The sequence below is a fragment of the Coturnix japonica genome, chromosome 10 (genome assembly GCF_054131305.1).
Source record: "Coturnix japonica strain WE chromosome 10, WE-NBRP24, whole genome shotgun sequence".
NCBI classification, from domain to species: Eukaryota; Metazoa; Chordata; class Aves; order Galliformes; family Phasianidae; genus Coturnix; species Coturnix japonica.
The window spans coordinates 3,282,115-3,426,293 of NC_140672.1; the positions used below are offsets into that span (position 1 = coordinate 3,282,115).

Genomic DNA, 144,179 nt, shown 5'->3' on the forward strand with positions numbered 1-144,179 from the left:
AGAATAGGATTTATAAACCCCTGTTTTTCCTTCTTTCCTTTCTGCTTTCTTTTAAGCCCCATCCATTGATATCCACCACTGGAAACCTCTTTGTCTAACGCTACCTGGTCACAATTCCATCTGAGCTCAAGTTGCTGTGAAATACTGGAGTGTGTGGTTGCTATTTCCGTAGCCTATATCTGATGGTATGTCTGGAGAGGGAGACTGCTGGAGATGATTCCTATAGGGCACTACTGTTAGAAAATTGAATGATAAAGGAGCTCCAGTGTGGATATACTCAAACAGTCTGAGGTCACTATCATGAGTCAGCCTGAACATTGGTTTAAAACAAAATCTAAGTCATCTGAATACCATAACCATAGAAAGACACTTAATGCATCACTGTGGCAGCAACAGATTCCACAGTTTTTAGGTCATAGAAAGAATGAGCTTTTTCCTTGTCTCTTCCAAGCAAAGGTACACTCAAGCTTCTGACTCTTTTGTGACCTCAAAGTCCTGTTTAATGCATTCCACATGATAACTAAAACATAAGTACATAATATCTTATTAGGATTCAAATCCAACTTTTACAAAAGATGACCTAAAATCCACAGTGATCCTTGAAAGACATTGGTTTTTCACCCCACACTTATGCTGTTTCTTACACTAGAGCTCTGTATGCTGCTGAATGGTTTTATTTAGCAGATGTTTTTCTAGCTAGTGCTCTTCAAGTGCATCATGAAACCTTCATCCATCTTTCCTAAGATTCATTCAGCAGTCTTACAAGCTCATCAACTGAAGTATTAATATCATTACAACTTCTTTTCTTCAGCTCATCTTTCCTCTGAGAAGCCCTTGTGGAAAAAACCTAATCACATTCCCCAGAAGAAGATAGCAGCTTGGCTGTTGCTGCTCTTCTGTGTTTATATCAGAGGTGTGAAATTGAATGCCTGTGAGTTCTGCTCCGTGAGGATCAAAGTCCTTTTATCCAGATGAGTGCACAAGGTTATATGACAAACCTTAGAGCTGAGGACCAGCCAGATTGTAACTAAAGTGTGGCAGGGGCTGGTATATCTCAACTCCAGCTAACTCCAGTATAAAAATAGATTTAAGACAAGAGCAATCTAGAAAATGGACAGCAGTGTGAATGCCATTGTAAAATAGAGTGGATACGGTGAGCACTACACTATATAGGGGTTCTGCATCTCTCTGTTAATGTAGATAGGACTCAAAGCTGACAGACACCAGCAGCACATTATGGTGTGAAGATCAAGTAAATGCATAAGAGATAGTGTTGAGACATCTTCGTCAGCTTGTCATCAACATTAAGCACAGACCAAAGCAAACAGTATTTTTCAATCTAATTGGCTGGATATCGCGTTAATTGCTCTATTTAGTGAGCTATTATCAATGAGCACTGGGAGTAATGCTAATATATTTATTTGAGGCATCTACCACAGGAAACAAATCTTCTATTTAATACACAAATAGGTTGCACCTTATCTCTTCTTTCACAAGGGATTTGTTTAACCAAGACTCTGGCTGATATTAGCAGTCTCTTAAATTGAAAAATTGCAATTCATTCCCCCACAACTTTGATACAAGTCTTATCAGCACGAGGAAGTGACAAAAACATCTCTCTTCTCCAAGACATAGTAAGGATTAGCCAAACAGCAAAAGAGACTTCATTTTGTAGCTCAGAAATGAAAATAATGGGTGAAAAGCTTTGTCCTTTATTGAAAGCATGGTTTTAGACTCAGGTTTGCCCCTACTTATCAGCTTGACTACATCATCTTTTCATTGCTGCTCTGACTTGAACTACTGCAGTGGTTCTTGGAGTATGAAAGATGTGGGGAAAAAAATAAAGGGAATGTAGAATAGCTAATTAGATGATTAAAATCATTGTGCTGAGCCATGCCACTGGGTGTTATTAATAATGAATTGCATTGGCTTCTGTAACACTGCCTGCTCTGTCTTATAAAAGATTCTCATAGGCCTGTGTCTTGTGTATGGGATGGGCTCTGACTGTGTTGAGGGAAATACATGTAAGGTCTCTTTCTCACAGTTTCTCAGCTGCACATAGATGTGAGTGGAGAATGGAATCACTTCAGTTCCTCCAAACTAGGATTGCTTTTCCACTCCTTAGAGAGAAAAGATAATGCAATTGAAGTGACATTGTACTAATGGTGGATCATGTCAGCTAATAATTAGTCAGTGCGTTACATTGCCACATTTAGGTTTTCTTTTCCTATTTAAATAGCAGCACAGTTCAATTCTTGTGTGTGTTAAATCTTTTCTGGTAGACGCTGTGAGCAATGAATTAAGTGTGAACATCAGAACAGCATTCTGGAATGGAAAGGAAGTTGTCAAACTAATTTCTGACAAGTGCCAGGATGCGAATCATGGCAGTTTGCATGTAAAAGCTGTGCTGGATGGCAAACTTCATGGGCCATCAAATTTAAGGACCAAAATGGAAATGAACTTGTACTTTTTTCAGTATAATGAGTAGTATTTTTACCTTACTTTCTACTACCTTTGTTATTTAATAACCTATTTGAAGAAGAACATTTCCCTGTACTTTTATTACTTCAGAAGGTATTTAGTTTTCCATTCTATCATACCAAATTCAGGTTTTAGAACTCTAAAATTCCAAAATGTTTTACAAGTGGCCCTGATCCTACGAAGACCTACCCATCTGTTTAGCTGAATAATAATAATCATTTATATTCCAATAGTGCCCTTTATCTTGCTTGGTCTGTACACAGAACCATCTGCTTTAAATTGACTGCCTTTCAGGCTCAGCTCTCCAAGAGCCCTGACCTTGTAATCTCATCTATGCCTTTGACCTTGCAGAGCTCCTCTGAATGAAGGATTAGGGTCTGCCACACACGAGGCAGCTTGTGAAAGCAGGGTCTAACATTACAGATTTGTAATTGAAGTCAATGAACTTTTTTCCTCAATACGACTTGAATTTCTGATTTGTTTTTCAATAAGACAAAGCAAGAAATGGAATGTAGGCTCATTTGCTCCACGTGTCTTCTCATCTGAAAGTCTCTTCTTGGCCTGCTAAAGCAGTAAAGTAAATGTACCTCTGGCTGTTAGACTGGGCTGTCTATTCCACCCACTGATTTTTCTCTTTTTTCCAAAGAGTAAATGTATTTTATTTTTCATTACATAAGGCTTAGAGAAACAAGTAAAGCTATCAGTAGAGAAGGGAGTACTTCCAGCAAGCAAGCAAGCAAGCAAGATTGCCTGCTGAGGCATGTGTTTGATGGTAAATGAATTGTATTTGTGAATTGCCTCCTATTTACTGTAAGGCTTTCAATAGTAATCTTTCTTGAGCTAAATTACATTATCACAATAAAGTTAAAAGGAACATGATTTCTTCAGCCAAACCTTCTTAGTCATCAAGAGCCCCAGCTGCTTTGAAGTGCTCCTGCAGCCCTAATAGTAGAGACTTGCCAACGTGTGGCCTTGCCTTTCATAGAAACATTATTGGTGAGGTGTGGAGCACACATATGGAATATCAGTGCAATATGTCTGCATGGTATTTCCAATTTCACAATGGCTCTCCTGTGTCTTCATGTCCCTTCACTCTAACATTGTGAAGCTTTGGAGGTTCCAAAATTACTTCCTTACGCTCTGTATACCTGTCTTACATCCCTTTTCTTAGCCTTAAATTCTTGTCAATTTGTTTGTTTCATACATTCAGTGACTGCAGTTCTCAGAGGAGCCACTTAAGCCTTTTAACAATGGACCCTGATTTCTTTGATATTAGAGTCTACAAGAAAAAGAAACATAAAAGTCTTCCAAACTGTCATATTTTGAGTGCAAATTATGCTATCATCTAGAATTTTGAATGATCATCCTGTGGGCTTCACATTTTGGTCCTGCTTTGAGCAGGGGGTAACATAGGGTGACCTCCAGTGTTCTTCCCAAAGCAGAGTATTGGAAGATAGAGACTATGATTTTCATCTATCAGGTGATGTTTTTGAACTCTTTGACTCTTCTTTTTTGAACCCTTTGACTCTGCAGCTCTGAGATGCAAGAACTTAGGGATGAATATTTAACAGCAGGGTTTCTTTGTGCTGTCCTGGTTGCAGCCATGCTTTAAATTAACAAGTTATCTTAATTGTGGTTTTGGCATATTTTCTGTAATAAATTATTTGCTTGTAATTTATAGCTCATTTAATGTTTTTCTGTAGCACTTTTTGCAAACTAATAGGATCTGTTGTCTGAAAAGTTAGACAATGTAAGAGATATTATACACTGTAATTGTATGTAATTGCTGCTTTGTAAGCATTCGTGGGGGAAAGAAAAGACTTCCTTATTCTTTCAAATTCGAGTTTCTCTGTACAAATGTTAGTAAATGTGGCTTTTTCTTTTCTAATTATGTTGGCTACATCCTAAAACAATCAGAATACTAAGTGCTGCCTCTTTGGGGCAGTAACAATTATTTTACAGTGGTGCAGAAGGTGAGGAATGGAAAATACACTCTCATATTTCAAGCTGCTCTTTCAAATGGTCCTCAGTGGCAGAGGACTGCCTTGCTATGGTCAAAAATGATGGAAGGTATGGATGGTAAAGAAAAACAGCTGGCAAAGTGTGGCAAATGATCTCCATTCTGATAATTTGAGGTGTTAGAAAGCTTTCTAATGTTTGCCTTCTCATGTGTTTTTAACATGTTTCTCTGTCTTCCTCTGGAATGAGTTGTGCTCCATGTAATTAGTGCCTGTTTTCTGCTAGGAAAACAGAAAGCCAAGGGAGGAGGGGGGGGAGAGCCCCTGAGATGATGTTTAAGCAATAAGTTTCCAATGTTTTATTGAGAATCCAGCATTTCCGTTAAGTAATTTCCCCAAGCAACTGGGATTTAGTCAATGTTCCTAGTTATAATTAAATGATAAATCTTGGCATGGACAGTATCCAATATAGAGTAAGTCAGTTCTGCTGAAGCAGGGTAGCACACAAGATCCATTTCCCTGGTAAAACAATCCGGGCTGAGGATGCTGTGCTCTCCTGTCACAAGCCAGACAGCAGGCAGACATCACTGCTTAGTAACACTGGAGCTGTTTGACAAGGAAAGAGTTGCAGCCATTTTCTGTATATATGCATTTTTCTATGAAATATATTTATATAAGAGCTTAATATTTCATCGTCAACGTGAATTATTCTTACAGAGCTCTTTATTGTTGTTGCTACTTGCAAGGAGAAACCATGCTAAGAGTATGTCAATTACTGAAGACATTACAATGTGATTATTGCATTACAGATTTTCCTGATCCTTCATATCAGTCAGTGAGCCTTCATAGAATATTTTAAGAAATGTGAATTTCTAAGAAGCATTTTGGCCTTTCAGTTGTGTTTTGCACATCTCAAAATCACATTAATAGTCTAAAGAGGGAACATTTTAAAGGAAAGCTCAGAAAACAAGGCAGGATAACAGCCTGTTTAGTGCTCAAAACAAAAGAGAAAAGGAATAGATAAAGAGAAGAACGTATTACTATGGAATACCATCTTGTATTGGTTTATGTAGCGTTTTTTTCTATCATCATGCAGCTTCCAGGGTTGAAAATAGATACCAAGCAGTAACATAGGAACATATGGACCTTATTAACAACGTAATAATATTTACTGATGCTGTTCCATAAACTTACACATAGCACTTGACAATGGAGGTTGGCAGATCTCACGCTGCTTTATGGACTGGGAAGCTGTGGCACGAAGAGACATAGAAGGATTAGTAGCAAAACCTGGACTAGAATCCAGATTTCTTGCATTGGGTCACAATGATGCCGCCCCTCAGTACATAAATGTTTCCCAATGGCAATGACAGCTGCCAAATCCTGTCCAAAGACTGAAGGAAGCCATGACAAGATGTTTGCCATTGGATGGAGTCCCTCTGAATAACAGTACAGAAGAGGACATAAGTTCATTAGAAAGAGAGTGGGTGATACAGACTGTTGTATGGCAAAGGTAATCACTCATTTTGGTATTAAGTGTAAGACTTTGTGGCTTTTATTGCCTTGCACTAACACAGATTTTTGTTGCAGATTGCTTTTCTGGAGGTTGGCCCTTGACATTTGGGCAAAGAAAACTCCAAATGGCTGCAGCCTTCAAGATGCCATTTTTGACCTGGCCAGCATCTATCTGCACCTCTCTGCTTTAGTCAGTAAGTAGCTGTCGTTCCTTTTCTAGCTCTAAATCTAAAAGCCTTTTACAATTGCCAATAGTTTATTGTAAGGTATAGTTAACTCAATGTAAAGAATATAGGACCTTCAACAACACTCAAGCTGAAAATTATACTGAACAGTTATTAACAAAATGCCTTTAACTCAATATAAGAAGGTGATGAAATGACAAATATCATTATATATATCATGTCTTTTGTCTTCATTCATTGTCTTCTCCCTGCAATAAGAGGCTATGTCCTTGATTAGGGCTGACAAATCTGCAGTAATAACATAATTAACATAACCTTAATTTATTTCTCATTAAATTGAGTTTAATCCTGGTTTCCTTAACACAATACAACAAAAACTAAGCTGGTTTTAGTGGATCCAGTATTTAACCTAGACACTACTTCCTTTTTTCACTTTTGTACTTGAGAAACAAAATTTGATACATTGGTTTTGCTACTGGTTGTATTGAATTTATGTGAATTTACAAGTTTGAACAACACTGTCACTGTGAACCTTTAAAGGAGAATGTTTGCTCTCTGAAAATGTTCTATTTGATTCATAATGTTCTTCTGTGACTCTGAAAGCTCCCATTACTTACTGAAAGATAACAGCCCTGTGATTAAGCTTAGGATATTTGGCCCAGGCAGGCTCAGTACCAGGTGTTCTTCTCTGCACACCAATAGGTTCAGCTGAGACCAGAGCTCGCTTAAGCTTTGACTCTACAATAGTCTAAATGAAAGCTGATCTTGAAGAATGATCTCTAACTGACTCTGCAGTACTGACTCTTGACTAGAATGTCCTTATTATGGCCAAAGACTCTTTAATCATTAGTGAAAGTATGCTAGTTCATCAAACATTCAAGGCAATCAGGAGGTTAAATCATACAGAACAAACACCAGTAGCTAATGTGTATGCAATATAATACAGCAGAGGAAGTATCTCTTGTGGGCAGAGAGTGGCAGGACTAGTAATTTTGTGAATTGTATCATTAATAAAATATGTTTTATTCTATTTGATGCTGACTTTGGAAGGCTCCTGTATGATTATTACGTTTTTACGTATGAGAATTTTTTATTTCTAAAGGCTTTACCGGAGGCTAAATTGTGATCTAATACAAAATTCAAAGAGGTTCTGCTGAAATGCCATTAAAATTTTAACTTTATGTTCTTTCAGGGGTTTAAAAGTTATAGAGGCAAAGCTGTACAAGCCAAAAGGAATTTAACTATAAGATTTCTGTGTTCTGTAATAGGTAGAATGTCCAACCTGACACAGATTCTTTGTTGGGTTTTGTATTTGGAATATTTGGGTTTTTTCCTAGTAAGTGGTTTTGTTCACCAGGAGGTTTTCAGTACTTGATCTTTTTGGATGTTTTTCAGTATAAAGTTTCACATCTTTCTGTGCTGTTAAATTGAAATTAGGCAGATATTTCTAGATCAATGCTATGAGATAACTCCTCAGAGCTTGCCTGTGCTCTTACACCTGCGATATGCTCCCAGCTGAAAGAAGCCAGGAAGCTGTTTGGCTTGACTGCTTTTATCCAGGACCCACTGCTGTATTGCTCACAGCTTCCAGTAGTTGAACTTTAATTGCTGGCTGCAGTCCTTGTCTTGGTTGTGTGACTGGGAGTGTGTTGGTCTGACTCTTGCCCAGCTGAGACCCAACTACAGCCCAACTCTGACCTGCTTCTGTGCTTTGATTCAGTGGGAAGTTTGTCTTGTTTGTGGACCTATAACAGAACTGGTGCATCTTCTGACCATATTCCCATCATTGAATAGAGCTAATAAGGAACAAGTGTAACCTTGCTGAACACCTCAGAAGAAACCTGCTTTCTGTGAAGAATTTAGCTTTTGTTTAAGAGAACTGTTGGTTATATATAAGAAACAAACTCTCGGCTCATCACCAGCTCCATATGATATATAAATGTCTTCAATGGCTTATGGCATGTTAACTCCTATCATGGTTGTAATTTATAATCCAAAGTTATAACCCTGGGAAAATGTCTTTTTTTCGGGTTGTTAAGCACTGATGATCATACGGTATTTTTAATATGCTACAGACACTGATGGCAATTAAAATGCCTGCTGATGTCAGAAGCATTTCCAGTGGGATTTTTCCCTTATACTGTCCAGGAAAAAGGTCCCAAGCTATCGTGCCTCTCTGATCTTATTCTACACTGCTTTTAATTCTGATGATAGCTACTGAAAAATTTATGAATGAGATTGTCTGCTATCAAAAGCTGCCTCATAGAACTTTGCTATATTGACACTCCATCACAACAGAGAAATATGCGTCATCTCATTTAGTTTCTGAGCATGTGCCTGCAGGACAGGAACAGCTAATGACCCCAAATAGGCATCTCTCAAAAAAAGCATAGGCTGCATTTCTTTCTGCTGTGGACCCAGAGCAGTGCTGCTTTATTTGAATTGCAGTGGCATGGAACAGAGAGAAAACAAATTATTCTGGGGGAAAGGGAAATAAAAGAAAGGGATTAGGACGTGTGGAGAAAACTGGTTTTGCTCCCTCAGTTTTCTGCTTCTCGTTATCAGTTTGCAGTTTGAATGCAACACGTTTGCATTCAATGGAAAATTAAAATCTTTCTTGCACAAAATGCTCTGGTGCAAAAGGCAATATTAGGTGAGTAAAACATCAAGGTTGAAGATTTTTACCATATATATGTGTTACATCATATATTTCATATCTACGTAGTCACTGAAAACTGAAATTCCTGATAGCTGAATCTTCGTGCTGGTTATTTCCAGTCATACAACTCTTTCACTTTGTCTTATCAGCTCAAGCTAAATTAATTCTTGAATTCTGAAGTTTCAATTAGGAGGGAATTGTGATTTTCGGGCCTTGGCAGTAGTTGGGTTTTGGCAACTTGTCTTTTTCTTGAACATCAAAATATGTGGTTTGATGGTAAGTGAAGAGCTGGCATCCAGTGTTACATGATTAACACCTTATGATTGGGCTTTATTAAAATTGGGTGCTCAGTAACTAAGGGCTCACAGCACTAATGAGTACTTAAAGGGAAACCCCAAGATTCAGTTTGCAGCAGACTTTGATAGTTTTAAAGATTCTCTGTTAAAAATGCCCACCCTCTACTTTCTTTTTTCTTAAGAGGTTCATTAGAAAAGTACAGCTTGTGAGAATATTAATAAAGATAATTTGTTTGCCTTCCACAAGGAACTTGAGTAATAGAAGAACTTCCAGGTACCTCGTACTTTTTGTGCTTCAGTGATCACTGAGCTTTGGACATTTGCATTTGCACCTAAAAAGATAAACAGTCTGTATTGATTCTTACAGTGAGTCCAGGAAAAATATGAATTGAAGTGAACTCCGAATATGATCTGACTTCATCTCAAATTTAATGCTGACATAACTGAGATCCTGCTCAGCCAATGCCCTGAACCTTTGACTGTCAGTTGGAAAGAAAATTGCTATTAATTCTACCTGAAACACAAAGCTTTGGAAGTTGAATTGATGAATGCCGGCAATGTTTGTCCCAACTTGCATTAACCTGATGGCAGCTTTCCATTGTCTGAATTTGTTGGTGTTCTCCTTTCCTCTTTCTGCTCTGCCACGAGCACTGAGTACTTAGTTCCACAGGAATCAGTGGAGCCTCCTCTGATTTGCACTGACATAAGTACCATGCTCACCACATGGCTCTGTTTAACCCCACTTAGTTTTTGTGCCCTCCTAACTTGCAAGAATAACTACATTTTGTGAAGGGCTTACTGTTTCATTTAAGAGTCTTAAATGAAACACATGGTGCTTGCTGGGAGTGTGAATGAGCAGGGCATGCTATCTCCGGTGTTGTGAGAGTGCCAGAACGCCGGGCTATTTTGGGATGAGGTACCAGACAGAATTAATGTGGTCTCTCACAGAAATCAATGCAGGATTTGGGTATTACTTATTCTAGGGACGAGGATAAGGGTTTCTGTTTTGCCTTTAAAGCTGTCACACCCTTTGCAGCTATCCATATCAAGAGCTGCCTTAGCAGCCACAAGATGAGATTTTGTGAGAACTGGATGTCATCTCCTTCACTAAATAACCAACTGGTGTGGAGAGACGGAGTGAGCTGGTGAATTTCCCTCCTGAGAGAGTCACATTCAAATTAGTGAATAAAACTGATACTTTTTCAGAACATCTGTTCCTGCTTTCAGACTCTCAATTGTGGTGGTAATAATATCAAGTGCAACTATCCAGTTTTTTCTCACCCATGTTTTCTAAACCTTGGCTATTGGTACCGTTTAGCAATGTTAATAGGCCACGCTGCTTCTCTTCTCCCCTTGATAAGCTTCCCTCCTTAGACATAATTAGACTTTGTTTACGCAGATATTTCATAAGTGTCTGTGTTGCGTTGAGCTTCTAATATTCATTAAAAGCTTAAATCGTACAGAAAGGAAAAAGACAATTAAAAGACAACCCATATCCATGTCCGAGTAAACAAAACGTCTGATAAGAATTCTGTGACTCCAATGGCTAATATATGGGACATAGTAACGATGGGGACACCCAATGACTGGATCGACTGCAGATATAAACCCACATCCTATGGTCTTGGTTCACAAATACACAATACAATTGTTCCCTGCATTTCATCACTTCTCTTCCTCATCTATTTTCAGTTCTAAATGAAAAGTGCATTTGGTGGCATCTAATTCATACTCGATGGTCATGAGAAAAATTGACCTTTTGTTTTTACTCCTTGTCTTCTGTATTGCAGTCTTTTTAATCGTGATGATGCCATACCTCTCATACAAGAAGTTCTTGTCTTCCCTAATAGCCTCCTCACACACCATTTGATGAAATGTATCTTCCAAAGAATACAAAATTACTATTTAGAAGGTAATTTTTGATGCGTAACAATGACTAATATGAGATAAGCAGATGATGGGCAATAATGAAACATAACAGCACTGCCCATCTTGCTGCATCCTGTATCCATGTGAGCATTGTTTTTCAGCTTGGTATTCTTCTGTAATGAATCTGTAAAGAACAAAAAAGGTGGTGAGAAGATGAAATGTTAAGGAGGTTTCTGAACATACAGCTTTATGGCCTCAAGTTGCTCCAAGGTAAGTTTAGGTTGGACATTAGGAAACACTTCTTTACAGAAAGGGTGGTTAAACACGTGAATAGGCTCCCCAGGGAGGTGGTTGAGTCACCATCCCTAAATGTGTTGAAGAGCCATTTGGATGTGATGCTCAGAGATATGATTTAGCAGGGGGTTGTTAGAGTTGGACTTGATGATCTTTGAGGTCTTTTCCAACCTGGGTAATTCTATGATTCTATGACAACTAACCTCTAAGTGACAGTATTGTAGACAATTTGTTTTTCATCAGGAGGGCACACATAAAAGTGTTCTAAAAATGCCCTGCTGCCATGTCCATAAGCTCAACAACAGCAGCTCTGACAGCCCTGCTGAGGAAAGCCTCCAGCACTTCTAATTCTATTGGTTCATCGCTGACCAAAACTGATGGACTGATAGAGACAGAGAGAAAGGAGTGAGCGGGTTATCTGGGTGAGGGATGTGAGTGCTGGAGCAGACAGGGTCTGTGTTTGTTTTCAACAGAAAACTGAAGGGTGTTTGTAAAGAAGTCTGCTGCAGTGATTGTTGTGCCCAAATGCAGCAGATCCGCTGTTGCCAACACACAGAGTGCCTGGATTCAGCAGCAGAGGGTATTCTTTATTTTTCTTCTCCAAAAACAACACTTGCTGCGATCAGGTAGAAAATAAGCAGCCTTTGATGCAGTGATAGCGGCCATGCGTTCTTGTCCAGAAATGATAGGGCCTCTCTCCCACTCCTTATTTATTATTGACCCTAAAAGGGGATGCCATGAGGCTATGAAGCCTTTTCTAAAAAGAAGATAGCCTCTTCCAAACCCCTTGGCCTGTGGGACATTAGTTTCCCCTTTCTTAGTAGAGTCTAAAAGTTCCAAACAAACCCTTCAATTCTTTGCTTTCTTACACTCCTCTGTTGATCAGAGGGATTTTTACACCCTGTACTGTAGAACCGTGTTCAGATCTGTGCCTTTCTTTTCAATATAACAATGGGTTTTCACATTCCTTGGCATACACAACTCTCAAGGCAATAGCAGGTTTCCCTCAATCTGTAGTTCTTGCAGTACCTCCCCAGTAAGCTTAAAAATACCCAGCATACAAAAGCAAACAGGATGTTGTATCACGAGCCCAGTCCAAAGCAGTTCTTCCTCTCCTCCCATGTGCAGAATGGCTTGCAATCAGGTGTTGCCAAAAAAGTAGCCAAGGCAGTCCTTCTAAATCTGAGGACTGCTCACTGCAATGGGAAGAATTTATTAGCCATTTAACAGCTGTGTGTAGTACACTCAAAGGATGAATAAACAGTAATGAATTGGAGCAGCTTATGCTTTAATTATTTATTTTTGGTAGTGGAATTGGTAAGTAGCTTTGAATTATCTGGGCTGCCTTTAGTCCTCACAGCAGGTAATTGTGTGTTAGGCTGGCTGTGATTTGTACAGTCCTCTGTCTATCTGCATTTCACCTGGGGGAATCCACCATGTGAGCTAAGAGCAGCTTTGATGGTTTTGGTGGAGGGGAAGAGACAAAGTCTTGTTTTTCCCCACACTCAAGCTGGCAGATTGTCATTGTTACCCAGCTTCTTGTTTTACTGCCATCTTGTGCAAGTGACACAATGTTCCACGTTAGGAAATGTCAGCTCTGTGGATGAGCCATCCAATGAGAATATCCACCCTGTTAACAGGATGAGCTGTTGGCTGAAAGGAGCAACTGCCTGCATGCAAATCTCTCTCTTGGAGTTGGTTGGTTAAAGGATTAGAAGGAAAAAAAAAAAAACATCCTGCCTTTTCTTCTCCATTAACTCTTTATTTCCATCTTTTACAAATCCAATTCTCCATAGATCTTATTACTGATATACATGTTAATTTGTATCTTATTTAGCTTTCTAAGCCAGGTGCACACATGCCAACTGCAACAGCAAAAGCAGATGGTCGAAGTTGCTGAGGTCCCTTGGTATTATTTGAAAGAGGGGATATTGTTCTGAACATTCTAGCTAATTATACTGCATGCAGCCTCATTTTCTTCTGTCTGTGTTTTCACCTTCTTTTGTTTGAGTAATTTATACTTCCTTTTTAATTCTACATTGAAGGTTATTCGTTGTGTTTTTAGAGCAGAGTTCAAGCAGAATTCCTTCTGTAGCAGTTGAAGTTTAATATGCAGAAGCGTTTGAAGCTTGGGTAGGCATTAAGATCTCATTGAAGGTCTTTGAAAAGAAGGATGTGACCAAAGCTAATTGAAAGGCAACAGTGAAATACAGTTTCAATAACTCTATGAGGTAGAACTTAACCCAAAACTAAAACTGGAGAAAATACTTTGTGGCCTTTTTAAATGTTTTATCTACTACACAAATTTAGGAGTGAGGACCAAAGAAACACTATAGCTGTAAGAAGTTGCTGGAAGCAAGACTCTGTGTGCTGCCAAAGAACTACTCCATGTACTCCATGTGTTTCTGCCTACATCTGAACTCAGCTGCCTGCTCTTGCAAAGAGTATTTCACATATTTCGGGCTGATTTGGGAAGCCCACAAAATACTGATGTTGCCAGTTAGTCTGAAGACTTTTTCCTGTCTTCTCTCCCTACTCATTAAGAATGAAATGCTTATCTGTTAATGACAGGAGCTAGGATACTCAAATGGGTGAAGTAGAGTTGCATATTTGGAGTTTGAAGCCCAAGGTAGTAGGAAGAATATACATGTAGAAGGGTAGCATCCATTTCTAGAAGACAGATACTAGAAAGCATACACTGTTTAGATCACATAGAAGTAAAGGTTAAAGTGGTCAAATAGCATCATATATCAGTGAATGGAGAGATCCAAGCTAAGAGTCTGTGAACAAAAAAATCTATTTAGATCAAAATCAATTTTAGGAAGGATGGCAAATGATTTAACTAAAATAAATCTGTAAGGCTTCTTCAGCCCCTCAGCAGCAGATTTTTAGTAATTACCACATCCCTGCAACCAGAATCACATCACTCTAATAGCTCTTTGCTTCCCACTTAAAGTATAGAGAACAAATGCTATTAACTACTGTGTACAAATACTCCTGGATGAAATTCAAAAGCCATTTTTCCATTTCATCACTGAACTTTCAGGAGGGAAACAGTGATGTCTGTACATCTAATGCACATTAAAATTCCCTTGGAATATTCATTGCAATCCAAACTATCAGTTCAAAAAAGACTCTTGCTGCCTCAGCTCTAAGGATAGGCAGGGCCAGCTGCAAGACAGCAGCGATGCTTTCACAGTTTGTTAATTCGAAGCTGTTTCTTATTTCCTCAAACATCAAAAAACGTCAGGAGAGCATCGTGCCCTTAGCAGGAAGCCCAGCACAGAGCCATTAAGCAAAGGAGCTAGGAAGCAAAGTTCTTCACTCACACACAGACAATGTCAAAGCCAAGCTCTGGAGTTAGGATGCAACATAGTTAAATGAAGACAGCAGGACTCCTTTCTGTGAGACTTTCTAGATCTTGCTTGCAGGAGGTGCAAAGTGCCTGTGACAGAACGCTTTGCGCGTCCCCCTTCCCTCCAGTGGTAGGTGCAGCTGCTACAGCACAGAGCAGTGGGAAGTCCACTGGGCAGGACTGCAGCATCAGACTTTATTGCAGCACAAAAACACATCAAACAGAACTGGGACCCCTTTTAAATTGTATCTGAATTTGTTATCCTATCATAATGCATATGGATGAAGAAGATAAAACTGCTTTTTTTAAAGACCAGTTCATTAAGTTCTGAGGAATTTACGTAACACACCTGCTACTGTTCTTTAGTGCATTTTGAATATTCATTTTATCAGCTGCCAAATCCTTCTAGTGACTTTTCTTTCATGTTTTTTTTTGGAGATAGAGCAATACATTTTAGAGCTGCCAGTGATGCAGAGTCAAGCACCTGACCAGAAAAATGTATCTCTTATATCTTCAGTTTAAGCCTCATTTGGGGTCTATATGGTTGAAATAATACAAGTATAGCATACAGTTGGAAAAATACAAATATAGCTGGAAATAAATAAGCCAGAGGATATCTAAGGAAAAGGACTCACCAACTCTGAGGCCTCAGTCAAGAAGAGTGCTCACCAATGTCAAGGTTCCAGAAAGAGACACTACATTAGTGGTGGTCAGACCTTAAATGGGATCTAGGAGAGGTAGAGTTGAGCTCCACCCCTTTCTGGGAGCACAGCTGAATTACCTTCACCTGTGCTCCCACATCGCTTGCCTCAGATGGTTAATCAGATGTTCAGGCTGTGATCAGCAGTTTCCCTTACAGGATCTAAAGTTCACCTTACTTCTGGCTCTTTATTGCTAATCAAACTGTTATTACTGCTGTGTCCAATTCCCCAAAATTTAGTAGGAAGGGCTGCATTCCCAGGAAAGGGGAATCCTTTACTATTTTGTTACGATAGGCAAACAGTATTTGCAGCGACTCCACGAGCACAGGGAACTACTGTTTTCCAGCTGAGCTATGCTAAGGGCCCACAGGTGCTTTCTAGTCGTTGCAGTAGTTAAGTAGAGCCAGCTGTCTGCATTAAGCCACCTGGCAGTGTTAAAATAGCACAATCTCATAGCAGGAAAGAGCACGGACATGGGAGTTAATACAGCTCGTCTGATGAACAGTATCTAATGAAGCTTGAGCAGTTTGTGATTATCTGCACAGACCCCCTAAGTAACTCCATTCCCAAAGTAGTTTAAGTTATTTGTTTAGGGTCCCAAGCAGAGGAGGATGGTTAAGTAATAACTGCACTGCATGGTAGGGCTATTCTTGCTTCTTATGTGCTAACAGTAACTAAATATAAGGGGACTGATGCTATCTGTCTTACTCAAAGGAGGGAAAGAATGAAGTCAAAGTAAAGAAACTGCTGTGTGCCAGTTCTCTCTTCTTGCTTTTGTTTCACAAAAGATCATTAAAATTAGAGGTATGTGTAACTCCTTCTTCCTCGTGTCCTAAAAAATATTGGCTGCGTTTAGAAAAGCAAACATAGGCACTTTGCTTTGTAATGAGGTTTTTGGAAAATATATTTAAGAAACTATAATCTCCCAGGAGTTAATTCATATTAAAGTTTGTATTTCTCCTGGTAATAAATTGTAGGAAAGGAAGAAAACTTTCCACAGTCCAACAGGACTGAGCAGCTCCTCTTTTTCTCTGCTCCCACTTTCAGCACAGAGCTGCAACTGCTTGCTGCAGGTGTGACCCCAGTGAGATAAGGGATTTCACTGGAGCAGGATTTTCATTCTATCCTCCCACTGTGATCTAACAGAGTTTGTTTAATAACGTTCCTTTTGTTCTGGCAGATAATCATGGGCTGGCCCAGATAGCATCACAAATTTGCTCCTTTCTGATAATAGGATCTTATCAGGGTTTCAGCAGCATATAGCATTTTACAGGATATGGCTTTAATTAAAATGACAATATGGAACAGCAGAGGTTAGATTTCCTAGTCTGGCATCTCTGTAACATCAGACTGGAAAAGGACAAGGTAATAAATGTCTTTCATCTGGTGCCAGAGAAAAGGTAGAGAACTATTTTGATGACATATTAATCATCTACTGGCTGGAGTAACTGAACTTGGGAGTTCCAAGGTAAGCTGTCTGTTGAAGATGTACAGTACCTATGGACATTGCTGGGAGGTCCTCAAACAGGTTAAAGCTGAAATAGCAGGGGCTGTGTCTTGCTTTTTGGTCATTAGTCTTGGGAATCCCTGAACCTCAGGTTTTGCAGTGTGGGATATAAGATGATCAGGGTTCATTACAACAATACGATGACTTCTGTTTGAGAGAGGATTTGGTTCAGGCCTGGGCACACTATTATAAGAGAACTGAGTGCTGTGAGCAGAAGTCTTCAGATAAAGGGCTGGTATAGAAAATGCAAACATCCCCTTTGCATAGTTCAACAGCTTGGCAATTCAGAGTTCATGAAAGACTGAAGCCTGGCCTCGCCCTGAGAAACAACTTTTACTGTAGGGAAGCATCTCCTCTCCACTATACACTGCATGTTACCCAAGGAAGTTTATAACTTGAAGCTAGTTCTTCAGTATCTTGCACCAGATTAGTGCTGGTGCTGAGTGCTTACGTAGATGAGAAGCTTTTGGCAGCTCTCTGAACACACTCTTCTATACCCCATGTGGAGTCAAAGCTCCAACTTCAAAGTTCACGTATCAGAATTCGCAGATCAATAGTAGCCCCCAGCCAGCCAGGTTCCTTATCTCTGTGCTGCTCCCTGGTAGCGCAATAAGGGAAGGGATAGTGAGTCCTGCCTTATCTGTATTAAAGGCTGGCTATCAAAAAAAATCTGCTGTTTGCAGAGCTTTGCTTTCTCTTCCATCTGCCATCTTAGGAACTCTCTGCAGTCCCTGTTCCTACTCACCAATTCAGTTTCATATTGACAATAACCTGTTCTCCCTCAGCCTCTCCATCAAAGATCACCAGGAGATCACACTGTAGTGGTGGCTGTAGGACATATTCAGGTACTGATAATGGCAATGGATGGTGAAAGGGGAGGATGTTTTCCAGTGAGAATTCCCTATAAGAACAGGTTGAATTATCACAACCCAGCTTTCTAAGGGGCAGCAAAGGAGACCACGTGCTTATGCAGGACTTGAAGTCAAGGCTCATTTTCAAAGTTGCACACCACTAACTTCTACTTCTGGAAGTTCTATCTCTTTGAAGGTACAGCTGTGACACAGCAACACATCAAAGCAGGCATCTACCTTGAAGCAAGTTAACGTACCCAGAGTTTTCAAGTACTAAGCATCTTCTAAATGGGAATTTCATTCACTTAACACCATAACACAATAAAGGAGAGTTACAGGATGGCCTAAATAACAAGGGATGACAATGGATGAAAAGAAAAAAGAGATCAGCTGACTTAAGGGAAAAGAATTACTCTTATTCAGCAAGGCTGTAGTTAGAATTCCTGAATTGTTGAATTCCCCATTAAAAACCTTCTGAAAGAGAGGAAAATTTCTCGTTAATTTCTGTGCTTTTCTTTGTTTTATCCTTTCTTGTATTTTGTAGCTTTTAAAAGCTGAACAGAAGTGTTTTATAACCTGTCACTGCTGGCTTTGATACCAGAGGAAAAGAAAATCATCCATTGTGATTCTTTTCCTGACTTTATGATGGTGCCATGTTCTGAATGCCTGATAGGACGGTTGGCTTTGAGGATATGATGTCATCCACGACGTGCTCTTTTGATCTGTGCGTGTCGTTGTCACTTGCAGCGCACTTTTCCTTTACACTGAAAGAAATGGGTTTATGCTTTACTCTGCAAAATTCCTGGGCTCTCTATGATGTCTGTTTAACTGCTGTGAACTGAAGCACCACAGACTCCCTGTTACAGTGGGAACTTTCTAGGAAGTCACAGCTCGCTTCTAATTCAAGCGGTAATATTAGCCTAGTGTCACACTCCCCATTAGAAAATATAGTACCTGGCTTAAAAGTCTGACATCCTTTTATTGCGGTTCATTACAACTACCCTTTAAATAATTGGTAATTACTATCCTTTAACCTTTAGTTCTTTCTTGAAACAGCAATTAATTTTATTTTATCTTAAGCACTGAGGAAAGACAAAATCTGTATTTCAAAGCCGTGTGGGTTTGTATCGTGTGATGTGTGCTTTTAATAACGCCATAATTATTGTTGTGGGCTCTGTCCTATTCAGCTTCACTTTCTCATAAACTTTCTTTATAGCGTGATCAAGGAATTGTGGACTTCAGCTGTTTGTGTGGCAGAAAGAACTCCAAGAACCTGGAGACTGAAGGAAAAGCTCCATGGTAAGTGCTGCACCAAATAACACCGAACCTGAGTTTTATGCAGTGCCAAACTCCTGTGCTAAGGGAAATCACATCCAGATAGAACACAGGATCTGTGTGAAGTACTTCAGATATATTGTAAGAGAAACATTTCCTCCTATGCTCGACAATTTCCTTGCATTAACACAGTTGCAAGTGAATCCTTAAGACGCCTTGAAGATCAGAGGAAACTGTTTTGAGTAAGATTCCATGTAAAACACCAACATATCAATTGAGGCCTTGATAAATAAAGCCAAACAATCAAACAAAAATGCAACAAACAAACGATAATCCTGAGTTCTACTTCTCCATTTTCAGAGGTTGCTCTTCTCCCTGTAGCCAGAGAAAACTCTCCTTTATCTTGCATGGAAGGGCCACTTCGACTGAGCTACCGACTTCATGGTCTCTTGTGTGATTACTTATGACAGAGTTCATTGTATTTTGTTTGAGAACATAATTAAGTCCTTAGTGCATGACAGCCGGCTGGCTGTCACTGTTACGGTGCTTGCTGCTTCCCTCTACTGCACACAACTGGAACTGCGGGACCCGCTACATAGAGACAGCAGTGACCGGGGATGGAGGTGAGGGTGTACCTGAAGGCAGTGATGGGGTCTAGTGGTTCATTAACCCGTGGGTTAATTGGACTGACCGTGGCTGCTCCCATCAGCCCTGCACTGTATTTGGAACTGCCTTGCCTGTGTCTCAGTGCTTCATTACGGTCATTTGGCATGAATTTGATTCCACTTCAAGACAAAGCCCCCCAGGAGAGGTCCTATTTACACAAGCTGCTCCTGGTGTGGGTAATACAGTGTTCTCATCAGCAGGGTTCTGTTGTAGCTCTCTGAGCAGACCGTTGGATCTGCACACTGCAGGGATGGGCTCAGCTGGGCTGGCTGTCACTTGGGAGCATTTATACCCGTACTGTGTATGAAGACTGCTCTTATCACACCGGGGGTCCCATTTGTGCTTCAATCTGCCAGGTGATGCCGCAGTAATACAAACGTAAGGAACCTTTTGGAGGTGGTGAAAAAGCAGCTGGTGCTTGGTGCTGTTTGCAGGAGAGGTTACTTAATTCCGTGCAGCCAACTCCTTTTATCAATTTTCACTGTAATGTGTGTGTCAAACCTTGGTAAAGCATTTATAGGGCTTGTTCTTGACAGGTGAAATAGGTTAATTCATCTGAGAAAGAAGCTATGTTTTTCTTGATGGTAAAGGGATTATTGAAATGCTGAACAGGCTCTTTTCTCCATTCTTTCCTATGGGCTGTGTTTCTGATGCTGCAGGTTGTAACACTAAACTCTATGCTGGTTATTATCAAATGCAAGTATAGGTTAGTGGTTTCCCCTTGTCCACACCTGCTGAAAATAAAAAGAAAGCGCATTAAGCAGCCTCTAAACACTCCTGGCTGATAGGGGATATACAGTGGGATTCACCTCCGCTTTAAGCTAAATTACCCAAACGTAGTGAAGTGAATCCAAGACGAATTGGGCTGAAACCATGTGACAGGTTTGTTAGCTGGAGCATCAAGGTGCTGTTCTTCCTAACAGTATTGAGAGCATCGTGCATGGGAGGCAGGGAATGTTGGGTTGGGTTGAAAATGCAAACACTGGCAAAACAGACCATTAAATCAATGAGTATCACTTTCGTTTTTTATGAGTATATGAGAACATAAAGCTGATACATGCAGATCAGTGGTTGAGCAGTCTGTGTCTATTAGCAGAGGGCATGCTCTCATTCCAAATGGGTAAAGCTAATGTCTGAACAGTTCGTCTTGCTGGAATCTCCCCACAGTGCAGGAATCGGTTGCAATGTTTTTGTAGCTCTTATCTCTCCCTTCACAATCGCATCCCTTGCTCAGTTCCTTTAAGTCTCTTGTCTTTTGCAACAACTGCCTCATCACTGCCACGGAGCGCTTGTTCATCTCTTGGTGGAGTTATACAGATCCTTTGATGTGCTCTTTATATTACAGTTGTCTGAGATACTTAGTTCTTTTTTTTTTAATCAACGACTCTGAGATTCTTGAGTTTCTCTTCAAAATATTCGAGTGATTGTAGATGTGAGTGGATGGCTGTTATCTGCCATCCTTCCTCCATTGCATCCACACAAGCTGCTCCTCCATCTTTGCGGGTGTAACTGAGTTGGAATAAGGCAAAATCTTCCTGGCAAGCCCTGTGTATCACAGCAAATCCTGGTTAGCACCACAGCAGGACATGTCACAGGGCATCGTTTCTCTGCTACGTTTGACCTCCACCTGGGAATGATTTATTAGAGTTCATGCTTCTCTGCTGCAGTCACCAGAGCAGAGCACAGGAGGCTGCTCTGCCTTTATGCAGCCCAAGAAGCATCACCAGGGGTCACGCACAGAGCTGCAGAAACATGTCCAGCCATCTCCTAATGGTGGGGTTATCAGGGGGTGGCAAGAGGTGAGAAAACTTGTGTCAGGAGAACGGTGGGAGCTGCCAATAACTCAGCTCTTTGCCGCTTAATCACACGAAGTGGGGAGAAGAGTTTATCTGGTTGTTTGGTGTTTGATTGATGAATGTCAACCGGCATTTCTCAGAAAATGATATAACTTGCACCCGAGTGCGTTCCTATTGTTCCTCTGCTTTGTTGCTGAAATGATGCTTTAATGGTTGAGGAACTGCTGTTGTCTTTCATTCACACCTGAGATCATCGAACAGTTGAGTTTCACATTGTGTTGGTAATTATGAGTAATTCAGAGCAGTAGTTACTGGGTGGTCACCCTCTGCTTTTCTGCCGGAGATTAAGATGAAAATAATAATGCAAAGAGTTCTCTTCCTCTTTTCCTCTCGTTACTGAAGAGTTATTATTATCTGACCATTTCAAAGGCATAATTAGGTAACTTAATAACGTGACACCTGCGTATTTCCAGGCCTGTCAAAATTGTACTTAATTAGGGCAAAAATAATCTCTCATGACTCACTGTGAGGCTTTGGTGCATCAGTTAGGAAAATGGAGAGAAGGGAACAGTGTATGATTAGTCCAATGCATTCAGCAAATCAAAGCAGGGTGAAGTGTCCCTAATCAAGGCAAACATGTTTGCAATGCAAATGCCTGGTGCCTGCTTCATCCTTTCCAGAGTGCAGGAAGAATTTGGCAACGTTTGGGCTAAAGCTCAGACCACCTCATCAGAGCAGAGCATCAGCCTCCCATCTTTCTGGTTAGCAGGTGTTGTTTTTGTTTCTCAGGTTTCATATAAAAAGTTTCTGAGTTTTTCTGGTTTTATCTTTTTTTGCCTCTCTCCAGTTATAAAGCTGCTGTATGGGTTTCCATTGTCTTAGGACCTGTGACTGTATCCATCCATATCTCATTACAGAGCTGCTATCATGTACAGTCACTAAGCATCCATCAGCATCTCTGACTAATTGCCCAAGGAAGTAATCTGTGAATTTAACTTTCCAGTGCTGTGTAAGTTTGGATGAAAAAAGTGGCAGTAACTTCCCATTTGATGTGAAGGTTCCAGACTGGCTCGGTAACAGAGTTTTGAGAGCTACAGCATCTCTGACTGAGGCTGAAGTAGCTCACACCATTCACAATCTTTCTTCCTGCAAAGGCAGAGCAGAACCAGGCTCATGGGACGAGTCCCATCCCTTTAACTGTATAACTGTATATCTATATCCCGGCCCTCCGACAGCAGCACCTCCCCCTCCAGCTCTGAGCTGCTCTGTGCTCTGGACAGCAGCATTATGATGTTCTAAAGAAGCTGATATACAAAGTCCCTTGACTTGAATGTACCCTTTTTCCTTTTTGCTTAACCACAAATTACAAATTACTGAGAGACTGAATTGCTTGTCTGCTGCTTTTGAATGCCTTTGTTTGCTCTCCAAGCATGCATTCTAATCCAAGCACGTCTCATCCTTACATCATCTGTTTCTTCTTGTGCCCCTCCCAGCCCAAGTAAAAGTTCAGAGAGGAAGATCTGAGCCAAGATGCTAAATCTGGAATAGATATTTAGTGAGTGACTGTAAGGGATGGGGAGTACAGGTGATGGACACTTTCTATTTGCAGTCTGAGCTCTTCCTACAGAGGTTGGAGCAGGCTGAGGAGCTGTCTGCCTGTAACCCAGCAGCAGTCACAGCAGAAAGGCCTGGATGTGTGACAAGGGAATGTAGGAGGGATTTGATTTATTAATTTTGGTGGAGAAATCTAAAAGGGCACAGAAATAACAGCAATTAATGCTGAAGTAGGAATTCTTTGCCCAGTTGCAGGAAATTCTGCAGGTAACTCTTCAGGTGTAACTAATTTCTCCATATTATGTCTCAAGGAGTGAATTAAGTATTAAGATTATGACATTTTCCAAATGCCTATTTCTTACAATCTTCACATCGATTATTAAAGTTCAGATGTTCATCCCCACCCCTCCAGCACATGAATCCACAGTGTTAATATTCTCATATTCAGATGATGTTCTTCAGTATTTTATTTATTAATTTTTGAATGCATAAGTACAGGAAAATGCAAATAGTTCCATTGTGTCACATCTTAGATTAATTGATTGGTAAATATAGATTTTAACTCATCAGAAATAATGGCTTTTGGCAACTCAAATGGTGACTCCACTGTAAGGAAGTGGGATGGAATCATTTAAAGAAGCATTGTGGGCTTTCCAAGATGTATTTTTTTTCCCCATCAGTGAGAATGCTGATGTTTGTTGTTTGGAATGAAAGGATTTTTATTAATGTGGAAACAAAGTGCCAAAGTGTGAGAGTGGTATCATAGCAGAAATGCTGAGTTATGGCCTGAAGCAGGGATGGAGCACCTGGTGGGAAGGCAGAGCCAACCCAGGGGAGCTCAGCCCCATGCAATGCAATGCACCTGATTGACCTGAAGGGCTGGAGCCAGGATCCACCCCTTCCCAGCCCTCATTTAAGGGTTGGCAGTGGAGGCAAGGGGATCTTGCTGGAGCTCCCTGTGAACCTGAGGCCTTCTGATGGTAAGCAGCTTTTTTCCTTTATTTCTGTGCCTATGGTTGTTGAGCCTGTGCAAATCCTCACATGCTGCTGCTTGGGATTTTGTTGCCCTGCTCTTGCTGCTGTGTTTTCCATTGTGTTACAGCATTACAAGTATTATCATTTAAAGTTAATGGAGGCACAGAATAAGAGAAATAAGTGCACTGTAAAGAGTAAGGCTGCACTATGAAGCAAAGGTAAGCATAATGCTCTGTTATCTTGATGAAAGATGAAGTAGAAATTGATACGTGTGCCTGCCACTTTCTTTATACTTGCACTTGAGAGCTCTCCATTGAGTGATGAGTTGGGGTTGTATCATAGAGCACAATCATACAGCAATCCTGAGATTCTCTTAGAAAGCTTTGGAGAAGTAGATATGGGCTTCCAGACAAGGGATCAGAACAGTGCATTCAGGTATGTGTGTACATACAGTAAATTATTTAGCCACTAGATGTCCTAATGCACAGAGCTGCAAATCCACTATGAGCAGTGGTGTACAGAGATTACAAACCAGGGGCTCAGTGCCATGTATTTGTAGCCCATGGATTTGCAATTCTTGGAATGCTGCTGAAGAGGCTCTAAAGCACAACCACAAATGAGACTATTGACAGCAGGTTTGCATGCAGGCTGTGACTGGCTGATTAATTGCCATCATACTCGTAGGTTATGCTTTTATACCAGTTTAGCAGGTCCTATACCTACTCTGTTAGGGATTGTTTCTTAGTACCATGTGGTCGGATCCAGTTCTGCATCTTACTGCTAGATGTTGTTGCTCTTCCAGTATTAGATCGAGTTAGTTTGTGAGACTTGACAAGCTCATAGAAATATGGGTCTATTGCTAGAGTAAATGCAGCACTGAAGTCCTGACCTTATGCAGAAGAGTGAGAGATGTTACATGAGAGGAAAAGAAAATGATGAAACTTAGCTGACTTGTTAATTCCCTTGTTATGAGCAGTGGAAATGCCATGCCCTTGTCTTGCAGCTACTCTCTCTGCCTGTGATAAACCCCAGCCATTTGCCTGCAAGATGTGTGCAGTGAAATTGCACATTGCAGAGAGGGTGTTAAGTGCTTAGGAAGAGCTTTTTGAGCCAGCTCTTGTTGTAGAGATGGAGAAATGGCCAGGCAGAAGGAGCACCCAGCTGTTGTTTTTATTGCTGGCTTAACTGTGTGCTGATCAAGCAGGGTTGGGTTGTGGGGCTGTGTTCTTTGACTATCACATGGTCCAAAGCTCCTCGCTCATATGAATCCCTGAACTGGGGTGAGAAAGTTCTGTAGAGCTGCTGATAGAGTCAAACATGAACTTGAAGCCAAAGGATCGGGATGGATTTCAGCTGTGTTTCTACATATTGGTGTCTCATGGGATGCTGCACTCAGCTGTTATCTCCTACTGGTTCACCTGCCCTGGAACTGTCTGAGAGAAGCAGTGGGTGCTGAGGCAAAGCATAGCATTCTTTTGGGGCTTTTATCTTCATCAATTTTCAGATCTGATTTTGTTTGGAGGATTGTTGCGTGTGAGAGAAGGGGAAGGATAAGTAACCAAACATACAGAGAGTAAATAGGGCTTTTATTGGCTTCTGTGTGGTTACAGCAGAGCCCATTCAGAGTGCTTACTGTAATTTCATTAGTGATTTGTTGTTACAGTTGGCAGTTCTTGCCTGCTCATGAATTATTTACCTGTTGTACAGGTGTGAATATTTGCATTAGAGCCAACTGGTGCATGTGTAATGTTCTTTGTGAAGTACATCAATGGGTTGGGTGCATTTATTCTCCTTGTATCATTACATCCATTATGCATACAGTTGTATACTTACACCTGAGGTGGCATTTGAATATGGAATGTTTTTTAGTTGCAAGGGCTGCAAAATGAGGCCACTTTCTTTCCACCTATTCCTGAGAGTGTTCCAGCAGTGACCCCCCCACCCCCAGCCTATTGTCTGACCCCAGGTGATGTGAATTCTGATTTAATTCAGATCACCTGTGGGCTCCTCCAGGGCGGTACATCAAATAAACAAAACGTCATCACCTGCTGCAAACTTCTGTGCTGTGCTTGGGGAGAAAGAAAGAGGGATGGGAGCCCCTTTGCAAACTCAGCTGGAACGTTTTGCTGAGCTGCTGCTGTGGAGGAGGAGTTGTTAATTTTTTCCTTCAGGCTGCAGTTGTATGGTTTGTTGGAAATTATTGGGGTATTGACTTATACCAGGGAGGAAACCTTCCTTTGCAGTTGTTTAATAAGTTTGTGTGGTTGAAGGCTAGAAATCCATGGACTCTTCAGCTACCTCCATGGTGTGGAATGAGGTGCAACCTGAGCTGAAGAGATGTGGAAAAACCACTCTGTGTGTGGTGGTAGAACTCATGGCTGTGGATTCTGTCCTTCTGGACAGTGCTTTTGTGCTGTCTGTGTGGCTGGAATCATTCAGAAGGGTTCCTTTGCTTTGTTCCTTTTTGCTTTTTGTTTTTCTTGGTCAGCAGAAGCATCAAAGTTCTTTGAAAGCGTGGGAAGCCAAATGTGAAATATGGACTTTGTTAGAAAACAAATATTACTGCTGAGCTTAAATGCAACGGATGAACAGATTTCTTCCTTCCAGCATTCTCAGCTTCTCCATTAGTGTTTCTCCCGCTTCCCCCAGTAATGCCATTGAATCCCCTCTGGCTGAACTCCAGATGCACCTTTCCTTCTTGTTCACTCCCTGGTATCAAAAGGCAGATCCTCCCTTCCCCTCCGACTTCCCTCTGGTTAAACCTCACTGTGAATTGCAACTGTATTTCTAACAGAGGTGGCTCATTGGGCTGCCAGAGGAGATTTAGAGCTTTGTTTCTGTAAGGTGCTGTACTTCCAGTGTGCATCAGTGCTTAAAGAACGCAAGGTTTCATCTGCAGCTCAGTTTCACCAGATCAGAGGTAGCTGCGTTCTCCACATTGAGGTTTCTTGTATAACACTTTACATCTTTGTATATCAAGTGCTCTGATTGAAGTTACCAGCTGCTGCCCTTCTCTGATTATGGTCTCTTCTTCCCCATCCTAATAGTTCTATAAACTGAGAACTCAATGTTTTAATCCAAAGTGCCAAACCCTGACTCAGTGGCACAAGGGGACAAGCAGTCTATGAGCTGAGCTCAGAGCATGTGGATGTCCTTGGAGGTAGGGTTGTGCTGTCAACATGCAAAGGCTTTAAAGAAGTATAGGAGATGCTGTCATGTACAAAACCATTCCTGTGTGCCTTCCTGGCTGTGTTCCTTTGTGGTGTTGTTTGTTATTGTTTGGAGCCCATTGGCCATGGAGATGACCCTCGGCTGTTGAAGAAAATGTATCTTTCATGCATTCGCTCTCAGCCTTCACCACTCTGCTCTTCATTGTGGTCTGGCAAACACATGACAGAAAAGGAATAAGAGATCTTCTGATGTGACGTTCTCAGATATTGATTTCTTTTTTTTTCCTCTTAAAATTCTGTTTACAAATTCCTTTTGCTTTAATTATTTGTTTCCAGCTGAAAGCAGTACAAAGCTCGCCTGCAGGACCAATTGGCAAGCCTTCATTTTAAGCCCATGTAACTAATCCCTTTGTATTTCTCCAAAACTCACTGGTCAGGGATTTCTGAGCACTTTGACAGGTGCAGCTGAGCACCTTTAGCATGTGATGCAGGTGGAATAGTGTGAGGTTAATAGATGAATTAGAAAATGAAGAAGGGAATACAGTCCCCCTGCTGATTCCTGTGCTCCTGTTGCCTGATGCAAATAGGGCTTATCTCCAAAAGAACGGAAAACGAAGAACAAATACGTTATCTTAGATTTTGTCTTTTGCTCACTGATGCAGCGTTGTGATGCACAGACCTGCTTGGCTTCCTCAAATAGGATTCAGAGTCACGGTGGTATGAATCCAATCCCTTTACCCATACCTCTAGTTGTGTATGAGCCTCGCAGTGTGTTAGCATCGCTGTGCTCTATACATCTCCTTTTGTACCACCGCGGCTGCACCGAGTCCTGAAATGATATCGTGCAGCCGACACGCCGCTTTGCACCTCTTAGTGCTCAAGGAAGGCAGAGCGGCTGTACCTGAGCACACCTGGGTTTGTTGGTCCCTGTCCTCCGTACCTAAATAGGTTGTTTGAGCGAACCGGGGAGGAGGAGGAGGGTGCGTGTAACAGTGCCCCCCGCGGCAAGGAGAAGCTGGCTTGCTCCCCCCAGGGCCGGGCACTGTTACTGAAGATGGAACAAACGCTTTTTGCTTCGGGCTGCTCCCCGAGCACCTGTTAAGGGCGGGTGCTTTGCTAAGGGGAGTGGGGCTGGGGGATGGGGGGGGGATGCAGGATGCGCTCCAGCCCCCTCCTCTCCCCGCTCAGCCCCGAATACCGGAGCGCTGTGGGGGTGCTCAGCGCGTTGCCCAACGCACCTGGCCCCGCCCTACGTGCTGCTAATTAGCGGTGGGGGTGGGGCGGCTCATTAGGGATGCGGGAGTGCGCGGCGCCTCGGCGGCAGTCGGCAGGAGGAGCGGCGGCAGAGCGGGGCTACGGGCACAGCTCCGGCTCAGTGCGTACGAGGGGGGGCGAGGGGAGGGGAGGAAAACAGGAGGAGGAAAAAAAAATATAGCCCGGAAAGCGACTTCTCCCTTCACCTGCGGCTCCGGTGGAGGTTTTCAGCCTCAGCTCCGGTCGGGGAAGGAGCGGAGTTGCGAGGCCAGCATGGGCGGAGGGGCTGAAAGGGGCGGCTGCGCCCCGCGCCTGGAGCTGCTGCTGTTCCTGGGGCTGTGCGGCCGCGCTGCAGCGCTGAGAGGTAAGCGGGACCCCCAGCCCATTCCTCCCCGGCAAGTTTACAGCCGGAGCACCGAGCATCGGTTGCTTCTGTGCATGAACATCCCCCCTTCAGAACCCGACGGGATCGCGGTGGGAGTGGAAGCGGATGTGCCCCGTGTTGGGGTAGGGGGAATTCAGCCCTGCGGGATAGAAACGGGCGCCGGGGGGGTGGGGGGACGCAGCTCGGCACTGCGGGCTTCGGGCTGCGGAACATCCTCGGGAATGCGGCGTGTGCGGAGCTGCGGACAGCATTGGGGTAACCGCTGCGGTCGCGGGGAGTGGTAGAGCTGTCCCGAAATGATGGGGATGCGAGATCGTGGCCTGTTCTGGTAGCGAGAGATTCCAACACCTGGCAGACAATTCGAGTGTCTGCTCTTAGGTTGCGCGTACACGCGGTGTTATTGATGTATGTGTGATATCGGGGTCCGTCCCCACCTCCAGCCTGGCGCTGCGGGCTGCACAGTGTGTGTGTTCCCCCTTCTGTTGTGGTTTTACAGAGCAATCCTGCAGCAGCCTTTGTAGATCCGAGCAGATCCCTCTATCTGACGGCTCTCTCGGTCCCTCCGAGGAGGTTTCTCCCCTCGTGCCCACCGGGGCTGCGCCTCCATCTGCTGCTATGGGTTACAGCCGGTGGGTCCGGCACGGGTCTGGGCCACAGGTGGCTGCTGGGCAAAAGAACCCCTTATAGAACTGTAAACTTAACGATGAGAAGGCTGATATTACTTAGTATTTCTTTCCAAAGGTATTTGTGACCGTAAGGGATGGTATGTGTATTTAAATCTGTGCTGAGGTTGTGCTTTGCTCTATGCATGTGGTAGAACTCTGGGGTGGATCTCGCATTGGGATGTGTGGTTGGGATCGGGCCCTGTGAGCCCCAGAAGCATCACCCCTAACCATGTGGTGTATAGCAGGATTGTTGCTGTTAAGGAGTATTAGTCGTTCAACTAAAATTTCCCATCCAGGACATTACAGGCTGAAATAGGATGGTTTGGTTTGGATGTTGTTATGAGAAAGCACAGGGTATCCTTGGGATCAGTTGGTGGCTATGGGTTCTGAGCCATGATGTGCTGTGTTTGGTTGTGGCTTTGGCTGAAGCAGTGAACCCCAATCACCGACCCGCTGAGCTGGAAGGGTTTGGCAGATGAAGTTGTCTTCAAGCCTCCTCTGAAACAAATGACATTCCAGGATTCAGTCTCGAACTGAGTTTAAAGAAAAATGAAATGATTGTAGATAACCTTCACGCTGCATTTGTCTGTTGGAATGAATGTCTGAGCATAGCTTTGGGCTTTTATGTTATAGCAAACAACACATGGGCACTGTGGGAATAGGAAAATGAGATGGAAGTTGCTAATATTTTTATCTCATTGATATATTGAAACTAATTTTAGGCTGCGTGCTCCAAATAAAGATGCCTCTAAAATGTGAACGCTGGTAGTGCTCTGCAGCTTAATATTAAAGCCTAAAGCTACGTGTTTCATCGTGTTCCTACATCTGTGTTGTAAATAAGCACCATTTAGGGATTTTCCTTCTCCTGTTGTAGCGGTACCCGTGCAGTCACGGCGCTGCTTGGCAGCCGCTGCATCTCACTTCTGGTTTTATTAGGATAAATGCTCCACTAAGCGCAGGGCACGGCTGAGCAGTGAGCCATAGGAGCGGGTGTCTTAGTTTGGAATTTGGGGATTTTTCTTATTTGCCTTTCTTTTTTTCTTCTTTCTTAATATCACCCAAAATACGTGGTCCAGAGAGCTGTGAATTTAAGGCATTGCTCTGATGTGAGAACCCAGCAGGCAAACCAGGTTCTGGGTAACAGAGCTCTTGGAGGAATAATGCTTTAGGAAAATAAAAGCAGCCAATTCTATTGATGCTGAACTGAATCCGATGGCAGAGACAAGACTGATAGGCAAGTTGTGTCCTGGTTGTACCTTTTGTCTGGAATTTAATGCCATCCTTGTGCAAATTAGATGAGCTTATGTTTGCTTCATTACGAATGAGCTTGGAATTTCATTTGTGTATCTAGATTCTCTCCATATTTGCAGTGTACTTCATTGCCACCAGCTTAGAGCAGTGCGAGAGCCACCGCTGATGCTTTATTTGCAGAGCGATGTCGATTTGCTGCGCTGCATTCAGGGAGCCAGGGAGGCTTTTTGTGTCCTGATTTCTGCATGTGAGAGGAGGTGTGTTACGCCTGGTGTTGCATTAGTTTGTCTCCAGTTCTCATTCTCTGCTCCTTGCACCCTGCTGAGTGTAAAGCAGTTTGATTATTTATTACTACGTTCGCCAGTTTACTACCTGGAATATTTCTCACGTGCCAACCTCAATTGAACAGACACTGTCAGCGTGTGGATTTATGTGATCTTAAATACAAATGTCATCAGGATCTCAGCAAAGTGGAGAGGTGAAATATTAACTGATGCGGACTAAACAATTGAGGCTGTACGTCTCCACTGTGACTGTATTGACTGTGTTCAGATCACGTAGTTTTGCTGTGTGAAGAAAAAGCATTCATTCAAACAAGAAATCCCATCTCTGCTCTGAACAGTTCTTCTGCTCACCACACCTTTGTTTCTCTGCCAGTGTTTGCATCTACTTCTCAGCTGCCCAGGGAAGAAACTTCTTTGACTTGGGACTGCGGTTACTGAGTAGTTTGTTGCTTCTCTCTCATCTCCGTGAAGATACAAGCTTGTTTTGCTTGTGCTGAGGTCTTGTATTGTTTGTATAGGAGGAGAGAGGAAGGTTTGAGAGATGGGGAAGCCTGGGGGCTCACAAAGCAGCATTTTAATGCTGCCATCACTATGTAGAAGTTGTTGTACTTTGGGACTGATAGCATCAGTGCATGTATTTTATGTCTCTGTTCAGTGTAGAGTTGGCTTCCAGTCAGTCCTGCTCTTCTCTGCATCTATTGCTGTACTCATCTGTTGTAATGTAGTTCATGAGATAAGGTGGGATAGAGGAAGCATTTCTTCTGAGTGTAAGGTTGACTTCAGACCCACTGTGGATCACTGATCCTTATTAGGATTGTTTTAATTTGTTCTCTGATGGTACTTGGGCATATTACTGCGTTGCTCCGAGTGCGCTGCGTTTCCTGCAACCCTTGGATCAGCACAGCAGCCAATGTAGGTGCCAAATGCTGCTCAGATAGAAAGCTGAGGGGCTGCACATAGGATCCCATGTTGGAATTGTGGTGCACACATCTCCATCATGAGCTTCCCTTCAGATGTGTGCATCTCCGGGTGATATTTCAGTTTTGGGAAGACAGGAGGGCACCCCTTTGCTGCAGAGCAGCGTGTTGCTGTGCTGCTTCTCATCGTACACATGTGCTTCTCCTTATCCACGCTGTAGAGCTGTGCAATTCCTTTCTGTTCTGATGCAGAGGGTGAAGTTCAAGCTCTATGAGGATGAAATGAGCTTTCCAAACTATGAAAGAAAACGTCCATCTTCACAGAGGCAGGGGACCCTGTATCAGGATGAATTGGAAGCAACGAAGAAGAGAAGCTAATCTGATGGTGGTTTCACAGCGAATTACAGAATGCAAACATCAACAGCCTGATACAAGCCTAGATGGAAAATTACTTATGGTGCAAAGGATCCCGCAGGGCCATCTGATGTATGTTCTCTGTATTTTCAGTCCTGCTTTCTGGGGGAAGGTGGAGTCAGAGGGAAGGAGCAGAATGTTAACACCAGAGGCTGCTGTTTCTGTTGTTTTCAGCAGCTGCCGCTGTTGCAGTGAAGCAGATGGTCAGCTTCGTTTCTATGTAATGGTTTAGTTTTTCAGTTTCTACTTTTAAAGATCCTTAATTGCCACACTGTATCACAGCACCTCACCTTATAACGTGAATATTTTTAAGTATGCCATTTCTTATACTTTGTTATATCATACGTGGTCCATAAATCGCACTGGAGAGCATCCAGCCAAGTAGGCGTTGGTAGCTTCTAACTTACGTAGGTGGTTTGATGATGTCGGCCTCAAAATTCTACCTCCATCATTTTGGTTTGTGGTTTTTGTCCATCTCCCCTTTTCCACCTCCTTTATGAGGCCTTTTTTTAAGCACCAGCCAAGAACAGCAGTAATAAAGTGCTCATTGTGGTGCAGTTCCTTCTGTTGGGGTGATGGACAGCTCCCAGAGCCCCCAGTGGGTTCAGGTGTGTGTTTGTAGATGCCTTCAGTACTTTGAAGGTGCTTTTCTACATAAAATGGTGCAATAAAAGAGCATGGCATATCTATAGATGAAACCTATTGAGTATGTCTGCAGATAAGCAGCGTAATCAAAATGTGTGCAGTAGGAAGTAGTGTTGGTGGGTGAGTTTTGTTCTTGTAGTTCCTTATATCAGTGCTTGTTGTAACAACAGGAAAACATGAAAATCAGAAGCTTTTTTATTATTATTCCTGTGCAAAATGTCCAAACTTTGCAGCTGTCAGGAAGCACAGGACACGCAGCACATCTGCTCCTACCTTTATGCTTATGGGCAGTTGCTTCAGGTGGGATGTATATCTATTTTTTCCCAGCAATAAATGCTTCTGTGGATCTCTGTTTCTTCTGATGTTTCTGCACATGGAATTAAATTGCTCGAGTCCTGGCGGACAATGGATATGAAAGGAGCGAATGTGGGGTTGTCTTATAAGTGCTGAATGGTTACTCACAGAATGGCTTCCATGCTTACAGTGCTCCCAATAATAGATTGCATTACAGAAAAACAAATTTGCTCTATTAATTGAATTCATCTGTCATATAAAACTGCATCTGATCTGCAGTTCAACAGATGTGTCTGTGACTTTTATGGTGACAAATGCTTCAGGTTAGCTGTGTTCTGTGCCAGATTTAAAACCACTGAGGGTCCGTGGTAAGCCATTACCCTTTGAAATATTAATTTCGACTTCCAATTCCAAGGTATTTGCTGCCATTGATTTATTGCGAGATATTTGCTGCTGCTGACATAGATAACAGTGGGCTTAAGTTGGAACTTTTTATATTCTAACTTGGCTGTAGAGAACGTGGGCTTTTTGCACAGAGTATAGAAGAGTGATGCTGGGTTGTAGCTTGCAGTGCTTTTCCCTATCACAGCTGTTGTGCAGCTCAATGAGAAGTGGCTGCAGGACGCTGGGTGGTGCATGTTCTTACTGTGTCCCAGTGAAGCTCTGTGTGCTGTGCTCTTGTGATTCTCAGAACTAAGTGATCCTGGAGAAATACCAATACATCAAAGTAGCTTTCTCGTTTTGAAATTTAATTATTTTTCCTTGATGTTTATGTGTTTTTTAAAGACTTTTATGAGCTGCTTGATATGGCTCATAGGCAAATGACTGGTAATTTCCTATTTGTAAGAGGAAAAGTAGCTGAAAAATGTTTAAGGAATAAACAAAAGTGGAAATAAAAACCCACCACCCCTATTTATCATTATATACAATGGAGCCACGTCACGTTTGTAGATCCAACCTCGAGTACCGTGGTTTAACTTGTGCTAAATGAGGCCACTCACATTGGGATGCTGCAGATCTATCTCGTGTTTCTGCCTGCTTTGTCCATCTGTGCTCATTCCTTGAGGCAGAAGCAAGGAGGGGCTGCATGGAGCTGCTCCAGAGATGCACCATCCTGACACGAGGAGGTTGGCTGCATGTGTCACCCTGTTATTTAACCACATATTGTGAGGAAAAGGTACTTACTCCTCCATTCCTTTTGTTGTCAGTTCTTCAGCTTTTCCTGATAGGAGCAACTTCAGTGATAGTTTAGTTTCTAAGAAGCAGCGGTGTTGTGTTAAGAGAAGAAACTAGTCATTTTCCTCTAGCTGTCATTTGGTAACAGCTTATGGCTGTACTGAGTACCTAAAGACTTCTGTTAATACCAAATTTGCCACAGTAACAGCCGAACTCCCTCAGCTCCCACTACATTAAAAACGTAGGACTTATTTTGTGTCAAATGAGCTAACAAAATAAAAGATGAATTTAGAGTATTTAATCTGTCAGCATCAATGAATCTGAGAGGATTATCATTCCATTACTGCTAATAGATTTTTTCCACAGATAACTCTGCCACTTGACTTGCCTATTTCTGTGAAGATTTTTACAAATCTAATTTAGACTATGACTTAAATACTCCTGCTCTATTTTGATTTGAATGTGAGATAGTAATGTGGTACCTGACTTGTCTTGAGCTCAGGAACTTCACCTTAATGAGAGCATCTTTAATTCTCAATCAAGATTGTGGGGTGTTTTCAGATTTGAGTCATGCTAAGTGGGATCTAACAGTTGGAGCTGACTTCTTCCTGAGGAATGGCAAAACAAATAGCATTGCCCTTATGATGGATATCAAAAGGACTGATGCAGACCTGCTGCTTACCCATGTCTAGGTAAAGACCCCAAGAATGGGGATTCTTATTCCTATTCCCAAGGTCTTTTAGTGGTGAGACAAATAACTTTTTGGAGACAAATAAGGGTGACATCATTTGTTACCTTTAAGAATTAGAAAGGGAGCAAATGTGTCTTCCTTCCACCGCCCCCAGCAAGCTGTGGGTAGGAGGAAGAGGAGTATGTGGCAGAGAAACTTCCTGACTCTAGATGGAGCCCAGGCTGTAGGATTTGATTTCATTAACTGCAGTAATGCCCTCACAAAGGTCCTGCAGTCCAATGGTCAGATGTACTGCAGTGAAAGGAGTCCACCTCATGTTTGCCACTTGTTCTGCTTGTCAGAGTGAGACCCCTTCACTGGTCCATCATTGATGGAGTACTGTAGGAGGGGTGAGGGGTAGTAGGGCATTGTGAATTGTACCTGAGAGCCCCTAGTATCATAGATAAAAGCAATAATTAATGTTTCATAGCTGAATTCAGAGTGCTGCAGCTGGTCAGTGCAGTGGTATCTGGCCATCCTGCAGCCCTGTAAATGAGATCGTAGCCACTAACAACTTGGCAGGGCTGTTCTTGAGAGATTTTTGTGCCTTTGGAACGTCATTTATAGTTAAAGTCCCCTTGGTCCTGTAGGGACAAAGGATACACTTCTTGTGATGGAAACAAATAACAAGCTGTGGTCCCCTTGTGTTTGGCTTCACTGTCATGCAGCCTGCAATATTCCATCATCTGAGCCTGTCATGCTTAACCTCTAAAGCAGCTTAACGTGAGAAAGTAGGAGAAGCTGTGAGTGGGGAAATAGAGCTGGGTCTGATGTTGGTTCATAGTTTTAACCTTTACTTTCCTAGAGAGTATACACCATAAAACCCCCCCACAGAATGTTACTAGCTCACACCAAGATGTTTTTAATCGTGTGAAAGTTCTGTATTTAAAATGCTTTATTAAAGGTATAAAGTATTTTCTATGGGGCTGAACCATTTTTCATAGTGGGAAGATAAAAAGAGACTTCAATAACACAGGAGTTTGTTATGAAGGGAAGTAGAAGGAGGGATTTCTTTTCTTCAGTGCATGATTTCTCTCACAGCTGTGAATAAAACAAAACCCCATAGTCCCAGTAACTGCTTTGAGACATTTGGTCCCAGAATAAAGTGTGATGTGTCCAGCCAAGGAGACTGCCTTGTAAATGTAGGACTGCAATTTGCTTCCCACTGGTTTTTGGTTTTATTTTGCCTTATATGTTGCAGAAGAAAACAGAAGGGTAGCGAAGACATCAGACTCAACCTCAAATGAGACCAATAGGAATCAACTTTGATCAAAGCATGAGGCCCCTGGTTCTCTGTGTTGGTTTCTGATGACTTTAGATGGGGCCAAGCTTTGTGTGGGCACTCATCCGAGATGTTCCAGTTGCAAAGACATCTGAAAGTTAGGGAGAGCAAAATGCACCAGTGTTCCTAGAGCAGCTTAGCCATATTCTTCCTAATTTAGACTCCAGTGTCCTGCAAGAAGGCTGGATTTCTTCATGCAGAAAGCTCACAATTAAGATTTAGCTGATGACGATGACGTGTGGTAATGGCTTGTGATGCTTCTCGTGGGTTAGGCTGATGCAGCAAGTAGCTTCAAATTCATGTCTGTCGTCAGCTGTGAAACTTATTTCAAGCCCAAGCTGTTCTTCTTTCACTTCTGTATATTTTAAATCTCCTACCATTGTGGAAAGCAGTAGGAGAAATCCTCTTGATGGCTGCTTAAAATCTCATCTCAATGGTTTTCAGTAAAACAGATCCAGTGTTAATAAAGACCGAGACTGTTCCATGAATAGGTTCCTATTCAGAGCGCTGAGATGATGTGCTGTGTTTATGAAAACAGGTTTTGACCTCTAGGTTGTCATTAAACAATTTCTGCTGGAGATCAGCAAATCTCTGGAGGTTATTACTGTCTTGGTAACCTGTCCCACTAGTCTGACACTACAGATTTTTTGGTAACATCAGAAAGTAAATTGTTTCAATATAGAGAAGCCTATAATGATGTGACTATGCCAATGCCATTTCATCACGTCAGGGGTCCATAAGACTTCACAGGTAGCTGTATTGGCTGTGTGTGTGCATCCTACATTCAGTTTAGCCATCAGAAGAGGATAGAGGGATAGTCCAGGAATTATTCAATTGCTGTACGTTGCTTCTGAGATGCTTCCAAAAGAGGTTTGAGTTTTTAGCACTGACATTTGAGACAATACACGTAGTTGAATTTATAGCATCGTCACATATAGTACAGTTGTATTTCTTCTAATCTTTTTGTTTTTTTCCAAATGATAGACATGATTCTTGGTTGTAATATTTCTCTTTGTAGGCTCCTCATTGTTAAGTTAAATTTGTGTGTCTGCTACAGTGAGCAATCCTGAGTTTACAGTCAGTAGCTGCTATCCCTAATTCAGTGTCTACTTTCCATGCTTGAAGTAGTAACTGAGATGCTGCTGTGAGAATACACAATCTGCTTAGTTGCAAAGAGAAATTAGCATTTACACAGAGAAATCCCATTTAGCCTCTTCTTAGCCAGATTTCTGCCTCATAACCTAAAAATCAGTGCATCTGGATCTGCTCTGATGTGGCTTTTCAGTTTGTTGGGTTCAGCTTACACAGGAGACTTTGGACCACCTTCAGTGGGACACGCAGAGCTCTGTGACAGCCTTTATGGCTGTAAGCCTTTATGGCTTGCCTGAGCTCCAGGAAAGTGCGATGAATTCCCCCATGTCTCAGCTCCTTCCTTGTGCATCTCCCTTATTTGTTAGCAGTGCAGGGGTAAAAAGCAAAACAAAACAGATCTGGTTCCCCAACAGTTTGGCCAAGCTGTATGCTTGTTGGGTCACTTGTTATTCCCAAAGAATAACAACCAACAAATCCTTATGCTGATAAAGAAATGCATTTTGTTGCCCCTCTGAGTGAACTGGGAAGCTGTGGGGCTGATGAAGCATTGAAAGTGTGGGTGGTGTGGCTGCTCTCTGACTTGGCTTCTCCCTTGGACTATTGCTCTAACAGTAGATCACTGTAAGCTACTTGCCTTAGCCTCCATTTCAAGCACAGTGGAAACGGAACAGGGGAGCAAGTTACTTTAACAAGTATTGACTTGTATTCCAGTTCTTTTTTGTTTGTATTTATGTTATGGAAGGAGGCTATTGAAGCATTTGTGACCATGAATCCTACGTGGCATTCATAGGGGAGGCTCAGGAATTGGTTCCATGGGCAGCTGTTGGTGGGAAATTGAAAGCAAGTGTTAAGTAAAAGCAGTAGGCACTTATTTATGGTGTAAGGAAGCACTGCACATTGCTTATCTGTTCTGAAAGAGGGAAGCAGGAAAAACACCACCATGTTCCCATAGACCTGTGCTTGTAATACGAACACAAGAGCATAAAAGTCCTCAGTTTCTGGTAGCCTGGAAATGCTCCTAGCATACATTGCACTTGGCCAAACGCAGAACAGTTGATTTAGCTCTGTCACAGCAATGACTAATGAGCAAAGGTGTGGGGTTTGAATGGTGCCACCTCCTTTCTGTCACTTTATAGCAGTTAATAACCTGGAGCATCTCACTGTGCGGGGGTCCCTCCTCCTTCCCCCCAATTTATTTGCATCTTGTAAGAATGACCTTGTTATATTTCAAAAAGACAAATCCTAGTGAAGGCAGAGTCAGGCTGCCATAGCTGCTGGCTTTCCCATCGGCAGAGTTCTCTAACTCCTAATTAGTTGCAGAAGAAATCCAGCTGACAAAGAAATAAAAGATGGAATTCACATACTCAGCTTTATGTACCAAGACATAAACAACTCCAGAATATGCATCACCAGGGTCAGCAAGAATGGTTGTATTTTATATTTGGTGGACAAGGAGTGCTACTCTATGGAAATGTGGGAGATGTTCACATAGCCCAATTCTATGCATGGACTAGAATATGATTTTGCCCTGTGTTGCTGAGCACCCCCTCTAGAATCCCAGCTGTGTGAGAAGATGAAGTACTCTGAATTATTGCACCTCATTCTGTGTTATTTCATCCTGAGTTTTGACCCTTCCCTCTAGGTTCACTGCATGAGTTTGGCTGTGTTGCATGGACTGAATCCATAACAGGTTCATTTGAGTCTGTCACAATGACCTTACATCTGACTGTTCATGCATGGCATTTCTTTCAGAAACCCTCTTTCTGCTTTTCTCCTTTATCAGAGAACTTGGTGGAAAAGTAATTTCCATTGATATCATAAGGAGGTTATGTGGTAATTTCTTATTCTTTTTAATGCTATATCAGCATCTTGTTCAGCGTTCACTTTTAGCTGTGGTTTGGCTGTATGTGATGAGGTGCAGTGAGGTGCTTCTGGTGTTGAGAGTTGCAGGGCACTGTTCTAGATAGAATTCAGGCTGTGATGAGAAGATAGGTGAGAGTAATTACTGTTTTGTGCTGTATTCTGAAAGGCATTATCTATAAATATCTGCCATGTTACTACATTCTCTTCCTAAAAATAATTATCTGGAGCAAAGACTTTACAGAAACTTAGTGCTGAAATGACCTTCATGCCATGGTCAGGGTGGTTTCTTTACCATCCTTGTGCATTGGTTCCCATAGTGCTGTGCAGGAGGCAGGATGCTGCCCTGTGCTTACTACACCCAGTCTGTTTTGTCCTCTTTTGCCTTAAATCTAGCCCCAAAGACACGATGGTCAGGTTTGATTTACTTTCTGATGTTAGCAAGTGTAATGGCGGGGCCTCCTTGGCACACTGATAAATTACATAGTGTTTTACCAAAAATAATTCAGCTCTTGAAAGCAAGCAGAACAGATGACCTAGATAGGTAGCTACCATTCACCTATGGGTACCCCCATCAGTTCTTTGTATTGGTCTGGCTGGGGAGGACACAAACTGGTGCCAGCTCACATGAGGTTTGGGGAATTCTTAGTAATGCTCTGAGCCGATGAATTATTGCTTATCAGGAATATGAATGTTGTGTCTTAATGCCTGTATCTTTAAAAGAAACTTCAAAAGAATATCTTTATCTCTCAGATTCTCCAGTTTTTTGTAAAAGGCTGAAAAACACTTTTTAGAACCTTAAACTGCCATTTCCTCTCAAATCTGTCCTGACAACTGTTTAATGGTTTTATCATCACAAATGGACTTCACCAGTGTTGGAGTTATCTGAGCAATTCTAAATGGCATTGGAGTTTGTGTAGGCTTGCTGCCTAGAGAAGAGCTAGATTAAAGGCTAAATGTGTCTGGTGTGCTGTGATGTATCTGATACGGTGAGTGGGAGTATTATAGTCCACAAGCTGAAGTGAGTAGACTTAAGATGGATAGCAAACAGTGCTAAAGACTTCCAATCTGTTGGGATGGATGCTTCAAGGCATTAAAAGACGATCCAGAAGCATGAGTTCAATTTCTGATCAGCGATTTCTGACCAGCATGATTCCTGCAAAATGAGCCTCTGGTTGCTTTTACAAGCTCTTAACTTTTCCCACCATAAGCTTTTGGGACAGGATTTGAGTGCCTCAGGGGAGAAAGGATGCGTGTAATTCCCTCAAATCTTATTCTTGAAATCACTCCATCTCTTGGGCGGCTGCTTTAGAGCTGACTTGGAGTGGGCTGTGAGTGATGCAGGTGGTGGTTGCCTGGTGGTTGTGTGGACATGAGTATGATGCTGGCAATGGAGCAGGTTCCTGTATGCTGCCCAGTGCTGTGACTGGCAGTGATTGACTTCTCTCAATAGGTTTTCCTTTGAAATAGGGCCATTTTCATACAACTGCATAAACTTTATGCCTGACGTGATCTAGAAAGGACAGTATGTGAGAAGTTTATTAGCTGTCCTGGTCAGGCTTTGTGTTGCAGCCTTAGATCTCTTAACTCTTATGTGCCTTGCTTCATTTAAACCACAGAAATGACCCACAGAATGTACAGTTTTCCTTAACTGTGTTGTCTTCCAAACCCAAAGAAGGGCTCAGCTCTCTCCTGTGGGCTTTCTCTTGTAACTGATGGTCTGCACTCATTGCTGTGGATCCAAATACATGAACCATTTAACTCTATTCTTTCTGCATTTAATGAACAGACAGGAGACAGTAGCTGTTACAGACCAGGTGCTATGGGCCACCATCCCCTCTGTGGCATTCATAAAGGTGATGTGAGCTCTGGTGATGCTGTGGGGAAGGGCATTACCTGGAGTTCTAGTAGTGACTCATAGGACTCAGAGTACAGGATCCTCTTTCCTGTTTCTGGAAGGTGAGGGTAGCTTAGTGAACACCTCTGCTAATCCTTGATAGTAAGGGTTGGGTGCTGGTAGCAGCCAGTTGCTCTGCACTGATGTTTCTGATGTGAATTCTGCACCTTTATGTGATCTGAGGTCCTGCCTTTTGGTTGCCCTGTTGGCCCTGTAGATAATTTCATACAAGTGAAGCAGGATGTTTCTAATTGCTATAATACAAAAGGAGGACAAATGGTCAGATGAACAACTTTTTAAACAAAAAAATATGCTTTCGTGCTTTGTTAGTATGTGATGTCTATCCTTGTCTTTGCCTTTCTCACATTAAAACAAAGGCTATTAGTTTGCCTTTCTCAAGGGGGGGGGAGTGCTGATCTACTCACGAGGAGGTCTGACTTACAAAGCTTGTGAAATCCAGAGGAAATCCTTTGATTGGCAGCAAAAATTGCCACGGTGTTGACTTAGTGTGCTGCAGCCTCACCAGAGATCTGCTTTGATGCTGCCTTGTTTCCTGCTAACATGAAAACAAAAAGTTGCTGCGCTCCCAGTTCCTGCTTTAGCTGTTGTAAACACGGCCCCTGGGGAAGGTGTTTGCTTGGAAATGATTTGCATGTTTGACAGCACCTTCTTCTCCCTGTGTTAAAAATGTAGGGCATTGTCTGTCAGCAGTAGAAGCCCTCTCTTCGTTTTCCCTTCTTTTCTATGGGAGGATAATTACGTTTGTGGGTCCATAGGAAAAAAATCTGCTGTGATGCAGGCAATTGGCGTTAATTTTGTAATAACTTAATCTGTGCCAAGGAACATAAAATAGATCAAAACCTAAATGTGAATGACTTTAAAAATGATAACAGAATACAGCAAGGCTCCAGTGTGTTATCCTTCAAACTTGGGAAGCTGTTAAAGTTGGAGTGTTGTGGTCCATCTCAAAGGGACTGTTTTAGTTTAATATGTTAAATTGCATTAAAGTATAAAAATAGCCTCTCCTAAATTACATCTGCAGCACTGACTTCTCAGACCTATTTACTTTATTTTAATCCTACTGAAGTTATGACTGAAAAATAAGCTTTTCTATTATATACATGATGAAAACCAATTAGTCTTGCAATGCTGGGCCTGGGATCCTGCTGGGGTAATGCACTCAGTCGTGAACAAAAGAAAGTTATTAGGATCATTTGCAGCAGGATGCTCTGGAAGCCACTGAAATATGTTTGATTCATTAAAGGTGGTTTCTGGGAAGGTCCAGTGCTGTATTTCTTCCCCTTCAGGTCCTCCTTGTGAGAACAGGAAAACTCTGGCCCTGTAAATTGACTGTGTCAGATTGAACAAGGGACCGTTTTGGATAAAAGGGGCTCTTATCAGAAGTGATGGGGAGTCTGTATGCAGTGCAGCCCACACCTTGGTTGACCACAATGTGAGCGTTGGGAGGGCTGACTGGGACTGAGTTCTTGAGGTGTGAGTTTATCAGCTGTGTGTGGCACAGGAAGCAGCGGAACAGCTATTAAATGTTCAGCCCTGCCTTGCTAAGGGGATGTGTGCTTAGGGACGCAGCCAATTGCAGCTCTATATCTGCTGCTTTGACCCTCTTTCAGGACACTATTTTGTTTTCTTTCCCCTCTCCAATGACATCCCCAATCCCTGGGGGTTGGTGCTGATTTTGCATGGTGTAATGGCACAGATTCCGGCCTCATTACTTTTCACCTTAAAGTTCTGAACTTATTCTGAGCAGATGAACGGTTGGAGGTTGTGGCAGCTGCCTTCTCCTTGAAGGAGAGCAGCTCTGCAAGGGAACTTCGGGGTTCTGATAGACCCTGACCGGTACCAGATCCTGCCTCTAGTAAATGACTGAGTCAACCCACTGAGCAACAGGAAAGTGGAAGGATATTTGGTCTCAGCAGTAAATTACAGAAGCATTTGCTGAAAGAGCATAGTTCTGCTGTTTTCCATTTAAATAATGATTTAATTGCATGTGAATTAAGTTGGTTGGTTTTTTTTAGACAAATTACTGCTGTCAATGAATTTTATAAACCATGACCTCTACTCTGCAACCTTCTCTCAAAGGCTTGGAAAAATATTCAGGCTGCTTAACCATGATGCCAACTGTCAAATATGTCACTGTGCTTTGCCTGCCCAAAGCATTTGCTGTCACTTAGGGATGGCAGGAACTTCTCCTGTTGGCTATGCAGGCATTTACTCTCTGTCCACAGGACGTTCTTTGCTTGATCAAACAACTTCAATCTGACGTGTACTGGTGAGTGTTGTCTGATGACAAAGGATCGTATCATTCAGCATCCATATGACCTCTGAATCCCTTTACAGCCCTCTTGAATCATTGTGTGGAATTGGATGTAGGATGCTGTATAAGAATTCAGGATAGGAGCTGTTGTAATATGTAATTAGAAAGGGCTTTTAGCAGATTATCTGAAGTTGGGAATGATTGTTTGCTTATACACCATGATGGCACATCAGAGGGTGTGACTGTCTGGTATCAGGCTGCTCCATCAGTGCATTTAACCTTATGTCCTGATTTGATAGTGAAGTTGCTCTTTTAAGCATAACTGTTAATTAGAAGCAGATTGTTTACTGAGGTCACGTCAGTCACTGCTGTTAAACAATGAGTGCCAAAACCTTTTTTTGGAGACACGTGGGAGATCCCAGCAGTCCCATGCCTGCGTTGTATTTAGCAGCTCGCCCTCCCTGTCTGCTGGCACCCCGAGGTGCTGAGGCACCCATCACAGCTCTGCCTGCGATGCTGTAAGGAGAGGTGTGGATGGCACTTCCATGTCTGTGAAAACACAACTCTGCTGACAGCTGTGCCATTCAGATCTGTCTTTTAAAAATGTATTTTCAGAGCGGTGCTCTTTCTTCCTTGAAAGCAGAAATGCTGATGTGTGACAAAAGACTTCTAAATGGCAGGTTAAGAAATATCTGAGCCCCTGTCTGGGCCCTGATGTTCCTTCCTCCATAATAGTTGAGTGACAAGGAGTGGCTGTATGTGGCAGTGCAGGGCTGTGGGGTTTGCTGCTTAACCCAACCAAGCTACAGTTCTTGATTTAGTCAATGTAAGAGTTTTGCTCTAAGCAGATTTTCCCTACTGTGGTATTTTTATCTGCACTGACTGGGTAGAGACACTCCTGGCTGCTGCTTCTGATGTCTGTAGTAATCATGAGTCACTGAAGGTGGCCAAAGAGCTGCTCCAGCACTGAGACCTCATATTCTGCAGTGCTTCAGGAGCTCTGTGCCCCATCTGCACTGCTGTGTGCTGAGACCGAGGGCTGAAAGCAGCCATCCCTGGTGGGGAGAGAGGGTATGGAATGGTTTAAGAACCATAACATAGAAAGATTAAGTTGAACCCATCAGGATAAAGCGAAGGGGCTGTTCTGTGGGTGTGATCCTTGAAAGCTCTTTCCAAACTGCCTCTTAGCTTTGCCTTTCTGCTGTGGTTTTACCAGTGGTACAGAACCACTTCTATGTTAAGACTTGGAGATGCAAATGTGAAAGCAAGCAGAGCAATGCTTAGTTTTCTGCTCTGCTAAAAGAAGTGTGTTGTTTTTTTTTCTCCTCACACAGCTCCATTTTCTCTCTTTTTAGCGACACACACGTGGTATTTTAGAGAATCCTTAAAAAAGAACTCCTTGCAAGAAGGGCGCTTCGCAGCGTAGCTTTGAAATATAGAGGTAGAAGGAGCCATATGTCACTTGATTAAAACGTTGCGCTGCAATTTGGATCTGCTTCTGTAGATTTGACAAAGACCTCAGGCAGAAGTTTTGCCGTTGTGTGACTCGATTAATCTGAGCGAGGTAAATCTTCCCGGCATGTGCCATCACTCAGCTCAGTGACAAATCTCCCTCCGAGAGCAGCGTGGCGGGGAGTTGGGCTCCAAGAAGCTTTGCTGAAGGGTTTGCTTAAATGCATGTTTTGTTAAAAATGTTTTGGAGGTGTTGGCAGCGACTGTGGTTTTTTTTTTACAGCTTCATATGAGTGTACGTGATATTGGTTTCCACTCTTCTTTATTCAATGTAAAGCTCTTGGAAGCTGTCCCAAAGGATGCACGTGGTCAGACTCTCAGGAGACTGATGAGAGGAAAATGTTTAGGAAGCTGAAAATCTGGCAATTTTTGGCAATCTTTTTAAAGAAGTTCTGTCTGCTTTATTTAGCTTCAGCTACAGAGGGCTGTGTGTGGAGTTACACTCAGAGCCTTCAACAGGAGCTCAAGTTGTTTCCAAATGCACTGTAAAATCTCCATTACTGAGGGCATGCTCCATGTTTAAAGCTCCTGTAAGTGGGGCTTTCCCTGGCCAGTGATATTCAGGTTGTTCCCAGGAGCTTCTGCATGAACAGTTATTTAGAATATACGATAATAATAATCTACACAATTTGAAGCAGCACTATAGGATCAGAAAAACAACCGTACTTTTCCTATGGTGCATTGCTGTGTCTGTTCTGCTTAGCAGGGCATGAAGTTCTGCTTCCGTACCTCCACAAACAGCTTTCAGGAATCCTGTTTTAGGAACATCTGGCCTTCCTGAATAGGAGCATTAGAACTCTGGAGCTGGTTTTGGGTATTAATGCAATAAATGTTAGTTGGAGTCAAAAATACCCAAAGCAAGACATGAATCTGTGCAACAAAATACATGACATCATCACTTATTTTGGAGCTATAAGGAGGAAAGACTGCAATTGCATGGTGATATGCAGTCACTAAAACCATCTAGATGCAGCACAGAGCGCCCTGAGGCCCTTATAGCAGATGGCAGCCCTGGACCTGCACAGCACCACCTGGGAGCAGCCCAGGATTACTGCATTCATTGTTTCAGCAGTAACTAAAGCAGAGTAATTCCATTAAGATCTAATCTGAAATAGTTTTTCAAGCTCGGTGTGTTGTGAAGGAAAAGGTCCGGATGAGTTCTGCGTGACCTGTGTTTTGAAGATGGGAAATACGCCTGGGAGAAGGGATTGTTGGAGTTGTGATTCCCATACAGTGATTGTGCTGCAGGCTCCAGTATAAAAGCCTCTGAAATTGAACTTGATGTGACCCGTGACTCGTTCGATGTGCTGATGCTTCAGCTTTCTCTTTTATTTTCTTTCACTTTATTATACAAAATGGGGATGAAGTGATAAGTGTGCTTAAAAATTATGGCTGAAGTGTGGTGCAGTGTCATCCCATAAAGCTTGTAGCCCGAGGGAGCAGAACATGGGTTGGTATGTGTTATTCCTTCACTTGGAAGCACTGTTTTCTGCAGTTGCTTTTTCCTTGAAGCCATTCTTCCTTTCTTTCTCTAAATCTTGCTGTTCTAAATAGTGGTACGTTGTGAGCTGGTAAGAGGAAGAGAAACAAAACTTTGAATATAAAAATATAAAGACAGGCTGAGTATTTGGGATCTTTCATTTTGTCTGTGGCATGAGCCAATTGCTCAGGTCAAGATCAATGCTGGAGCTGGCTCTCGCAATAGGGAAGACAGCAGCTAGTCTTGAATCTTTGCCTCTGTGTCCACCTTTGTTTTCTTGTCTTTATTCTGAGAAATCAATCAGCATGTATAATTAGACAGGTATGAGTGCTTGTTGATCTCCTAAATTATTATTTACTCAAATTATAACTAGAAAATTGTCTTTAAATTAAATAATCTTCTAGGAGAAGGTGCATGAAACAGTGGCTTCATTGGCAACGTTTCTGAAGTCCAATGTCAGTCCAAGCTTAGATTTTTGAGCTCTGTTAATTGAAAGTGATATTAAAAACAGCAAAAACAGGAAAAAATCAAGCCCCACCACCACACTGTGAAGCATTGACTTCATTCTGGTATGTGATATGCTGTGATATAACGCTCTCTCAGTAAAGGTTTGTTAGAAGCCTAGGAACAAAGCCCTTGACTTAATGTCTTTGAAGCACAAAGCATCTTTAATATTGGAGGATCAAAAAAGGAAAAAAAACGCAGAGTCTGTGCAAAAGAATTTGCTGATGAATATATTAATATAGAGCGTTGCTGGTTTGCATTTGGCTTTTGATGAAGCACCCTCTGAATGTTCTGCTTGAGCTCTGTTTGTATGGCATGGCTGGGGTGGGTCTGTAAGGAGGGGTGGATCAATGAGGAGTGACCAAAATCATACTGTAATCTATTTCTGATGGAAATAATGTCTTTGCAGCGTGGTTGGTTTTGAAGGAAGAGATGCATGGAGAGGGAACTGCTTACGGTCGTTTTTGGCATTTCATTGTGCTTTATTCTTTGGGCTGTGCTTTAGTAGTTCTTGTATTTACCTAAAGGTGAATGATAGCTCCATGTCTACCTATTAAAACATGACCTTCAGAAAGGTGTTCGAGATCAAATAATTGAGTGAGATTCTCAGCATCTGTAACTTCTTTTGCTAAAATTGGTGGGGTTGCATGGGTGCATACTGCCAAAGGTTTTGACCTCTATTGACTAACACAGCAATGATTAAGAAGTAGGATTTAGGATATCCAGGACCTCCTTTGTTTTCTTCTGTATGTCTTTTACTTTGATTAAATCTTCTGATATTTATTCACAAGTAGGATGGTTTTTCCCTATTCCAGCTGGGTTTTGAGCAAGGGAAAGTGAGAGGTGATAGGATCAATGAATACATCACTGTAAGTGATTTTTTTTTTATAAGACAAGTGTTATCAGATGGTTGTTTGCTTTTTTTTTCCCCAAGACCTATTAAGCATCCGGCAGTTCTTGTTAAGAACAAGTGAGAGCACGAGAACACTTGAAGGCTGACCCATGTCATTCGAGACAGCTAATTGGAAGGCAAGGTTTTCTTAGAATCCCTGGGTGTTGATTGCAGCCATGAAAATCTGATGTCTGTATAATGTAAGTTGGAAAGAAGTTTTCACACCTTTCACAGAATATAGAGTATAAGTTTTTCCTTGAACCAAGAAAAAAATCTGTCTGCTGTTGCTATGTCAGTGCTTCGTGCTGATTGATTTCTTTTAAGCCCAGGTTCTGTGAAGCAATACGCAGTAGTGGCCATTGAATTCAAGTCCTACAATTTCTGTCTCATAGACTGCATTGTTGTCGCACACAGATGTATTCAGAGGATGGGAAGATATGTGCTGTGAATGCTTCAAAGTAGAGCACTGTGCTACACGTGAGCAGAGATTGCAGTTTCTATGCTGTTGTTGGGTAAATATAAGAATCTTCATTGATTTCATGAATGCCTTTATAGCACTGGGTTTAAAACAAGCTATTCCTAAGCTGTTGCTATACAGAAAAATAGGAGAAGAATTTCTATGAAGCCCCTTGGGGCAGAGTGTGGTAGGGTGAAAAAAAAACACAGGCAGGTGGGCAGGAACAGGAAGAACTCGCCCTCAAAACAAAGCAACATACAGCAATTTGCATCAGCAATGCAATGAAACTAACTGTTACTATAGAGAGGGGTTTAATTGTAAATTGAAACCGCCTTGGGACATCATCACAATTGAGTTTCTGTTTAGAATCGTAGGTTTTGAATGGCTGCAGCTCTGCCAAATGATAGAAGATGCACATCTTTGCAGAAAGATGTGTTTCTCCCCTCAAACGTATAACGCTGCTGGATTTCTTTTTGATGTCTTCTTCCAAAGAAATAAAATGAGATAAATTTCCTTGTTTTTCTGCAGCTGCTTACTGAGTTGATTTTGCTTCTGGCAAAGTCAAACTGAGTAGAAAGAAATGGAAGGGAAAAAAAGGAGCTGGATGCTGACAGGGTTAGCAGCGTCGCTTGGGAGATGATGGATAAATGTTTCATGGGAAGGCACTGGACAGGCTGCCCAGAGAAGATGGGGATGTCCCATTCCCCACTGGAAGTGCTCAATTCTGGGTTGTTAGGGCTTTGAGCAGCCTCAGTGTGTAAGGCTGGCCCTGTTTGTGGCAAGGGGGGTAGAGCTCAGTGTTCTTTAGGGTTCCTTTCCACCCAAATGTTTATATTGATATCATTACATTTCTCTGCATTCCCTAATCGCTTTACTTTTGGACCTTGCTTCTCCTGTTCTATGCTTTTTCTTTTGGCTTTCCCTTTGTCTCCATGTGAAAGTGAATTATCGGGCTGCCAGCATAACTCATGAAAAAATAGCCTGTAAAATCACCTGGAGAGCCAATAATTTATCCTTATTTGATGCATGTAGATTCTTTAATACATTCTAGAGGAGTTTGTCTTACCTGTGTCAAGATTTTCTTGGCAAAAAGCCATTTCCATAGGAATAAATGTACACTTAAAACACATGTTTTGCAGCTTACAGTGTTCATTTGCCTATATTAAGAAGCTGAGTGTCTGTATGCAGGAGCCTGTCAATTTGTTGGTGTTTTCTGTCCCTGCCATTGCCTTCAATGCCAGTTGTCCATGCTGATATGGGCACTTCCATGCCTTTCTCATCAAGAACTTATCCGTGGTTTAACCTTGGGTACCTGGAAGCTGTTTTCCTGTGTGCTGCATATGAGGTGCTGTAACCTGCTGGTTTTGATCTATGTTATCAATATGTTGATTGAAAACCTGACATTAAGCAGCTGATGGTTCAGATGCCAAAGTGTGGGGAAACACTCTGCATGTGGCCACAACGTGCTGAATTTCATGGAATCATAGAATGGTTTGGGTTGGAAGGGACTTTGAAACTGAAATCAATGATGGAAATGTTAAAGGACAAATGTAGATACACCCAAATCTACGATTCCAGGCTGTGTGCTCATCCAGACAATTGAAGTTGCAATGGTTTGATGCACAGAACCATCTCCTGATACTCAGCTTGATAGCAACCAACGTTCAGTGGTACTACAATTAAGTAGGGGAAATGTTCAGTTTTCCTTCAACAAATGTTGACCAAACCTACCAGAAAGGTAGAAAACACCCATTGCACATCACTGACCGTGCATTGAGGCATATGGAATATTCACATGTACACAACTACAAGTAGGAGACAGCACAGTGACCCAAAGGTTTGAGCATTTCTACACTTTCTGTGCACTGAGAAGTTTGTAATGCTTACAAACACAGAGTGCATTACAAGCCTTAATGCTACCTGAGTTATTAAACCTTTTGAACAGCCGTGGCCTTTTGTTTTCTCATTATTTATGTCAGGTAAGGCTATATCTGTTCAGGTAATCATGCTATGTAACTACAGAGGAATGTAAATGATGCGTCTCGGTACACTGAATAGCAGACGTGGAATATAAATGATATTTATGAGGAAGTTGGGAGTGCTTTAAATATTGTGAAACCACTTAGTTTGACACATTGGGGATAATGATGCTGAAACAGTAGATGCTTTGTAAACTGGTTAATGGCAACAATTTTCTAAATCAAAGCGATCTGCACTTTCCCATTTACAATTTCATTCCTAAGTGCTGAAGTCTCATAAAAGGGTTTACAGCATCGAATCTGCTGTGAACACTTACCTGGCACTGAGGCAGCAGCATTATCTGCAAAGCATTTTAATAATTTATTTTTAACGTTTTCGGGGTGGTTTTTTTCTTGGCTCTCTTTTCATGCAGGAGTAGAATTCTACCATGCAAACATGATGTTCTGTTGCAAAGAAATAACATTATTTGCTCATATCTGCAGCAGTGTGCTGTGCTGCCTGTTGGCACTAAGAATGCAGTGAGCCCAATCTATTCTACTTAGACATTTAGCAGAGCAGCTTGGTGTTTGGTCTGCTGGGGCTTCTCTGTGAGGGTCCATTTCAAGTTCTCCTGAATAGAAACAGGGAATATAAAGCATGCATCGTATTGATCAGTCTAAGACAAATGGGTGTATATGGGTGTCGTGTAAAGGTTTAGAGGTGCAGGGTTATGTCTCTGAGCCCCCTTTGCCCTTACTGCATCTGTTTGTTTCTTCTTAATTTCTGTGTTTAGTGTTTGTGAGGACTTGTGATGAACATAAACATCACCTAACTGAAACCTGTGTGTTTAGTAGCGCCCTCAGTATGACGTGAAGGTATAAATGCAATCCTCCAACCACTCCTGTTCCATGAAGGGGTTCAGGCAGCTGCCATAGGGTGACTTCCATGCAGGCAGGTTTCCATTCAGCTGGCTGTGCAAGAGTGTTTGACTTCCTTCTGCCTCAATAGGTGGTTTTGCTGGCAAGGAGTGTTACACCTTCCATTAGATTTTGGAATAAGAAGCTGTGGCAGTGCAGGTGTGGAACTGCTGTTTTTAAAGTAACAAGAATGGATGGGGATCTCTGTGCAGGTGACCTGGCATTGGTTTCCATTCATACCTGTAAATGAACCCCAGGGTACCCAGCCTTATTGGCTGCATGTCAGCTTGGATATTAGAAAGTTTCCTGGGTCTTGGCAAGGTGAATGAGAAGTAAGAAGTTCTCTGAGGGGTTTTCTTGGGTTGTTCTGTGTTGTGGGAGGTGTAACATGTGGTGTTGTGTTGGCTGGAGTTACTGCCCATTCCTTATGGAATGCTGCCTGCATCTCCAGGGAGCCCCATGCATTGCTGTGCCCACTCCTATCCTGGCACTGTGTGATGCTGTCCCAGCTGGGAGCTTCTTGCAGCCCACGTGTCACACATGTGCTGGTCTGTGCTTCTCCAAGGAGGAGAATCATCATCATTTACATTTCAGTTACTTTGAAAATCAGCGTGTGAGTATGTATGAACTTGATAGCACCATTAAAACAAAGCAAACAGAGCACAGGTGTGTTAAAGGATGTTACAGCAACTTTGGGTGTATTATACATTCTTCTCTGGTGTGTGGCAGACAGGAGCAAATGAACTTTAATCACTTCAGATTAATGGAAATGATTTTCTCAGCTCGTGTCATAACAGAGCACATTAGCAATCATGCATACTTCATCACGTTGCAAGGAGGAGAGCTGTAGGAAAGTAATGGAAGATGTTCAGATTGTCTGCAGTGCCTTTACTTCTACTGTGATGAAATGGAGACTTTTAAAGGGAGACAGTTCTTTCTTTCCTCAGGTTTTTGAAACAGCAGTAAGCACAAATAGCCATGTGGTGTTAGAATAGACATGGTGTATTATACAAACTCATGTTAGAACCTTAACATGGCCTGGGCCTCTTAACAAAGCCAAGATGTGTGTTGTGCTGCACTGAGAGCTCAGTGTTGGTGTCCGATCCTAAACACAGCTTTGAGGGGCTCCTATCCCATGGCATATGGCAACACTGAGATAAAGAAATAAAGGTAATTTATGGTAACAGATGGTTTTGAACTCTTCTTGGGTCTGTTGAGTACTTTTTAATTTTTAATTTACAATGAATCTTTCATACAACATTTAACCAACGCTTCTGCTGTCTCCTTTTAAAGAATATGAAACATTTTTGATGCAATTGTTGGGGAAATTTCATGTGGATGCTGTGTGCTTAAAATTAAACAGTTGTTAGAATATGAAGCAAAGTAATTTCACTGACATCTTGATGCTCGTTTCTTGCTGTTCAGGATGTTGCATTTAAGAACAAGAAATTACAGCATGTTACGTTGTTAACACAATCCATGTCAACAAAACAAACCCCCAAGCTCAAATGACAGCACAAGAAGCAGCTTCCGAGATACTTGTGCTTCTTTGCTCTGAATTGCATTTGTGATTCCATCCGGTGTTCCATGAATTACGGTCCTTTACCTCCAGTTCCAACCTGCAGTGTTTGGCACAGTGGATGGTGCTTCCCAGCTCATGGCATTGTGCATCCCTGATGCTCAGCCCTGCTCTGTGGGTTGTGGCTGTGGAATCCAACTCCACAACAACGTTCTCCTAATGTCCATCTTGGGGAATTTAGTCCAGATTTGTCTGGAATTTTAATGCACAAAATAATGCAGCTATTGCTTTCTCTGGAATTAATTGCTGTGCAGATTGATCACAATAAAATTATCGCTTAAAATCTTAAGTGATGCACAAAAGCCAGTCGCTCAAAGCTGGATTTGAACGATTGTTTTAATCTCCCATCTGTTGGCTGGGGTCCTTATTAGCTCTGGGAATGTCATCCCAGCTGAAGCTGTCTGTGCTCCTTCCGGGAGGTGGACGGTGGCTATTCTGGATAAAGCAAAGTGTCAGACCTACTTAAGTTACATCTACTGCTTTCAGATGTGGCAGGAATGCTCATGTAGGAACACCTATGACATTCCAAGTTATGCTTCTTTTTCCTTTTATGTAAGCTGGCTTACACCATATCATTGGTGTATCATTGTTGGAAGCAACACCTGAATCAAGGGGCCATACTTATTTCTGGGTTAAGAGCTGCATCTCTTTGCAAGACCTGAAAGAAAAAAGATACCGTGTTGATAGCATGAAAAATAATAGAAAGTTTCCAAACTGTTGTTCAATTCATTCTGTGCTAGTTGGGCCCAAGAGAACATCCACTGCCGCCTTCAGTTGATTATGCAAATATGAATAAATATGTGAATACCTATTCCTACTTTTTATCCTCTGTAATCTAATGTGTCCCCTGACAAAATGCTCACAAATTATCTTCAGTGAGTAATGACTTGCATTTAGTATTTTATTCCTAACTGTCATATAGATCATTTTTCTGTAATACTTTACATAAATTAGGAAGCCTCCCCCATGGTATACATAGGGCTGCCAGAGAGTTGTTACCAGATTAAAAGTGCAAACAACACAATTCTTGTGTAATTTGGAAACATGCAAACAGAATGAAATGATAAACTAGGAGGTTATGATGAATTACAGTGCCGTCAGTCGGAACAGCTTTGGGAAGCATTTGGCTTTCCCAAAATACAGTTACTTTCTTTGGTGCTCAGTGGTACCTGACAGCCCTTGCCCTGTCCAAAAACTGTTCAGAAGCTGATGGAGGCCTTGGGCTGGGAGCTGGCAGTCAGATGGCTGCAGCATATCTCATTTGGGGGCACACTCAGTACTTAATGGAATGGGAGGTCTGCAGCCATTGGGTTGTACCGTACTGCTATGGAAGTTCTCTGTAGGCTGCAGTGATGGGAGGATACTGATGGGTATCCGCAAAGAGGAGCATGTGAGGAGGAGACTAGCAAGCCATCCTGCTGTCAGCTCCCCTATTTATCACATTGCTTTTCAGGGCCCCTGTTTAATGCACTTGAAGGCAGCTCTGTAGGATTTGTGTATGTGCAGTTTGTTCCCTGACTGCAGTGTCCTAAGGAGAACAGTTGCTATCACAGCCTGTACCTGCCCCAGGGTGCAATGTCACAAGTGAGTGGTTTATTTCATTCCTGATGACCAGAGGGTGATGGAAGTATTTCTGAAGTTTGAAAAATGCCTTTGCTTGTCTCCATTTTGGACTAATGAATATCAGAGGCAGCAACTCTTACATGCTTTTCGCTCCTGTGCTCCCATCCTTTCTCTCATCCCCACTCAATAGCTCTCAGCTCTTATCCTGGTGCTGGGAGGGCTTTATGACCTGTGTGTCCTCAGCAGGAGGTGATGTTTCACAGTGATAATACAGTTGCCATAAAATATGACTTTTAGAAAACAAATCAGGCCAGGCTTTCTAACTTCTCTTAACAGCAAACGTGGTTAGCTTTTCCTCCTGAAATCACTATAGAGGAAGAGATAATAAAAGAATTATATTGCTTTTTGAAAGGGATAAAAGTACTGTGATTGCTTTCCAGGGGGCAGCAAGGAGGGGGAATAGCACAGTTTTATGGGGTGGAAGGACAAACAGAAGGCAGAGGAAGGCTCTGTGGAGCAGCAGGAGTGGATGTGTGGTGGGAGGGAAGGAACTTTGAGTGCACTTGGGGAGGAAATCTGTCATCCTAACCCTGAGTTGCCAATCAAGGCTATGCATTTTCTCAGGACTGTTTGTGTTGTCTACAAAATAGTGAATGCTGTGTTAAACACAAGAACTATTTGGTAGCTGTATCTGACCCCTGGTGCTTGGGCTGAGCTGCCCAGCACTGATGGCAGCGTCTGGAGGGTTCTGAGATGACACTACAAACGAATGGCAGAGAGAGCCCCATGATGTCAATGCAAGGTGAGGTCAGGCCTTGGGACACTGACCTGCAGTGTTTTGAAGTCAAATCTATTTCCTCTTCTCCTCACCTGGAATACTTTTTTTCCCTCTCATTCAATTCCTATTTCATTGGTTGTATAACATCAAATAGGTTTGATTGGAATAGTCCAACAGAGAGGGAAGCAAAGCCCATTCCTGACCCAGAAATTGCAGCCTCAACAGATCAGTGTTTTCAGAAGTTCCCCCACAAGCACACGTGTATTTCACAGTCACTGTGCTCAGCGTCTGAAGGGGCAGAGGTGCATCTTACATTTTTTGACCTGATCTTTCGGATCAGGTTTTATAGCCTCAGCTGTTCTCCTGACTTCAATATTGAAGACCTTTATAAAGCAGTCTGTGCCTGCTCAGTAGGTTTTGTGAGCGAGGTTATAAAGACACAGCAGCTCGCTCAGCCAGGAGATGGGATGATTCCGTTTTTATTCTTCGTGTCTTCAAAATATGCACCTCTCACTCTATAGAAGATGGAAGTTGTGCTCGAGTGCAAATACCATCCTTGGAGCAGAGGTGTGATGAGGAAGGTTCAATGCTCATTGAATCAGGTGTAACGGTGAATGTGAGTGTGACTGCCTCAGTTCCAAACAAAGTGCTTGAGATTGATTAAAAAACCTGGAGTTCAAATTGAAAAGTAACAAAAATGAAGACAGGATTTGTTAACAAGGTTCTGCTTTCGTATCAGGAACAGCGTGTTGTTGCCTTGAGAAACTGAGTTTTGATCAAGTTTTATATTTGCAGATTTATTTATTCATTTATGATTAATTGGAATCTCGCTGCCTTACTCTTGAAGGCTTTGGCTGCAGACCAGAAGGACCTCATTAAAGACTGCTGAGCAGTTTTTTTCCCTCATTTTGCTACTTCCCTACTGATAGTTTTATTACTTTTCCCTATGGTGCTTGACAATGCATATGCTTTGTGTAGTGCATTACTAAGCATAATAGCAAAGCATGTGGGGAATAAAAAGAAGTTTTTCTTGAAGCATCCATAACATCAGCTAATTTATGTATGAAATCTGCCAGCAGTATAAAGAACTGAAGCAGTTGTGTGTTTTCAAAGACGCTTCTGCATTTTGGGTCTGCAATTCTAGAAAGATATCCTTATCTCGTTGCTTGACAGGGCCAGAAGCAGCTGCAGTGTGATAGTAAGAATGCTTACGCTGTGGTGGGTTATGCTACTCAGCTGTAGCAATGTCTCAGATAAATCCGTGCCTTGATAGCGCTGCTGTTTCCCCATGTGGTCTCTTTGGCGTTGTGTCTGGTGCCCTTTGCTCTATTACAGGAGTGTATGTGCTCTGTTGGGGGGTGTAGTCCTGGTGGCTGATAGCAAACCCCCTCCTGTGACAACAGGGCTATAACTTTGCAAATAAACCATCTCTACCCTAGGAATTAGATTATAGTTATGCTGTTAATACCAGGAGAGATCTGCTTTCATACCCAGCTTTGCAACCAAATCCAAAATTTACTTACTGCTTGTGCAGTGATCACTGTTTAATAAGTGGCAGAGATAACGGGGCTTCCATCACATCTGTGCATTCTGTCCTCTGTACAGATTGCTTGCTGGTCTCCTTGCATTAGGATGAGCCCTTGTGGTCTACAGGGAAACCTGCACTTGTCTTATCCACCCTCCTGAGATGCACTGAGGCATTCTGGCACCCAAAGAGCTTTTGTGAAGAGTCCACGTGCTGTGGTTAATTATTCAGTATTACACCAGACATGAATTGGAGGCAAGAATTAGTAAAAATGGTAAAGGTCATTTAAATGGCAGGGAAGAAGATTCCACGAATAGTGCATGGCTGTCAGCTTTGTTGTGCCTGCCTCTGAATGAGTTGGTGCTAAAAGCTGGCAGGGCGTCCATCTAAATCTATGAATTCAGTACAGAAATCCCTCACTGACTCGTTATGTGCATTCACCGTTGCTGACTTCTTTGCATGATGTCCTCTGTTTCTCCTGAAGTGCAAAATCGCATTTGAAACAATCACATGCATCTATTGGAAGATAAGCTCTCAGCTGTCAGCATCTTCCTTTTATTTGTGCTTGCTGAATTCAAGTTGGAAGAGAAATGCAATCGTTTTCTTTTACCGTTCTTTCTCCCCCATCATTTCTTTATTCAAAGAAATGATTTTATTTGAGAGGCTCTGGCTGCTGTCATGTTTTGGCTGATGGAGGTTAAAGTCAACTTCTTCTGTAACACTTTGCATGTTAATTTCTGGGCTCCTCTGTGTTTTCTTGCTCAGTTCTGATGTTTCGCCACTGTGACTGCAGTGAACAAGTAGACTAAAATCTTCATAGCTTCTATCATCACAGCAACCATGACTTGCTAAGGCTGAATATCTTGAGTTTAGGTTGGTTGTGCCCAGACTCGTGGCTGGTTTGCTCCAAGCAGTGCCTATACCTGACTCTACCCAATGGTAATTCATTGTTTTTAGGGTCGGTTGATTTGGTTTGGTGTAGAAGAGCTCAGTATCACCTACAAAGGCAGCACTGAAGTGCTTCTGGGCATGGGGTCTCTGTGCATCCCTTGTGCTGCTTTCCTTTGTTTTGAGGGTAAACAGTTTCAATATAACAAAAACGGAAGCATTTGCCACATAGAATGTGTTACTTACAAAAGCAATAAAAGGTGACCAGAATGGCACATCCTCACAATGATGTAAGAACTCCTTTACCAGAGCTGCTTTTCTTTTCCTATGCTGCTTATTTTCATACGTGCTGATTTCACGGTGGTGTTTTTTATATTATTCTTAATTAAGCCTCAGAAGAAGAGACAGAACACGTCTTTGGGGGCTAAACTTAATTTAATTAACAATATATTCTATCAGATTTTTTAAAAATATATTATTACACTTTTGCTTCTTGCCTGTAAAACACACATCCCTTGTTTGTATAGCGAAGAGATTAAATAAAACCATAAAAAGAGTTATATTTTCACTCCAGAGTTTCCTTACCCCCACGTGCCCCTCTTAATGTTTGGAATTAAGCAGCAGGGAGATTTAAGGCAGCATTTCAAGGCCGTTACAGTTAGCTATACCTTTGAGATCAATTCAGCAACGCAATGCTCACAGAGCACTTAATCTACGTCACAGCAAAGGCTCCAGGGTGCTGCCCAATGGAAGGCATCTATTTACCAAATTAAAAGCACAGCAAGGAAAGGCCTGGGTGGTATTTAAGCATATTTTATCGACTCCTATTCTGCTTCTGTTTAGAGAAGTTCTTGCTGATGGAAGATGATGGATGAGCTGATTGCTCGGCTTTCCAAAAGAAATAAGTCTTCTCTGATGTATTCCTCTTACGTTGACAGAACAACTGTGGTATAAGTGGAGGCTGGCCAAGTCTGGCTGGATGCACAGCACGGGTGGCTCCTATCGCTGCTGCTGTGCTCTCACCTTTGTGGGTGTCACATAATGGAGGTCCTGTCAGCTTTTGGGTTTAATGTCAAGTCTGGTATTAAAGCCAATTATATTTAAATCTTCAAGTGTGTTTGTGGACAGTAAGATTCAGGTATTCAGTTCTTCACTAAAATGAAACAGTGCAAATTTACACCAAAGAGATCTGATGCATAATTTCTGTGCACATGATATATAGTTATGTACCCAAAGAACAGATATCACCCGAATCTGATCTGTTAAAAGTACTCAATGTGTAACATTCCTTTGGATGCATGCACTGCATTTTGTGTGTTGTGAATCTGTAGTCATTTTTCTTCAGTGGTTGTATTTGCTTTTGATCAGATGCTGATTTAGTTGAGCTGTTCTGGACATGGAGTGGCCCATTGGTTTGATTTTTCAGCATGTTTTACAGTTGTTCTTGATGAAGAAGATCCTTAAACTACAGCACTGTGGCCATGTGCTCCAGTTTATCAGATAGAGAGCTTGTTTGTCTGAACTCATGTGTTTAAGTTCAGCCTTAGGGATAACCACTGAGTTTACTGCACTGCAAGAGCAAAGACTGCTGCTCATCTCTTACATTAGATGTCTGCCTGTTGAGTTTTCAAGCTCTAAAATAAAGGATACGTAGATGGATTTTAGATGTGAGTTTCTGCATGAAGAACATAAAGCCTATGTTAAACATGATTGAGCATTTCATTCTTTCACAGGACTTTATCTTTCTAGTGTGTCCTTTTCTTACATGGAAATAAGGGTTTCTATCCTGGTACCTGGTTTGTCTCCTCCTCAGTTCAAGTATCAGACCTCACCAAGATTCTAGTTGCCTGTTAGGGCTCAGGGCTTCATAAATTCCTCCTCAGACACTGATGTTCACTCCAAGGCTGCACCAGAGCTGTCAGACTTGACAAATACATCTTCCAGGTCCTGGAACAAAAAGCCTTTCAATCACAGAGCTGTGATAAACATACTAGATTAATAATGCTGCTTTTCTTGGGGAGAAGATGATTCAAACAGTGCTGAAGTAACAAGTGGTTTTTATCATCTTGCAGATATGAAAAGAATATTGTTCATAGACATTTGAACACGTTCCTGAATAATCTCCTCACCTTATTGCTTTTCATATAAAGCAGGGGGAAGACATAGTGAATGTGGCTGACTGATCTCTGGGCAGCCCCAAACCACTTCGTGAGCATCTCCTAAACACAAGATACCAGGTTCAGTGTGTGGATATATATCCTTAACTATAGGAAGGTAATTATAGGCTGTCAGCTTCCAGGAGATGCCATTTCTTCCTTCCTGATGTTGAATTTGACTGCAAGCAAGAGCTCAGTTCCTGGGTGCTACATGTTTTTATCTAGTTGGCAAAGCATGTTTAGTAGTACTCTGTTTTCTTTTATTCTTCCTATCACAAAATCCTTAATTTAATGACTTATCTAAAAGGCTGCAGTGCTGCAATCAGGCTCATGTAAAACTCCCTTCCCTTCAGTTCCCCTTTCTGCTCATGCTACCCATGTTGTGCAGAATGAACCACACACAGCTCCTGCCTGGGAGCTCTTATCTAACTGCTTAACCCCACTCCCTGATGGGATATGGGGGAAGAAACAGGAGACAGATGGACAAACATCTGCTGGAGGTCAGCTGTTGTGACATCCTTGGACTTAGCTCAGCGAGTCGTGTACCTGTGCTGTGTTAACAGCCTTTACTCATTACAGCAATAGCAGCCAATGTGAGACTTTAGGGGGTCAGCTGGCACTTGGAAGGAAGAGAACAATCTTTATGCTTTCTTATGGCTTAGGGAAGTAGGAAGGCTAAGGATGCTTTTGTCTTGACAAGCAATCTAGATTTGAGCCAAGGCATTGTACATTATTAATGAAAAGACTGTGATCAATATAATTCTTTCTTTTCCCAGCTCCCCGTGTGAGTACTTGTTGGTTTTGTAGAACCTCTGTTTTTGTGGTTGTGACAAACTTGCAGAGGTTCTTAAGCATCAGAACAAATTTGTCATGCTTTCGTGGTACTTATTTGTCTGTTTGAATGTATTTTATATAGTTGTGAGCTTGGATTTGTGTGTTTATCCCAGCTTGATTCTCATAGCACTGCTCTCTTTAATTTCTACAGTGTCTGTAAATGATCTGACTTGAACCAAGGAGTTTGTTCAAGCCTCCAATGTCCTTAGTTCCTAAAAGCAAAGCAAGAACTTGCTGTTGGTGAGTGATTATTGGGTGTGCGTTAGAGAAGGGTAAAACCATTCTGATGTGCAAGCCTTGTTGCTTCACATTGTTTCCTCTCCTATAGATCAATGGGATCAAGCTGGGCAGCTATAAGAGGTGCCACAGCATGGACAGGTTGCAGGGAGTCTGTTTCATCAGTGCAGTTGTCCATACTATGCACGCTAAGGCAATGAGTTAAGCTTAAGTTGTAAGGCTAGTACATGCTTGTATGTGATCAGCTTCTTAAAAGCAATAGGAGTGCAGTATTGGAAATGCATCTTCACTGTCAACTGTTCAAATTTATTTTTAGCTGTTCACACAGGGTCAGGAAAAGGAGGTTCTAGACAGATTATGGATAGGTAGGGCTCGAATCGGAGCACAGACATCATCTTCGCAGGGAATAAATGATGTGTTATGGCTTTAAATGGTAAAGGAATGTGTCAAGGGCATATTGTTGGATCAGCTTTCTGCTTTGTGTTGTGTCACCCCCAGGTTGTTGCTTTACCTGCCCGTGGAGGGCTCAGCAGGTGAGATATGGCAGCCACAGCTGCACAGGGCTTCAGTGGGAACAGCTGTCAGCTGTATCTTATCCATCACAGTGCTAACCAAATGTGGGCATTTATCACAGCTGCTAAAGCACCACGTCTCCTCACAGAGAGAAATCCAGCTAACATATCATGTTTGTGGAGTTTAAAGGAGATGGATTTTAATATCATACTCCATAGCTTTTGACACGCTGGAAAAAATGGGATCCTGCTGGGTTGTTATTGCAGCTTTTTGCTCTAAGAGTGGCTGCTGAGTTGTGAGTGTGTCAATGCAGCCATTTACCCCTCTTCCCCTCACCAGGTAGAAAATTCCTTGCAGTCTGTTGTCGTGTAAAGTTTCTCTTTATGGATTACATGTGCCTGTTGTGAAAAGACACTGTATTCAGCACAAGTCTGCATTGCAGACTTGTTGATTTAGTCCAGTACTTCTGTTTGCAGACTGTATGACACACAACAGCAGTGCCTCTCACACCATAAGCAGCTGCCATTGCAGACCTGAAATGGTCCAACTCCCATTGGCATGAAAAGTTGCAAAGCTTTACTGAGTAACTTGACTTGTTCAACCTAATACCGAGCAGCCACTTGAGGGTAAGTTAAAAAGTGCCATGTATTGTCGGACAAGAAATAGATATCAGGTGGGGAATGGATCAGTGGCTGAAGCTTAAGGCACTGTTGGCTTCTTGAGCATCTATGAAGAGATGACATTCACTTTTCAGTAAAGAAGCGGAGCAAGTTCTTCGGCTGTAACTGAAAACTGCATATGTCTGGGTATTTAATGATGTTCTCTGGCATTTATCTGGTGGTATATATACAGTAACCTCAGGAGGGGAAAAATATGGTGACTTCTGTAATCTGTGAATAACTTGAAGCCAGAATCCACAGAGAAGATCTATTAAGAGTTGTTTCTGACCTCTTTAGTTTACTTCCCTTCAGGGATGTGGCTGCAGTTTGAAATGTAGGAACGTATTTCTGCTTTTTAAAGTAGTCATACTGTTATTTCAATAATGTTAATTGCAGTACAGCCTTTGTACTGAACTTGTGCTAACTCTGAGATGTACAGCAGGTCCAGCCCTGCTGCTGCCATATTGGTTGGCCTCTGTGTGTGGGACATCTGGTGTTTGGGGTCAGATCTTGAAATCACAAAGCCTTGAATGTCAAATAATGCACTGAAGAAGGAACTGTGAAGGTGATGGAAGCCAACCCCAACTCAACCTCTCACAGTCACCTTTGCATTATTATTATTATTCATCAGAGTACAGAAGATGTCGTTTAATTTAGTGTGCCGGGCATTCTTAATGCTTTATTATCTTAGTGTGGGAATATCCTGTTACAAACATGAACCTTCCTATTGGATTGGAGGGCACTTATTTTGTTATTTGATGCTGTGAGCTTTTGTTATCATCAGTATTGTGATGTGAGTGGGCTCTTGATCTGATTGTCCTGCTCCCTCCTTGGAAATGGGATGTGTGGTATGAGATGATGCCATTATAGAAACTCACATCCTTGTGAATCATTTATTCCACCTGGGCTCCTGAAAATCAAGATTCTTCTGTCAATGCAGAAAAGAGATATTGGTTGTTAATTAAATAGTAACATATAACATTCTAATCTTGTGGAATCTGAAAAATAAAAAGCAAATAAATCCCTCTAAAAAATCAATGAAAAGTCCCATTTGGAAGCTTATTTCCACTGTTGTGTGGAGGATAGGTGAGGGATGCTCTCAGGGCTTACACTTCCTTACCCAAACACAGCAAGGTTTAACATAACGAAGCAGTCTACAGTTCCAGAGCCTGCATTCAAATGCAGTCTGCTTGAAGCTCCTTTGTAAAGCATTCTGTATAATAGAAGATCAGAAAATGCAGTATTTAGTAAAATTGCTTGGAAACCCCCTAGGCAAACAAGGTTAAAATCGATGGAATTCACGCAAGGGTAAACCCTAACACTGGTGAATGCCTTAACTGGTCTGAAGGGTGGAAGAGGAGATGGGTGGATGAGCTTTTATTACTTCAAGGTGTGCTTTGTAGAAAGGTTTCAGGACAAGAGGGTTTAGGCTGATGCACATAATGGGATAAGCTATTCAAATACAGTGAGATTGCCATTCTCACCCGACGTGTGCATTTCTCGCATGAGCAACTGCTGCAGAGCCAACAGCTGTATGTCTTTCCAGGTCTTTAATATGACAAAAGCTTAAAATGCCCTTTCTCCTTGAAAGGCAGCATTCTGGAGAGCGTAGAAAAGATTTTTCATGTGATTCAGATGGAAAAATGTCAGGTTTTGAACATTATTAAATCTTTGTGCTACACAAATTTGTCAGCTGAAGGGGCGTTTGGTGTAGGAGGTTCTTGAGAGACAGTATTTCCAAATTGATCTTTTTTTGTGTGTGTGTTTTTTATTCCCCTTTTGCTTTGTTTTGGAGTTCTTTGTTTCTCCCCCAGCAGCAGCTGCACAAAGGGGCAGGTGATCAGGACAGCAGCCGCCAGGTAGTGAAAGTGTTGGGAGAACTAATTTGCTGTAAAGGAAAATGCAAGGAAAAAACTATTTAAGCCATTGTAAGCAGCTGCATGAGGAATCACCCCGTGCCATGAGATGACACCTTTCCAGAGCTGTCTAGAATTGCTGTGATTCGGCAACTCTCAGGTTGTTTCCTATTACATGAATAGTTTTGCCTGTGTTGCGCAGCACAGTGGCTGTTGGTGAATGGTATTTCAGTTCTTCCCTTTGAAGGACCTTTTAAGATTGGCTCACTGAAGAATGTTCTTAGTCTAGGTAAGATGTAGGGTGACTTAAATTCTGCCCTGGTGTAGGAAAAGGTGTTTGGAAGGAAAAGAATGAAGAATTGCAGGTGTATTAAGCTCTGCAGGGAGCTTATCACGTTCTAGCACAGAGAATGTCTTACACGAGCTGCAGTAACACAAATGAATTGAAATACCTCACAGGTCTGTCACTATACAACATTACAGGGTGCTCGAATATCTCACCATTTCAGTTTTAGTTGCACAGATGTTAGGATGGCAATTCTAAAAGGGAGTGACAGTAACACATTATATAATCATAAGTGCATATTTCTTTTTCCTTTGCAACCTATAAAGTTTTCCTCTGTATTTGTTTCGTGTCCGCTCTGTGTGTGACTCAGTATTTTGCAATCCTGTGTGAATGATGTTTCATAAGTTTGTTTCTTATTAAATCACGTACACACACCCTGTGGAGGTTAGTTCTTTTATTGGGATCTTTTGCAAGCTTTAAGCTTTATAGCTTAGGAAAATAGCCCCTATTATTCCTTGAATTTCACTCAGGTATTAAAGTAGAAAATATTCCTTTGCAGGAAATCATAAATGTGCAGAATGTGTGCTCACTGTAAGCTTACTCAAATCAACCAATAAAAACTCACATGATATCTTCAGCAGAATAGTAAAAAACAGAGCAGCGTAAGATTATCCTTTGAAAACAGTAATGTTAAGTTGTGTAAAGAAATCTATTCCTTTGGCATTTAATTGCACCCATTTTCAATCTGTTACCTGGTTGCATTTTTTAGGAAGCACATGGATATAAAAGCTGTCTTTCTCGGGAGATGAGGTTCTATAATACTTAGGAGTCAGAAGGAGGTGTGCAGGGACCCAAGCTTTCAGCTCCAGGTGAAGCTGATATAGCAGCAAATAAGAGCGAAGGCTACAGGTTAATTGGTTTCCATTTGCTTTGGGACATTAAGAAACTGCCAGATGTTGTTGAATCTATCATTTACAGCAGATGTGGCTTTGGAAAACCAGTCTGGTTTTGAGATTATTTTTTCACTTTACAATTGGGTGTGGATAACTTGATGCGCTACTTTGTAATCTGAGCGATAACTGTGTGGTGTGTTCTTCCTCCAGCAATTCGTCTCTTCTTTCTCTTTGTGTTCTCTGATCTTTTCTTCCCTCTTATGCCCAACTCAGTGAATTCATTTCTTTAATTGAAGAGGGATCACAGAAGTACATGAGTGTGTTTTTGTGTCTGGATTGTCCTTTGGGATTCTCATCTCAACTGCAATGCAAATTCTGAAGCAGCAGCACTTCCATGGGTGCATGCAGAGCATTGGGGGTGATGCTACTGCAGATGAATAATGACCAGTATGTGACAGGTGGGTTAATAAACTGCCCAGTCTGCAGTGCCATTACACCAAGAGGCTGTAAAACACGTTGGCTTTACCATCTCCCTGTCCTACTTCTCCCTCTGTGGTTATTTCGTTTAGCTGTTGCAATTGGTTTTATGTCTGTTTCATAAAGTATTTGAAGCAGAGGTTTACCTTGAAAAAGCAGATAGAAGGTTAATGGCCAACTCACACATATCCTTTCTGTAGGAGCACAAGTGCCCATCACTCTGGCTTTCTGTTTTTTTCCTTTATTATTTTAAATATGGTTACTGCAAATACGTCCATAAAAATATTTGTTAATATAAATGTCACATTGCTTTGATTGGTATTTACAGAAAGATTGAAAAAAAAACACCTGAGACTCGAGTCTCTCTTAATTACACAGAACCTATCTACTAATTGGATCTTTCCTCTGCTGTGGGATAATGCATACTTCATAAGCTCAGTTATATTGGAAATGCCCAATGCACAGTAGAGTCACAGAATGGTTTAGGATGGGCAGGACCCTTAAAGTCAAATTAAATTTAACATGCCTCTATTGAGTTGAGTTTAATTTGTGTGAAGTGTGACAAGGAATGAAAACACTTGTGAAGAAAAATTAACGTATGATTTTAATTGTGTTTTATGTGAATTAGGAAATGCAGTGCTCTCATCTGAACTCACTGTTCTGAAGTGCGTGCTCTGTGTTACGGATAGAATGATGTATATCAATGCCTAATGTTAGGTATTTTCTTAGGTTATTATGTTTGAGATATCCGAAGGAGCACAAATAACTACGGTGTTCTTCAGTCCAGTTTTTAATTAGATCATTAGGGGTTTAGAAGGCAGTTGCTAAGAATTATGCTGTTTTCTCTACTCTTGGCTATTGGATGCCTCATGATACGTGTGACAGCAATGTCTCAAAGCCTGCCAGGAGGAAAAGAAGCTCTTGCTTTCATAGTTCATGGGTTTTGCAAATGAATACTTACATGTTGTCTTGGTAATTAAGGTCACCTGAACTCAGGTCTCATCATAGGCACAACAGTCTTATCCTACATCATTTCAGGAGCAGATGAGGCAGTTCAGTGAGCTCTCTTCCTTCCTTGTGTCTTGGTCCATCTCTTCCAGAAGTATTTCAGAGTACAAGAGACATATTTGATATTAGTGAGAATGTAACCCAACCCCCCCCAAAAAGGGGGGAACAGTTTGTGTACTGAAGACTCTGTGCTTATTTCCTTTATGTGGCCTGTGGAACTTCATATGATTCGTGAGCTGAAATGTACTTTCCCTTCTCTTGGGATGAATTACTAGCGGTAACATTGGTTTATGCAGTGAGAACCGCAGGGATAGGAATTAACATGGAATGACTGCACGTAGATATGACTATTAGTACAGTTTTGGATAAAGTAGAACCTAAGAGGTCATGTTTGCTAGGGAAGAGCTTGAGAGCAGCTCTGTTTGTAAAGGTAAGGGAAGAAATATGACCTCTTATTTCTCTTGTCGTTGACTTTCTTGCCAAGTGAAGTATAACTGTGCTTCACCTCAGGCCAGGTTCTGGTTTTAATTTAGTTTATACATTTATAAAAGGAATCTTTAAGCCCAGAGAAGCCCAATGATTCATGTTTTGTTCTGCTTGTGCATTTGGTAATGAGCTTTGGCAAATAAATGAATAGGTGAGAGGGGGAAGTTCTTTTTGTATTTGGAATTGTGATAATGTCTATTCAGATAGGAGTGATTTAAATGTCATGTGCCGTACTGTAATTTACCTCTGACAGTGACTGATATTTGAGTTTGATTCACAGCAAGGTTCCCATATAAGGCAAAAAAAAATAAATGTGCCAACTTTTCCAGTGGGAAAGATATTTTAGGTGATACTATGATTAGAGCTTATGAGCATAACAGCTATTTTTGACCAGAATACAAGTCAGCATGCTTACATTGCTCTCTGCACACCCCTCAGGATCCTTGTCATCTCTGGTTATCACAGCTCCCATACAGACTGGAATCCCTGGGGCACTGGATGTTTTGGTGCTTGGGATCAGACCATGACCTTGTGAGGGTCGAAGGCCAAAGCACATTTTTCCCTGAATTTCAAAGCTCTTTGACTTGATGGTGAATGTTTACAACCTACAGGTTGATTTTTGCTCTGAGTTCTACTTCAGATCTCAATCTCTTGAGTAAATAAGGATTCTCTGATACTTCTGTTTCTGTCTCAAAGGCAATATATGTTGCCTTGGTGTGCATTTGGGTTTTCTTTGCTCCCTTCTTAATATATTATCAGCAAATGTACAACAGGCTTATTACTTGCTTGCAAACAAAACAAAGTTCTTCTTGAAGCAGAATGCCAATGGCTCTGCAGTGAGCATCTCCTCCTGCAGCTGCATTGGCTGCTGGGCCCATCAAAACCTTGAACCTTAATAATGACAATGGATGTGTGAGCTGAGTTTATGGAAGGAGCTCTGGTGGCTCATTCAGTAAATGCTGCTGCAGCTCAGAGTGAGCGTTGTACCACAGGTGTGATTATGAACTGGGTACAAGTTTATTATATTTATTATTGCTCTGCCGCTGAGCTGCAAGTGCCTGCATCAGCAGGTGCTGCGTTTTGACCCAGGGCTTGATAAGCAGCTGTGTTAAGTCAATAATTGTACTTGAGAGAAGTCTATTCCTAGAGCGGAAGACCAGACTACTAAGAAATATGCGTAGCTTTCAAGGTAAATGTGAGGTATCTACACACGTCAGAATCCAAGTGAGGCTCTTCAGAGAAGTCTGCCTTCACTTCCTCCTCTCATGCTTTGTCATGTGCTTCTGTGCTGAAGTTTTCCAGCTGCCTTAAAGACCTGTTCCATAGTGTAGGAGCTGTAAATAAATACTGACATTGTGATGGCAACCATCGCACTTGGCAGTGATATGAGGCACGTGTAACATCAGCTAGTCAAATGATGCGGGTTAATTTATTTACAGTGTATTTGTTATCTTAAAACAGGCCAAATATCCCAGGCAACAGCAGAGCCTGAACCTTCAGTGCAATCTGCTGAGCCCAGAGGTGTAGCACATCTGGTGGTCCTATGGCACCATCTGGAGATGTGAGATGAAGTATCCTCCACCTCCTACAACCCACTGACAAGTATAATGTGTTTCCAGGGAGTTCTTAATGTTTATGTAACTGATGCTATTGCCACTGAAGCTGGCATCTGTCTGATCAGCGTGTTACGGTAGCTGTGTTGTACCTAGGAAGGTTTTAGGTGTGTTTTGGTCATTCAGCACCCTGGTGAGGCCGTGGTGTTTTCAGGCTGACTGTTAACTAAATACACAGCAGTTGTCCTCATCTATTTGATTCTCTGTATGAATACAGTCAGGTATTACCATGTGTATTCCCATATTCCTTTCAAAGTTGTTTTTTTTCCCCATTTCTTTTTGTTTGCTGTTCTTCACACATTGCATTTGTGTCACTGATTTGTCTCTTTAGAATGCTAGGAGTCTTTCTTCCTTTAAAGATTGGCATTCCTTGCTAACACATAAAGAAAAGAATGTGCATGTTAAATGTATGAAAGATTCCTCAAGTTGTAATCCACTCAATTTCTAATAAATGGAATATATCATTTAAATATATATATATATGTATAGGTTTAGAATACATAAAGGTTGTGATAGTGACATTAATCTCTGTTGGCACCTGAAAGACCACTAATGTTTCATCAACGTATTAATTGTTATTGATGGAAACATATGCAGTGCCCTCCCGTCACCCATTAAAAATGTTTCTAGGAACTTACTGCTATGAGTTGTGTGCAACAGTAGGGATGGAGGGGCAGCACAATGTCAGCTGAACATGAAATTCATGGGGAAAAGAGGTGTTACTGAAATAGACTGATCGAGGGAAAGAGAAATGGAATAAAGGAGGATTGAGGAGATGGCCTGGGTCACATTGGCACACAAAGTCTTCTCAGTGAAAGCCATTGTGCTCACTTACAGAGCGCTACTTCAGAGGCTTTTATTGTTGCAGCAAAATGCTGTTGACATGGTAGGGTTTCTTTCAAATGGATTCTGTGAGAAAGGCATTTGGATTACAGTGTTGTTACTGTTGTTTGGTGAGAAGTGGGGGAAAGAGGGGATTGTTCAGAGAAATGTAAGAAATAGGATCTTGTAAGGAAGGGTTCCCGCGTGTTTCTTGTTGGCTGGTTCAGATCAAAGTGTTGGCTCGTCCTCCAGCAGACACAGGCAGTTCTTGTGGGTTTTCTCACCACGAAGCAGTGAATTATTAAAGTTGGCTCAGTTGCTTCCAAGTGCTGCAGGTTGTTCTGTCATTCTCCTGAGAGTTCCACTCTTCACTCCCGAGCCCATAGATAACCTTCTGCGTACAACAGGACTTTCTCTTAGTGTCTGTTTTATCACTGCTGGAAAAAGCATTGAACCTTAACAGCTTTCTAGATGTAGAGTTGGTTACATAAGGAGGGAATGTTAAAGCAAATAGATGAATAGATGTTTGCCTTGATTTTGAATCTTGTTGAAGACAAAGCGTTTCCTGACTTTCATTCTCCTTTTCTGCTCACGAGGCCATGATGTCATCCAAAGCCTTCTGAACTACAAAGAAGTATCATATGTAGCTTAGCATGGTTTTAACAGAATGAGAACTTGGGTCAGTGGCAATGGGCTGTTGGCTGTATTGCTGGCTTGTAGTCACAACATCCATTTGTAGACTGAACGCTCACCTTTCTGGAAACTGAAACTACCAATGCTTTGTGCCCAGATTTGTTCTCAGATTTAGTGATGCTTTAAAAGCGGTGATCAAAGAAGCCACAGTGCTGTCAGAGTGAAATGGAGAAAAACTAACACAGAAATAGGTGTAAAATGAAGCTCCAAGTGGAAGCATTCAACCTAGCACCCGGTCCTATGCTAAAGAAATAGAGTTCTTTGCAATTCAGATAAGCGAGGTTTGTTTGCAGCTAAAGATTTTGAGCACATTGCTTTTGTGTGATAATATTTTAGATTTATTTCCACAACTTATTGCACATTCGTTTTTTTTTGGAGTTTTCATTGCAGAAAATTGCCAGGAGGGATGAATTTTGTCTTCCTTCAGCTGGCAGAACAATTTTCCACCTGTCGCCCAAATATTTGATGGGGGAGGATTATGGTACAGCTGCTGGAAGTTTATACTTTATATCCATAGGAAGGCTCAGTGTCTCACATGCTGCCACCTGAGGTTGGTCTCTGAGACATGCCTTGCACTTGTGACTTCCAATGTGTGCTGTTAAGAATGGAAACTCTACAGTGGCTGCATGGCACGTTTGTAAGCAATGCCTGACTCGCTTTTGGATACATTCCTTCAGTGGGAAGCAGTTTTTGTAACTAAACTGGAGCCATTAGTTGGAAAAGCAACTTCAATGTGATTTGTCTTCATTCTTTTAACCATCTGACCTCACCATGTATGCAGCGATGTGGGGTTTTTGGCAGCCACGCAGACATTGATGGAAATATGAGATTTTGTTGCCTGTGTGAAATCCTTTAATGCCTTTGTTATTTCCTCTGCCACATGGATTTACTGAAGTCTATAGGGACACGGTATTTAGCAAAGACTGACAGAGCAGGAAACAGAGAGAGCGGTCAGTAGTCAAACATGCATGCTGATGAGTCTCACCGCATAATTCTTCTTCAAACTCTATACATTGAAAGTGAATCCAATTATTACTTATTCAGCACCGCTGGTAAATGATACAGAACTACTTAATTAGTATGAGTGCCACACAGGGATTGCATTTGGTAGTTGTGTCCTGTCATTCACTGTTGTGGTGGAACAACTGCCTTCCTTTGAGTATGTATGGCTGAACCTTGAAGGCTGACAGTTATAAATTAAAAGCTGCAATAACTTGAAATCAAAACCCTTATAAAGTTCCAATGGGCTTTAGATGAATGTTAAAACAAGTAAGGTTCTGTTGAAAGAAAAACAGGAAAGAAAGATGTTAAATAAAAAAGCACAAGTAGTAAATGAGTGGTGTCTGTTGTTTGCAGGTGTTTATCAGTAGCCCAATAATACCACGGCTGTGTGTCACTGTTAAGTCCCAATCACACCTGTGAGCAGAATTATGCCCTTCATTTCAGCACAGTTAAGGTTTCATCTTTTGTATCTCTCTCCAAGCAGCAAATTTAGGGGCTCCCATTGTGCTGTTCAGAGTTCTCTGACCAAAGGGATCCCTGTAAAGTTGTTCACTATTCTTCCCAGTCTTCCACTATTCTTCCTATCTCTGGCAGTGCCCAAAGCCACAGATGGGTCCCTATACAGCCCAATGGAGGATGGATGAGAGTGGTGGGCTTGGAGGTCCTTTCTGTCCCAGCCCTAACCCACACAAAGTCATTGCTGCCTTGTGAAGTGCTCAAAGAATTGATGGCAGCGTGGGATTCCTGTGCCTCTCCAAATTCTTAGGAAATAGCAAAAGTGTCATTCTATAAAGCATGGATTTAATAAGGCCTGCAGGGACGCCGTATTACTGAAGATTGACAAGATGAAAATTGACATAACTGTTCGGTAGTAAAACGCTAAGAATTATGATAATATTTTATAAAGTACACTAAAAATGTAGTTTAAAACATTGTGAAAAATGGAAGTCTCTTGGTTTTACTCAGAAATAAAATCATCTCCCACCATGTACATGGCATATAATTTCAAATACAGATACAGAGTGTTAAGCGGGGTTATTCCTATTACAAATTGATGTCATGGGCTTATTATTGTCCCTGAGTGCTTCTGTGTTTGCATCAGCAAAGAAATTGAGAAAGTAGGGTGTGCTGATTGAGTGCCTTTGGATCCTCCTGCCCGTGGTGCAGCCTTACCCCCTGCAGGCTGTAGCCCTACAGGTGCCATTTTACAACTACAGCACCTTCAAGGGCTGCAGGAAGGTGGGATCAGTGTAGGATCTTGCTGAGCATTTCCTCTGAGTGGGTTTGGAAACACAGTTTGCTTATGTCACTGTTGGAGTGCTGCAGTAACACTGCTCACATCAGTATGTTTCTCCGCTCTGAGCCCTTTTAAATGTGCAGCAACTGTTTGAAGGAAGGTCAGCATTGAAAAGAAAGGGAGCTTTGGTGGCTACAGCTCTGAATGCTGCTCAAGGGAATCAAGTTCAGTTCACCTTCTTCCATGGACATCTTGTGTGATCTGTGGTGACCCATTTAGTCTTTATGAGCCCATCTATAAGACCTGGCAGTACGGATCATGTCCTGGAAGTTCTTCCATTATTGTTTTGTCTTGGTGTGTGCCAAGATCCTTGGAAAGCACAGTCCTGACAACTATTGCATTCTCCAAGTTTTTCTTTAATAAAATTAATTTCTAATAAGATATAGAAGTGGTTTTTGCTTGGTTTGCAGCCAAAGCAACACATAAAATGTGTTTTCCTTTCTGTCCCTTTCAGGAAATGATAACAGCGAAGCCCTTCCCGAGTCCATCCCATCTGCTCCTGGAACACTGCCTCACTTTATGGAGGAACCAGATGATGCCTACATTATCAAAAGCAACCCCATCGTCTTACGCTGCAAAGCCATGCCGGCCATGCAGATTTTCTTCAAGTGCAATGGTGAATGGGTCCACCAAAATGAGCATGTGTCGGAGGAAAGCATGGATGAGACAACAGGTAAAGGCTGTGTCCTTGGGGAGGTGTGATAATGTGGTGTCAGCACTGTGTACAGCAGAGCACATTGTGAGGGGTACAAAAAGAACTGGGGGTGTAACACAGCTCCATGGCAGAGAGCTGTAGGGTGCGCTGAGCTGAAGGCATAGTTGTTTGCTAAGTAACAAAGTTCAGCAGGAGGAATCTATTGTGTGAAAGTGTCTCACTAAAGGAAGGGAAATAAGAAGGGAGAAAGTTGAAAGCGATCAACAGATTTTATCATGCTTCCAGCACACCCTTTATCTTTTCTCATTTAGAAGCATCTTGATAAGTATTGCAAACCAATTTAATGCTGTGCTGTCTTGTAATTTCACAATTCAGTTTTGTTATTGCTTTCCTCCTCTTTTTAAATTCCACCATTGCTAGGCAACTCAATGTGTTGGAAATAGCAGCGTAGGCACAACATCCTCTCCATCAATACAAGAAATTCCTCTTTAAGAGGGGAAAAAAACCCCTCCACGTTTAAAAAAAGAGCCATCTCCTAAAGTGACAGTGGTGTTTGGCATTCACTTTAAGTGACACATTCTGAAGGAATTTCATCCTAACAGCTTTTTGTAAATGCTAATCTGGGTGAGTTCTAATTTCTACAGTTACCTTTTCAAAAGGAATTTAATAGGCGTAACCTTTACTTCTCAAGGCACTGCTGAATCAATATAGAAGAAATGTCGTTCCTAAATGTTTTTCCCTCCATATGGTTAATGAAAAGCTGTCTTGTGAATACTGCAATTATGTTTTGTAAGCCTTGGATTAATAATAGAATAAAAAAAGATGAAGCAACATTAGGTGGTAGGTTTTCTGTTTTGCTTTTAAATAACACCCAGTAACACTGAGTTTTGAGACATGGAGGCACAGGCTTAGCAAATGGGATCTGGAATATAAATGATGCAGATTTGAATTTAGCCCAAGGGCAGAGCTAGCACTAAAAGTATTGTTTGCTGTCTGCACACGGGCGTGATCCCAATAGTTAATGTGTTCTAAAAGCAGCCGTGATGATCCTCAGCATGCAGGAAGGCGCAAGGAATGGCTACGTTGGGTGAGCTGTGAAGGACAGGCCTGGATGCTGTTCTCTCCAAGGGTGTATCCATATCCCCAGACTGCTTCAGAACCTTTCCTCTGCCTTCAGTAAACATGAGATATGAGGTTTTTTGAGGGGAATAAATGAGTACTCTGACAGTCCTCTCATCTCTGGAGCCAAATCTGGGGAATAAACATTTCTGCTACCAAACACTCCATGTTCTGTACGCTGCGTGGGCTCCATCTGTGAGGAACTGCACTCAGTTTATGGCACAAGTGGTGCCTCTGGTTAATGAGTGTTCACCAAAAGGAAGTCACGCCGCATGAAAATGGGGCTGCCCTTTTCCACTCTTTGGTATGTGATGGAAATCCAGAGAGGAATTGTAGAATAGAAGTGAAGAAAATAGAAACGAAGAAGTGAGGAAGACACACATCTCTGCAAATTCCTGTCAGTGTGTTCTTAGTCAGGCTGTGTATGGAGTGTGTGTGACAAGAGCCAGTATGTGAACCTGAGGAATAGGAGCAACGTGAGAGGAAGGGCATCAGTTCTGTAGCTAGTAAGGTTTGTATTTAAACACTGTGATGACGCATGCTGGCTGCCTGAGGGTCTACAAAGGGTTCTATGGGGCTGATGGTTTGCATCTCAGTCTGTGCTTTGGTGGCTTTGCTGATGCAGGAGGTCAGGGCAGGTAAGGCAGCGTGTGCCATGGCTGATGGATGCACTGCCATGGTCCACTGCTCAGTTACAAACTCAATTATTTCATCTTCTACCTTACTAGAGCTACAAAAAGGGCATAGCGATGCACGGTCTGCCTTTTTTTGTTCATTCCATAAGCAATGCAGTGGGGGAACTTTGTTCACTCTATGTGCTTAGAAAATAAGAGCCTGGGCTAATAGACCCTACTGTGATAAGAATATAATAGGTATAGTTTGATGTATTTCCTTCTGCTTTTCTTCTCTGTCTTTTTTTCTTCCTGAATGTTGAGGACTGCACCTCCAAATTAGTTTACAAATATCTCAACTTTGGTCTTACTGCAGGATCAGACCATTAAAAGTAACTCGAGTTTCCTTGTCTGATAAATAAAAGGATTACAGCAATAACTGCTGTCAGCGTTTTTCTCATTTAAACAAATAAAGCTGACAAATGCTGAAGTTCTGTGCAGCTCTGTTATGTTTAGTACATGGAGAGCAATTATTCATCTGCTGCCAACATTAGTCTATCTGCAGCTAAACCACCCAATGGTGCAGAAAGCTTATTAGCATCTCAGTACCACAGTCATAATTTTATATTCTGTAAGGCTGTGCTGTGTAACAAAAGATGATGGTTATAATTTGCACAATAATTTAAAGGGTTGACTTGCAGCGCTTATTAGAGTTATTCAAGTTACAGGTAAAATGTTGTTCTTGTTTATGATGTGCCTGTTTATATTTGCCTGGGTATTTTTTTTCTCTGTGTCATTTCCTATGAATGTTTTCTCTGGCATTTTTGAGACACAGATGGTGAGTGAATATATCTGCTGGTGAAATGCAACGATGAGAAATGAAGAATATATGCTTCTGTTCCCCTGTGGGTTTGCTTTCTGCAGTTGCTTCTAAAATAAGTGAAAATAGGTGTACTTTCTCCATAGACAACACACAAACAACTTTACCCAAAGAGTGGATGTCCTCTGGAGGTCCCCTCCAACCTCAGTTCTATTATGTTGGATGCATCCATTTCATAAGTTGACAAAGCAGGGGCTTGAATTCCTGTCCTGCTTCTCCCTTCCTCATGGCACCTCTCAAAATCTTGTGCTGTTTGGCTGCCTGATTCAAAGCTCATTAAGTGTTGCTGCAGGCTGACATATATCAATTGATATTAATTAACGTGTCTGTGAAAGGAAGAGCTGGGCTGGAGAGCATTCTACATTAACAAACCCAAATCTGTGGATGACTTTATTCAGTGATGACTGTCCAGTGTTGCACAGCATCAGTGAGCCTAGAAATGGTTCCTGCTCTTCCACACCATGATGATTTTTCAGATTGATATCAATAAAGACTCTGTTGCTTGCACCACCAGCAGCATAATGTGCAGTTCACAACTCTTCCTTTTTGTTCGCTGCTTCCAAAAGTTCCTTGAATATCTTAGAAATTGGGAGTGTTGAGAAGAGATGGAGTGTATCATAACCAGGTGGGGAATGGTCAGTGAGGTAGAAGCTAATGGTGGTGAGGGGATGAGTGGGTTTTCCGCAGGAAGATGCTATTTGAGGTCGTGGTGGGAATAAGCTGATTGTGGGAGGTACTTGGGTACAGCAGGATGCCATGTAAACTTCTTACCTCTGTAAGTACGTTCAGGCCGCAGCACCTTCATGGCAGTACACAGAGCAGCATTGTTTGTAGGCAGCACGGACTCAGGCTGATAGGATGTATGTGGTTGCACAGCAGTGTGCATCAGCTAATTGAGCGCTGGGTGAGTGATCCCTGACCGGAGACAGCCATCTCAGAAAGGTCACTTGTTTGTCAGGGACTGATTGTTTTTCATCCTTGTCAAAGAAGTCTTTAAGTAGATGGGTTGTAACCTCGTTGGATGTGGCTGCAAATTAGCTTGGATTTGGAGGCTTGAGCTTTTGAGGCTCTGGAGCTTTGAAAGCATCCAGGGATTGTGTGCAGCTTGATTTGTCATGGGTACAGTATCAGTAAAATATGTCTGTCAGTGTTATCCAGCATGACAGAATGAGAGATGTTCAGCCACTGGGACCTGCTGTGTCAGGTCACCAGGACTCCAAGGGTCTCTAATGGAACGTACTGTGGCTGTTCTTGTCACCAGCCCATAAACATCACTCTACAGGAAGGTTGTATGGCTGAAAACTTGGGGATTCATTGCTCTCAGAGCAGCCTGCGTGTTTACTTTGGGATGGTGTGGTTTCATTGTATGTCTTATAGCCCATGTCAGCAGGGAGAGGGGGATTCCAACAGAACTGCTGGGTTCTGCAAGTGATGTGTTCATCATTACAGGAAACAAAGGGAAACTTTTGTAAACAATTTTGTTGAAAAATGCATCAACACAGTAAAAACAAAAGCACAAATAGAAACAACCAGGAAATCTCTGTTTATTTATTACAGCATGGATAAATATTTGAGCTACTAAAATGATCTTCAAGAGGACTGAGGAAGCTCTTGGAGGTTTGGCCGTATCTTAAGATGTCCTTGGGAAATATGACAAGAAATGAAAAGAAATAATTTGCCTATTGCTGGAAACATAACAAGAATGTTGTACTACTTTATAGCATTTAAAACTTCTCTGCCCTTCCCCACTGCTCTCCAGTGAGCATCCCCAGTGGCCTCAGCTCTTGCTTGTCAGAGGACCAGGCTGACTTCCTTCCTGATGCCTTCCCAAAGCATATAACCCAGCCATTTGTTAATGATGCCTGAGATTAAGCGTAAGCCAATTTTGATGGAGTTCAGGTTTAGGAACTTCTTGGTGCTTTATAAATTCACAGGCATGAAATATTTTAAGATTGAGTTTTCATTCGTTTCCAGTGAAGGGGAAATAAGTGCCTTGGGACTGCACCAAAGGAGAGAAGGAAGAAAGTAGTAGGCATGATACATATATATTTTTCTTGAATTTCTTTCAAATTAATGCTTTTCTGACTAGCTCTCCTAAGTGATTCTTAATGCCTCTTTTAACAGTGATTTGGATTATATTTCCTCTCCCCAGCGTTGTCATACAAAGGTAGTTACAGATTTAGCATACAGATATAGCAAACATTGCGAGTGTGTAAAACAAGGTTGGAAAGCATCCATTCTTGTTATCTTCTGCTCTGAAGGGCAATGCTGCTGAATGTTGGCTGTGTATGGGGAGTTCTGGAGATGGCAGCAGGAGACTTTTCCCACTGTTACTCCTGGTTTGCCTTCATTATTCCATGAGATTCCTTTCTGAGTTATTTAGATGAACCCAGGAAGGGAGTAAACTCTTCGAAAGGGCTGATAATAGCAGGACACGGGGAAATGGTTTTAAGTTGAAGGAGGGAAGATTTAGGTTGGATGTTAGGGGAAAGTTCTTTACTAGAAGAGTGGTTAGGTCCTGGAACAGGCTGCCCAGTGAGGTTGTGGATGCCCCGTCCTTGGAGGTGTTCAAGGCCAGGTTGGACGGGGCCCTGGGCAACCTGATCTAGTAAAGGTGTATGTTTGGTGGCCCTGCCAGGCAGGGGGGTTGGAACTACATGATCCTTGAGGTCCCTTCCAACCCGGGTAATTCTGTGATTCTGTGAATCTGTTTAATTCCTGTCACTTATGCATAGTTCTGGTTGTTTGACTTCACTGGGGGTAATGGATGGGCCCACCAGGGTCCTTCAGAAAGAGTTTCAAGTGCACTGAGTGTGGTAAATGGGAATACAATTTCACTGTATGTTATAGGATGCAGAGTGACAAAAGGCACAAGAGAAAAGGTTTCTGAAGTGTTATGTTCTTGCAAAGGCCACAGTGGGTGGGTAATTCATTTCATTTGATGCATTATGACCTACTCAGCTTTTAGGATTTAATTAATGATAATATGTTATTGTCAAAGTAATTAAAGCTTTGCCTTGATTAAAAATGGAATTGTTTAATTAAAAGAAAAGCGACGTCTAACCTCAGCTTTATGCCTAAGGAGGACAGCTCGTATCACTTAATTTTCTGTATCTTTCCCCTTCAGGCCTGAAGGTTCGGGAGGTGTTCATCAATGTGACAAGGCAGCAGGTGGAGGACTTTCATGGGCCAGAAGATTATTGGTGTCAGTGCGTAGCATGGAGCCATCTGGGGACCTCGAAGAGTAGGAAGGCGTCCGTCCGCATCGCTTGTGAGTAGAATAAACCTTCTGCTGTTCTTGCATGTGTTGGAGTTGTAATGAATTCTTGTATTCAACTCTGCAGATTTAAGGAAAAACTTTGAGCAAGACCCCCAAGGGAAGGAGGTTCCTATTGAAGGGATGATTGTTCTGCACTGCCGGCCCCCTGAGGGTGTCCCTGCTGCTGAGGTGAGCTTCCTGCATGAGACATCAACTAGACCCAATGTTGATGGCAGTGCTCCCAACTGCAAGAGGTTGGGGCTGTGTGTGAGCCGGGCTCTACATGGGGGACCAATGTGTATTGTTCCATATCAACTATTTTGGGGATTTGAGTTATTTTGCTTTCGTTATTACTTCTAAAAAATAAAATGTTTAGAGGTGAGCGGAGAGTTTTCAGATGCTTTGCGTGCTCTTTGAGATCCAAAGAAACAAGCAGTGTGTAAACCTGTTACCTGTTGAGTAAATAGGTGAATATCTACTCAAGCATGGTTTGCTGAGCTGATTACCTGCGTTTGTCTGGTTTTCAACATATACATGGTTTAAAGTCCATAGAAAGCTGACCTTGCTGGAATTTAAGGAAAAAAATCATGAGCACTGTTTAATTTTTACTGAGAATTTTAGATATTTTGGCTTTACAGTCAACCATCAAGCAGAATATCTGTCTTTCTGGAAAGTTAGGTATGATATTGAATGAAAAACTGGCATTTCAGTTGTTTTCTATGGGTGAAGATTGCAGAGTTCTCAAAAAGCCCTGATTTACTGATGCTGATGGTAAGATTGTTATTACTGCTAATAAAGCCTGTATATCGTAACAGGTCATATTTGCTCTGGACAATAAAATCTCATATAAAGGCTTCACATAAAGGATTCAAGGCTAATTCTATGCTCATCAAGGTAAACTGTCTTCTGAAAATAATTAAGTGCTCAAATGAGTAATGGTTCTGGTCTGTGGCAGTAAGCTTCATGTTGTAAACTCATTTGGTATTTTCAAGTTATTGGGAAATCTACCCTGTTAAGTATGTAGATTAGAAGTAACAGAACCCATAAGGTTTGCTTAATAATTGTTGGGTGTGTGTGGTACCAAGAAACATAGAATGCTATAAAACCTGAGGCTGGCAACAAATGAACGGTGTGGAAGAGTTTGGTTGAAGTCCTAGGTGGTCAGCCTTGAAGTAACTGTGGATGAGGCTGTGGATGTTGGTTTCAGTAGATGCAAAATAGATGCTAACTGTGGTATGGGGAAATTGAACAAGAGACTCTCACCCCATTTGTGTTACTGTGCCAATATCTGTCTGAACCCCTTGGAGAAGATTCTGATTATTCTATCCATCCAACGCAGCATTGCTATTACTTCCCCAAAGGACACACAGTTCTCTACCTGCCATAGGAACAAATTAATCCACATATGTAGGCACTCCTCAAATATTTTCACCCAAGTACTTTCAACCAGTAGTGATATTTCCTTTCCTAAAGCCGAGTGTAGTGACTCTCAGGATAGTTCTTAGTGTGGCACCATTGTGAGGTATGTTGGTGTCGCCAGGTGTATTTCTGCACCATCAGTGGCCCCTTACTGTGCTTTTGTGCAAGAGAAGATGTTTGAGCAGCAGCATTTGGGTCCACATTGGGGAACTGCTGAGATGTCCCCACAGTCAGCATCTCTGCCAATGGCTCCTCAGTATTACATCTTTATTTTGGGGGTGAGATGACAGTGATGAAGACCAAGCCTTACAGAGATACGCTCCAGAGAGAATTCATTTAGATCGAGTTTGGCTTTATTAAGAGAAATTTCTACTTTTACACTGTTCCAAAATTAATATGGCTTCAATATCTCATCATTGGTAGCAGTGAAAGTATCTGGATTAAGGTTTCTTATTACTGTTACTTTCAGTGTATGAAAAAGGAGGCAGTAGAGTATGGATTAAAGATTTGGTTCTATAGTTGTAATGTATCCAGACTATACATGACATAAGACCTGGCTTGTATGAATTAATTTACTAATAACAGGAGCCAACGTAACGTCGTCAATGCTGTGTGCTCACACGGTTCACTTGTAAATAGTCTTTAAGACAGATAACACATTAGAGAAAACAAACAAGCAAGGAGGATTACAAATAAGGAATTGCAGTATTCTAATTCAGCTTTAATGTCACACGGGCACGAATCAAGAGCTCCAAATCCTGCTGAGGCAAGCTCCGGATTTAATGCTGCTTTGAAATGCTCTGTGCTGTCTTGACTCATTTAGCAGCAAATTGCAGTTGCTTGTGTCAGCTGGGTCTGAAGTAAAAGACATATAGAAAAGGATCTCTCTAAATCTGCTTTCTCTTTCCAAGAATGTGATTACTGTCTTCATGGAGCCAAAGTTCATCTCTAGTGCATGAAATGCTATTGAAAGTGTCCAACTGTTACCGCTAATGAACATTCATGTGTTAATATCACATTTGATGCTCTTTAGAGCACCCAAATCAGTGCACCTTGCTACTAGGATGCTCAACCTTTCAGTTTGTGTGCAGGCCCAAGAAGTAGCTGCTATCAGCCCCATAGACCAGCCTGTATTTCTGCCTCTGCTGCCTTTTCTAGGTTGCCCACCTCTAGAGTTTGCTCCTGTAAGTAGAGGAATGTAAGGAAGTTCTGCTTTGGGAGGTTGCTGAGTGCGTTCATTGCCACAGCAGTATGAGTAAGAAAACCCAAATCCTGACACTGGGAGTATTGCAGAAAGGTTTAAAATCATCTTCTCATGCATTTGCATAGCAAGCAAAACAGAGCTGGTGAGCAGCTGTGCTTGCAGGCATCGGCACCCAACCCAAATAAATTCCTTATTTATTTATTTATTTACAAGTTAAATAACAAAACAATAAAAAGAAAATCCAGCCTTTCAAGTAGAGCATCTGATAGTCCCCTGCTGTGGCAAATGTTGGTTTAAATGTAACAATCTCTTCTGGCACAGACTGGATGGGACCAGAGCCATTTCTTTCACAATTGATGCAGTGTTGGCCCAGAGAAGAGACAGCTCTGGCTCACAATCCCCGTAAGAGATTCTCCCCATAGATGTGTTTATTAATTGTCTGCAACAGAGGCTCCATTTAGCTCAGGGTGTGTGCAGTGCTGCAGTTGTGGTGCAGCACAGGAGTTGGATAGGCTGATAAACCCACATCTGCTGGGAGCTACCAGGCGGGTGCTCAGCCTCAGGTCTGCTGCCACATTTAGTGAGAAAGAACCCTTTGTGTGTTTATGAAGATGTAAAGGAGTTAAACCCAGGTCCCTAAGCCTCATTGCTCTCTTTTTACAAGTCTTGGCTTTAGATCAGTGCAAAGCAAAGGAGGGAGAAGTTTCTGAAATGGATGCTAAGCCCTCATCGTCAAGAAGTATGTGCTTACTGCTCCTTTCTGTGTATTACAGCCACACTATTAACGTGATCTACTTCTGTTCATACCTACTGTTGTGACTATATAAAGCAACTTGGGTAAGGTTTCACATCCATAATGTTGGCTGGTCAGTATCCATTACTGTCATGCCTGGATGTTTTCCTCTTCTCTTGCCATATTCTTTTATTAATTTTAAGAACATACAGAGCATTGGACTTAATGCATCTCAGTAGCACATTCATTTACTTTAGAAGTGAAATAATGAAGAATTGAACAACTTGATTCTGTCGTTCTGTGCAAGACTGTACCAGTTGGGCTGCATCTGGAATCAATGTTACTAATAGATTCTGGTGCTTTCCACAGGATCCTGGAGTCAGCAAACAGAATAAATTACAGCCTCCTCTCTGGTTCATTGATGGCATTTCTTTCCTGTCTGCTTCTTGATGGTGGCGACATTGCACTCTGTGATGGTCATTGAACTGGAGCCTGGAAAAGACTTGGTCAATATGCATGTAGTGAAGTTTAGGATAAATCTCTGTTCTGTATGTTTTATGTTGTCAGTGCATCAGAGAGTGGAATTTGGGGTGTGGGATCACATTAAAACATAGCTTTGTAGCTGATTTTTGCTAGTATTCTTTCCAGGCATCTAAATTCTCTTCGCTGTTGTGGTCAGGGGGCTGTGTTGGGTTGTGGCCACATTAGTGATGAGTCTTTGAACATGATACTAGAGATGAGTAGAAAACCAAACAAACCCTTTTGCTTTCTGGATTCTGCTCACCTTTGCCAGAGCAGTGCTGCAGTGCTTATGCTGCTAAATGGCAGAGCTGTGGTTCTGTGTTGCATATGGTGTTAGAATGGGGAGCCAAGTCCCAACTGGAAGTGCTGGATGGGGAGTGCTGATAAAGTCAATTGGAGCAGAAGTTGGCTTTCAGATTTATTCTGAATCTGTTTTATTATAAGTGAGATTAAATCTCTGAATAGTTCATATTTGGGTATCAACGACTTGCAGATCCTTCTGCATCTGTTGTTGTGCTGAACTGTTGGTGATGAGTGTGAACTCGTCTTGAGAGCCCTGCAGAGGTCTGCAGAATACTCTAAAATATCTCTACTATTTATATCCAAATGTATATTTAAGGTTTAAATGGGGCTGTATCCAGATAGTTCTTCAAATTTTTAACGCAGATTTTGACACTTTAATGGACTGCTGTAGAAGTTCCACTGAATGTCTGCATGAGGTTCTGATGGCTTATTTACTGCTAAAGCTTTTAATGGAAATATAAAATAATATCTCTTCTGGGTAGCATCCATCCTGCTGCAAACACATCAACTAAATGCAAAACCCACATCAAATTCACAAGCTGCAGAGTTCAGAAAGCAGTGAGAGTCATTGCTGCCTATTTTACATAGGCTTGTGTATTTATGGGACTTGCACGCATACTGTAAAACGTAATATGGCAGGATAATGGGATTGTAGTAAAACACTATGGCAAAAAAGGCTGCTGAATTATTGTCTTCAATGAATCTTGTTTCTAGTTACACAGAACAGAGTATGATTACTAAATGCAAACAGCACGCGTCGTATAGTTTGTTATAGATCTTCGACCCTGTGTCTGAGAGATCAATCTCTGCTTTGCTTTTAAGGCGTGTTGGTTACAAAGAACAACACGTGCATTTCATTTGATGCTGAAAACGTTTCACTTTTAAGACTGAGCACGGCATGTGTGATGCATCTCAGTGATTATTCATCTCTTCTTAAAGACTGATTTCACTTCAGCAACTACTGCCAACATCCATTTCCTTAAAATCATAAAATGATGGGGAACAGTAAGAAATTCAGTACTTAACTTAGGCATGACAAAATTACACATGGTTGTATTCAGAACGGTGAAACAAATTCTTTTTGCTTTATGAAGGAATTATGCAAATTCCTCATTCTTAATGTGAACAGTGACAAATAGATTTCAACACTTCGGAGCTCCTGAGTGTTTCCTGCATGTGCTGGTGACACACACACACACACATACAGGGTTCAGTGGGTGCATCCCACGTACTGTTGCTCTGCAGGAAGGATGTCTCAGCTTTAAATCTTCAGGCTGAAGCAGAACTCCAAACTGCTGCAGAGGGAAGATAGTAAAATCACTAATAGGGTCTTCCGAGGTGCTACACATACCATAAGGTGTATGTAACCTTCTGCTAATTTGTTTGCAAAGCCAGCTGATCCATGCAAGACCTTCAGATTCTGAATGGAGGATTTGTTTTGGTACAGATACCCTCTGGAATTTCTGCTTATGAATTATACCATAAAATGCTGATAAATTTCAGGAGGTGGGAGGGGGAGCAGTTTTAGAAAACAACGTTTTAAGGACAGCACTTTACTTGTGGCAGAGATGGAAACCTGTGCTGTAAGTGGGGGTGATGCACGGCACCCTGATCTGTGTTCAGAACGTAGTCTTGCGTAGGCTTCCTACTGCAGGTCCTTATTCTATACAACACTTGCTCAACTAAGCCTTTGTGTTCCACAGAAGCATGGACAACACAAAAACAGAATAAAGGGTCTGTCTGCTTAATATGCTGTTTCATCTTTGCTCAAGTCCTGTATTCATTCCTTCCCTTCAGCACCCAACCTCTGTGAGCCAAGTGCTGCCTTGTTATCTTTCTGCTAGTTTTTGGTGTCTTTCTTTTTTCTTCCCTGAAGCTCTTCATCTTCAATCTCCTGAACATTGATTTTTTTTTTTTGTATTATTATTATTATTATTCTGTAACCTAGATCATGGATGAGGTATTACAACAGCAGCTGTAATGCACAGAGCCTGGAGTCACACTCTTTCCATGTTCAAACAAAGAATAGTTTTCAAAAGCAAAAAAGGCTTCTGATTATCAGCACTTGTAAGAACCACTTTAATGCTATTGCTCAGTACGTAAAAATGAAAAGCCTTACATTTTACTGTTATTCTGTAAAAGTGGGGAATTAAAAAGGACGTGGTTTTGCATACTGGTGGTTTTCCTTCAATCCATTGCAAACGTTATAGAGGGGTTTGTTGGCTGTGGATGTTTCAGTGCATCACAGCCTTTGGGGTTTGCAGCTGAAATGTTAAGGAGAACCCACACTGTTAACTCAATAGTTTTGCCTTGTTGTCCTCTGATGCTTATCCACTTTTCTGCTCCATACAGCTGACCTGCAAATCAGCATCCCCTGTTAAGGTGTAGCACAGGGAATGGATGGAGCAGTGGCTGTGCTGTGTGGGCTGCACAGAGATGGTTGCTGGGCCTCTGCATACACAGTGTGGTTTGAGATTCTGACCATCTTCTGTTGTAAGCACCAGAGTTAATAGCATTTCTCTCCACTCTTAAGAGAAAATTGAGCTTCTTGTAGGGAAACTCTGAATGCTTTTCATGTATTGAGCATTGCTACTTGTCATAAAAGATCTGCTTATCTCTATAGGCTCTCATAGCTGTCCAAAATGAGTATCTGTGTTGGATTTCAAGCAAGCAGCTGAGCTGGTTTGTTTTCCTCTTGTAGAAAACATGCTTTATTTCTTTCTGAGGTCTGACTTGTGTTCTAAGTATGTCAGTGTGCCCAGGAGCAACAGGCAGAGGTCATGAAACAGAAATGCTGAAGCAAACAGATGTTAGAATGAGGGGGGAAATGTGAGAGGACCTGAACAGAATTGAGTTCCTCTGAATAGGTAATTCCTTTTTCTAAAGACCTCCGCTCTGGGGCTTTTCTTTTTTGAGGTAACGTTTTGCAGCAGTAAATGTATTTCTCGTTCTGTTTTCAGAGATGTGTTCAATTTGAATGTTTAGACGTGAACATAAGGCTGTATCATTATGTTTAGAATCATAAATGATAAAACTGTGTGCAAGATTCCTAACAAGGATTTTGAAACTTGAGTGCAGTGTGTGTTTCTGTGAGCAGAATGATCAGACTTGTTTGGTAGAAGACTTATTAGAATCGTCATAGAACGGCTTGGGTTGAAAAGGAGCATTAATGCTCATCTTGTTCCAACCCCTGCTATGTACTGCATCACCAACCAGCAGTCCAGGCTGCCCAGAGCCACATCCAGCCTGGCCTTGAATGCCTGCAGGGATGGGGCATCCACAGCCTCCTTGGGCAACCTGTTCCAGTGCATCACCACCCTCTGGGTGAAAAACCTCCTCCTAAGACCCAACCTAAACCTCTTCTGTCTCAGTTTAAAACCATCTCCCCTTGTCCTAATACTTGTAAGCAGCCATTCCCCCTCCTGTTTATATGCTTATTGCCCCCGACTGGTGTTTTATTTACCTACATCTACAAAGATGAGACTATCTCAAATGGGCTACTGGGCTGTGAATGGAAGAGCAGGGAAGGGAAGAGCCCCTTGGAAGGAGGGAGTCTCCCAGACCTCCCCTTCATGTGCTCGCAGAAACAAGTGAGAGGTATAGCTGCAAGAACTTAGAATTTAGGACAAAATGCTTGTTGTGGTTACAGCTTGCATGAAGTACAACAGACTGCACTTGCAATTTTCCGTCCACTCACATTAATGCCCATTTTGGTAAATTGCACTCTCAAAATCATAGCAAGAGCAGCTGGTTTATTGTCAGTTGTGACTAGTGCTGTAATTGGAAGGGGGAGGTGGGCAGGCAAAATGTGAGATTCCTCTGGAGTGGTATATTTCCCCATCTACTGCATTTCAGTGCAGATTCAAAAATCATCTGCTAGAATGTGTCTTGTGATGAAGTGTAACCCATATGCACGAGGTTTTTCACTGCCTCTGATGCTCTTCCTTCCTATTTTTTGTGACTTCTTTGCAACTGAATTTTCCTTTTACATCAAAGGAAGCTCCTCCCCTCTGCAGTCAGGAACCCCCATATATTTTGATCCATCTTCCACAAGCAAAGGAGATGTGTATGTGCCCCGATGATCAGTTTTTGCAGTTCATTCCCCTGTTTCTGTCTAAATCTTCCATCTAATTGTGTGTTTCCAGGCATTTCTATTCCCTGAATCTCATCACTTAATGCAGTCCTAATGCAAACACATATTTTCCTTTCATTATGTGTAGATGTGTGTAGTTACAGTGCAGTTGAACCTTGATGTGTATCACAGTGAGATCAAAGGAAAGCAGAACAGCACAGTGACTATAAGATGTTGTGTGCTGCTGTACTCGGAACACTGTTGTGCTGTTTCAGAGGTGAAAAGATTGTTAGGAGGCTGAAACATTCAACCTATCCAGCTAAGCTAGTATGAGAAAATTCCCCCTGGCAGGTATCTTGAATGGTTTACAACTTCAAAGTAGCAGCTGCATTTGTTATTGCGCTTTCTAGTTGTGTTTCTTTCTCACAACACACCTCTTTGTCTAAGCTAACGATTGCTCTCTCTGTTCAGGTTCTGCTGGTGCAATATACTCATGCTAGTCACTTCATCATCTGAAATGAGTATCACTGAAGTACTGTGAGACTGGTACCGTATAACATCACAGGTCCCAGCAATGTTTTACCACTCTAAACATATAGGTATACATTTAACGTAGTAAGTTGTGTTGCAGGTCTGCTTGGCTGTGCTCAGTGGCACAGCATGAGTAGCTTGTTTGTTAACAATTGTATTTCTTCATATAGAGAGAGTTGGGTTTTAAATACATTTTTAGGGTTTAAATACATTTTTAGCTTGTAGAACAGGAGGGTTCAGTAGTGGATAAAAAGGGGTTTCTCTTAGAGATATCTCACAGTTATCACATTCTGGAAGTTGTTGTATCTGAAGGGCACCTCTTACAAAAATGACTGGTATTAGTGTGATTGTGAACACAACATCAGTGCTGTGGGCTCTTTGTTTCCTTCTAAACATCCCACATCACAGCACTGAGGAACGCACACTTTGTGCAGCACGCTTGTAAAACAACATCTGTGGATTGTTATATTCCCTTAGATTTTGTGTTATCTAGAAAAAAGAAAAGCTCTGGCCTTACTAGCTCTGATTCTTTTATTATGAACCATCAAACAAGATACCATTAGCAGTAGTGCATTCAGCAACGTATGTTCTTAACAGTGGTTTAAAATAGCATGTCTGAGTCAACCTATTGCTCACCTTTGTCTTTAGCATTACAAGTAGAGAAGCACATACAAGCTGGTTATTTTTAGCATCACAGTTATGCAAGAGTGTACATGAAATACATGTTTATTTTCTTACTTTCCTTGACACATGAGCCCTTTTCCCCCTCCAGGATTATTCACCATTATCAGTTTTTGGTTGAGGTTGTAATCACACAAACAAAAATGCTTGCTTCATTGCAGATTAGATGTGGCTCTGAGGGTGGGTTCCACAAGAGAAGACAGCAGTGGTGTCTGGCCTGCATGGGAGGACAGCCTCCCTGGACTTCATTTGCTGTTTGAGTCTTACCCTCCTTGCAAGGCACCTGGAACAAAACAGGCTGAAAGGAAATGCATTAGCAGCACGCTGCCCTTGAGGTTTTTTGCAACCACTGAGAGCATCTCTTCAAAGAGAAGGTTCCTGTGCAGTTGCCACGTTGCCAACAAGAGTGCAAGCTGATTTATGAGTTGGTCGGTGTGTCAGATTCATGTAACGAGATTATATATTCAACCTAATGAAGGAAAAATATGCTTACCAGAACAGCATGACAGCACTGTGATTAAATGATTCGGTAACAGTGTTCTCTTGGTGGATTAATTTAAAAACCTTCAGCAGGTAGTTGACCTGCTGCTGCCTGTGTGTTTCTGCAGGTAGGCTCCTTGCAAGGAAGATCAATGCTTTTTGATTGTGTTGATAAAATAGAATGTGGTCGTGAAGGTAGATGTGAATTGCTTGGATCCTGCAAATGGGCTTTTGTGGTTATTAATCTCCCACAATGGCTTATGCTGATGGGAGGTTTCTCCTTTGTATCTGTGTGAGTTTTAGGGTAGAAAGCAAAACAAACTAGATCAAAGATCTGTTGCCATCTTAGTGCATCACTATCAGCAGAGAAACTGCCCTGTTTATCCTCATCCATTCTCACTGTAGTGCTAAGGAAGGTTTTCTAAGGTAGACACTTGCATTTTTTAGGAGTATAAATTTCATGCTAGATCAAGCTCAGTCTTGAAGGGAATGGATTTCACTGCCTTCCATAAAACACTGTAGGTCACAGTAAAAGCCATTTTTAGTAAGGCTCTTAAAGATTTGGGAATATGAGACCTAAATCAGTGATAAGTTAGAATGCTAGCCTAGTGCTGTAGTCTCCCAAGGTGTGCTCTGGAGTCAGCAGAGAAAAGTGTTGGAAGCCTTCCAGGCCTTCCCTTCATCTTGATGTGCAGGAGAACCTATTGCAAACCTTTTTTATTAAAAGAAACTTCTTTGGAGAGAAGAATTCATCTTTACTTCTAACGCATTATATTCTCCTGTTGAAGAAAAGCTGTAAACTGTCTACACTCTAAAAAACGTTTGTGCTGCCTTTAGTCAGGTGTTGACCTTTTCCCATCTTAAAATCATGAAGCATTTATCTAGCATACAGAAAGCAATTGATTCTCTCTTCAAGAGGAGCTGACATTCTAACTATATTATGTCTGATATATGTGTACTCAGGTTATTGACCACACGAGAAAGTCAGATGTTGTGTTTAAAGGGCAGGATAGTATAATCTACAGGCAGGAATACTAAGGTCTTTCATCTTCTGACCTATAAAATTATCGTGTGTGCCCAAAGATCTCTTGAGTTGTATTGCTTCTTCTGGGTGTTAAATCTCTTTGTATTCCCAAGCAAAATACCCTAAAAAGAATAGAAGATGCAGTGATGGGCAGCCAGCTGGCTCTTGGGATGCTTCAATTGTAGCAGATGATGAAGAAGCCTTAAGGCACCAAATCATGACATGAGATGCTTCTCATCTACTGCCTTTTCTCCAAGGTTTAACTGTTAAGTTGGGTATTAGAAACAACAACAAAAGCGAGTAGTTTCTATTAATGTAAATAAGAACTGTGTAAATTTATGCTCCCATAGAATCCACAGCTGTAGCCAAGGCAGCTGGAAAGAGGTGTTCCCATAGAAGCTGTATGGATATATCTGTCAATGAGGATGATATACATTCTGTGTTTATATTTCATATAGTGCAGTAGGACTCCCATCACCTGCAGCAACCCAAATGTTCCTGTGATGTGGAGCTATCAGGCTTTTATGTACTCTGTGCAATAGAGAGAAATACAGATGAGTTGTGATCGGCTTAACTTCTGAAAAGATACAGAAATAAGAAAGGTTTCATTAACTCCCATGGTAACCTACCTGGGATTTGGTGTACTCAACTGATTTCATTTTTATAGGGCTGTAAGCTGGTCTTTGATAATTGCTTTCTGTAATTAGAATAATTTATGATTATGCTAATTCATCTGCTGCCACCCAATACGTGGTAGCTGAATTAATCCATATCTGCCCCTGCACTTCTTCAGGAGATCATTACATGATTAGCCTTTGTTACTAATTGATGGCAGTGTTTGAGTTCTGAGCAGATCTATTTCAGGAGGCAAAAAAAAAAAAAGATGTTTTTATAAGCAGTTATTGACAGGCATCTGAAGTCTAGTTCAAGATATAAACACGTAAGGACTTAAGATAGGCTAATGCTTACAAAGAAATGTATTTTGAAATGTTATGAGCAACTGTATGACCTCCACTGGTGGAAAATTGAGGCAAGTTAAATACCAATAGGTTCCAAGTCTGCAGTTCAGAGATGACAGGTTGGCAGTTCAGCCCACGTACCTCATTTCCACACGAAGATGCAGTAACTTCCTTTGTTGCCTTTCTTTGCTTGATTATTTTGTGTGTTGGTTCTGCATGTGTTTGTGTGATGAAATGGCTGCACCACTGCAAGTATCAGCAACCTGCTGGCATTGTGAGGCCTTTACAGTTATCAGATCTTCCTCATCTCTTGGCTTTCCATCTTTGAAGGCATTCATCTGCTGAGGTTGAAGCACTCTTTTTCTCTTTGAGTGCTGGAGTTAGCAATGTGTATTCGCAGTGCCATCAGGCCTCCAGATAAGAAGCAAAAGGCAACGCATGCCCCTGTTTACAGATCGCTTTTGATCGCGCATCTCTCAATGCCTCCACGTTTACATTCTGTCTGTTTAATGTTCTTCCTTCACAGTGAACATCATTCTTTTAAATGCTTTACATTAACGTAAACATTTTTCATCCACCAAATGTTGCAGTCCTGCATGCAATAAAGAATGGATCAGGATTCATTCTCTCCTGGAAAAGCTCTATAAGAACACAGAGCTAGAGACAAACATCTTACATGCTTACTGGAAGCTCTGATTATAGTTTTCTGGTTTTGTTATATATTCTTGCCTAATTGCATGTTGAGAAAAGAGTATATGGAGCAAAAATCTGCTTTCTGCCTGAAATAATACACATCGTACTCAGCTCATGCTTCTTTTGACAGGTGAGTAAAATAATCCCTTTATTTACTCCCAGTGTCACTGTGTAAAGCAACGGTACCACAAAGCCCAGCTCATGTCAAGGGAAGCCCCCATTGTGAGCTGCCCCAGATGTGAGAGGCAGTGGACAGGTCCCAGCTACCAAATGGCTGATGCTACTGGAAGGGAAACCTGCTGTCTGGCATGAATTCTAATTGGCTTTGATGGTCAGCTTTTGCTGATTTGTTTATAAATTGGGCAGTCTACAAATTGCAGGCCATCTGCACAGAACAGTGTGCTAATGAATGTCTGTAGCCAGCAAATCCATAAGCTCATTACCAGGAAGTTACGGGTCCTTCTGCAAGTTCCCAAATGAATTTATTCATGTGAAGGGTGTTCAACTTCAGGTTATGGCCATACCTCCTTCAGGTCTGGAATAACTATTGAAGTGAGTCACATTTGTTCAGTCTTCCAGTAGATTCTGCTTCTATTTTAGTTTTTCAGTTCTGTTACAGCAGCTTACCTTGCCTTCGATATTTGGTTCAGATGTTTCAAATAGAGCAATGCTTTGTGGACAGTTCTGGGTCTGCTCAGAAATGTGCTGATTAGTGAACTAGAGATGTGCTGAAGTGTATTGTACACAGTATTTCACAGTATTTATGTGCCTTGAAAACAAATGCTAATGTTCTCTTAGTTTTGTAGTGTTTATTTAAATTGAGTCAGTGTATTTGCAGTTAGTGAGCTTTAATTGTGAATTATTTGAATGGCGAATGTCATTGCTTGGATTGATATCAAGCTTACGTAGTATTAAGTTTAACTGATCATTGTTCAATGGTTTGAACATGTAAAGTGCTGTGTTCTGCAGTGTAATTGTAAATAACTGTTCTCTTCTCTCCCCCATCCTCTTCTTTCTCATCTTCTTTTTTTCCAAGTAGAACAAACATATCTTTTTCTTTATAACCCACATCCTTATGAGTCTAAACCAGCTCTCTGCCATTTTCTTTTTCCTCTTACTTTATTTGTTAATTCAGTATTTCAATTGCTGCGTCTTTGCTAATTAGCTCCAGGCTCTTCAGTTAAGGACTGTTTTTTCTCCTTGACCTTGTGAATGCCTGCCTTGCTGAGAATCTCATCCTACCTTACTTCTATTCCACTGTTTATAAGATTGAAGTACCATTTATTAATGAAGTCACTGAAAGATAACTTTGGACTTCCTGCTTCCAGCCTTTCGTGTGTCATATTATGTTTTCTCCTTCCCTTTCCAGGTGGAATGGCTGAAGAATGAGGAGCCCATAGATTCCAACCTGGATGAGAACATTGACACCAGAGCAGACCACAACCTGATCATCCGTCAGGCACGTCTGTCTGACTCTGGGAACTACACCTGCATGGCTGCCAACATTGTTGCCAAGAGGAGGAGCATGTCTGCTACAGTTGTGGTTTATGGTTGGTGGAAATGCGATAATTATATATTGATTATGGAAAAGCCTGAAGTCTGTACTTTTAGAGCCTTCAGTTGTATTTTTAACGCACAACTGGTTCTAAATCAAATGGCTGATCACACTCCTGTTATATTTATTTCTGCTGCTCGAGGCTGAATTCGCGCCTGTTGTTACAGTGGTTGGAATGATGACTTTCCTGTTTGTGATGGACGGTTCCCAGAAGTTCTGTCAGTACTAAGAGTCTGCATTCCATATACCAATAAGCTAATTCTGCTTATGAATGAAGCAATCTAAGCAGATTTGTTGTTTAGTGTCTCTTAGAGCACTTTGCAACACCTCAACCACAGTTCTATGTTGCAGTTAACGGCGGCTGGTCATCGTGGACTGAATGGTCCAACTGCAATGCGCGGTGTGGTCGGGGCTGGCAGAAGCGATCGCGGACCTGCACCAACCCTGCCCCGCTCAACGGAGGGGCGTTCTGCGAAGGAATGTCCGTACAGAAGATCACCTGCACTTCTCTTTGCCCTGGTGAGACATGCAGAGTCCTGTAAGGAATCACGTTAAATGGCACACTTCACCTAGACCTTTTTCTTTCTGGAATGTTTTGTAGACTGTTGTGCTTTTACTAGCCTACTGAGGTTAAAAGAAACAAAGCAAAAAGAGACACTTGAATCTGTTGCAAGTGAACAGAGCTGCCTTTACCTAATTCTGGAGTCTCTGCTTCACAATTATTGCTATTTAGTAGGATTGTATGCATTCAATTTTGAAGACCTTGTTTGCCTGGGATCACAGCAACAGACCCTTTGGCTCTTAGCAAATCTCTCTTCTAGCTTTGGAGTTTTTGTTACAACGTGTTCTGAATTGGCATTTAAAAAAATAATATTTTCTATACTTGTCTCTGTGTTAATTTGATTATTCTTCAGTCTGTTGCGTGAGAAAAAATGGAGACTCTGGAATCCCTTCTCTTTAGAGACAGGGTCAGGCACAGCCACATATCAGCCAGCAAAGCACCATACTGATCCATCGTGTTGCACAGGGCATTAGTTGGAGATCTGCAAGGCTGGCTGTGCTTTTTGTGTCAATGTCAGCATCATTTCTCTGGTAGGTTAATGTGCAGCCTCTTTGCATCAGCCTGTTTTAAGGCGGAATTGGCATTGAAGCGTTAGAAGCTAATAGGTAGGTGGCACCAGAAACGTTTCCTCCTGCAGTTTTAATTGACTACATTTGCAGAGTATTGCACACTGGTGCTATTCTAAAAGCTTCTACGTTGCCCATTTAAGGCGGTACACTGCTATAATGCTGCATTTTAACTTCACATCTGATGCTGTACAACTCTTGAGAAATAAATACAGCCTTGTGTTCTACTTGGTGCAACCTGAGGGGAGATATAAAACAAGTTTTCTTCGTAGGGAAGTTGGAACTACACCACTTTGGTAAGCAATAACAACATTTGCCTTTCTTTTCCCCTCCCCATTCAGTGGATGGAAACTGGGAGGTGTGGAGTGAATGGTCTGTGTGCAGCCCGGAGTGTGAGCATTTGAGGGTTCGGGAATGTATTGCACCAGCTCCACGAAATGGAGGAAAGTACTGCGAGGGCCTGAGCCAGGAGTCAGAGAACTGCACCGAAGGGCTTTGCATTCAAGGTGGGTAACAGTTTGTGCTCCGTGGCCCAACGCGGATAGAAAATGCAGTGGTTCTGCCTCACATCTGTGTCAGCAGAGCTCCTGTGGGTGGTTTCGCTGTGTTTTGTAGCATGTTCTTTACCTATTCGTTATCAGATGACTGAAAATACAAGTAAAGGTTTTCTGCGATGTGTAATTATGACCATCTGCTGCAACATATTTCATAGAAAGTACTCCTGAGCTCCCTACTTTTTCATGCAAGGAAATTGGCAAAGCACCAATGTGAATGTGCTTGGTGCAAGAGCTGTTTTGGGTCAAAGTTGACTTCCAGTTTCTTGCAAGTAAAAAACAAAGGCAAACCTACTTGACAGCCAGTTCATTACCTGGGACAGGATTTGCCCTTCTGGAAAGCATCTCATTCATAAAAGGAGGTCTCATTTAGGTCATGTTTCCAAGGAAGGCCTTAATGATGCTGCAAGGTGGTGAAGACCACCTGTTCTTCTCTGAGGGTGATATGCTTGCATGTTGTGTGGTTGCATGTCAGTTCTGCGTTCCTCTGCTATGCTGTGCTTATGCTTTAGCGGCAAAGGAACAAATATGGCATTATGCTCATTCTGGTAACCTGAAAGGAGCATATGGCCTGAGGAAAAGCCATGCTTGTTAAGCACTGAGATGGATGATTTACGTTTTACCTGATGGAGCAGGCTTCATTCTGTGGCAGCAGTCACTGAAACTCCCTGAGTCCTTGTAGCACAGTTTGTTTCAGATACAGACCAGGCCTCTGGGCACTGCTGTGGTATCAGAAACACAGGCTTTTCCTGGCAGCTTCTCCAGCTCAGCTTCTCTGCTTCTGAGCTCATCCAGGCAGGTTTTGGAATGCTCCTATGTCAGCCTCTGCAGTGTTTGTTATAACTTCAGTATCAGCTCCACTTGCTCTCTGATGTTACAGAAGTGCAGTGGGTCAATGTGCTATGCTAGGCAGCTCTCTTTCAAGGACCAGCTCTTCTATTTAATGCTGATTCCAGGAGTGAATTTTCAGCAAGTATTTTAGGACAAAAGTCTCTGAAGCTTTTAGTATGAACAGAGGTTTCATGTGCTGGTCAAATCTCTATCCGTGATACTGCAGGTAGAGGAAAAGGACATAGTGCTTGGAATTCCACTCACAAGCCTGTGGTACCAACCCACAGTAATTTGGTGTTGAGAACCTTCTCAGTATTTATACACAACAGACTTTCACTGGGACTTGAACAGCATAAGAGGAAGCCAAAGCCCTGTGACACAGAAGCTGTTGCTCCTCCTTTTGCTGGGCAGTAGCAGAGAGAACGAGCTGGCTCTGAAACTTCCATGTGCATTCAATTAGACTATAGTATTGAATGTCTCATTTCTTTCATCTTTGAGCATGATACCATTCCTCCTTTATGGGTCGTGCTGTATACATATACTGGTGTCAAATTATTTTTAGGAGCATAATTGCTTTCTCAGCTAATAGGAATTGATGCAATTACCCTATTTTTTGAATTCTTTTCCCCTGCTCATCTTCCGATATGTTCCTTTCCTTCTCTGCTTTTCATCCCACTGGGAATTGCAAAGGAAATGCAGTGCAGTGCTTCAGATAACTAATCTCCAGGAGGTTATTTATCAGGCACAACTTGTTAACTTTGTTCCTTTCGTGAGGCAAAAATAGAAATGAAATATTCCTCTGGTTAACGAGGATGAAGTCTAATGAAAGTAAAGGGAAGAACATCAGATGCTGGAGATACGTGGCCCTGTACGGAACAAGCAGGAACAGTTTTAATCCCCATCATGAATTTTATGACCTAGAGTCAATGAATGAAACAGCCATAAACTGGGGGCTCTGCATTCTCAGGTTATCCCTTCTTCAGTCCCTGACCAGAGAGGCTGGGATTAACAGAAAGAAGGCATCCTTTCAGTCCCAGGAATGTTGCTTTTTCTTGATTCTTGCTTTGGTTTTTGACTGACCATGGATGGATCCAGATAGCTCAGTTCACATTTTACTGCTGCAAAACCTCAGCTTGATAATTTCACATCTGTAAATACATGCTTACACGTTCAAGTAGTGCATTGGTTCTGTATGTTATTTTTATACACGTGTAGGTGTCAATAGTTTTGTGTATTTAATAGAGACACAAATATGAGTATATTGGACGTATTGAGGGATAATACATTTTTAAAATGCCACTAACTTTTTAATATATCAAGCGTACAAAGAAAGAAATCATAACTGAACTATCAAGTGATCCATTTCCATGTATTGAACTTCCTTGTTGGACGCGTTGTGTTCTAAATAAGAGCATCCAAAAAGAAGCTAACAAATACTCAAATTAACCAAGTGAGAAATGACTGCAAAAGGACTTCCTGAAAGAGATTTAGAAAAAGAAGATGAAGGGAAGAAAATATGGACAATGTAAAATATTCATACTGTCAGCTAACACAGAGAAAATGTTTCATTTATAGAGCTAGACAGACGCGATGCAGGAAATAGATATTCTCCATGTAAATTTATTAAGTGCAACTTTCTCTCTCTCTCTCTCTCTCTCTGTCTCTTTCTTTCTCTAGATAAAAAACCTCTTCATGAAATAAAATCCCAAAGTAAGTTATTTTCTTTCCTCTTGTAAATATGATTTTTCTCATCTTCTCTGCCATTCTGTTTTATTTGTTTAGAAACTGAATACAGCTGAAGGTTATATGAAAGGCTTTCATATCTACTGAAAGCATCTTTTTAGCAGCCTGGTGATCATAGCTTTTGGACTAACTATAAAAGGAGTGACTGTTCTTCAGTAATTTTGTGTCTTGCTGAGCCCTGCGTATCTTCACATCAATCTCTTGAGGACTTGTGATTAGGGGGAAACTAATAAGGTAATATAGGAGTTTGGCCTTCTTGGTTCCAGTCTGTCTCCACTACTTGCTCTGCTCACTCGATTTATCACCGGTGAAGGGTGTTTGTGTGCTTTACTACTTACCATTTGTATACTGCTTTTCAGGAGCTCCTATCCTGCATAGTTTCTCAGTTTTCTGTTGATTTCAGTGGAATTTTAGTTAAAATAAGAGTGGTGCCTTTGGTTTGGATTGAATTAATCTTCCATCAAAGCCACAACCTCGATGAAGCCTGTCCTCTTTTAAAGCTGTTGCTTTTCTCTTATAAACCTTATACAACATTTTGAGGATTACTCACTGCTTAATTTTCAACAAAATTTCTTATAATTTTGACTAATAAATAAATAGGTTAATAAATACATTTTTTTGCTTTACTCTTTTGAAGGACTTAGTGTAAGAGTCCATTTGTCCTGTGCATCCAATGTAGTGAGTCCTATTGTTTGCATCTCCTTTAAAGAGGGATCCTTCTATGATGTATATGAGTTGTGTGTTTGCCACGGGGATCCCATTATTTGGGATTTCATGGGAGGTGCATCCCATGTCTGTGTTCCTGGAGCTGCCTCCTGCTGGGTCGCACCAACCCATCTGTTGAATGCAACTGACACATTTTTGTATATCCGTGCTGTTCCCATTTAATTAGAGAATCTTGAAAGAGCATTAGTTAAATTGCTTTAATTTCTGATTTATTTAAAAAAAACCCAGAACCTTAATGGCATTGATTTTAGCACATAAGGTTCCTTGGAGAATTAAATGGTTTCTTTAGCTGTGGGGTTAGAAACATGTCGTACAGCTTGCTGCTATTCAGTGAAACAGGAACTTCATTTAAGACTACATGAATCATCGCTGATGCAAAATCAAAGTCAATTATGAAGATAATTGAGAAACAACCTGTTCTACTAACTAGCCTTTACATTATGCTCTGACTTTTGGTTCTTACTCTCAAGGTTTAGCTGAGTGAAGCAATGGATTTCAAGTTGCTAAGGGGCATCAAAAGTAAGAGAGGTGGAAAATAAGGGAGGATGGGAAGCCAAACGAATCTTTCCCATCTCCTAGCAAACTCTAATGGGAGACTGGGGGAAATACATGCCTTGCATATCTCCTGGAAAGCACTTATTGTAAATGAGATAATTTAATCAATTACATTTCCTAATGTACTAAACCAAATGTTTCATTTTCTCCTCCTGCACATCTTAAATTATCTTCAGGTGCTGTAGGAAACTTAATCATAGTTAATAGAAACTTCATTACCATCAAATGTGCTTTCAATAAATGTTGTGTAACAGTGTCAGAAGGTGGAGTGAAATATAGGCTGTGATTACCACAAACATGTGCCCTGTAACTGAAATGTGTGAAAGTTGGAGCCCTTTGCAAAGCAGTCACCACCTCCTCGGGGCTGGGAGGATGCAGTTCTTTAACCCATCATTAGCCAAGTTGGTGGCAGAGTATCACAGTTAATTCCCTGAAACAACAAAATAGATTGGAAATAGAAAATTGGAAGGATAGAAACATAAATAATTTCTGTGCGTGATGCTAGAGAATAAAATGGAGGTAAAGCAGTGTGTGATTGAAGCACTGGATTTGGATTCAAGTATTCTTGGTTTGAGGTATTTCCCGGGTCTCCCTTTGTACCCTGGTCTTCTTGCATTTACATTTTCCACCTGAAATAAGAGAATAGAGGCAACTCCCTTTGTTAGTCTGATACGTTTCCATTGCCAACTAAGAGCTTACTTTCTGCAATTAAAAAGTGCAGAATTCTGCAGGGAAAAACAAAGATATCTTTTTCCCAGTAATTCATTTGGAAGAAGCTTGTTGTAATTGTGAATTTGGATCTGAGCTGTTTACTTCCAAGGTTTCTCAGTTGTGATTACTTGTCGTGAGAGGCCGCAGTGGATGGATGTCTCCTGGAAGCTGATATTTGCACAAACTGAAGCTCGGTGATGTTTTTTGTTGTTGTTTTTCCTTTTCAGCAGATTGCAAATATGTTCAAAATTGGAACGTTTTTCAGTACAAGGTTATTTGAGAACAGCCTCAGCCTACTTAAGAGCAGTGTTTTCCTACTCTGTTTCCTTGCTGCTGCAATTCATATGGCATTTTTACTTGCGTTAGAGTACATCTGAACTTGATGATTGCGTTTGGCAGCTGCTGTGCCTTCCCAGGAAGTTCAGCTTTGCGTTGTTGTCAGCCATGTAGTTTATGTAGGAAACTGGTGAGCCACAAACACTGGCTTTGCAAGTGCTGCCCATAGGTCATAATTTCCTTCACTTCAGTGGTTTGTGGTTTCATGTTCATTTTAAAAGTTCAGCTAAAATAAAGTTATCTGACTCCTAGAGAAAAGGATGCACAACAGAAGGCTCCTCCCATTTATTAAGCAGTTTCACTAATTATTTATGTATCTTGAATTTGACTTCCTGCCATATATATTCACTGGTACTGAGTAGTCTGTTTTTCCTGGTTATTTTTTGTCTCTGTCATTTGTTATAAATGCGTGTTTTGTACCAACGTGCTCCTCACCTGATAGCAGGAAGCAACGTGGAGTGAGATAGCAGGTGATGCACGGGGTGAATGTACAACATTATCTCTTCCTCTAAGCTGGAGTTTGGCATTAAGGGAGCTGTTGAAGGACCCACTATGTACACTTCCAAGTAGTTTAATTTCATGGTACATGGTCCTAAATCCCTGTAGATCTAGAACAGCAGGACTGGATAATTCAATTGCATAATATTGCAGGTTTTATTTGGATTCATTCTTTCAAATAAAGAAATCCCTCTTCTTTGCTGTAAAAAGTTTGAAGTCTTAGGAAAGTTGGTTGTAAGCTTAAAGTGTGGATGTGGTCAGAGGAAAGGCTTTGGGTTCCAGCCCGTTTCCAACACCAGGATTCCACCAAGATATGCAGGGTATTGTCAACCATTCTCCAAGCTTTGAGAGAGTGGATTGTTCGTTCTTAAGCTAAAGCTCACACAAAAAATAAAGAGGGGAGGAAGAGAAAATCTCCACTAAGAGTTTTTTCAGAGGATTTATGACATCCTGGATTAGTTCTAGAATTGAAAACAAGAAACTTATGTGTCCCTGGAAGCCATCAGTGAATGAGAATCCTGCAGTACATAAAACAACTCTCCCTGGCTTCAGTTCTTCCACGTTCTCCCCTCTAAGGGCTGCATTACCATACTTTAATGATCTCCACTGGGCAAGAATGGGAGAGGACGGCATACCTGAGTGCACAGCCTGAGCTAGCAGCGTGTGCTAAGGAGAGAAGGTATTTAGTAGTAAGCACTCTGCTTCTGGCTGCTACAAGTCCAACTATCCCACTTCAAGAAAACCTCAAATACCACGATGCAGCTCCTAAATCAATATAAGCTTACCACATGGAATGAGGCACCAGGAAATTTGTTCATGCTTTCAAATGCTTGCTCCTCAGTATTCTATCCTGCTGTGATCTGTCCCAAGTTTATGCCTCGAGCTTTACTCCTCTGGCCATGTGTCTGTGGCTGCATACAATCCTCGCTGCTGGGAACACTCCAGGCATTTTCATGAGCATTTCTGACTCGGTATCCACTTTTTCTCCTTCAGATATAGAGACAGCCAGTGACATTGCCCTGTACTCTGGCCTGGGAGCAGCAGTCATTGCTGTAGCTGTGCTGGTGGTTGGTGTTACCCTTTACAGACGGAGTCAGAGTGAGTACGGCGTGGATGTGATTGATTCATCTGCACTGACAGGAGGCTTCCAGACATTTAATTTTAAAACAGTCAGACAAGGTTAGTGTTGTGATTTCATTTTCTTCTCTCCAGAGCCCCTACTACAAAGAGATACCAAGCTCATATGTGATGACTGGCTGCAGGAGGGCACTCCAGCTTAATGCTAAGCAGACACATCTGGAGCCAGGGAAGGGCAGATCTGCTACATAGAGTGGGATCGGGGGACTGAACCATGATGTAGTCTCTGCTACTGATTTATCACAGCAACTTGGGTGTATAGTCTTTCTTGACGATGCTCTAAGCGCTTCAGAAATACTGTCATTAGATTCTATGCTGATGTTTGTGACTTATAGGAAGTTTTTGAGCTTGAATGCTCCTAGATGGACAGCTGTGATATTTCTCCCTGTATTAGTCTTGTCCCACTTTCAACCAGCCTTCCCTCAAGCACAAAGCTGTCCTTTTCTGCAAGCTCACCAAAAAGTTCTACCCGATGGGTTGTAATTAAAAACAAAAGCATGCACACTGAACCAAATCCAAAACAAAACAGAAGTTCCTTCATGGATTTATGCATGTTGGAATTGCCTGAAGTACAAAATACAGCGATCGAGTTCCTGATAGATCTTCTGCACTGTTTCATCTCGGTCTCAACATCACCCTCTTTGATTTTAAGGCATGAGGCTGCCAGGAAAGAAGAGCAAATCAAAAAGGAAACGATTGTGAGGTCAAGAAGAGTTGTCTGATGCAAAAGGAATTAAAGCTCAGTTATGTAAATTTCCAGTGCTTACTTCGGTACTTTTATATTGCATAGAATAGAACGAGGAGAGCTTTTACACTCCAAATACAATTATTTTTCCCAGAGCTGCAGTATGTGCTGAGTGCATCAAACAAGTTAGCATTAGATGCACATCAGCTAGATCTCTTAAGTCTTACCTGTCTAGCTCCAATTTATAGATGGGGAAATCAAAGTGCAGCTGAGTACTGTTTAGGATTTACAAATGCATCTAATGGTTCACTGAAAGTGACAGTGAAATACAGGCCTGACTTTTTATTTGCAGGCAGCTCTCGAGTGCAGAGTGATTTAAGCTTCAGTCATTGCTAAGGAGGGAGGAATTAGCTGCAGCTTGCTTAGTGGCACAGTACAGGCTGGAACTCGGTCTGGGCTAATGGGGCACTGAGGCAGGTGTGCATGGATTATCATACAGTAGGTAAACAGCTCCAGTGCTGTTTAATAAAAGAAAACACACCACCACCAATAGCGATACATTAATCAGATGTAAGTCATGGATCTTAGAATGCTTAAACCCATATATCTATTATTTTTCACTTCTCAATGTAAATGCAGCTCTTGTAACCTAAGGACATAGTTAAAATCAAAGAGATTTATTTATTTCAGGACTGTAACTCAAATTACTGCACGATTAGGAATGCAGTCCAGGATTCCAAATTCATAAAGCACTTCTCTGTGCTTTATGAAGATCCACATAAGTCGGATGGAATGCTCCCTATCCACAGTATCATTTCTTCAGCGATGTGTTATCTAGGTGCATTATTCAGCTTCACTGCACACTCTACAATACAGTAACTAACTGCCTGATCCACTTCATTTCACCAGGTAACTCCCTGCTTTTGAATTCATCCATGCAGCCTGACTTGACAGTGAGCAGAACGTACAGTGGACCAATCTGCCTGCAGGATCCAATGGACAAGGAGCTAATGACAGAGTCTTCACTGTTTAACCCGTTGTCAGACATCAAAGTCAAAGTTCAGAGTTCGTTCATGGTTTCCTTAGGGGTGACAGAGAGGGCTGAATATCACGGAAAGGCACATTCTGGAACTTTTCCCCATGGGAATGCTAGAGGCTTTGGAACGATACAGGCTAGAAACAAGGCTGCGTATATTCAGAACCTGTCTTCTATTTCAACAAGAAATGAACTGAAGACAACCGCCATCTTTGGACACCTGGGAGGTCGTTTAGTTGTTCCAAACACAGGTGAGTAGATCCTTTTTTATTAATGAAACATAATTGTACATGAAACTCATTTTGCTTGAATGCAGCATTTTATCCATTCATTCTATAAATTAAATACATAAAAAGTAGGAGTTTCTGTAATGCAAATTCTGGGAAGTAGAGCATCTTGCCCACGCAGGAGGGGTGACTATGATCAAAACAAAGCTTAGGATTAGGAGTAAAGAGGTATTATGCCTATTTGAACTGCTACAAATTACCACCTCTCTTGATGCCTTTAAGCATGAAAGTTATATTAATCAAAGCTGTAGCTCACTTGGATCCTGATCTAAATGAAGCATTCCCTGGAAAGGAAATTGCTGTTGGATCAGGATCTCTGATAACGGGGTCAAATTCAAAGCAGAGTCTACATACATCAGCACCTGACCGCATTAACACTGTCAGACTTAATATGATTGAAGTCTCCAGCACGTAACAATTAATGTGTCTCGGGAGAAATAGGAAAACTCTAGCTGGAGTTTCATTACTGTGTTCCTGGCTTTCTGGTTTTCTCTTGCCTTGAGATGAGCAGTTTGACAGATTTCTGTAGTAATCTTTATTCAGGGTTCCCTTTAAACTCAGCTTTATATGCAGGTAACTTCATCCTTTGCTCTGTTGTAGGAGTCAGTCTGTTGGTGCCACATGGAGCAATTCCTGAAGAGAGTTCATGGGAAATCTATCTTGCCATCAACTCAAGAGAGTCCAGGTAAGACGTATGTAAAAAGCCCACATTAGTAGCACAAAGAATGTGTGAAAGTGGCTAATTTCATTGATTTCATGTTAAGATTATCTAAAAGAATGGCATATCTCTCTTCAGTGGCGCTGATATGGCCACTCTGCCATGACATACCATGTGCTCATATCAATGACGGAGGTGGCTTCCCAAGGTTCTCCACAATTCATCTCTGTTGTATGTATGTACTTCAAAGAGAAGAAGGAGAAAAGAAAACAAATACAAGAAGAAATGGGTTTTTGATGAATGCAGGCCATTTTATTCTTGTTGGTGCTTCAAGTGTGTGTGGTAATTGTCATTCCTACAAAAGAAAGCTAGCTGCTTTCCAGATACCCTTACAAGTAGGTACTCCATTAAATACATGGCTTTAAATTCTCTTGCCAGCAGCAGCTGTGAGTGTTTTCATCAATTCTGCTGCAATCACTTCAGTGGCCTTCATTCTGTGTTAGAAGGCCGAGGGATTTTGGCCCCACGTCAAACACTTGGGAATGAATCTTCCCCTTTTCTTTTATGAAAAAGCACAGTCAGAGAAGCAGATTATTTTAGGGGTTTTTGATAGTCATTCCTACAAAAAATGTTGACATCCCAGTGGCTTTTAGCTGCCAGGATTGGTGGAACACAGTCTTCATATTTAGACATGGTGCAGCTTTAGTTTTGTAGTGGGATTTTGGTTTTGGTTTTGTTTTGTGAGGTAAACTTTAAGAAATGCAATTGAAGAGAGCAAAGTGAATCATCCAAAGCTGCCTATGAATTTTAAAGCTTGGAACTCTCTTCCAAAACTTAATCTATTTTAATTTTTCTTCCCTCTGATATCAGAGATCCTCTGTGAGAACTTTCCTATTCCATCCCCATCTGCTGCTATAGGTTTTTTATCACTCCCAGTGGAATATTAAGATATGTGAAAGGAAAGGAAGAAGTAGGGGGGAAAAAAAACAACCCCAAACCCACAGCTGTTTTATCTGCAATGGTTCTGCAGAAGTGAGTTAAAATAGGTTAATTAAATACAAGCAGCAAATTTTGCCTACTGCTTTTCCTTTTTGTCGTGGGCAGAAACGGAGGTAGGAAACCCAACTGAAAATTATCACAGGGAGACTGTTTTGCTTCCAGTTGAGGCAGTGTTTGATATATCTTTTGCCCATCTGAACTGAGGGAGAGAACAGCTGTGTTGTACCCCACCAGCAGCAGACGTATAACCATTAAAAATACAGAAACATATAAGAATGGAGATTTCTGTGGTTCTTGTAAGGATTTGAGGCCACTATGGAATGTGTTGGAGAGAACAAGGATTATGTTGTTCTGATTTAGGTTATTTGGGAATGGTTTAGCTGTCACTTATTCTCATCTTTGTTCAGATGTAGTAGTTTTGTATGATATATCATGTTGAACAGTGTAGTGATAGGAGGAGAGGTGATGGGGGGAGTTGTTTACATATGCAGTGTTTTATTTCATTCCTGAGCCTTGAAAAATCGGCACTGTTTTTGATAGGAATCGTCATCAATGGCACAACTTAACAAAAACTCTGTATTCACATCTCCTATAGGGAAATATTGCCTCCACTACTGTGAAAATATTGTTAATGACATTTTCTGCAGGCAGAATTAGATGGTAGCACTACCAGCTGGGGCACAACACAAGGCTTACTTGCATAGAGTAGTTTCCAGCATTTCATTTTGTTTAAGCAAATCAAAATGTATTTTAAAGACCAGAACCCAAAATGCCAGCCAATGATTTAAGTACATGTGGCCCAATAGTTCTGTTTCACTTCCTACTACCAAATCCTTATGAAAATTAGTGCTCTAGTTGGCTTGCTCATCATTTCTGTAACAGATGAACAAAGCATTTATTTGGATTTTTAACTAAAACATTTAAACTTTGTATTGCAATAACTGTGAATATGTTTTCACCCATTAAAAAGGCCCTAAGATGTTATTATTTACCTACAGCCTACAGCCAGAAAGCCCAGATGTCCTCCTAGGACCAGAAGTGACGTGTGGCCCTTCGGATGTCTCCGTCAGCTCTCCATTTGCCTTGACTATACCACACTGTGCAGAAGTAAATTCAGAGCACTGGAATATCCACTTGAAGAAAAGGACACAGCAAGGAAAATGGGAGGTATGTTCATGCTTCTGCTCCCACTTACAGGTTATATACACTAAATGAAAACATGATTGTTGTTAATTATGCAGGTGTTGAAGATGGTACAAGGGACAGAATGATCAGGCATTTTAAAGGAAACATCTTATCTCTAGGCAAAAATCAAACAGAGGTTTTGCATTTTGTTCTGAAGTAGCTGAACTCTGTTCAAGTGCTAAACTAAAAGACAGAGAAAAGGGTCAATGCTTCATTGTGCTGCCGCTGGTGGAACTGTTTGATTCCTTGCATTGTAAAGAAAACAAACAGTCACTAAAACACTTGTGGATACCTTGACTTTATCCTTTTCCTCCTGTAAGCCACCATATTGCTGTGGCTCTTGTTGAAACCATTTCAAATTCAGCTTCATTTTCCTTGTAAAATTCATTCAGTTTTCTGTCAGCTCCATTGGTGTCAGTTACAAGCAGCCCAGAATTAATGAGGAATGTAACACCAGGCTGTAGATTGCTCAGATACCTCATCTATAATGATGCTGTAATGCAGAACTAAGCGTGAAATACGAAAGAGTGGGTTAGGTAGCTTTTTGATGAAGGTAAGCAACTGTAATGGATGTTCTGAAAGGATGTCAAATACCTACTATTGTTCAAGGTTTGCTTATTGACTTCAATCTTCGAAAGTAATTTCTTACCTTGACATTGGGAAAAAATTAGATAGAAAGTCAAGAACACTTGAAAAAAGAAGCTAAAATTGCCTAGGCGTTGTTGTTATTGTTATTATATGCTGTATGCACTGAATTCTGTACAATGTATTGCTAGAAATCTTCCATTTAGGCTTGAGGCAGTAAGAGACTATTCACTTGCATAGGTAGTCTATGTAAGTCATTCCTCATTCTGAGATCAACATGAGTTTTAAGGATGTGGAGCTGGCTCTTGGGAGTGACTTTGCATTCCAGTTGAATATAAATAACCAAATGACATCATGACATCTTATTATCAAGGCCTGTTTTTTGGTGTTTGTTTTGTTGTTGTTTTTTTAACTTGAATTTCATTTTGCAGGAAGTGATGTCTGTGGAAGAGGAAACTACTTCCTGCTACTGCCTGCTGGATCCTTATGCCTGTCACATTCTCTTAAACAGCTTTGGAACTTATGCACTTATTGGAGAACCCATTTCTGAGTGCGCTGTCCGACAGATGAAAGTAGCGGTTTTTGGCTGCCTATCTTGCAATTCTCTGGATTACAATCTAAGAGTGTATTGCATGGATAACACACCTTGTGCATTTCAGGTACGTGGCTATTATGGTTTTGATTCCTTTTCCCCACAGAATATTGATATTCATTTATTCCTAGGGCTACAGCAGCAGTTTAGAACTGTTTGGTGTTCAGTGCTTATCATGTTCATTACCCTTAGCTGTCATTAGTCACTTGAGGGATTTTTCTTACAATATGAGCAAGAAGGAAGAGATTGTATTGCTATCTTTTTATTTTTTACAAGGATTAAGTTATAATTGTGCATTTCTCCTTTAAAAAAGTAAAATAATAATAATCCCCAAGTATAAATTTCAATTAGTATCTCTTTGCTGCATGGCATTCCAAGGCAAAACAATAAGATTCGTGGGCTGTTGTAGCCATGATGAATCAAGAAGCTTTAAGAAAGTGTTTTTCTTTCGAGAGCTGAAATGGAGATGGTTGTAACCAAATTTTTGCTTCCTCTTCCTATTGCACAGAATGAAGACAGATCTTAACGGAGCACATGCTAACATCTTTGTGCTCTAATAAAAGCAAAGGCACTGAAAGGATGGTTAAAGATTTACTATAGCTTTATAATTTAATCCTTTGTATCATTCACACAACTGATGGGCTAGAAGTATTTTCCTGGATGTGCCTGCCTGAAATTCAGAGGCCCAAATTCCTTCTTCGGGTATTTGTTGAGTGTATAAAAGGAACTCTGGCTCATATGTTCACAGTTCAGTGACTCAGCATTGGTTAATGAATAAGCCATAGCTGCAATCATTTAGTATTCTGTAGCAGTTTTACAGCATTTCATAAAAATGAAATTCTAAGTATAAATTTTATGTTTTGATTTGTTTTTAGTTAACGCTTAATGTACGATTTTATAATGTCCTACAATTTCTGGATAAAAATCATCTTGTTTCTCAAACTATTGTGGTGTTCAGCAGATCCATCAGAGTTACTTGCAGTGGAAAATCCCACCCTCAACTTGAAACTCTGAAGTACAAAGACAAGCATTAATGAGCTGTAATACCCCTGTGGTTTCCACCTCAATTACTGCAGTCCTAGGGAAGTTGTGTTGGTATTGGTACTCAGGGAGTCAAGAAAGTAATCCTCGGTGTAGCATCAAGGACAGCAGAAGAGTTGACATCCCTTTGGCATCCCTGGACCTCCTGTGGTGGAACACAAATGGCAGTGCCCATTGTATGACAGAAACACTCCACTGCTGCAAATGGACTCGGCTCCTTTCACAAAGATGAATTTTCAGCACATTTGATATTTGTTTCTAATAGTAAATAATTCTTTTCTCCTCTGCCATTACAGGAAGTGGTTTTGGATGAAAGGATCCAAGGAGGACAATTACTGGATGAACCCAAACTTCTGCATTTCAAAGGGAATACCTTCAGTCTGCAGATATCTGTCCTCGATATCCCTCCTTTCCTTTGGAGGATCAAACCATTCACTGCCTGTCAGGTAGCTGCTCATTTTATTTCATTGCATTATGATTTTGTCAAAAACAGGATGAAACATGAAGACTTTACATATATCTTCTAATGGAAAGCAAGCTTGTGCTTTTCCTTATTTAAATTACTTCCTAAGGAAGGCCTATATGCTTGTTATAATTTGTTGCTACAGAAAATGTTTTTGATATTTGTCATTCCAGTTTCAATACAGTGAGGAATATATGGCTGAAAATGAGAGGATATATGTCAGTATTTAAATGTCATGAGTTCCAATTACAGCACGTACTTTCTTAGAACTGATGAAGAGCAAATTGTTTTTCCTGTAAGATGTTAATTAGAGAGGCTGTTGAAGGTGGGAAAGCATAGTAAAACATAAGATGAATTTCTGAATGTATTGGTTACTGGAACCAATAAGCCAACTGCTGGCAAATAGAGTGAGGTGGTGTTTTAAAATACAGATGTCTTTCATGTTGAATTTTAGCAAAAACAAATCTTCAATGTAGTGAAGTGGAAGGTTTCCGTTAATGCAACAAATCAGGTTTTGCCTCAAGCCATATTATAAAAACAGCCCCGTGTTTCACCGCCTTTTGATTTGTCGGTCAGTCCTTGAACGCTTTGGGGCTGCATTTGCTTTAAGGAAGGCTTTGGTCACAGCAAGGACTTGAGGTTTCTGAGAGGGGTGTGCAGATCCACTGCTGGCAGAACAATGCCACAATGCTGATACTGAAGCCTAATAAACATTTGCATTTTATAATTGAGTAACATTTGAATGGCAGCTGAGGAAGATGATGACGGTTTGTTAACAGAAACTGCTGGCCAACTTGTACTGGCTCAGTATGTTTGACTGTATGAAATGTTTTTTGCTGTATTTACTCATTTCTCTCCCACTTACCACCGCTTTAAGTTTGGGTTGTCTGGAACAACTGAAAGAGCTGATGCGATGAAACCATTGTCAGGCACTACCATGAGGAAAGATTTATGTTAATCATTTCTCAAATTAGCAAAATTCATTTCAAGGCTTGAAGACACAAATCAGCAACATGTAAAAGTGCAGCGTTAAAGCAGTTCATGGCAGGTGGCAAAGCCCACATAAATTGTTAGTGTCTTTGTAAAATAAGGGGAGCCCTTAAGAACTGGGCTGGTAGAGCAGGAAAGGGTGAGCATGGTGAGGACCAAAGGCACTGCCCAGGGTTAACACCAGCTGTTTTCCTGGCATCTTCACTTATTGGAGGATCCAGCAACTCACTCCCATTCCCCCATTCTGGTTGGATGTTTCTCTCCCAGGAGGTCCCATTCTCCCGTGTGTGGTGCAGTAACCAGAAGCCGCTGCACTGTGCCTTCTCCTTGGAGCGTTACACTCCTGCAACCACACAGCTGTCCTGCAAGATCTGCGTCCGGCAAGTCAAGGGGCATGAGCAAATCCTACAGATCCAGACATCCATCCTCGAGGTGAAGCATCCTTTCCCTTTTTATTTTCCTCAAGCTTTGTAGCATGAGGCAAACTATGCCCTGTTTTTGCCCCTTCTACCTCATTGGCATTTCTCATGCCCTGTTTAATGCTGCAACAAGCACAGAGCATTCAGTTCTATTTCTAGCAGAAATCAAAGGAAGCATTTACTGAGATTCTAGAGCACTAAAAATAATTTGTATGTGAGATGATGGTGATATTTTTCTTATGGAAAGTTTTTGAGTATCTTAAGAGTTTAAATAAAGGGCAGTTTGCTTGGGTGCTGTTTGGCCACATCTGTAGCAATGGTGTTATACAGGCAATGCCTCCAATGGCAAAGAGAACTTCAGCTATTTCTCTTAGGTACATGAGCATCTTTGATTGTTTAAAAGGTATCCAGAAACTTCTGGATTAAAGGGGCTACATCTGTGTGCTAACAGCGCCATGCAGAAAATATAGATCTTAATAAGAAAACCTCAAAGATAATTCAGGTAAAAACATAGGGACCTACCTGTCCACATGGCCTCGGTGTCACAATTGTGTCCTCAACCAGACACAGAGAGCTTTGCCTTGGCTCTGAAAAAGCAAGGGAAGGAGTGAGGATAATTAGACTGTAAATATATATAATCAACAACTGAGTATTCAAATAGTTCACTGCAGCAAACTAACCAGGTAGCAGCAGCTTATCTCACAAGTGCAGGGTATGAAACCTACCATTGTTCTGCAGGTTTAATTTGAACAGTCAGGCATTGTGATATATCTGCAGCACTACTATTACTCTGCGTGGATGACTTTTGGAATGTGTCATAAATGTTATATGAAGGGACTATAGCATCACTGTTATTTAATATTTATGCCACATTGCACTGAAATGAGTAATGCATGGAAATGGGACTGTTACACAAGACTTGGTATAATTTTGTAGGAACAGAACAGGCCCAGTCTACAAAAAGGACCTGGATTCCACAGAGCTTTTTGATGTGGAAAAAGCAATAAAATTAAAAGAATTGAGGTGTCTGTCTTGTAGGCTTATGGAACTGATTAGTCATTGCTCCACTGTACACTTTGGTGTAGCAGCACGTGTATGTAGACACGTATGTATGTAGACAGGCCTTGCTTGCAGGCTGATCCCTGCATAAGAGTGTATTCCCAGTACTCTCATACTGAAGGAGCCATGCAAAACTCACGTCTCAGTTCCAGTCTCCTTAACAGGACCATTGATGGTACTGTTTCTGCAATAGAGAACTGCCTGCAGACCTCTAGATCAGCACAGAACCCGGTGCTGCACTAAACTGCTCTGCTTTTATCTTCTGTGTAGAATGAAAGAGAAACCATTGCTTTCTTTGCACATGATGACAGCAACTTCCCTGCACAGATGGGTGCAAAAGCATTCAAAATCCCATACTCCATCAGACAAAGAATCTGCGCAACGTTCGACACACCCAATGCCAAAGGCAAAGACTGGCAGATGCTAGCACAGAAAAACAGCATCAGCAGGTAATGGGAAGCAATTTTAAAAGGTGAACATTTACATACACAACAAGAATAATCTGCTGCTATTTTGTTATGAGTTTTTTTTATTATTTGCTGGTATTAAGGGTGCATAAATAGTAATTGCCTTTCTTACTCTCGAGGATAAACTGTAGTTCGTATATTCTTTTATATCCTACTAGTGACTGAAAACAGGACCTGCCTTCCACTCTGAATAAACCCATCCCGCCTGCTGTCATCTTCTAAGCTCAGGTTGGAACCCACGATAGTGGGGTTGGTCAGTACAGGACTCAAATGATTGTGAACACAGCAGCTGTTGTGTGGCTGCCATCCCCAGTGCTCCACTCCAAACTGATTTATGGGTTTTACAGATTTTTCTAAGGAAAAGGCATGTTTCAAAAGAAAGTTATGCTCTGCTGTTCGGAGCAATAACATTATGATTATTAAAACTGAAAGGCACTATAAAAACTCATTTACTGCTTACTTTGCATTTTCTACTCGGCTAAATGGAATTGGGGAAGGCATTTGACTCAGAAATATGTTCAGATTAGCACTATCTCCATAAGCGTGTGCCCAGGAGGACAGAGGATGAAGCAAAACGGCTTCCTATTGACAAGTTTCTTTTCACAGGCTTGTCAATAAACCAAAACCGAACCAAAGAAGAGAATTAAGTTACAGGCAGGCAGCAGTGAGTCACAGCACTGTGCTTTATCTACCGGTGTTTGCTATGCACTGTCATGCTCTTCAGTCCTGAGGAGTTTTTGCTTTCTCAGGAAACTGAAGGACAGTGCAGAATAGAGATTACAACGGTTTGTGCAAGACTGAGCTTGTGACAGTTCTTCAACTTCTGATTCTCCCTTGGATGCAGCTGGATGATGCAGCGTGCATTTCTATAAGTCAAATTCAGTGGTAGAAAAAGAACATTCTCGAGCAGTTTAACCTGAAATGATATGATAAAATGTAGAGGGTAGAGCAAAAATGATGACTGGACTGATTTTCATCTACCTGCAATTTATTAACATCATATTTCCCCATCTACTTAAGAATAATAATACAAAAATGGGCCAGTGCCAGTGTTGTTATTCTGCTGACTTGACAGGAGCGATATTCTGGCTTTAAGTCCTCGTTCTTTCACAGTTCTGAAAGTGGCAGGAGCTTTGCTATAAGTGACTTCTACAAAGCTAGATTTGTACTGCACACACACATACACACATCCACTAGGATTCCCTCTATTCATCCAATTAGATCTTGCTGCAGGTTTCTTATTCTAATCAGTCTGTTCCACCTTTCCCTACCCCCCTCAGGAATCTCTCCTATTTTGCCACACAAAGCAGCCCATCTGCAGTCATTCTGGACCTCTGGGAAGCTCGACACCAACACGACGGTGACCTCGACTCCCTCGCCTGTGCCCTGGAAGAAATAGGAAGGACACACTCTAAAATCTCAGACATAACAGAAACTGAGATGGAGGAGCCTGATTTCAACTACAGCAGACAGAATGGACTTTAGTCCTTCCTTTCCATTGAAGAACCGATGGCCAGCTGACTTTCACACCTGAAAATCTCTTTGGCAGGGAGGAAATAAGGGTTTCTGCACACTGCCCAAAGAAGCAGACGCGTCTCCACAGTGCCGTTTTCAGTTGGAGGAGCAGAAGAAGCCCTATTAAAAATCATCTCCGTAATAAGGAAAACAAGCTGTCCCTGTGCTACAGTCCTCTTTCATTTAAAATTCATGGTTCAGATTCAAAAACAAGACTGCAACATCAATCATTCCCAGGGGCAAGAAGGAGCGAGGTACAGAGCTGTGCAAGGTAAATATTATGACATCCTCTATTTAGGAAACAGTGATGCTAAAGAAGAATACAATGCCTACTAAAATGCAATGCCTAGTGCTAAGCAGTGGATATTTAGAGCCACTAGAGGTTAATCTCGGTGTAAGGGTTTGTGTTCTTGGGGCCCTGAGTCCCCTTTGTGCTGTGTTTCCAACTTAACACACCAGAAAAGTGGATGTAAATGCCGTTTCCTAGCATCGTGTTGACTCTGTGCATTTGCTGTAACTTAGCTAAAGGACAGCTGAAAATCTGACCTTCTCCTGTTCAGAGATTTGAGGAATGAATAGATTGTATAACTATTTAACAGATATCAGTTGTCACCCAAACAATTCCTTTTACAAGTTCAGTCACTCAATGAATGTAGCCTTGCTGCAGATTCTTCTCCCCGTTCTGATAACAAAAGCAGAATGAAGCCCTTCTCTGTGCAATCCATGTATAACCAATGCCCTATGGTTCTCCACTTGTAGAATTTCACTAGGTCCAAACTTGTTTCTTTGGTTGTTTAAATCCAGCTCCAAATAGAATGCAGGAGATTGCCAGCCCTGCTTTAGCAGGCTTACACTGAACTGAAAGCTGGAGGCGAATTCAATCTGCGCAGCTTAATTCTGGTTTAGGTTCAGACCAACAGAATAACCCCCACCTATTGCTGCCAGAAATTGGCCTGATTTACTGTATAGTTTGTATGTTGTGCAGGAGATAGAGCTGGCTGCATTACCTTTGGCCTGTTTACCACCACATCCAGAACAAAGCTGGTGAATTCTCATCACTTTTTACCCATCTCATGCAAATATAATTTATTACTTCAACTGAACCAAAAAAGAGCTGTCACTGTGAGTCAGCATCCCGGCACAACTGGTACCAAACCAAATACAACCAGTGTTTGCACTCGTGTAGTCTTTGAGAATTACCCATATTACTTGTATTGGGCTGAGAGCAACATGACAGGGCAGGTACTTAGTGGGGAAAACCATATTTATCCAAAATCATTTCTTCATCTGGGATCCCAGATCTGAACTGTACAATCAATAGCCCTCAATGGCCAATTCCATGGCTTTCCCAGCTTGGCAGGCTGTGCAGTCAGACTTGCTTACAAACACTTGGACTTTCCCAACCATTTTTTAACGTTAGGATTTCATGCAGTCTGACATCAGCACTCCTGTTTGCAACATGAACCCATAACTGCTGCAAGCATATTTAAGACTGAGACAAAAATACCAGCTAAGCTGGCAGCAAGCTGTCACTTTCCTCAGCAGCACACGGCTGTGTCTTTGAATTATATTTGTAGTGACTTCCATTCCTCCTCCCCAGAAACTTATTTTTCATTGGACAAAACATCATGAATAAGAAAAAAATAAATAGAGAATGGCATCCATAGAAAAGCAATGGAATTTTAGTGAGCTGCAGTTGTCTGGGAAACCCACTACAGTCTCTCTCCAGCAGTTAATTTGTTCTCAGCTTCTCCTCAGATGCAGTTTGAATTTGGTCACTGCTTTTTCAATCTAACTCCCATTTGCTACCCCAGCAAAGTCCCTGTGCATCCCCTACAGAGCTCTGTGTGGGTCCTGCTCTTGCTGTCCCAGTCTGCTGAGCCACACGTGGGGGTCAAACACTGCAGAGCTCAGCCCTTAGAGCATCACTCAGTAAACGTGCAATGCAATGCTTGCATCCTGGACTGGGGTAGATGTGAGAAACCACCCAGCTCTGCCTGCCCTGTACTTGTGCAGCAGAGAGAAGCCAGATTTGTCCAGGCTGATTTCTTCCAACCTGCAGATGGAAGGGATCAGGGTTGTATACCAAAATCCACATCCAACCCCCAACTCCCATGAAGTCTCCCCTCTGAGTTACGCACTGAAAGGAATAAATGTCACTTTTTTACAATGCTGGAACAAAAGCTGTTCAGTTTTGGGCCCCGAGGTAAGATTTCAATTTTGCTTTGCTCAACAGAGAGCTGTTGTTCTGTTTCCTGGCTATTGTTCAGTTATACCAAAGCAGATTCTTTGCTGCTCACCTTCCTTTTGTGCATCTACACACTGAGAACTGACTTGTAACCTAGTATTGTTTTCATGACCTTTAGTTGTTTAAATGGACTAGAAATGCTAGAATAATATTTATCTCATTGGAAAGGAATTTGAAACAGGAGCTGGACTACCAGCCTATACTTTGTATTGATCTGGTTGTACTGCTGTGTTGTATAGATCTGCCATACTATATCATACAAAACATCCTTTTAACCTTACAGTGTGACCAGGACTGAAAGTTTAGGGAAGTGGTCTAAGAAATGAGCTCAGTATTAAAGGACTTCTTCAGTCACTCCATTGCTGCTATCTGATAGGCAAGCAGCCTCAAACCCCCCATTTCTCACCATTCACACACTCAGTATCAGTCACAGAGGACGAGGATCTTGCTGGAGCATAAAGAGAGTGCAGCACTCCTGGGATACAGTAACTGACTTTGCTGTGCCAATCACTCCAGCTAATGCATCATCAGAGAGGATGCGATTGCCTGAACATGCAGAAAATAGAATGGTGAGGAAAAACCCATGTAGCTTAAAGATAAGCATGAGAGGTGGCAAAAAGCACGTCATACCATAAAGAGGAAATTGTTCTCCCTGATGACGCTGGTCATAGTGGGCAGCAATCAGACAACGCGTATTTAAGTCAGACTTCTGAGATCTCTGTTCCCTTTTCTCCCACTCCTGGGAACTTTGTATTTCTTCTATCTCAGATATCTGCTGCAGATATGGCTGTTTTCAGATGCTCCCTTTCTGTTGTTTTATGTTAGCGTCATGGGATGATATTAATAAAACTTAGCACTTTAATTATAGAGAGTTTGCACCACTTCTCCTCCCTTCTTCCTGTGCTGTCCCAGTTTTAGAGAGAGAGAAATTTTAACATTTGAGGGGAAATGGCTCTAATACCATTTAAACAAGGCAGTCACAAATGGGTTTTGTTACCATTAACAGACAGCGAGGCAATACAACAGGAGATGTTAAATGGTGCTTTGCTTTCTCTATTTTACACTAAAACAAAGCTTTTCTCCCCACCAAAGGCTGCTGCAAGGATGCTCTGCAATACAGTATTCTCTCAGAATAAGTTAGTGTGCAAATATTATATAAATAGATTTGTTGACAAGGATTCACAATCTTAATGTTCCAGGAATGTATTTTTAACATCCAGAAATCCAAATTTGATTCTTTTCCTCTATTTTAGAAATAATGATCTCTGAAAAATAACAGAAGCCTCCTTGCAAACCAAAAGGCAGCAGAGAGAACTGCAGTGCTGCACATTGGAGGTGCCACTGAGCTCCCATGGTGACACAGCCTTGCTGGCTTCACAGCACCAACCTGCTCTATTTGCTACAGTTCTGTGCTGTGACCCCTTTAAGACTAATAGTTATATATATTTTTAATGACTTTAAACACTTTTTTCACTTTCCCAAAGCTCATTTCCAGCTTTGCAGCACTGCTTTTGCAGCCCTGTGGTTTACATTAAGATACGTTAAGCCACAAAGGAAAAAGCTGGACTCTGTGGGTTGACATCCTAACTTCATTTACTAGAGCAAGTGCCATAAAACCACCATGCACTCCCACAAAAATGTTATTGGGCATTTTATAACAGATGGAAAGACATCAATGCTATTCTCTTCAAGTACAGAGAAGTATTAAAGTATTGCTGTTATTATTTTTATCCCTGGCAACAGCTGCTCCCCCCCAGGCCTTGCAGGCTGTGAGCACAAGGAGGGGCTCCTGGCCAGCCCACCCCTTAGCACTGCCCTGCAGTCCATTCCTTTCATGTCACTTGGAAGACATCTCTGTGAGTAGGTTTTAACGCATTCTAGCTATTATTTCCCACTAGAAAAAATTCTGTGTGGATACAGTGAAGCAAAAATGAGCAACAAACTTATTGGGGCAGTTCTCATCATCCTCTGGGTTTGAGTTAATGAAACACAGACCTGAAGCAAATGACTGCATTCCATCTCGGATGGTAATGGACTGAATGAAAACGGAACCATATCCAAGTCTTTAAACAACTGTGAATGAGCTGCAGGTCTGTCCTTTCCAGTATTTACTATGCTGAGCTCTATGTAGGAAACCCTCACATCTTACACAGCAGTAGAGATGGTTGATGCTATTGGCCAAGAGCTTCTTTCATGGTAAACTTGCTGAAAAAGTGTTTTCTGTGGGTTGTTCACGTGTGTTATGGGGAAATTATTCCCTTGGCACCATTCCTGCTTTGGGAGAGGCTGGCAGCTGTTCCACAGCAGTGTGCAAAATGCACAGATAGCCTCTCCTGCATAGATAATCATTGCTTAACTAAAACTGCCAAGAACTTACAGGGCTCCTGGATGAACACAGTCCCATAAACAGTGGGAGTATAGCACAGGTATATAAGAACTGCAGCAGCAACAACAGAAACCCTCAATCCACTGACAAAGACCACAAAGCATTTTCTGATATCACAGCCTCGCCCTTCTCTCTCATTACCAATACTAACATATACAGTACCAAAAATCTCTTTCCCACCACAGCAAATAGAACAACCTCTGTAAGACTAAAGGATCACTCACAGAAATACTGGATAGTAACAGTGCCCACAATGCAGACAACAGAACCAATGTTTCACTCATGGCTGCAAGGAGAAAACCCTATTGGGCTCCACTTTCACTGTTCTGTCTAAAAGTTAAACAAGTGTTTAGGAATTTGACACTTATTTTTTGTATTAGAGGTGAATAGTACAAACTTTACTAGTGCTTCTTGTCTGGGGCTCGGGTGGGTAGGGGTGTGTTGTAATTTTCAAGCTATTGCAAAGCTGCTTTTAAATAAGCTGTTGAGTTGTGTTGACTAACTGGTTTGTGCTTTACAAGGGAATCCAGGTGAGCCGGGGTTCAATGGGCAGCCTCCTTGCCTTACAGGGTAACTAGAGCTGAAGTCACTTGTGAAAATGTAGCTAAGGGATAGGGAGATTAGACAGCCCATCCCTGATCTGTAATGTAGTGTCCTGTAATTAATGAGATTAGCCACTCACCTACCGTAGAACCGTGGTTTCGTCAGCAGCTGCTTAGTTTGTCTGCCCCGGTGTGATAACCTTGGTTGAGAATGTACTTCTACAGATTTCAGATGTCAACCCTCACCCCGTGTTATCCGGTCTCTGTATATAAATCTTATTGTCTAATCCCAAAGGGAAACGTGTAGCACAATAGGAAGTTAAGGGTGCTGTGCACCGAGCCTGGTGTAAGTTTTTTTCTGATCCAGCAGGAGGGGGATGACATGGATCTAACAGCAGGTGTGCCTGATACAGAGAACAGGAGAGATTCCTAACAAATCCTCACTTAGAACTGCCTGAAGCTTTGTTTTTGCAGTTTAAAATCATAAGACCTGGTAATTCCCTTACTGAAACTTGGAATATTACCATAATTGCAGTGATTACATTTGCAAACAGTTCTTTCAGTTTCCCCCCATTTGTGCACTGAAGTTATGGGGGGTTGGGAGGAATATTTCCATATGTGCTTTCCCCTTTTAATCTACAAAGCAGATAGATGCCATTACTGACCCTCAGACACCTCCCAGCACATCAGTAAGCAGAACAAGGAGCCTCGCTGGGCATGCAGCATCCATCTACTTGTGTCTATTTGGGAACAGCCAACCACCATCACACAACCCGTGATTGTGGAAATGCAGCTGCCTTCTCCCACCTCCTACTCAAATCCAACCCCACTACAACACTGAGCTCAGTTTATAAATGGGTACAAGAGCTTCAAAAGCACACAGTTTAATTTGGAGGAGGCAAAACATAACGCTGGTCAGTGTATGGAGACTGATACATGACCAGAGCATCTTCCATTGCATTTCCAGCTTCTAAAATTACTGACCGGCCTTCTGGCAAAACGAGGGGCAGATGCTTTGACCCAAACACAAACTGCATAAATACATACATTAGTATTAATAATATTCCTCTGTAATGAGACCCCTTTTCTCTTCTGCTCCCCTATTTTTGCGACAAACAGGTTCTGAAATGTTGGCTATTGCTCAGTCTGCTGAGCATCCTTCCCTCCCCCACTTCTCCCCATGGTTTTAAGTGTGTTTAGAACTGAAAAAGGAGCAGAGGTTTGAACGCTTTCTTTAGTATGAAGCTGAAGGAGTAGGAAAGAGACAGAAAACATTAAATAAAAAGCATGGCCTTGGCTTCATACCACACTTTCTGTGCCTTGTTCTATCAATGTAAATTCTGAATGTTGTACAGTAAAATACTTGGGAAAGACTCCTAGGAAAAGGCTGCACTGGCTTCTTTTTTCAGCACATGTACATATATAAATATATATACATATATATATTTGGTAATGCCAAACAGCTGTGTTATATTGTACTGAAGAAGTAATAATGGACAGTTTGGATGTTTTATGTAGAGTTTGCAAAAATTGTATGGCTTTGGCCTTTTGGAAATAAATGTACAGACATAAATTACTGCATATCAGTTATTTATGAATAAAGAGTCTTTTACTGATATCTCAGATGAGGGTCTGAGTGGCACATTGATTTCTGTGATAAAACAAGATGTTCTGACATGAGAGCATCACTGGTTTGGTAAGTGAGCATCATATGGGAGCTTACAATGGAAAGCTGGGTGCTGTGCACCACTGCCCAGAGAAACTGCAAGGAATGCAACCAGAACTGAAGTTTACCCTCTGCTGCCAGCAGTGAATCAACTCAACAATATCTTTTTTGCTTTCACATCCATCTGAGCTGCAACCCAAACAACTCAAACTATATTCTGACTCAAAACTTGTGCTTATGTGCAGACAACTAAAGAAGGCGCTGCAGCAGATTATCTTTAATCACACATTCTAATGCAGGGCAAGTTTTTGTCCTTGGCACCCCAAAACCAACATCTATTCTGTTTTGTGCAGGACAGGAGAACCTCCAAAATGCAGATGTTCCTTTGTAACTCCCAACATGTGGCTGTGCCTCAAATCCCATCTCACTGGAAACAAAGCAATGAGTTCTCATCCATTTATTATGTCAGTGTAACCTTTTGGTTTGTAATGCCCTTCACTGAGAAGCACCAGCTGGTAACTCATATCTCAATTAATCCTTATACAGACTCATAACTTTAGATCTCTTAGAAGACTGGAAATGGTTGGAAAACAGAGCAATGAGTCCTGCCAGGTGAAAACCTCAGACTGAACCACCACCACGTCTGCATTGCTGGGCACTGCCAGTTTTACTTCACTGCCTCAGCAATGGGGATACCCCCTTACAGTCCTTATTGCAGTCATTGTAACCAGATGCTGTGTTCACATAAAGTCAAAAAGGAGAAACAAAACTCAGCTTCTGTTTGGTGCAATGTAAACCTCTCCATTCACACTGATTCAATCCACTCTCCAGCTATGGCTGCCACATTAACACATGCAATTAAGTATCATCTACAAATACATTAGCCTGACAAAAATGAGAATGTGGATGTGGCACAAACCTTAAACGCAATGTTATAAAAGATATCATTACTACATATTTACCATCATGAAATGCTATGACAAGCTTTTATAAAGACACATTTGAAACAATCCATCACAGTCGTTTGTTTATCCACTGGAACAACCTACACCATACAATGTAATGGTCACCTTTACAAAAACTACATCTCTCCTATTAACTGCCATAGACGTTCAATGTAAAATTACTCAAGATCAATTATGTTTGCAGAGAAATTACGTGTGTTACCATGTGAAGTTCACATCATAGCATCCAAAGCCTTTTTGCATCTCAACTTGTAAATAGAAAGAAAAGGTTTTGGCAAGAGAGCTCTGCAGGTACCTTTTGTTCACAATTAAATCCAATGCCTATTGCGCCTTGAAAGAGTGGTTCTTAGGGCATAATAGAAACTCTGCTTCTCAAACGTTCATTTTCTAATGAGGTTGAAAATTCAGTTAGTTACAGTAGCACCCGTGGGGTCAATAACAGACATGCTTGGTTTGATGGAGCTGCAGATACTCCCATACTCATTGTTAAACAATCCATGAAAAGAAGACCTGGGTTATTGAGCAGAACAACATGAGACACGCGAGGTGCTTCATCCAAAAAGAATACGAAGGGAGAAGGAACAAGAATACAAGGGATCAACTGCTGCATGTTCCCAAAGCACTGCTCCTACTGCCCCATTCTACAAATGAAACTTGACTGCCAAACATTGAATACAGGCTGGAGGCAGTATCCAAAAATGCTCCTATCTGCACAGTCCCTAGATATCTTCCCTCTGCCTGCTTTCCCTTCTCCCCACCCCCATCTACACCTACAGCACAAAGCCTGCAGTGCAGAGCCCTTATTTTATATACATATACACACAGATCTTCATATTTCTACAAGTGGCTTCCTTGGACACTGTGCAAGCACTCCCCATTGCTTCCAGACAAAGCCAGATTAGCAAAGAACCTCAGCGTTACTGGGTAAATCTGTTATCAGACTGAAACTAATTCCTACTTTTATGAGCAGCCAGCTTGTGAACCCAGCAAGAGTTGCTATCTCCCACCTGCCAGAGTCTTCTTAACAGGTAATCTTAACTGATGTAATTAGAGTTAAATAATTACTCTCATTCACCCTCATCTTGTAGATAAGTGGGGATTTTTGTAGGACTAGGGCTTATTAAAACATGTCCTGTTCACAGATACCTGTTTGGAACATGGGTGGGATGTCAGCTCACAAACTCAAGTATAAAAGCATTGATGGAAGAAGGTGGAGGTCTGAACTGAAATGTAAACACCCAACAGCTGTGACTTCCTTTCCCTTTTCACACCCTCCTATAGAACAAAGGCTATTTGAGGGGTGGGCACACAGTACAACCAGCATCCAGCCTTCTAACAAACAGGAGCTCACATGAGGAATGGGAGCACACTTCAGCTCAACACACTGTACAGTTGCCTCAAGTTCAGTCCCGTTCTGTCTCAGAACTGGGAACAAGAACAGAACCTGCAATGAGCAGCACAGAGACCTGAATGGGTCACACTCAGTGACATCCCCTGGGCCCTCCACATACAGCAGAAGTTGTTCTCACATCTCTAACAGAGCTCATACAGAACCCACTGCAGGAGGAGCAGCTTTTGGATGGATAGAGGAAAAGAAAATGCTGAGAGAAATGAGTTCTCTCCCTGCATGTTTTTGTTTAGTTTTAAGGCCATTTGGCTGCTTACTCAAATCCTCAAACCCTTCTGTTGCGACAGGAGGCAGCAATGGAGAGAACTGCTGGTGACAAACATCATGGGCTGATTGAAACTGAACAGAACAAATCCCAATCTGTCCTCTGCTGAGCAGCCTTGTGCTTTTGGGTGGGTTGGTTATTTTTCCCCTCTTCTCTTAGCGAGATGTTTGATTTTATGGAGTCAAGGTTCTCTCTATTTACCTCAGCTTCAAGGCTATCTTCTCATAGTATATTTTTGTTCTTTTCCCCTCCTACCCCTGTCAGATCTAATAACTAACAGCAGCCACTATCAGACTCAAACCCAAGTAGTGGCCAAAGCCTCAGTCCAACAGAAATCTTTGTTAATGGAGAAGAGAACCACAAGGAAGCAGCCCCAGCTACTGCCATGCTGCTGGAGTTGGTGCCTGTGTGTCATCATTCCTCCCCCAGCAGGAGGGGAAGGCGTTGTTTCCACACACTTTAGCCCAGTTTAATTAAAGCTTTCAGGAACTTTGTGCTTTTGGAAGCAGCAGTGCCCCAGAAATCCAGAGAGCCGTCCCTCACTTCTCACTCATGCCCATTACAAGCACCACTTTTGCAGACTTAATGAGAAGGGTGGCTGAGTGGTAATTAATGACATGAATACAGCAGCTGAGAAATTCTCATGATAGGGGGGAAAAAAGTAACACTGGTTTGTGGCATTATGTTAAAACAAAACATGAGGTCTTCTATATAACAATATAGATATATAAAACAAATACTGAGGTCTTCTAGTCTTACTCCATCAGTGCAAGGAGAGCATGAGCTCTGCTCTGCCTGCAGACACCACATTTCTGTTCCAGGCTGATCACACTAACAGGGCCATACACTGGGAATTGTACGTGTATCAGCCCCCCATGTCCCCATTTTGCCTTGGGATGGGGATACAAACTGTACCAAAAAATCCCTGGGATACGACAGCATTTTAATCCCTCTTTAGTGGAGAACCAGCTCATTAAATCTTAACATGAAGGTTATTTTATTATGAAGTGACAGATCTGGAGATTTACTCCCCCATTCTTCACCTGCCTTCTCCCTCCTGCTTATTCCTTTGTATTGGTTAATGGCCTTTCTCTCGCTATATAATCCTGTCAGGAGTGCAAAGATCTCTCTCAGGACGCCTCATTTGGTGTAAATCATTCAGCCTGTGCTGCTGACAGGAGAAAGCCAACATGCCACGACTGATGCAGAGAAGGAGTTCTGTCCTACACTCCGGTAATTGTCACTGCATGATAAGTAAGTGCAAGATTTAATAAGGTCATAAAATGGGATGGCAAGAGCTGGTGTGAAAGGTAGTTTTTTTTCATTAACATTGTGAAAACCTGGATTCGGAGGGACAATAAATTAGAGCAGTTGAGCAGAAATGACCTGTTTGATTATTCAACGCTTTGCAGCATCCCAGTGAAAGCAGGAGGACTGGGAGCACCTCTGCCATCACAACACAAGTAAATACCTCTGGAAGTGTTAAAACCGTTATTCCCTATGGCACCAAGCTGCTGTTAGTGATGTCAAGAACTAGAATCATACCCTGCATTATTAAGCAAGCTCGGTTTTTGCAGCTAGGTTAGAGTTTTCAATGTGATATAATTAATGACTCATGCAGAGGGCCAGACCTGGGATTCTGATGGCATTCTATTTAATGGATACACCCCCATGTTCACACAGCCCCCGCAGCCCCATAAGAGCTGCTGCTGAGTGACTGGGAGGTGACACAGGGAGCACCATAGCAAACTATTCAAGGCCAATATCACTAAACCCTTTATAAAAGTCTCATACAGGAATTTCTGAACAGCTCTAAAGTAAAACATAAAAATACTTCTCCATTAAAAAACTCCTTCCAGATAAACCTATGCACCATAAGAATTCACTGTCTGCAAGACTGGGCCCAGCAGCTTCACATGGAGGGAGTGCTCTCCAGCACCTCTCCTCCCTGCTGCTCCATAACATAAATTTCCATTGGCTATAAGCACTGCAGTGCCCTCTCAGATACCTCCAAAAGGCTTTGAAGGCTGCATTGCTTTTCCTTTCAAGTCAAAACTCAAACAGCACAGCAAGTCAGTGGAGCACAGCCCAGATTAAAGGCATTTAGGGACAACACCATGGAAGAACACAGCATAGTGCCCACTACAGCAGTTGTGAAAGCAGAAAGGAGCAGTGACAGCCCAGAAAGCAGCGATGCTGTGGTCCCCTATCAAGTCAAATAGTAAGCAAAAGGAAAGAGGCAAAGCAGTTCCACAGCCACTGAGGTACACGGATCTGTCTGCCATACCTGTATCCATCACTACCTGCAGGAGGGACCTTCAGCTCTGGATACCAACATGATACCTCAAACCTCTTACACACCTTGAAACCACACTTTCCCCCCCATCAAATGACAGCAGAGTGCTCACCAACAGCCCCGAGGTTTGCACTACATCCAGGTCTCCCCCATCAATGTGCTAATTAAAAGCAGAGGTTTTTGAGTAATGACACCCTGTTTGTGGGTGATGAGCACTTTTGAAAGCTTGGCCCTCAGTTTCTTTATCCCTATTTCACACATAGAGGCACTCAGGTAAACAGCACTGAGCTGGAAGAAGTAGAGACCAGAGTTTTATGGAAACACCAATACCATTAAAATTCAAAGGAAGGAAAGCACATTAAGCCTAAGCTTGATTTACAAACTTTTCTAGGAAGCAACGGTTGTTTAAACAAGGTGTTATGATCAAACTAATTTATGGGGCTGTAAGACAGAGTCGTGAAACCTCTGTACTTAATATTTATGGGGAAAGAGGACTTAACAGTTTTGCTGCCTAGAAATTCAATTAAAACGTGACTTAGAAAAAAGGTGCTGTGTTTTCTCCTTGCATTTTGTCCTTCACTAATTACTCTTCCTGCTCAAAGCCCTCTGCCATCTAATACACTTGGAGAAAGATCTTAGCAAATATCAGCCTCATTAAAACCCTGCAGTATGGAGATTACCAGATGTGTACCAAAATGGGTGATGGGCTTTAAAATATACATATATATGAATTTTCCATTATATTTCTGGAAGCAGAAGTAACACGTGGAACAGAATGTCATTTTTCTGGATGAGTGAGTGAGCCATCATAAAATATCCCAGACAACTGTGCACCGTTTTACCCCTCCTTATTTTAATCCTACACTATACGGCACTATTATACATGCAAAGAAGTAATGAGGCAGGCAGAGGTTATTGCTAGGGACACTTCTGGGATGAGGAGGGGGTGCCAATGCAGGAGACTAACCTCAGGCTATCTGAAATTGAAATTTTTGGATAAATTAATAACTCAATGTGAGACCAGACAGTGATGCTGTCTGTCCCCTGCAGGGCTGGAAATGTCTTTTGGCATTAATATAAAGAGAAAGGAGGAGGTGTTACCTGTGAAGACATACAGAGAAGCAGCGTAGCTGTGCTGATGCTACAGAAGAGCAGGAGGAAGGAAATAAATGGGAAAAGACAGTGCCCTTCCTCACTGCTGACAAGCCAGGTGAACGCTCCTGCTGCCTGTGGGGAAGCAGCAAGAAGCACTCAGTAACTCCCCCCATTCCTCCCAATGCTTTCGGGATCTTTTTTCACCATTAACAAAGGAAATTGCCTCATTATCCTCATTATTATTCATAACAGTGCCAGGAATTTTCTGAGTTGTTTTTACAGAGCAGATTAAAAAATAAACCAAACTAAACAACCTCCTCCCTCCCAGAACTGAAGGGTTTGCAGTGTAATTTGCACATGCAGCTCCAGGTCACAAACAGCATCTCCAAAGATGGGTGAGGGAATATGAAGATGAGAGCAATAAAAATCACACTGTTTGTTTGCTATTTCTGCATGCAAACCAAGTGCAACGTTTGGATGAAGTGGTGATACCTGAACAGCCAAGAGAAAGGGATGGGGAGGGAACAACAAACAGAAAGGGAGACAATGGGGAGGAGCAAACTATTGCAAAACATGAAGAAATAACAGCATGTTATAGAACCAAAGCCAGAACCCTCTGTGTGGTCAGAGATCTGGGATAACAGCACACAGACAGCAGCAAGGAAAGCCTACTTGTTAACAGCAGCAAAACCAAAGCTTGGTCTTGCATTGGTTTGGCCCTGAGTTTCTTAAAAGGGAAAGAAAGGAAAATGAGAAATGAAAATACCTCACTGTAAGCATCAGGTAACCAATGCACTCCATTTCTGCCAGATCCATCTACCATTTGGATGTGACTTATCAACTTGAGCCTCTGAGTCATGGCCAAAGCAGGGGATGGGATCTCTACTACAGGCAGTGATGCACTTTGCAGCACTGATGTTGGGTGTGCATTTCAGCATCACTAAGCAGCCTGTGGCTGCCTTTAGTACAGTATGTGTGTGCAGCCTCTGAAGTCTCATTATTCTATTAGGCTTTAATGGCATTCATAGGTTGTTTGGGATTAATGAGGCAAAAGTCCTCAATCAAGGAGCAATTTAAGAGTACACTGCTAATTCCACAGAGTTCTGTAAATGAACTAATTCAATACAAGTTGACCTTTTTATCTTGGGGAATGATTGGTGTCTGTATTTTCCCTGTGCAGAGCCCTTAAGCAGTGGTGATTTGGAAGGGCACTTCTGGCCCTTCTGAAATCAATCACATTCCAGGTATTGAGAGCACACAAAACACTTCCTCAAGTAACATGCAGGGGATCCCACAGATGTGAGGATTATGGCAATGTCCATCTGGCTAAGTAAGGAACATGGTCCCTTCAGAGGGCACAAGGAAAGGAAAAACAACCCAATGGGTTCATTTCTAAGTCATGGAATAACGTTTCAGACTAAAACCACTGCAGAACATTTCTTCCTTAACACTTACAGATCCCATCCTACTGCAGCAGCATACAGACTCCTTCCCTTGTCATTAAGTCTTAGGATGAGATAATGACACATCCATTATGTTAGCCATACAAGTCACAGTACAAGACAGAATAGTAGAAGGCATTTGGAGATGTATGTTGATCAGCACTACACATCAAAAAAAATGAAAATTCATCATAAAAATAAGAACCATCAGGTAATCTGTGCCCTATAACTACAAAAGCAATAGCATGAGCTCAGAAATAAGTTAGCAGTGTATCCATCCCCACATGAAAAGGAGAAGCAAAAGTGCAACATAAGCCCCTGGAAGGACTGTTAAACAGCTTAGGAAGGGAATAGTTTTGTCTAATTTGAAATGGCTCTTTCATTCTCTCTTTTTCTCATTTAATTAAGATGAGATCTGTTGAAATAATGGCAATGGATAACCAACATTTGTGCCAGTTGCCAAGAACACAAGGCACATTATTGCTTTGTTCACATTTAGTTTTCCTCACAATAGTGGTGAGGTTCTGAAATAACAAACACAATTAGTGCTTTTCCTTTCATTTTATTTTCTGAATGTGATAAAACTTTACAACTATTCATTATTCTGTTAGCAGACAGTTGCTAATTTTACTCTAAATTAATGTATCCCTGTTGTGCTGCAGACTGTGTTTTATAATGCAGTTTATCAGGCTTTCTCCATCCATCCCTTCACCCATTGATTCCAGCAGCCTTTGTGAATGCTGCCACTCAAGTAAGAAAAAAAACAGTAGAAACTGAAGATATGCACTTCTACCTATAGGCAAATGTTTGTCATTACAATCTGTTCTTTAGCAACCTGAATGTCAAAGCTTAAGTGTGGGCTCAGCTCCCTGGACAAAGCAACTTTTTGGGCTCCCTACCCACACACAGCAGCTACTTGAGGCCCAGAGGAAAACCAGGAGCATTCAGTGCCCTGCAGTGCTGAAGAGGTGTGAAGGGAAGAGCAAAAGATGGCTTTGGAAATGGCCTTTGAGTATTACTCCCTTCCTTAGAACAGAAATGTACCTCAATGCCAACCTGCAAGCATATTCCGAGCACCACTTCACTAAATTGCCTACTAAAGAGGAAAAAGCAGCCTCCTACTTCAAGGCAGTTATTGAGTGGATTAGAAGACAAAAGCATGCGATTGCATTGTTTAAATGACATTTTCCCATGAATTTTACCAGTAAATTAAACCTCCAATCAGTCGTAAAATCTCATCACAAATAGAAGTTAATGCACCAAAATAGTTGCTGTGGGCAAAGCACTCACTGTAGCCATTTATCTGCTGATAACAACTCTTAACATCATCACAACTGGGAACTCTAAAGGCACATCAGTGCAGCAGCTCTGTCCCAAACTGCCCATCCTTCCCTCAGTTCCAAGCATGGCACCCAGTGTCCAACAGACCCACCAACTCCTGCTGCTGCTGCATATGGATCCCCCTACAGCTGGGCATGGCTACACCAACAAACTACCATCTCTGGTTAAACTGAACAGATATTTTACATGAGAAAGACCAGAATCCTGTGCAAAACATCAAACACAAAGAGAAAAGAAGTTCCAAGTATGGCACTCATACTACAGCATTGGTTTTCCCAGTGGGTGATTAAGTGCAGTTGACTTTTAGGTATTTATTTGCCTCTCAATGCTGAATACCATTGGCAGTTTGTATTTAATCTGTGGAATCCAATGGTCAAAGAAAAACATTTTTTAAATACAGAGGAGATTTTAAAGCTATTAACTGTAATTTTTGTCCTTTTTACTAAGCTAAATACGTTTAATGTCATGCTTCAGGGCCAGATGATTGAGAGCTGGAACAGGAAGAACTGTTGACCTATCCCATTACACACATTTACACAGCTGGACTAAGCTTTAAGAGACTCAGGAAGAAAATTCACTGCAACTGGGACTCAAAATACACGATTTTATTCACTTGTTCCCATCTATGTTCTTTCAGAAGCCTTTATGAGACTTAATTCAACAACAGCTTCTCGCAATGCAGTCAGATCACATTACTACTCCTTGAAGACTTAGCTAATGAAACGGACACATCTCTGTTTTCTTTCTACATTCTTGCTTTAATTATACACACATTGTCCGTTATGAAACCTTGCCATGTTGTCACAAGTGGCCTCTGAGCTGAACTCTGCCTTGTCAAGATAGCTTTATCATTCATAAATATTTCAATGAGAACCAAAGACTGCTTATGAAAGATTGATTTCTTACAGTTCACTGACCCTTCCTCTGAGGCCTTTTATTAAAATTAGAGTAAACTCATTCTGGAAATCTGAGAATTGTTAATATTACAGGCTGCTAAAACACAGAGTCCCCCAAGGAAGAGATGCATTAACACCTTAAAGTGATACATCAGTCTAGAAATTAATGGCAATCAACACAGTTTAAAAGTTTAAATACCTGATTCTGAATGTGAGAATTAAGGTCTTTAATGGACTTTAAATTAAATTGAGCAGGTTCTGTACTTCAGAGGCCTCTCATCCAAATTTGACTTTGGAATATTGAAGAAAAACTCCAGTTTCATGTTTGGGCACCCAGGAGGTTTGGTAAGGTCATCAGCTGCTGCTTTGTGTGCTGTGCAGATTCCTCATTTAACCATATTGCTGGAAAAATGCATCTGTGCCATTGCATCACAGCAGTACAAACAGATCCCCTTTAAGATCACAGAATCACAGACAGGTTTGGGTTGGAAGGGACCTTAAGGAACATCTCATTCCAACCCCCTACCCAATACCCTCTCCCCTTTGATCACACTGCCAAAAGCTCCATCCAACCTGGCCAAGATCCAACTTCTGATAATGATTTCTGTTCCTATCTGGTGCCTCACGTGTTTTAGCATTTTAAGTTAACTTCCTCCTGGTTGGTTTATCATGCTATCTAGGTGAATATACACAGATTACTTCATGTGACTGATGGAGCACCTGCAACATGAAAGCATTGCTTTGGGTGGAGTCCCAGAGCTGCTTCCCTGCATAGGAGGGCATGTTATGATGGTACAGAATGAGCACAATACCAATGAGGTCATTAAGGGCCTGGATCTGAGGAAGGGATCATACGTGCTACAAAATGGCTTAAGCTCATTCAGCTTCATGAATCAGCACGTTCTTTCAAGAAGCAGAACAGTTGGCAGAAGTGAGTTTGCTGCTGTTGCCTTTGCTGACAGCATTCTGCTGTTATCTTGGCAGCAGTGCAGAAGTAACAAATTGCATCCGCTTCTTTCTGCTGTTGTCTTTAAGGCAGCTGCGGACTGTAATTTAAACCTGGTTTGTCTTCTCCCTGCATGCACATCTGAGCACATCCATGCAAATTTTGGTTACTTGCAATAGCCTTTAGCATTATAAAACACATCCTGGATGTCATGCCAGATCACAGAGATTCCCCCAAGCCACCTATGAAGAAAAATAGCAACTGTTGAACAGATGTCATAGTCTTAAAGTCTGCTGTATTTTCCTCTGTGACTTCCAAAACAGAGACTTTAAACCTATTATTTTAATTAATTCAAATCCAGTGGTTAGAAAAACCACTCTGCCCTTCCTAGCAATCACACAAGAGGCCTCACTCAGATGTGACTTCCAGCTCAAGTCTAAAGGCTAGGTCTCAAAATGAAAGAGAACAAGAACATTGTGATACACTTTCAATCTGTCATTGAGAAGGTTACCTGTTGGGGAGAACCCAGAAAGGTCAGAGAGTGGCAGAGAAATTTAGAATAACCTTAAAATTCATGAGCTAAACTCTTGATCCTGGGGGGAGATGAACTTGGGTCAAGTTAAAGAGAAGGGAATAACATCATGACTGCATGAGAGCCTTGCTGCAGTGACTATCAATGAAGCAGAGAAACCCGGTCTAAGGAAACTATATCAAGACCCATCACCCTCAGACTAATTTAGCACAAGCCATCAGCCACCTGTGACAGAGCAGGTCATACATAAGCAATTGGACTAGATTCCAGTTGGTGACTAGCAGGAAAAATAAACCCTACAACAGCCACTGACCAAACCTTCCTTCTGCTCTGGGTCCCTCTACGTTGCCCACTGATGAGCTTATTTTGTAGCCATGAGGAAAAACAACCAAAAACACACAGAGGGAGGTTTGTGTGTTTGGTTTTTTTCTTAACCTTTTCCCAAAGTAGTTGACAGCCATTTAAATATTCAGCAGCACGAGCATTTAGGCTGACTGCATTGCTACACTGCGGGCTCTGTTCGTCGCTTTAGATTTCCCAGTAGAAATAACAAGTCTGGTGTGAATGGAACATTTGTGATATGCAAACTTCTTCCTGCTGTTCACAAATAGAAACCTGAATGAGATCAGCAGCTCACTGCCTCCTCATTTCTCCAAGTAGCTGTTGTTTCCTTGCCTTTACAGAGATCAAAAGCTTCAAGCCTACACACTTGCTCTCTCCTCATTTGCTAAGTTCTGCCCATTACAGCTACTCCTAAGAATATTCATTACATCAGATGTACAACATAACGTTGGTCTGAGGTGTGAGCCAGAAGGTAGGAGAGCTGTTCCTTTGACTGCTCCAAATGCCAAGAAACAAAGAAAATCTCTGGGACTGAGCACAAGAAACAGTTTATATACAACACAGGAAAGCACCATTTCTGCTCTTAGCAACATTTATCACTTCAAGTCTCACCAGCAGCAATTGCAGCTCCTATATTAGGCTGACATCTGGCAGAGAGGTTGGGATAAAAAGCAAATGGAGAAGAGCCTAGTGAAAAAGCCAGCAAGAAGACACAGTCATTCATTTCTCACACAAAACCAAGCTTGTCATTAAGTGTCACTGCTACATCAACAGCTGCACAGGACCAGATCTCTGATTCAACTTCTAGGCTCTAAACAAGACTATGGTGAAAATCCTCCCCCAGAAACATTGCCTCTAAATGGCCTCTTTGGTTTCAGAGCACAGTTGGGCCAGTAGTGGACTTGCACACATGTGCTGCTGTTATCCAGAGCACCAACAGATAATAGACATTCAGAAATACCAGCTTGACAAGGATGAGCTCACTAAACCCATGTCACCTGCACGCAATGTAAGGAATAAGGCATGACCTTGCAATGGGAATTCCTGATTCAGGTACTGAGCACTCAGATCCAAAGCTCATACCCAACCAGTCCTACATCAGTCTGGGGCATTAAACTGAGAAAAGGAAATCAGAAAACAGTTGATGAAGCCAATTGGAAAGGCAAAACCAAGTAGTACGTGGACGCAGACACAGAAGGGATTTCTCCTGTATTTTACAGATATACCCACTCCCACTGAATGGAGGCAGAAACTTTGCCCTCTATCATAAGGTCAGTTAGACACACACCTTCTCTGCCTTTATATTTCCTTACAGGTGAATGGAATAAACAATGTAGGAACACATTCAGCTTTGCAGTCTCCCCGTTTCTACTCCTGACACCGAGACCAGCCTGAGGCATTGCCTCTGAACATGCAGCAAATGCCATAAAAATTAAGATGAACTTTCTAATTTTGCCTTCTTCCCTATTTTTATTTTTTTAAACAAGGTACTGAAATTCAACATCCATCTCATAGAAGCACTCTGATGCTGTGTGACCTTTGTGTGACATTTCCTTTGCATCTGTGTACCACAAGAGACCATTCTGCCATGTAACCCCCTCCCAATACAGCACCATGCCTACAGCAGGGAATGATAAAGACTGCTGTGATGAGTGCTAATTCTCGTGATTCTGGAAGGCTCCTTAAATCAAAGCACTGAAACTGAGAAGTGAGGGGCATAACTATGAGGTTTATTGATTGTTCTTCACTACATGAGCATAATTCTACCCTGGCAATTCTACAAAGCCCCTGTGTTTATGCCTTCAAGGCACATTTGGGTTGTTATCAAATAAAAGTAGCAACTGTTTAGCAACCAAAAGTGTTAATCTTAGAAACTACTAGCTTAGCATATTTAATAGGTTTAGCTTTACCTTACTGTTCTAGTTCAGAATCAACGCAAAGCCTTTTGCCCTGCTTGTAACCAAAAGGAAATGAAGCACACAAGCAGAAAAAACTGGAAGAGAACCCCATAGAATCATCTATGAAACAGATAATAAGTAAAGAAGTTGGTTGCCAAAACTGTGGCCAGTTATAGCCAGGCTGAAGTTCATGGGTTTGGTGGCTTCTTTAAAACACCTTTGTAAGCTGAGTTATCTGCATCACAAATCTTAAATTCACCAGTTGAAACTCTTGCAGTTTCCCACATTATGAACATCTGACCTCCAACATCAGGAAATAATGAAGGATTGATGGATCCAGATGTGCCAGCCCTGCCAATGGGCAGATGTTCATTTTACACACCATTTAGAAATCCCCGGTGCATTTGATTACATGATGATAAAATGACTAAATAATAAGAAGAAATGGAATAGTGCTTAGAAAGTGAAGTTTGCACTTTCCCACTATGGAAAAACACATAGATTCGGGCACGCAGATTACACTGAGATTGTGGGCAGATTTACTTCAGACATTTCTAATAGGACAACTGGAAGTTTCCACTATAGGAGACTGCTCCGTCAACTTCATCAGCCTTGCATCTCAAGATTCTAACATGGAATGCTCACAAACCCTTCCTCCAGTAGGTATTTAGCCAACGGGAATTACCTCCTCTGCCACTGAGTAATACCTCAGTTATTTCCCACTTGATTCTGGGGCTTTTCTGTCTTCTTAAGAGATTATTTTTCCTTCTGTTACCCTTGTCCAATATGGCACTTATCGTTCGATGCAATGCACATAAAACTGTCCGTGTCTGCCTGTGCTTGTCACGCCTGGAGAATGCTTTACAACATCATAAAGCCACAAAATGCCTCAGTGCTTAACAGAGATCTGTCATTCTATCATTGGATCTTACAGGCTCCTCACACAACTCTTTGCAATGCAATGAGATCCCTAAGCTGAAAAAGAAAGAAAATAAGTAGATGCTGCACGTTCATGAGTGCTTCCACCTTCATAAATGCTGATGAATTATTGCAGGTCACAACTACATGCAGTTGTTATCAGCCATAAGCAAACTGTTGCTGTAGGGTCTGGTTTTGGGATTGCCAAGTTTTAGGCGCCAGTTTTAAGTGTTGGCCCAACTGTCCAGTGACTGCTGTTCCGCCTGGGATTCCAAACATCCTACTCTTGCAGGGGAAGCTTTCAGTCTGCAAATCTGTTTGTGTTGCAGTGAACAATTAATTACATTATATTCTAAAAGCATTTTACCGAGGAGTTTATTTATGCGCAGTGCTCTGATAATGACTCTGATGAACAAGCTTTCAGGAGCAGACTTAAAATGGAAGCCAATCAGTTTTGAACGTAATTTCATAGCTGAGTGCACAAAAGCTCATTCTTTCAGTGGGATTTTGCCTTCACCCCTTTTATTTGACAAACCACTGACAAAGGCAATTCTATTGACCAGATACATTGGATTAAAACACTGCATGATATATTCGTTGGGTTCTCACAATTATGTTGTACCATCTCAGTCTGATATTACAGATTCACCTCAGTTACTGGAACACAGACCAATTCCCGGCTATATCTTGCTCAGTGTCCCTCTTGTCTCTCACATTGACTGGTTCCAAGTATTTCTAAGAAAAAGAGTTTAAGCAAATACTCAAAAACCTTTCAGCTGCCACTGCAACAGAAGGCACATGTCAGGCCACAAATAGCACACAAAGGAAAAGCTTGTCTTCAGCAGAGCCAGCAATGGGCTTTTAGAGCAAAAAACAGGAAAGCCAATGCCATTAAAAGAGAAACGAAGTCCAATTTTAGGGTTTGAAAAGGATTCTGTTAAAGCTCAAAAGTTTGACTTTCAGCTCTCAGTGGAAACGTCTTGTCTTGCTGCATGCAATTTTCCTCCCTTGTGAAATGGAGTATGTAACAAACACCAAAAGCAAGCTATCTGCTCAGACAAGCTCCCTTGCTTATATTCATCCACTTTCAGCGCTGCTGCCTTCTGATTTCAGATGCCCCTTTGCATAAAAACCGCAGCAGCAAGGAATTAGTTCTCTGATGCATGCAACCCTTCCAACTTCGATTGCAACTTCTCATTAGGTAATGATTTCTACCCTAAGACCATCCATCTGTCTACAACAGCACAAGCTGTTGGGCAGTAAGGAATTGGATAAACCTAGGTGGTGTTCTAGAGAAGCTGCTTCCAAACCAATGAGAAGCAAAACCAGTCAGGATTGAGATCACACACACAGGTTTGTGCTGGAGCTGGGAGCAGACTGATGGGAGACTGACTGGGGAAGTGGGACTGCAGAACTGATAAGCAGCAGAATGCCCATGTTACATTACTACAGGATGACAGATAGAGATGCATGGACAATGGACCAGTTTGTTGTCCTCACAGCCCTGAAAACACAAGAATGCAATGCTGGGTTTCTCACTTAGCATTCATTAGGTCTTCAGTGGATGCTAATTGCCCCAAAGAACAAGAAAAAAAAAGCCCAATTTCTGAGCTGATATTGGAAGAAAAACAGAGGAAAGGGGCAAATCCTTCGAGCATAAACAGATTGTACTATTTATACATGAAAATGTTTTCTGCATCTACAAGCTTACCATGCCTAAGTACTTTAATTAATCGCAGCGGTTGCTATGGTAACCTTTCTAACTCAATTATGGATCCACAAAGAGGTGCAGAGTGTTTATGAGAGAAGCAGGTAACTCTTGTGCTGAAACTGAAGCACAGAGCAGGTATCACAAAAACAACAGCACTGTCACTGTCGCACAACTGATGCAATGGATTTATGCTTAAACCACATCTGAGCCCTGTGGTCACCACCAATATGAATTATCTTACAATTCTACCCAATCTGCAGCCTCTGGAGGGCTGATGCAACAAGGGAGCAGCAGCAATAGATTTATGCCAGGGTAATTGACTCAACACAACTGATTTCATCAGCTCCATTCTGAGCTAAGCAGAACAGCAATGTGACAGGTGCAGAGGGTTTGGGTGAGAACTGCAGCTTTGCACTGAACGAATGAACTCATAGGGCCTGCAGCTAATGCAGATCACAGCTGTCACAGCAGACTGACCTGCATGACCTTAGCAGGTAGAGATCAACCACCTGAACTTAACAGAACATTCTGTTCTACCAGAGGTTCTCTCTGACACTACACAAAAGTCACTGTAACTGTTGTTTGTGCCTCAGTTCACAATCTGTAAGAGCAGGACTGTAACTCCTGGTTGATTCCTAAGCAACTTATACATCCAAAACAACAGCTGCTCCTTATCCATTGATAAGGTTTGTATTGAGGTTACTATCAAATTAATTATGCCAAAGATTGATGGGAGATGGGATGGGCAGCAAACCATCCATTACTGCAGGAGTTGGTGCTTTGCTTTCCTGCATCAGAGCAAACAAATGCTTTGCATCACAGCCCCCAAGAGTGATGGAGACATTAGCAAAAATCAGCTTGCCATGTGAACTGGCTCCCATTCTTTTCCACACCTGCACTGCTCATACCCTCACTTCTCTGCTGGCATTTGCTCAGGAAGAGCCTCACATGACAAGAGACACCACTTTTCCAGCTCCTGTGCCTGTCACTGCTTGTCTTAAATGGGACTTTGAGTCTCAACAGCAAGATTTCCCCTCCTGGATCCTGTCACATCACGCACCCTTTTCTCCCCTTTCACACAAAATGTCTCGTTAGTTATTTCTAAAGGTGTCTTTAGTGAGACACAGTGATATTTCTTTGCCTCTCTGCCCCCATCCTTTGAGGTCACAAGCAGAGACTTCAGCTTGTTTCTTAAAGGTTAAGTTCAAGTTCCAGGAGAGCAGCTTGAACTTTGGAGAGCAAGAGCAGACAAAAAAAAATGTCAAAACCTTCAGAGAATACAATACCATTACGTGAGAAGCAGTGAATGTGAGTGATGAACTAGAAGGTGGAAAAGCTGGACAGCAAATAGCAGCTCCCTTTCAGAGGAACAACTTTGTCTTTGCAAACCAGCTGCTATTTTGTCAATGTTGTTTTTGCTCCTTTTTCCTCCCTGCTTTGCTTTGAAGAACCCTGCAGGCTGCAGAGGGGCAGTTCTTATTGCAGCAACAGCCCCCACCAGCCCTGGCTGCACTCCCTCAAGGATACACAACATTAACTCTTTAGAGGTGGATATTTCCCAGCCTGTCCCACAGACAGATGCCCAATCCAAGTCAGAGTATTCAGAGCTTGAACAACTTTTGCCTTCCTTTTCCATATGCACTTTGAAATTATGAATTTCAGCTCAGCTTTCTGCACTCATGACTACTAGTGCATCACTTCTGTAGGCACTGTGATCGCTGAGATGATCACAGTCCATCTTGCAGCCCTGTTTTGCATCAGGATCTTATGTTATTCATAGCTATACAACAGACAGTGTTAGAAATACCCAAGTATGAATAGAAGCTAAACAGCCCTTCCTCATTCTGGCACATCAGTCCTGGAAAAGTATCACTTATTATCAGTATTGCATTCACTCTGTTTGGATCCACGTTTGCAAGGCACAGGTGGAAACTACTTGAAAAACTCCTTTCATTTCAAATCTCATAACTGAAAGTGTGTTTTCCCCATGCATAGATGACCGGTACTAAATCTGAACACTTCATTTTCTTCCATGTTGAAGAACTCCTATTTGCACACCTACGGATGGATCTGCCACATCCATGCAAACACCCTAACAAATGAGTCTGAAATATTAAAAACCATGAGCTTATTGCTAAATAATTAGGAATCAACAGGCTTTAACATCAGATATTAGCCAGCCAGGTCTAGATAATACAGAATCAGAACTGGGCTGGGTTTATAAACACCCAGAATGTTCTCCATCCAGGCTCTTTCATAGCATTTTCCACTGCTCAGCTTTTGTACACACACAGCTGTAGGCACTGGACATGATTTTTTACCTTGGTAGCATTTGTGGAACAGAATCTGATAGGGAATTAATCCATGTCTCACCAGCACAGTGAGGGTCTCTAAGGGCCTGGATTATCAGGGTTAGTTTAGCAACTTGCTCTGCTACAGCACATTATACATGAGTGGACATCTCTAAGGGGCAGAAAGAGCTGCTGAGGAATCCCAAAAACATCTTGCAGAAAAACAGAGCAATAGAAAACCATTCTGTTTTCCTCAGCACGTTTTGGTTTAGGCAATAAGAAACAGCAGAGATCACCTATTGTCTGTGTCAGCTACAACAGTGCTCAATGATTTTAGCAAATTCAGGGATGCTTTGCAAACTTGCAGCTGTTGTACTAAACTATCCAAGATGCCTCTTCCTCCTATCAGCAAATTCACAACTGCATTCGAATCAGTAATAAAAATAATTGTAGCCATTTTTCTATTTATTCTTACATATACACAATGCGTCTGCATGTATGCGTACAGATGTTAATTGTATGTAAAAGAGATTGGATTAAAGAGCACAAGTAATGGCAGATGAGACACTTCCATTCAAAGCTCTCATAGTCAGGGAGATGGGGGACTGGAAACAATGAAAACAAAGTCTAGGATTCATTCTGTTGTGCCATGAGTTGTACCAAGAAGCACTAATCAGAAGAAATAGCTGGATAAAAAGAGAAAAAAAATAAAGTGATTTATATATACAGATAGATTTTTCTCAATGTCTGCATAGAGATTTAAGGCAATGAAGGAAAACCGACCTTGCTTCAAGGCATAAATCGACCTCTAATGGATTAGGACTTTTCCTGCAAACTGGTCTTCATTAGAGAGTGCACAAAATCATTTTGCAACGTAATTATAGGTGCTAGCCACTATTGGAGAGGTTATTAAACTGAAGTTCTACCAGGCCTGATAGCACCATATGGCTGTTCCCATGCCACTAAAGAAACACTTCTTTCACATCCAGGGTGTAAGTGGATTACAGCAACTGCAATAAAACATGGACAAAACCCACCTGACCATCCTTTATATGTATTCCCCATGAAACTACTGCTCTAAGAACTGCCCAGAACTGCATGGAATTCTTACAGATAAGGAAATAAGGGATGTGAGAGACTCAAAGTGGGAGTGGATCTAACGATTGGCTAGGAACCAAATTCAGATGATCCTGTAATGTAAAAGCAATCCATGTTATTCAATGCTACAACGATGGACTTAATGACTGACAAACAGGCAGTGCACAGAAAAGCACAAACAATCATTTCTGCTATTTACAGTTTATCTGTTCAGATTTCCTCTATTTCTGTCCTTCTGGCTTTGCTTCCAAGGGAGATGAGATTCGAAAACCAACATACTGACCTGTAACACTGCTGTAGACCTTCACAGAACAGTTAATTAAACCTATTGTCCCCCCCAGTCCAACACAAAACAACATTCCTAGCAGCGCTGATCCCATTCTTCTCCTAATTGCATCCTGCACAATGCATTCTAATAGTTCAGAGCATCTCAATCAGCGCTGCTTCTGAAGTAAAGGGAGCTCTGCCAATTCACAGAAGTTGAGGTTACAGCTATATTGGGTCAAAGATATTTCTTTGAAGCACGTAGAAAACGATTAGGACTATTACTGTACAAAGTATTCAACACCCTGCACATTTTATCAGAAGCAAATATTGAGAGCATGAGGAAGAAGCTGATACCTCTAAAAAACATCATTAGGAAGCTGAGATATCACAGCCTGTGTAGGGATTATCCTCCTTCTATTCGTCACGTTTGGCTTTATTATCATTATTTTGTTTGCTTTGAAAGGGAACTGAAGGATCATGAAGCTCCAACCCCCTGCCACAGTTAGACCTGCCAACCTCCACATTTAATACCAGCCCAGGCTGCCCCAGGCCCCATCCAACCTGGCCTTGAACATCTCCAGGGATGGATGGAGCATCCAAGGTATCTCTGGGCAGCAGTTCCAGCACCTCACCATCCTCATAGTAATGAACCTCCCCCTGACATCCAACTTAAATCTTCCTTCAACTTCAGACCATTTCCCCTTGTAAACAGTGTTAACATGCACTACGTCTCTATTATATTTTCCATGGAAATAAATAGGAAGCATTACTTTTGGAGCAAGCTAGTAGTACCAGTCTTTAACACAGAGATTTATGTCAGATAAATAGAAATGTGGAATCAAGCATTAGGTTGAGTTTTAAATGAACAGCATCACCTGCAGATTTCACCAGGTCTTGTAAAGGGATTTTAAGCACAGTCAGCCAACAGCTGTGCAGAAATTGTTTTTACCTGAGCTCAAAACAACAGCACGCATTTCTAAGATCCAGTAACAAACACTGATAACCAGGAGAGCATTCGCCCTGTATGAGCTGACCTTATTACACACAAACAGTTCATCTATAATGCATTTAACTCAAGTTCTTCTTGTTCTAATGAATTAACTGCACTCTAGTGGACTGCTGCTGAGAACTTGTTTGGGGAAAATAGCTCCAATAAAAATCACATCAATAATAACACCTCCGAACCATTTAACAGTCAGGAAATACTCAAACAATGATTTTCTCTCTTCTCTTGTCAGGAAGTCTTCAGAGGATATAAACATACCACAATAATCTTCTGTAAATTGAGTGCAAGCAATGCTTTTAAAAAATATAGCAATCAATAAAGAAGAAAAGAAGGCCCCACAAAGGGACACAGTTTCTTTAGGCTTCAAACACGATGTCCTTACGCCATTTAATTACTCCAACAGAGGAAATTCTCTCTTAATGGTTGCTGACAACAGCTGCCATTTTGCATTGCAATTCTGTTCGAAACTTTTGAGAGTCCCTGAAATTTCTTGCAGGCGATGCTCAGTGTTTAGACAAGGCTATCTATAAGGATGGCACAGTCTGTTTTCATGAGATCACCCAGTGAGATCCTAATGCATTATTTATATTACTGTACAGGCAAACCACGGTACTAAGCGCTACATGAACATGCAATTGTGACAGTCCCTGTCCTAGATAAACAGGGAAGACCTCAACTGGAGGATGCATTTAAAACATATGCCTAATGCTAAAAGCATATTTTAAATCTCATTGAAGTCAGTCTTCCTTTTGTGCAACACACCAATTATCTACCATGCAGGCTACAGTGTATCTGGGAGAATTACAGGCTGCCAGCTGCTAACTACGTTAACACAACTATGTTATGCCCAGGGCACAACAGCTTTGCTACCATATATATCTGCACCATCCCAACTTAGCAACGGGTGCAGGAATCTGGGCCCATGACATCAAACAGTGCTACAGGAATCACTTTAATTACTAACGGATAGCTCATTAATCTGAAGCTGCCTCCTATAAGAGGCTTCTCAACAGACACACAGCCCATAAACACTGCAATAGGAAGGTGGTTGAGTCACCATCCCTGGATGTGTTTAAGAGCCATTTGGATGTGGTGCTCAGAGATATGATTTAGCAGAGGGTTGTTAGAGTTAGGGTACTATGGTTAGGCTGTGGTTGGACTTGATGATCTTTGAGGTCTTTTCCAACCTAAGTAATTCTATGATAAACCAGACCTGGGAGAGCATATAAACCAATTTCTCTTGCATGTGCTGTTACTCTTCATAAAGCACATCAGACTTCTGCTCTCTTCCAACTGCGGATGCTCTGTGATTCTAATGGGACCAAAGACATTCAGGACGTTAAACCAAGCCTACCCAAACATTGGGTTAAAGCAACCAGCCTGAAGATCATGCACCAAGTGTTGAAATGGCAACAACTTCTTTGGTTTCCTAGCTGAATACAGCACTATTTGCAAGATTACTTGCTCTACTACAAATAGCTTTCCCCCTTACTCATAAGCTGGATTTCCATGCACAGGGCAAGACTTGTATGATGCCCCAGTCTCAGCTTTCATCAGTTAGCATGGATTTTTTTTCCTCCATGAGAGCAGTTTCTCATTTTCACATACGGAGCTTTCACGGATCACCCAGAACCACAAGCCATGACATGCAAGAGTAAAACCTGAGCAATGGGGGGAAGGGCAGGGTGGCAAGGAATTGATCTGTGGGTCAGCCACAGAGTAATAAATAATGAATCAAAAGACACAGACAGTATTTTATCCCTAATCACTCAACCTTAGAATGTTTCCCACTGTGCTCAAGTCTTCAACCATCTTTAAAGAAATGCATCGTGATTTAGTCCAATTCCTCTATTATTTTCATAAAATTAGCTTTTCTATTTAAAAGCAAGTTGCTGCACCTATCTCAGTGCCCTGTCCTTAAGCACCTCCATCCATCCTGCACATTATCCACATGCTGCTCTGCATGCCTGCGCAGTTTACCAGTTCTAGTTCTTTACAATTGCAAAGTAGTATTATGCTTAACAGCGTCAATCTCTGTTTGCAGTTTTAAGACAAACTTCCTTCTTGCCATTGGCAATATGCAGTTTAATTGGATGCTGTACAAAGAAAAAGCATTTCAGAAGCGCTATGGCATTACAAAAACAACTCATTCACTGTGCATTTAGGCAGGCAGAGACTCAAAACTACATTGATTTGCACTTTATATTTTGAGATGGGTGAAAAATAAAATGTAAATTGCACAACCCATCAATTCTGGTTGCACCACGAAAGTCTGCAGGGCTGCACTGAGACCTCTTCCCACTGTCCATCTGCTCCTCATTCACCTCCTGTGCAGTGCAGCAATAGGGAGGACCTGGTGGGCTCACTGGGGAGCATCTGTTTTGGGCAGGAGACAACAGAACTATGGATTGGCAATGATCCTACAGTGCCAAGTTTCCCCCCTCCAGCTGTTGAGGATTCCTCACCCAAACATGGTGAGTTCTTGCCAATGCTCACACAGCACTTTGCACAAAAGATTATTTTCCCTCAACACAAGGAACCCAATGACCACAGCTCCTCACCACGACACAACAATTCTAGTTTCCTTCCATCCCAACTGACGCAGTTACAGTACAAGTCATGAATAATAACTATTAGTAAATAAAAAGAACCAAATGCAATGCATGAGCCAGCAAGGAGCAGAAGAGCAATCAGTGAATAAACTTGGCATGAGCAGACCTGGATTTCATAGCTATCCCTCATCTCTCACATACACCCACCCCAAAGCTGGGTGATTTCAGAAACAGATGTAGAGTTCTAGAAAGCCAATGAATCAACATACGATTCAATTACACAACCCATTCAAATCAATGGAATCACAAGATGTAACACCAGGATATAAAAATCCTACAAACAATAAATAAACCAGACCTGTATTTAGGGACCAGCTTGCTACTTATGTCTAAAGCTGAGCTTGAGCACATTGTCAGCACCTTAGCTAGCCAAAAGTAAAAGCCAACAAACACAACATGTCCAGACCTCACATTTCCCTTAAATGCCACATATTTCCAAGTTTATAGCCATTTCTTTTACATACTTCAGGGTTTCTGAATGCAGCACACGTGTTTATCCCTGCACCTCAGAAAGGCTGTTGGTGCCTGATTACACTTTTCCCCACTAGGACCAGATCTTGAGGGGATCAAATACGCCAGGCCATCAAATCAGACTCATAGGACTTATACAACTTTCAACTCCTAAAATATTTCAGAGTGATTAAACTAAACCTTTTCTTTATTCTTATGCCATTTTCTAGACAATGAGAGAGCA

At 41.7% G+C, this 144,179-nt stretch overlaps 1 protein-coding gene across 7 annotated transcripts; it reads left to right on the forward strand.

Moving 5' to 3' along the window:
• The first annotated feature begins 6,034 nt into the window (after positions 1–6,034).
• UNC5D (unc-5 netrin receptor D) lies at positions 6,035–120,113 on the forward strand. 7 transcript variants are annotated; one of them, XM_085510505.1, is made up of 18 exons: positions 6,035–6,148; positions 18,888–18,970; positions 72,869–73,087; positions 78,807–78,950; positions 79,024–79,127; positions 92,929–93,109; positions 93,466–93,633; positions 94,584–94,748; positions 97,305–97,337; positions 101,190–101,375; positions 102,928–103,305; positions 103,942–104,026; positions 105,997–106,165; positions 107,200–107,427; positions 108,698–108,847; positions 110,122–110,286; positions 111,603–111,781; positions 113,080–120,113. In XM_085510505.1, exons 3-18 carry the CDS (start codon positions 72,934–72,936, stop codon positions 113,282–113,284), a joined length of 2,694 nt encoding a protein of 897 aa, XP_085366631.1. In that variant the 5' UTR covers positions 6,035–6,148; positions 18,888–18,970; positions 72,869–72,933; the 3' UTR covers positions 113,285–120,113. The 7 variants fall into 7 exon arrangements, 6 of the variants coding, with proteins under 6 accessions (XP_085366631.1, XP_085366632.1, XP_015738653.2 ...); XM_085510506.1 differs by lacking the exon at positions 97,305–97,337; XM_015883166.3 differs by lacking the exons at positions 6,035–6,148; positions 18,888–18,970 and adding an exon at positions 28,384–28,725.
• Positions 120,114–144,179: the final 24,066 nt, after the last annotated feature.

What these genes read in the sequence shown, in the direction of transcription:
- UNC5D (XM_015883166.3), top strand. Translation starts at nt 28,635, where the DNA reads ATGGGCGGAGGGGCTGAAAGGGGCGGCTGCGCCCCGCGCCTGGAGCTG. An exon ending in GGCGTCCGTCCGCATCGCTT is followed by an intron (nt 78,951 to 79,023) that starts GTGAGTAGAATA and finishes TCAACTCTGCAG; the next exon opens with ATTTAAGGAAAAACTTTGAG. An exon ending in CTGCACTTCTCTTTGCCCTG is followed by an intron (nt 93,634 to 94,583) that starts GTGAGACATGCA and finishes CTCCCCATTCAG; the next exon opens with TGGATGGAAACTGGGAGGTG.